General features: G+C 35.6%; 1 protein-coding gene across 1 annotated transcript; it reads right to left on the bottom strand.

The window, feature by feature from the left end:
* Window positions 1-47,341: 47,341 nt before the first annotated feature.
* On the bottom strand, window positions 47,342-113,107 carry LOC149538671 (transcription factor MYB25-like). Its single transcript, XM_089799999.1, has 2 exons — window positions 112,606-113,107; window positions 47,342-48,827 (listed from the first exon to the last, which is right to left on the bottom strand). The coding sequence occupies exons 1-2, from the start codon at window positions 112,823-112,825 to the stop codon at window positions 47,737-47,739; spliced, it is 1,311 nt and encodes a 436-aa protein (XP_089656125.1). The 5' UTR covers window positions 112,826-113,107; the 3' UTR covers window positions 47,342-47,736.
* Window positions 113,108-144,179: the final 31,072 nt, after the last annotated feature.

Here is a 144,179-nt window from a genome sequence, read left to right as displayed (position 1 = left end):
GTATTACATCCAGTATCACAACCCATTTTGCAACATTGAGATCTCTATGTTATGATTTCACTATGATGTTGTTTTTTGTATGCGTCTTGTTATCTTATGTTTGTTATTTTGATATCTCATTGTGATTCATTCTTATGACTCTATGCTTATGATGTATAATTTTCATCCTATCTTGTTTCTTCCATAGTGATGCCTCCTACACATAGACCTAGTGGTCAGGGTGGTAACCAAAAAAATAACTATGAAGAACACTAGGAAGAGGAATGTCAGTGTGGTGAAGGAGAATAGGGTAACAATAATTAGAATACCATAAAAGCATTAATTCCAGTGCTACAGGGGATTCTTGCTTGGTTGGGACCTCGTGTAGAGGAACACCAATAGGACTATGATCAAGAAGAGGGATCTCATCATGGGGATTCCCACATGTTAGATCATAGAAAAGAGGAACATGACCATGACTATGAAAATTCTTGTATGCCACTTGGCGTTAGAGGGCACTGATGGAGGGATCCTGGTTAGAATGATAATGATGACTTCAACCAAGTAGAGATGATGTAAAAACTCTAAAGGTCCAAACCACCATTGGTTGATGGTTGAGACCTGGTTACTAGATATGGGACATTTCTTCTCATTACTACCTCATGGGAGCAACATGAAATCTTGTTGTGCTATCACCCATTTGAGAGAATATGGTTCTATTTGGTGGGATATGGAGAGAGAGAAACTTCATATTAATGTGGTGGATCTCACTTGGGAGATCTTCAAGGAGAGGTTTAGAGAGAAATTCCTTTCTCTACAGTACTGTAAGTCCCATACTAATGAGTTTCATGAGCTCAAGAAGGAGGATATGATGGTGGACTAGTATGAGAATCATTTTCTTGGTTGAGGTAGTATTCAAGTTATTGGCATGATGAAGCACTTCTCACTCAATGTTTTTTTAGGGGCCTTAGGGACTCTATCATTAGGGATGTCTATGTTCACCAGTCAAGGATTCTTGTGCTTTCCATGGAAAAGGAAAGGATTATGGAGAGCAATGTGGATAGGGGATTCAATGGTCAATCAGGTTCTCAGAACCAAAGTGCATAGAACTCAAGGTAGGATGCATAATTCACTCAGTCCTCTAGAAAGAGCCAAACCCAATAAGCACACTCTCAAGGTGGACATTGTCATAAGAATTAAAAGAAAGGGTTTTGGACCAAGGGTGGACATTCTTCAAGTAACTCAGGGAAGAAAGGAGATGATTAGAGCTATGAACATAAATTTTAGTAGGATCGCCCTCATCATAGTGGCCAACAAAACTCTAGTAGGGGTAGTGCACCTTATCCTAGTAATACTTAGGGTGGTCATGGAAAAGGTTCTAGCTTTGGGGGAAATTATTATTCTTGTGGCCAGCCCAGCCATAAAGCTTTGTGATGTCCTATTAAACCATCTATAGGATTTGGTAGAGGTGTAACTAGATCAGAGCCTATTGTGGGAGATGTAGGAAGGAGCCATCAAGTCTTTACAATGGTTGATAACCCATCAAGTTGAGCATCAAGGTACTATAGTTGAGGCTACAGTTACATTGCATGGTATTTCATCTTTAATTTTGTTCGACTCAGGTGCTTATAATTCTTTTATTTTACAATCTCTTGTTCAGTGATGTGGGCTAGTGGTAGCACCTCAAGTCGATAGGTGGCAGGTTGAGTTAGCCATGGGTTCAAAAGTGGTTTTAGACTCCTTGGTTAGTGGTTCTAGTTTGAATTTGGGTGCCTTCACCACCACAGTAGATCTTTGTATCCTACCTCTAGGATTGTATGACATTGTCTTGGATGGATTGGTTAGCCACCCATCATGTGAATATAAATTATCATCATAAGTCAACATAATGTGTTGATGAAACAAGTGGGTAGGTGGAACTGTTAGTAGTCCAAAGACCAATCTCACTTCAAATGATCTCAGCTAATCAGCTAAAGTGGAGTATGAAAATGGGATGTCAGTTGTTCATTATTTTTGTGAGTGACCTTGAGGAAGCCAAGAGTTGTATGGTGACACTAGATGATCACCCACTCCTTCATGAGTATGAATATTTTTTTCCTATTGAGATGTTTGGTATGCCACCACAGCGTGACATTGATTTTTGGATTGGTCTTATAGTAGGAGTAGAGTCAATTTTACTAGTTCCTTACTGCATGACTAATTAGGAGTTGAGTGAGCTCAGATTGTAGTTGGAGAAATTATTGGCCAAAGGCCATATTCATCCAAGTTTAACCCCGTACAGTGAACCAATCATCTTTGTGAAGAAAAATATGGATCATTGTATTTATGCATTAACTACCGGCAGTTGAATAAGGTGACGTTAAGGAACCGATATTCTTTGTTGAGGATAGATGACTTGTTTGATTAGATGAAGGGAGCACAAGTATTCTCAAAGATTAATCTTAATTTGGGATACGATCACTTTGTATCTAGAAGGCTAACATTCATCAAACATCTTTTCACACATAATATGGGCATTATGAGTTCATGATTGTACCCTTTGGGTTAACCAATGTGCCATCGATATTCATGAGTTTGATGGACTATTTTCCATGTACCTCAATCAGTATGTCTTCTATTCTTGGATGACATATTGATCTATTTGAAGATTGTTGAGGAACATGAGGTCCATTTACACCAGGTATTGTAGTGCTTGAGAGATCATCAGTTGTATGGTAACCTGAGTAAACATGGATTCTTCCACTCAAAGGTAAAGTATTTTAGGCATATCATCACTGGTGATGGTAATGTAGTGGATCTAAAGAAAATCTAAGCTATCATGAATTTTTCAGGACCCACTAATGTTTCTAAAGTTCATAGTTTCATGGCATTAGCAAGTTAGTACCATTGCTTTGTGAAGGATTTCTCACAAGTGGCTCATCCCATCACATCTCTTTAGTAGAACAAGAAGAAGTATGTTTTGTTAGATTAGTGTAAGGTAGTGTTTAATGCTCTCAAGGAGTATTTGACAAGTGCACCAATCCTTATAGTGCCTAATCTTGTAGGCGACTTCATGGCTTACACAGATTCTTCACTCAAAAGTGTGGATGTGGTGTTGATGCAGGATGGTCAAGTGATTGCATATGAGTCTAGGAAACTCAAGGACCATGAACTTAAATACCCCACTAATGATTTTGAACTTGTGACTATGGTGCATGCTCTTTTTCATTAGAGGCATTTCCTTTTGGGACATAGGTTTGAATTGCATAGCAATCATAGGAGCTTGCAGTATATTTTTACTTAACCAAACATGAATACACAATAGCATTGTTGGAAGAAGTTCTTGTGTGAAAATAACTTTAATGTTCACTACATTAAAGGGAAAAAGAATTCTTTGTAGAAGCCTTGAGTAGGAGGTGACATGAGATATCAGTGTTGTCATTCGAAGTGGATTTTTGAGGTTGTATCTTGGAGGTGTTTCCTAGTAACACTTGGTATCAAGAGGTGAGGGAAGAGATCGAGTCTTGACATACCCTTGAGGGGAGGTTTTTAGTTTATTTGTTGGAGTCTGATGGACTACTATGACACTTGGGGTGTATCTATATGCCAATGTCTCATGGTCTTCATACCTTGATTTTTTTGGAAGCACATTGTGCATTGTATTCTGCACATCTTGGTATCAAGAAGAGGCATGTTGATCGTAAACAGTTATACTTTTGGGTAGGGATGAGGCAAGATGTTGCCAATTTTGTTGCTCAATGTCTTGAGTGCTAGAGAGTGAAGGCATATCTTTAGTATCTGGTAGGTCTTTTGTAGCTACATGCTACCCTAGAGTGGAAATAGGATATGATATCTATTGATTTTATCATGGGGTTTCCTTTGTCATCATGGAGGCATGATTGTATCATGGTAATAGTCAAAAATTTGTCCAAGGTAGAACATTTTTCACCCATGAGGATATCCTACACAGCTTCTTTTGTAGCACATGTTTTCTTGGAGGATATTGTTCATTTGCATGGGATCCCTCATCAGATCATTTCAGATAGAGATCTAGCATTTACTTCAGCATTTTAGAAGTCTCTCTAGCATGCTTTGGGCATGCAACTCAATTTTATTTAGGCCTATCACCCAAAGACCAACAGTCAAAATGAGAGAGAGAACCAAGTTTTGGAAGATATGCTTCACATATATGTGATGGATAGGTAGGTGAAGTGGGAGGATTATTTATACCTTGTTGAGTTTGCATATAATAATGGGTATCATAGTTCTCTTGGCATGTCATCTTTTTAAGCTTTGTATAGTAGACCATGTTGTACCCCTTTGAGTTGGGATCGATTGGACGACCAAGTACTTTTAGGTCTAGAGATGCTTCAGGATATGGAGTAGCAGGTTGTTCATATTAGAGAGCATTTGGTTACTACACAAGACAGGTAGAAGAAGAAGTATGCAGATGCCCATTGGTTCGATCATCACTTTTCTACGGGTTACTAGGTGTTTTTGCGAGTGTGTTCGAGGAAGAACACCATCCATTATGGGAAAGGCTCTAATTTGGTGCCATATTTTGTTATGTTGTTTGAGATCCTTGAGAGGATTGATCCTATTGCTTATCAATTAGTGTTTCCACCTAGCCTATCACACATTCATGATGTTTTCCATGTTTCTATTTTGAGGCAATATATTTTTGATGTGACCCATGTTCTTAATTGGGATGTTTTATAGGTGGAGGATGGATAACTTTCTTTCGATCCCATTCATATCCTTCAGCATTGAAGGCTGACCTTGAGAGGTCTAGACATAGAGCAGGTAAGGGTATAGTGGGACTCAAGCAATAAGACCTATGTTACTTGGGAAGATGCTACACAATTGAGAGGATTGTACCCCTATCTTTTTGCGAGATTTTAGGAGTAAGCTTATGCCTAGTGGGATGTAGTGCCTCTCATGTTTCAAGTATGTACCTTGTTTATTTTGAGTTGAAAGGTAATTGTACTCATGTTATTATTTTGCATATGAGATGACCCGAGGTTCAAATGTTATACTTTGATTTCAGTATCATAGGTTCTATATTACTATGTTGTTTAGTTGATCATATTTCCATGTTGATGCCATTTTGAGATGATAGTATATTTTTTATATGTGTTGGATTTAATGCTATGGTGATTTACTTCATTCTTTCTTCATTATGCTTTATGCAAATGTGAGTGATGTAAAATAGATTATTTTAGTAAAATTAAATAAATGGTTAAATTAGGTGATTCAATGCATTTATTGTTTCATCTATGTTATTATATGCAATTGCACTTGATCATGTACTTTAGTGTGAAGGAATTATATCCCTAGTAGTGGCACATGGAGTTAGTGATTCAATTGTTCATATTTTACCAATTTCGTCCCTATATGGTTGATGTATCATTATTTTATTGTTTGAATTAAACCTTTTGGTGATTATTAAATCCAAACTCATTTGTATTATATAACTAGACTTGTGAACATGTCTGTGCATTTAGAGGTTCACATTGTTGGGAAGGTTGTTTAGGAAATTCTATAATTTTGGGTTTTTGGGTGTTATTTTAATTGAATTTTAATTTCTAGTAGCTTTGCCATAGATGAATTCTCATTACTAGGAATATCCTATTTTCATTTGGGTGCATTCAAGATCTAACTAATCCTTCTAGTTAATTGACCTAATTGATTATTCACTCAAAAAGTGAATAATTATTGAAAGAGGAAATTAATTCATCACTTCTCACTTTTGGAAATTGAGAATTTGAGAGCTTTTTCCAAAATCCTTTTCTAGAGGATCATGTTTCTATTTGTTGTGAGAGCTGTGGGCATGGGATCTTCGTGAAGTCAGTCTTATTGGATCTAGCTTGGGGAGACCTTTATTTGCCATGATTTTTGGTATCTTCTACAAATTATTTATTTTATTAGGTTGTTTCTTGTTTCTACCCCTTTTACTCTCAAGTAAGGCTCTCCCATTTTTGTGTTTCATCTCAGTTTCTACATCTATTTTTGGTAGCAAGTTGTTAGGAGGCTAAAAACTAGTGTTCCCCTCCATTTATGTTTTTTAATCAAGTATGAACATTTTCCCTATCTTTTGGATGAGGGTTTGGGGTTTCACAGTGTTATGCTAGCCATTTTTGCATATAGTGTCTAAACCTAGTTTTTATTGGATTTTCATGGCTTTTGTGGCCTAAGACCAAATGGATTCTATTTTTGAAGTTTTCCAATTTTGGGGTTTTTACCTCAATTTTTGTTCCACTCTATTTTCTCAAGTTTTTTTGGCATGATGTTGGTTGTGCATCTGGATCAACCACTGGGATGCCAGTTAGATCATTGTTGCACTTTTCTGTTGCATTAGAATGCATCTCGCATCTGTCCTCCTGAGCTTGTTTTGGTTGAGTGTTATTTTTCTTGTGTTCTCATCCAGTCCTTGTGTAATGATCTTCATAGTGGTGGTGTGCCACACACAAGTATGTACGCATACATTTTTTGGGTGACTTGCAAGGCCCGATCTTTCATGGTACTTTCAAGAGTTATGATTATTTGGGGTTGGGTTGGGAATCTGCATGCCTACGGGAACTCATCATTGGAGGAGCGTGGGTAGGGTAGGATAGCATATGGAGGGGGATTCTATCTTGTAGCCTGGTGACCATTGCCTAGTGGGTTTGCAGAGGAAGTTTTAAGTAAGTGATAACTAAATAAAACATTGGGTGGTAATAAAACTTAAGATAATAAAATATTTAGTGCAAGGTCCTTCCATTGGGGATTTGAGTTTGTACAATCTAAGATTGGACTTTCTGAGGCCAATTGATTCTCCATGATGTCAGCTCCTACATAATAACCCATTGAGTGTCTAACAAGGACCTGTAGTACTTGCATTATCTCATGATCTTGGTTTCAATCATCATTATTATCTAGTGTGGGTGTTAGCCATGGACATTTTCTTTATGTGTGTGTGTGGTTGGATCATTATCTCCATCAGCACAACATGATTTGACCTACAAGTTTCATGTGGTTGGGAGGCATAGCTACCTATATCACTCCTAAGGACTGATTTATAGAGATAGTTTATTATTTTAGTGTGACCATTGCTTGTTGTTTCACTTAGTAGTTTGAGTTCTAGAGTATGTTACCTTGTGATTTATGCTTTCATTGGAATGCTTGGATATCATGTTTAGATGATGTTATTCTATTTGGTGTATTCCCATATTATGATGTGTAGCATATGATTTGATGATGAGTTTGATTAGTTGGAATATCTAATGTTTTACTTTTTAGCATGTTAGATTTCCTTATTCTTATGATTTAGTATGTTTTAGTAGTGACATCATCATAAGACAGCTCCAATGATCTAGTCAGTAGTTTGGGATGTTACACATGGGGAATGGCTAGGACCTTCGACATCCCATGATGCTATCATGGTTGGGAGGAACCGCATATGAGTTTTGTTATGTTCATTCATTGTGATGTTCTTTTCATAAATTGTGATGTTACTTTCTGCATTCCTTTTTGTTACTTCCTTATGCTAGATGATTAGATGTGTTCCTTACATTTCGAATGTCTAAGCCTTGACTTATGGATCTGGTGCTCCTCAGTGTGGAGATTCTAACTCTCTTGTATTCCTATGAATTTTCATCAGAATATTCTTTCTTTTATTAAGTGATCATGTTTCAGCATGGGGTGATACCTACAAAGTATCACATGCCCATATAGAAAATATTGTGTGATACTAGAAAGTTTGCACACCTTTAGAGAAAATGTTGTGTGATACTAGAAAGTATCACATGCCCATTGGTGAAGTATCGTACAATACTTTTAAAGGATCACATGGTCTTACAAGAAGTATCGTCTAATCCCTAAAAAGATCACACGACCTCTTAAGAAGTATCATACGATACTGGAAATTATCTTATAGTGTTGAATTAAAATATCACTTAGGTTTGATTAAAACATGTTCGGGCAGACAGTGGACACTTTTTGGTTTTTCTAGAAATTTTTGAGAGGTGTTTTGACTACCCTCTATAGTTTTCTTGAATCCCTTGGAATTAGATTTTGAATTCAGAACATTTCAAATTTGAAATCATTTTGTGTCTTGTGTAGTTGTCATTTTTGTATAGTAGTAGCATTTAGAGACTCGTTGGTGTTTGGTTGCTGTTTAGTCTTTCATTGCAATATTTGTGATCCTCACATATAGAGTATCATTTACCTCCATACTTGTTTTTTTTTAAATTATCTTAGCTTGTATTGAATCCTTGTTCCAAGGATTTCCAAGTGGGTCATTATAAGCACACTCAAGATGGAGTAGTACTGGGATGGGTGACCTCTCGGAAAGTCCCAGTGCTTCACCTCTTGAGAATCACCTAGATCCAAAGAGTGCTAAGTGTTTCATTTATTCTCATGAGATATTGATTCATGTGTGAATCACTACTCATGATACATGGGTCATCAAGTTTGACTCAAAAACTACACAGTTAAATCCTAATAGCAATATCACAATTTGACTTGCTATTGAAAACACCTCCTACTTATCAATTGATGAGCTCAAGGGTATTTCTAATGAATGGTTCATGAGGCACAAAACTTGGTGAATTTTTTGTAAAATTTATTTACAAGAAGAGTGGGTTTAACCATGGAGGAAACTTCTTAGTTAAGTGCACTCAAGTTGGAGTAATTTTGGGATGGGTGACCTCCTAAGAAGTCCTAATGCTTCACCTTTATGAGAATCACCTTGATCCAAAGGGTGATAAGTGTTACATTTATTCTCATGAGATATGGATTCATATGTGAATAACTCTACTCATGATGCATGGTTCATCAAGTTTGACTCATAAACTACACAATTAAATCCTAATAGTAATATCACAATTTGACTTGCTATGGAAAATACCTCCTACTTATCAATTGATGAGTTCAAAGGAATTTTTAATGAAATTTTAATGATTCATAACACTTGGTGAAGTTTTTTAAAATGGGGTTTCAAGAAGGGTGGGTTTAACCATGGAGGAAACTTCATGGTTAAGCACACTCAAGCTAGAGTAGTATTGGGACGGGTGACCTCCTAGGAAGTCATGATGTTTCACCTCTATGAGAATCACCTAGATCTAATGAGTGATAAGTGTTCCATTTATTCTCATGAGATATGGATTAATTTGTGAGTCACTACTCATGATACATGGGTCATCGAGTTTGACTCAAAAAGTACATAGTTAATTCCTGGTAGCAATATCACAATTTGGTTTTCAATGTTAAATACCTCCTACTTATCAATTGATGAGCTCAAGGGGATTTCTAATGAATGGTTCATGATTAAAAACACTTGGTGAAGGTTTTACAAATGGGTTTTCAAGTAGAGTGATTTTCGTGGAGGAAACTTTGTAGTTAAGCACACTCGAGATGGAGTAGTACTAGGATGGGTGACCTCTTGGGAAGTCCTTGTGCTTTACCTCTGTGAGCATTACCTAGATCCAATGAGTGATAAGTATTCCATTTATTCTCATGAGATATGTATTCATGTTTCAATCACTACTCATGATACATGGGTCATTAATTTTTACTCAAAAACTACACAGTTAAATCCTGATAGCAATATCACAATTTGACTTTCTATGGAAAATACCTCCTACTTATCAATTGATGAGCTCAAGGGGATTTATAATGAATGGTTTATGAGGAAAAATAATTGGTGAAGGTTTTTTAAATGGTGTTGCAAGAAGAGTGGTTTTAAGCATGGAGGAAACTTTTTAGTTAAGTGTGCTTCAATTGGAGTAGTATTGGGGTGGGTGACGTCCCAAGAAATCCTATGCTTCACCGCTGTGAGCATCACCTAGATCCAATGAGTGCATGTTCCATTTATTCTTAATAGATAATAATTCATGTGTGAATCACTACTCATGATGCATGGTTCATCGAGTTTGACTCAAAAATTACATAGTTAAATCCGGATAGCAATATGACAATTTGACTTGCTATGAAAATACCTCATACTTATTAATTGATGACCTCAAGGGGATTTCTAATGAATGATTTATGAGGCACAACACTTGATGAAGGTTTTTCAAATAGGGTTGCAAGAAGAGTGAGTCTGACCATGGAGGAAACTTTGTAGTTAAGTACACTCAAGCTAGAGTACTACTGGGATGGGTGACCTCCCAAGAAGTCCTAGTGCTTCACCTCTATGAGAATCACCTAGATCCAATGAGTTCCAAGTGTTTCATTTACTCTCATGGGAGATGGATTCATATTTGAATCTCTACGATACATGGGTCATTGAGTTTGACTCAAAAAATACATAGTTAAATCTTGATAGCAATATCACAATTTTACTTGCTATGGAAAATACCTCCCACTTATCAGGATCATCATAGCCACTTCTATATAGCTGATTGATATTTTAGCTCTATGTTTCAACAAGGTTTCATTAAGATATGTTAAAACACGTGTGTTTTTTTATTCTAAGCTATGTTGAATAATAAACAATTATAAGAGAGCTTCAATTAAAGAAGAAATTATTAGACTATACAATAATTTTGTATAGGTCATTGTTTTCCTTTTAAAATATTTTATATAATGTAAAAGTTCATTATACTATTTAATACAAAAATGTGGGTCTATAAAAAAATCTAAATATTTATGAAACGATAAGTTCTAATTACCCTCAACTATCTTGAATAGTACTAATATTTTATAGCTAGGAAGAGAGTGATATATATTAGTAGACTATGCAATAATTTTGCATGAACATGCATGCACATTTTTGGCATAACGGAGGACTATAGTATATAAAGATCAAATATTAAAATGATAGCAAAAAAAATTGTTAATTTAGTGTTGTTTTGGATTCATTAACTAGAGGTTATTTAAAGGGTGCATAGAATTATGCACCACCCCCATGATAGTGGCCTTGTTTGTATATATTTGATTCAAATTTTAATTGATAAGAAACTCTTCCTCAGTGCCTATTGATTTTATTGCACATACAGATACACGATTCTCTCACACACCTCAAATATGCAATTATATTGCTTAATATTTGACGCAAGTCACATACTTTTTATAAACTTGTAATATTCCATGTTTCTTTTGGCCTTCTTACAATGTATATAGCTACTCTTTTACTTTGTTCATTGACTTCCTATTGTATATAATTTTCTAAGAGTGCATAGCTACACATGCTTTTTTATACCAAACAATTTGCATCTAATTACTATAATTGTAACAAGGTGGAAAATATACTTCATCAATTTGATAACTTTCTTGTATGATACCTTTATGTCATCCATAGAAAATAGGCCTAAACCATGTAATGATGATGGTGCTATGCAATATATCCTCTCTCTAACACAAACATCAATGTATATTAGAGGAAGTTCCTTGGAGACTCGTTGCTTCTGTAGATGTTGGTACCTAAAGGTCACCTCGGAGTTGTCTTTTCTCTCATTGTCATAAGATCATGACCTCCCTTGAGTAAGGAAAAATTTCATGTATTTATTAAATTTCTTTATAATCTTTTGACCTCTAGTTGATCTCCCTAATTTGTACCTACTAAATGTCTCACTTTCTTCTTCCTTTCCTATATTTCCCTCACACGAGGAAGACACATTTGACAAATACCTTTTTTATGGCAACTACACTCAATGAAATGAGAGAGATATTTTGAAAAGGGTAAAATATATTAATCTCTAGAGGGTGTATTGACTTATACCTAATCATCCATGAGATTTTTTGGGATGTTCATGAAAGGGGTTCAGGTTCCTGCATATGTAATTCAATCATCTTATGTTGGCTAAAAAGTCATGATACATATAGTTAAAATTACATAGTAGACAACATGAACAATATGCAATCATCATAATCGTTACATATTTTTTTTATTCCTTACCTTTACTTTATGGTGTATGTAAATGACCCTCAATAGAAATTGGGTTGATGATTTCTATAGTTAATTACTTGTTTCCACCAAGGGTGCATCACACAAAATTAGCACCAACAATAAATTGATATCTATCACATCCACTATAAACATCAAATATGGATTAAAATATTAAAAGGTACATCATGAATAAATCAAATTAAGCATTGATCGAATAATTATACACTTATATCAAGAAATTGATATTAAATAGCATAAGCATTGATCGCATAACTATGTATTTCATTCATGTCATTATTCTCCTTCATCCATCTCATCATCATGATCATCATAGCCATTGGCATCATCACCACCATCATTTCTGTCATTTTCATTGTCATCATCATCATCATCATCATTATCATTATCATTAATAGCAACAACATCATCATCATTGTGGTCAATAGCACCATCATCATTGTCATATTCTTCTTCAAGAGAATGTGAGTCAGGAACATCATCGACTAACTCTCGATCATGATCACCATCTACATCATCTTCCACTTGTTCTTATTCTGCTTCCTCGGTATCTTCTTCTTCTATCACATTATACTTTATAAGCCTTCCTCTTGGATCATGTATAAAAAATAAATTACCAATAAAGTTTATGTGTAACCACTACGTAAAATACCTACTCATATTGGCTTGGAAGAACATAGGGCTCATCCCCAACTAGGTCAAACAACCTTGTATTAATCATTGGAAATCAATTGTCATGTTCAATAATATTTATATCATGATCATTTTGATTAAGACATAGCCCATACCATTTAATGATGAAGACAACCAATTTGAAGGAATTAAATTCACACTCAAGTATATCATCCATAATGCCATAGTATCAATTTTGAGACTCTCAAGGATGTAAGTCATTTCTAGATGAAATATTAGTGAGTTGAAAGACTGCACTTATCCCATAATCAAAAAAAATCTTCATGTCATCCAAATTTTTGATGGAAAATTTATATCCATTGCATAACATATCCTTTTGGTGTTTCACTTATAATAATATGTCAAACATGTAAAAATTATTGCATCACGAGTTTATAAACATACAAGTGATTAACAAATTTATATGTGCTTAGAAATCCCTTAAACCATATGTTAAATATATTTCCCTTTGTAACATTAGAATCTCCATTATGATGACCTTCTTTAACCAATTAAGAAACACCTTCCTATGTTGATGTGAGACCACAATGTTGACATTGTTATGCAATCTTGATTTTTTACATTATACAAATGTAGTGCCTCTCACTCTCTAGTAGTTGTACAATAAATAAATAGATCACTTACAACTGATTTATTCAGAAGATTAAGAATTAATCAAATACAATAATATCTTATAATTTATTACCTCTCACTTTCCTCAATCTACCTTTCCCAACCAAGAACTCCGCTTCAAAAAAAATTAATGGGATCGAGATCCCAAATGCAATCTATATGGGTCTTTATTGCAAGATTAGGAAGATATTAAGTAATGTAAACCATATTCTAGTATACCATATATCTCTCCACCATAGAACCCTCAGGGCATGCCCTTTGTCAAACCAAAGCTTTCAAAAAATTTAGGTTCCTCTCAACCATCTAGAGTGACCTAACCTGTACAGGTCCACACAATTCAATCTCCCTAACTTGGTGTATAAGGTAGTATTACTATACATTGAAAAAAGTTGAAGGTAGACACTTTTGCATTTCACACATTAGACAAGGAATTATTCTCTTCTAATATTTTATATCTATTTTTTGGATTTCTTTAGATGACAACCACATACAAGAGATTCAAGACACAAAAACATATCAATATGAGATAATGAGATATATTACATAACAAAAAAAAAATCATGATTATAATATATTTATACAATAAATGGAAATATGTCATTGCTTACCACATGTATTTTCTGAGATCATATATCACTTGTTTGATGTTATTGTCAATTTTCTTAGGGAGAGATAGGGGTAGCATGTATTGAAACAATTATAAACTAATCATTACACTTTTCCTAACATAATACAATGAAAATTACATGTAGTTTTAAAAAAATATTATAAATAGAGAAGAGAGTGACTTATCTTCATGAAGGTATGGAAATCATGCATTTTCAACCCTGACCTAAAAGCACTTTTCTTTTATATAAGATTTCTTATGTTTACAAACAAATCCTCTAGGAAATCTATTTTTTCAAGACTTATTTTATGGCATCACTTTGTTTTCTCATTAATAACCAAGAAAGGGAAATCATACTAACCCAATCTCCATTGCTGAAATTTTTCATTGCATCGGTGGATTCATTAATGTCACTGCAAGTTTTGATTTTCTTTTTATTTTTCACGTCTTTTATCCAATATTCTCCACAATGTCTTGGTTATATTCATTCCAACATGCATATTCTCAAACAAATACATAATTTGTAACTACTCATACTAGGGAAACCTACTAAATTATTTAGGATAACATTTTAGTCCCTTTGGAAGGTGGTCATTAATTCCTTGATGGCCTTCATGGTCATCAATTACATAATCAGAAAATAAAACACAATAGAAATATATAAATTCAAAAAATAAACCATTAGGTGGAATGACATTATCTTGAAAATTAATTCTATTGTAATCCAATTTCCATAGGTGAGGTGTCACTCTTTGTGTCTTTGATGTAGTCTCTTCTTTCCCATTGAAAAGATGTTTTTTGGTAGTTTAGTACTTATGATTTTTGTCGAGGAAGTGTCTATATTCATCAAACACATGCTTTCCTAAACTTTTGAATGATGAGATTTCATCTTTGGACCACAAACAAGACACACAAAAAAATCTCTTTGTTTGAAGACCTACAAGATTATGATATAATTGGATTAAATATGTTAATTTTTATAACCTAAATTATTATTTATAATTTGAATTTTCCATAACATACCACAAAAATGGGTCAACCACGGGGATCATGTATTTCCTATACATACACTACATGGAATTGAAATTGTCTCTATCCTACTGGTCTAGAGATATCATACATAGTGACGCCATTACATAACTTCACTAGCTTATTGATAAGAGGTTCAATATATATGTTCATATCTTTAACTTGGTACTTAGCTAGTTGAATGAACAACAACATTATATAATAATTGTGACCATTTTGCTACAAGACTTATAATTAAATGTAGATGACTATTGAATGATAGAATATTTGGAACAATCATTGCCAATATAATGTGGTCCCTCTTTATTGACCTCCATGGAGGAAGGTTATTTTTTATAATAAAATATTCATGCTGAGTAAATATATCTCATCACTCCAAATGGATTGACATTGTGCACTTATAATGACAGCCTAAGATTTTGAGGTTTTTCTTTAAAGTGTGGTCACTTTTCCTCTGTATCCATAAATTTTGAACCATCCACAAGCATTGAAATGATGTCATCTCAACTTCTAATGTGTGTATGGTAATCCATGAATTGTGTCAAGCTATTGCACCTGAATAATTGTTGCAAATGTGGAATAATGAGGATGTAACAAAGAACCTTGTGATGGACCTTTCTTGTTATTTTATTTAGTCAATATCTACTCATATCACATTTAAGGAATTCTAGTATAAATTTTTGTTCTTTATGGTAAATAATATGATCATTGGGACAAGCATCTATTGCTTGATACAACATTCCAATATATTTCATAATGGCATATCATTCTTAGTATGAATGAGGGAGAATATTTGATGGTGGTAACAAAAAAGCACCTATAAATCTATAGAAAATAATGTGTTGTTAATACAAATAATATTAATGGTATATGTTTCACCCTTTATTGACTATAATGACATACATGAAAAACTTAGCATACATGACACTGTTCTGTTGGATAAACCATTCATAACCTTCAAATTCGCCAACAATAGTATAGCTAAGAGAAAATTTATTTGAGAGCCTTTATAAATGGTCATATTTTCATTCTCAAGCAGAGGTATATCATGGACAACATAAGAATCATCATGATCATCATCATCAGTTGTGCTAGTACCAAATGTGCCATGGATCAATACATTTGTACCATCATCTTCAAATTAATTTTCTAGTGCATGATCATCATCTTCCATGGCATCATGATCTCCAGTTCCAATATTCACATCTCTATGTTCCTCCACTTCTAAAATTTTATTCTTTGAGATTTGGTGGTCAATATCACATATTTTCTAGGCAGATCGGCCCATATAAAAATGATGAACATAAATAAACCATGATCTCAATGTCATCACCAAGTGATTTCATATGTATATTAATGATTAAATACTATAATGACATTTAACAAAAAATAGTAGGTTGGAAAGGAAATAGGCTCAGTCAAGCTGGTAAAGTTACCCTTCTTAAGTTGACTTTCCAAAGCCTTCCTCCCTATACCCTTAGCCTCTTTAAAATTCTAGTAAAATATGCAGAGGCAATTGATAAGATCCAAAATAATTGTTTATGGACCGAACCAGAAGAAAGATAAAATAATTTCATTAATTGTGTGGGATAATATTTTGTTAGCCTAAATGTGAAGGAGGTCTTTGTATTAGGAACATTAAAAGTATGAATAAAGCTATGTTAGCTAAGCAAAGATGGAGACTTAATCAAGAAGAGAAGGAATGAAGTACTATATGGAAGCATAAATATCTTTAAAATGCCCATTCTCTCTTTGAGTATTTGAATTATCTTAGGATTATTAACTCTTCTTATATATGGAATTTTTTTGGAGTAAAATATATTCTTCAAAAAGGATGTGGATGGAAATTGGAAGATGGCAGAAAGATGAAGTTTTCATATGACATCTAGATTCTAGATGTTCTATTGAATTAGGTTTATTTTGATGTCTTTTCTATTGAAAGAAGAAAGCAAACCTATGGGTGTTATGTTTCTGACTATTGGAGGAATGATGGATGGGTGAATCTTGTGGAGATTAACCTTGACTTTTTGTTTATTCAAACCTCTCTAAATACCTTTTTCCTTAATATGGACAAGGATGACTCCCTTGTTTGTGGTATTGACCCTAGTGGAAATTATAAAGTGGCCTCTATTTTCAAATTTGATTCTAATGACATATGTCCTCCTTGGTCCAAATCTTGGAGGAAGGGTCTTATACCGAAGATTGAAATTTTCTTTTGGATTGCTCTTCAAAACAAAATCCTAACTATAGACAATCTCTATAAAAGGGGTATCTACATAGTTAATAGATGTATTCTATGTAAAAAGGAAAATGAAGATAGCAATCACATTTTCCTTCATTATAGTTTTAGTTATAGTGTCTGGAATATCCTTTTGGAGTATTAAAATCTTTAATGGGTTCAACCCAGTAACCTTGTGGATTATTTTTTATGTTCGAAATGCCCTACAAATGGTTCTTTAGTTCATTCCCTTTGGGACTTTTCTCTTCCACACCTTTGTTGGGGACTCTGGAAAGAAAGAAATAACATAATATTTAGAGATAAAGAATGTCCTTGGGTGGTTGGCCACAAAATCCTTAGGGCTCTTAAAGAAAATTTACTTAATCAAAAAAAAAATGTTGATAACTTTGATATTAAGCACCCAATGAGATGCAACGAGATTAAAGATAATACTAGCAGAGAGGGAGTCATATATAAATCACCTCCATGTGGGTGGATTAAAGTTGATTTTTATGGATCTACTAAAGGTAACCTGAGGAAGCCTGGGTGTGGAGGAATTCTCAAAGATCATAACTGTAGAGTGGTGGATGTTGTGGCTATTCCTATTGGTAATGCTACTAGTCATGGGGAAGATGTGGCAATGGCTTTGTTTATTGTTTGCAAGGCTGTGGAAACTAATATTTAGAAATTATGGTTGGAAGGGGACTCTTTGAATATTTTTAATGTGCTTAATAATAATTATTCAGTTACTTGGAATATTGAAATGATTATTGAAGAAATTAAAAGTCTTCTTAATAATTTTGAAAATGTTATTATTACCCATATTTATCGTGAGGGTAATAGGGTTGTTGATTGGATTGCCAACAAAGAAGGGGGTATATATAGACCACTCGTGGATGGATGACCTAAGCAAGGAAGTGGATTTAAAGGAAATCATTCAACTTGATGGGACAAATGCAATCGAAGCTAAATTTAATGCAAACTTTAATTAAGTTTTTTTCAAATTTTGAAGGAAGATGTAACTTTAATGATATTGGTATTCTTTTTTCAAGGAGATACCTCTTGATTATTACCTTCTTAGATTGGCACATATTGTGCGTGATTTCAAAATGTAAAGAGAAAGATTGCTTTTTTTTTCTCTTGCAAAATCTTTCTTCATTGGAGGAGTTTGGTGATTGGCGTGGGTTGCAAAATCAGTGGTGAGCCAAGGAAGCAAGAGCCTAGGAACTGTAACCATTGGAAGGAGAAAATGATGTTTTGGAATGCTCTTTACAAAGGTAAGGTTATTGATTACCTTGAAAGATTTCATGGCTACAAACCCCATATTGTCAAAGAATTTTTTAGAAATAGGACTAGGTAAATTATGACTTTGCATGGGGTTTATGTGCCTATCACAGAAGAGTTTATTGAAGAAAAATGGGCTCTCTACTGGGGGAATAAAATTAAAGAAAGAGAATAAAATATTGAATGCTTCCCTGAAAAAAATTGTAAAGAACCCTGAAGAAGAAAGAAAATTGGTTAAGGAAAGGGACTTCTTCGATCTTGACTAGATTAAGGTTCTATGGAAAGATGTTTTATCCTACATTCATGAGTATTTCATCCCTGATGGGAGGTTTAAAAGAGTGCACAATTCCATTTTGTTTTTTTTAATCACTTTAGATTCAAGGACAGGGTTTCTTTTTTGTTCTAATTAAAACATTCCTTGTTAAACAGCCTTAGTGTACATAGGAAAAAAAACTCCAGGCTTGTTCTCCATGAAGGATTGATCCTACTTATTGAGGAATATTGTAGAGAGTGTTGGCACTCAAAATTGCATGGTCAATTCTGAGCACTATTGAAAAATTCAAGCCTATAAATGCTTCGTGAAGCCTATGTACCTCGTAGTTGAGTTAATGCGTAAATGGTGTTTAATGTTTCTAACACCTTCCATTCAGCCTGTCTACCTATTCCATGAAGATAGATCATCATTCTGAGCTATTTGGCGGAGTCCTTTTTCGAGCATTTGTCAAATTTGCAATTCTGCCCCAGTGTCAAACAGCGACAGCAGGCTGTGTTTGCACCTAAATATCTTGCACCCAGAAATGTGTCATGACATACCCCTTTGAGAGTGTCTAGTATCCATACATGATAACCTATGTTTTAGATTTTGAGTCGTTTGGAGTCCATTTGACTAGGTTTTGAATCCCTCAAAGTTGGTAGTTTATTGTTTTCACACATTTGCAAAATATTCAAAATTTTGGGAAGCCCTATTTGACGTGATATAACTTTTGACCAGTTGACCCAAATGTTGAAATTTCTTTTTGTGTTGCATTGTACACGTCAGAGACTTGTTATGTGTCAGGTTTCATCTTTTGACGAATCTATTTGATATGTTTTCAAATGCGATTCCAAACGAGATTTCTAAAGTTTTACTGGTGTCAGCACTTGCAGATTTGTCAGTACCCTAGATTTGATTAAAGTTGAGTTTATAGAATCTCAAGGTCAAGGTAAGAGCTCTTAATTAACTAAATGGTGAGTTTGAAGGTCTTGTGTATGACTTAATTTGGATGGAGATTCTCACTTTGGAAGCCCAGTATGTTGATGTCAGTTAGTCTCACGAGCCTTCTCGAAACAACTTCATTTTGTTAGCTTTTGTCAAGACCAAGCTGCTGAAATCTTTGTATGAAGCATGCATCTTGGAGAGAGAAAACATGTTTTGAAGAGCTCGAGGTGTGAGTAGAAGGTCGATTCATCCAGCGGATGGAATTACAAGTTTTATGATGGTCAAGTTTGTTTACAAGCATAAAACATATGAAGTGGACCAAAAGTCAAGAAACTTTGAAATTAAATGGTGGTAATCAAGTAGAAGTTCAGGGAACTACAATTGAACAATTTAATAATAATCTTGATTTAAAGCTTCTTTTGACCTCCATCAAAGCATAAAGAAGTAGAGCAGCTGGCTAGTAAAGAGGGTCTCCCATGTTTTAAGAAAAGAACTTTGCATCCAAAGTCCCCAAGGAAAGGAAGTTATTCACAAAAGAGAGTCACGTGCAGGATGAAGAAAAGGGGTCGGCTAGGGAGTGAAGCCGCATATGTTGAACGAACAGAAAGCAAACCAAGGAAACACCAATGTTAAAAAGGAATAGCCCAATTTTTGCAAGAAGAGAGAACCTGTGTGAGGACAGGGGAGGCGTGAAGAACAAGAAGATTAAACATTAGAAAAGATGCTAGTTTAGAGAAAACAAGGAACCCCAAGTGTTTAAAGAAGAACCCTGCAGTCAAGCAGCCCATTCACGCATAACAGAAGAAAGCATCTATCAACGATGCAAAGGCACCATTTAAAGGAGGACGGGGTCAAAGGGAAGGCCACACCTAGTGTAAAAGGGGGCAGTCGGCACATATTGATAAAGGATCGTGCAAATTCTAAAGAAAGCCGTCCATGACAGAGCAACCATGTTTAAGTCATGTTGCCATGGGAGGAAGGCAGCGCCAAGCAGGTAAGTAAAAAATGCAATCAAAGAACTCCTGCCATGAATAAGGAAAGCTGCCCACCACTTGCAAAAGGTCATTCATGCCTAGCAATGGAGAGAACTCACAGTAGATAAATGAGGTGCCAGAACAGAAATGAAGGGAAGATGCCTTTCCAGGCAGTCAACGACATTAAAAGAATTCGTAGGCCTGCATGCAAAAACATAGAAAAGAGCCCCATGCAATAAGAATGGAGGCTCAACTTTAAAAGAAAATCGAAACTCCTTACGCCAGTATTGAAGACTCCATGCACAGAGCTCACGCATTGTTTGAAGTAAGCCATAGCTAGGAGAAACGATTCAGCTAAGAGCACAGGCAGTGGAAAACGGTCAATGGCATATATCCCACATTGCCTGTGGGTGAGACTTCTAAAGTTGTTAAATAATATCTTGTGTGCAGTATGTAATGAATTGAGAAAGAGGCCTTTTGAAGGCAAACCTCGCACCAGACCCGACCCAAATGCTAGCTGGAGGTGATGTCATTGTGTCACAGCTTATATTTTAAGAGAAAGTGTAGAAACGCTGATGTGGAACCAAAAACGATGATTGAACGAGAAAGTGACACGTGCATTGATACGACACATTCTGCATCCTCGCAATATGAAGTTGCACCCGGTTTAAATAGTGCGGGAATGCGGGCTTGCGCCACTTGGCGGCGGGGCCGAGGCCAGGGGTGAGGTAGGCAGGTGATGAAGCAATAGAGCGGCCAATCAGGAGCGGCCACGTGGCAGCTCAGGTGGCGCCCAGTGGGCCCAAAAAAGCATAGTGAAAAACTGAAATGCAAAAAAGTATTAATTTTAAATTATTATTTCCAAAAGTGGTTTGCACGTCAGAAATTTTGAATTTCAAATGGGGATATTTTTTCTAAATTTTTAACTTTAGATAAATTTAAAACTTTCAAATTTTAAATTTAAAAGTGCAGACATGAGTGCCATGACAAAGGAGACTGTTTTCAAACGGACTTTCAGTGGGTTTCTCGAAGCTAAAATTGACGATGTTATATACCGCTGGAATCGGAAAAAGATGAACTATCCAATTTCGGAGTCGGTTTTTGCACAGGTAGTAGCTGGTTCAAGCTACAGGAGGTTTTCTTTCAGAATTCCAGATTGCAACCAAATTTAGGTGTCAATGTTCAATTTTGATTTCTGGCATGGTAATGAGCTAAATATGGATAAAACACAGTAAAAATGCAGTTAGGGTCAAATTGGTTCAGATTTACTTAGTAAAAACTCATTTTCACTATCTTTTTCATAAGGAATCAGATATTTAGCAAATAAGGGATTTCATCATTCAGGAGGAGATATTTGTAAATCAGTTAGAATATAATGATGAAAATCAAATCAGATTGAAGAGAGAGGTTAGAGAGAGTCTTTTCAGTTGTAGAAGATTGGATTTCAAGTGGACACCTGGCAATTGCATATCAGATCTGGGAGTTCATCTGGGCTATATCATTCTTTCTTTCTATCATTGTAAGGGTTCCAATTTTTTGTTATTGAGAAACCAGTAGGTTCCAGTCTTTGGAGAAAAACCAGTCACTATTGAGATACCAAATTTTGGATCCAGTTTTGATATGTTCCCATACTGTGATACCACATATTTCTTCAGCAATTTCTCTCATGTGAACAGCAATTGTAGAGATAATACAGATAGTTCTGAGATATTAGGTTGTTTCATGTTTTAATTTTATGCATCTGAATGTATAGTTTCAAGGAAATGAATACATATGAGCAACAATTTCACTAGTTTTGTTCTGGTTCTTGTCTCCTGTCTCAGTAATCTGTAAGTCTTATGTGGTTTTGGAACAAATATTTGAGACCCATTTGCATCCCTTTCAGGTTGTATGTTTGATGTATTTTGCTGTTGGACCAAAGGGCCAAGTAAATGCTCTATATGTTTAAACAAGGTTACTGGTTATTTGAGAAGGATATTTTGTGAGAATGAGACCTGAATGAACACTGATATCTGAATCACAAGGTGGTTGGGTAGATCTTATGTTTGAGTGTATGAGATATGTCCTGATGTCACAGATGTATGTTTTGAATTCATGGAATTGCCCAATGGATTAGGCACTGATCAGTTTTAAGATCACCTGTTATATTGTTGAATGTTTGAGGATTTGTTGAAAATCAACATCATTAATCAAATGCTTTTCCCTTTCATGTTGAAGAGCTATAATAGAATGCCCTCACTCAGCTTCTAAGGTTCCTAGATCTGCATTTAGCTACTGTAGATTGATTTTATTTCATGATTTATCAGGAGAAATAAGGGTTTTATCTACTTCATAATAGATTTAGTTTATGCTTTGACAACTGGTACCATATAAGGAATCTATAGGTTCACCCACCTAGGTTTTGCAGAGCCTGAAGAAGAAGAAGGTTCAAGCCTTATAGTTGGCCTAGTGTCTGAATGGGTGTATTGATAATGGGAGTTAGCTGCCCCTAGATGCATCTTGTTCTCATCAGGGTAATTGAAAATGGGTAACATTTTCAAACACCAACAAAATGGCGACTCTGTTGGGGACATAAGATGGCAATCCATTTTGTTAAAAGGACAAGAATCTCTGGTGTTCATTGAAAATTTTAGTCCTACTCTCAGTTGGATTTTGCCCATCCGAGTCGCCAACAAAATGGTGACTCTTCTGGGGAACTGCATTCAGAAAGAACCAAAATCTCTGCCATGAAACAGATTGGATATAGCAAATCTATAGCGAGAGGCATCTCTTATTTTCCTTGCTGAAGTTTCATGTTCCCCAGTTAAGCTTTATTCATTATCAGCAGTATGTTGAAACTAGATGAAAATTGTGTTCTATGACTGTCATAGGTCTATCTTCAATCAGTCTAGTTTGCAAATACTGTTGAGAAAGTTTTAGAGTCAAGAATTCATTTATAAAGTGTAAATTCTTTTCAAGATAATAATGATCTACAAGTTTCCTACATTGAAGGTCTGGTTCAGATTTGTCAAGTGACAAATTATGTTTTATTTCTCACATGAGTGAGTGGCGACTCTCAAATCTCTGTACCAGTTGTTCCTAGTTGATTTCATTGTAAAAAATTTGAAGGATTTTCAGTTGTGTGGGCAGATCTGAAACTGTTGGTAGTTTCTTGGAAAGGAATTATAAATTCTTGATAAGTTTTATAATGTTGTTTGCAATTTGTTGTTATAAAGAAATTGAAATGTAAAAAGTAGATCATAACAGTGATCTCTTTATCCTCTTGAAAGGAGGTGGCGGCTCTACAAAGTTTTGACCAGTGGTGTAAAGAATTGTCAATCTTGCACCTATGCCAGATCAGCAGATCGAAGTTTTCCATCAGCACTTGAGGTATTTTGGTTTTCATGTTTTCTTTTCATGAAAGTCAAATGTTATAATCAGTGCCTCTATTTAGTGATTTTTAGCACTAAGTAAGAAGAGGTAGAAATTTTGTTGTAAGATGGAGTCAAATCTCAGATCTAAGATTAGTCTGCCAAATTCTAAGAGTTTAGAAACTCTGAGTAATAACATTACTATGTTGAATAAAATGGTTTACAAAAGGATTGTAAATCTTATAAGAATTGAGGTAGGGAGTACTCAAGGTTTAAGTGCCGAACAATGTTATTTAAGGCTTAAGTCAGTAATCAGTAAGATGCCTTTTCATTGTAGACGTGAGGAATCTTCCCTGCCAAATATTTTCCTTGATGTTCCAGTACCCAATTCAATCGATTGGCCAGCACCTATAAGATTACAAATAATTTTGCAAATTGAAAAATTCATTGAGGAGATGGAAAGTGGTGATTATAGATTTCATGTTATGTCTCTTGATGATAATGAGTGTGCTGAAAGTCAGGGTAGTAATGAATACAATGAGTCCGTAGAGCAAGATAATATGTCTTCCGAATGTGAAGAGTTGGATTCAAATGTTAATGAATCAGGTAACAACAATCAGCATGAAAAAGATGGCTATAAAAGAGAAGATAAATTTTGTTACAGTGCATATGAAGTTGAAGAAAGTTGTAACAACAGTAGATCCAGTGATTACTATGATAAGAAAGAATGTTGTAATAATTCTGATTTTCCAGATTGTTACACTAATGATCTTCCTGTTGTAAGTTCTTCATGTTGTCCAGATGATAACCATAGCCAAGAGAAGATTTGTGAGGCATTCTTCTTGAGCTCCGATGAAATCTCAGAATTGTTGGCTCATGATTTTGAAAAGTATGTAAGTATCTCTAAGGATCTTCATATGTTCTCTCATAATACTTTCTCATTCAGTCAAATCAATTCCCCAAAGTTTGACATGGAAAAAGAGGTAGAATCTGAACAATCTTTGTTAGACTTTGGAGGTGTAAATGACAGTACCTCAAATGTCTTTGCACATGATGATATGCTAGATATAGGGAATGTTAATGAAGGGAAGGTTAATGTTGTTTCAGATTCTTTTTATGTTGATCTTGTTGAACATTGTTTTGATGTTTCATGTAGTAAAGTGGAAAATAGTGAGTATTGTCAATTTGATTATAAATTTTCTTCATGTGTTGATAAGTCGTGTAAAGATAAGCTCAAGGTATATTTCGACATTCAGTCTAATGAAGAAAGTGATAATGATCAGCATAGTTTGGATCAGCACTTTCAGAATGAATTTTCATGTATGGTGACTAATCAATGTTTTGAGTATGAAGAGGTTTCAGCAAAGGATAAATCTGATTCAAAGAGTAACATGGTTGCAAGCAGGCAATGGTCAGATTTCACATACTTTTCATTTATGGAAGCGCAAGGTGAGTTACAATCTACTCCATGTAACTCGTTGAATGAAGTTGAATATGAGCACTTTGTGTTTCCAGTTGAAAGAATCCATATTTCAATCAGTAGTGATCAGTTTCAGTTTGATATCAGTTGTTATGGTCATGTTGGGCAAGATGAAGAAAGTATGTCTGATTTTTATACGCACTATGAAGATGATGATAGTTTTGTTTTGCCTATTGAGCTAATTGCAAATGTTGATACGTTGGGTGAAACAAATGATAATGAGAATTTCAGTTTACCTCAGAAGGATATGAATGAGAATTTCAGTTTACCTCAGAAGGATGTAAATGAGAATCAGGTTTTTGACAGAGGTAAGGAGTTCTGAAACTTTTCGGTGGCTCAAGTCATCGTGTGTACATAATAGTGTAGTTTCCCTGCTTTCAATAAAGTTGTTCGAGAAAGTTTTGATGTTCAGATGTGTGGTTTACTTCTTCCAGAGATATGAAATCTTGCCATGACCACAAGGGGCATGCATCCCCAGACAGAGCCATTGTTGGCGCTCAAAATTGCATGGTCAATTTTGAGCACTATTGAAAAATTCAGGCCTATAAATGCTTCATGAAGCCTATGTACCTCACAGTTGAGTTAATGCATAAATGGTGTTTAATGTTTCTAACACCTTCCATTCATCCTGTCTACCTGTTCCATGAAGATAGATCATCATTCTGAGCTATTTGGCGGAGTCCTTTTTCGAGCATTTGTCAAATTTGCAATTCTGCCCCAATGTCAAACAGCAACAGGAGGTTGTGTTTGCACCTAAATATCTTGCACCCAGAAATTTGTCATGACTTACCCCTTTGAGAGTGTCTAGTATCCATACATGATAACCTATGTTTTAGATTTTGAGTCGTTTGGAGTCCATTTGACTAGGCTTTGAATCCCTCAAAGTTGGTAGTTTATTGTTTTCACACATTTGCAAAATATTCAAAATTCTAGGAAGCCCTGTTTGACGCGATATAACTTTTGACCAGTTGACCCAAATGTTGAAATTTCCTTTTGCATTGCATTGTACACGTCAGAGACTTGTTATGTTTCAGGTTTCATCTTTTGACGAATCTGTTTGATATGTTTTCAAATGCGATTCCAAACGAGATTTCTAAAGTTTTACTGGTGTCAACACTTGCAGATTTGTCAGTACCCCTATTCATGGCGTTATAACTTGAAATTCGTGACTAGAAAGATTGAATAGATTGTACCATTGTGTTGTCCACTGAAAATACTATAAGTGTGCCAATTTTCAAATCTTGACGAATCCATTTGCACACTTTTCTAGGGTCATTGCATTTGTAAAAATTGTTATCTTGTCATTGTTTCCTGTCCTGCAAATCCAGGTAGCCAACTTCAAACGATTTCCATTTGCGTCCTATTATTCGTCATGAGCCTAGATCGTGGATCCATAATGTCCTCATGACAGAGTTTTAATGCCCCAATTTTTGTCTTTCCAAGTGTCTGTTTGCCCAGTTTTCCAGGCCAAATCCAAACCCAGTTAATGGTTTTCTGACATGTTTGTTTGCAGGTGAATTTAAGTTGGCAACTTCGGGGGTCGATATCTTTTGACCCCGATGTTGTCATACGATGAGATCTGACAGGGCTATTGAATGTGTCAGAGGGATGATATACCTTGAGTTTCAGAGTTATGTCAGATGTTTGAATTAGTTTTTAAGACCATCCTATGGGCCCTGTCATCAGAAAGCCACAGTTTTCAAAGAGTAGAATAAATGTGTTTTCAAAAATCAATTTGTGATCAAATTTGACTCCAGTCAATTCGAGAGGGTCCGTGGATCAGTCTACAAATCAGCTGTCTGTAAAACAAAAAAAATTTAGCCGGACCCACTTTGGGGTCCGACTGATTTCATCAAAATTGATAAATGTGTGCAAGTCAAAGATCTTTAAAGAGGATATTTACTTTGATTGCTGATTAAAGTTGAGTTTATAGAATCTCAAGGTCAAGGTAAGAGCTCTTAATTAATTAAATGGTGAGTTTGAAGGTCTTGTGTATGACTTAATTTGGATGGAGATTCTCACTTTCGAAGCCTAGTATGTTGATGCCAGTCAGTCTCACGGGCCTTCTCGAAACAACTTCATTTTGTTAGCTTTTGTCAAGACCAAGCTGCTGAAATCTCTAGATGAAGCATGCATCTTGGAGAGAGCAAACATGTGTTGAAGAGCTTGAGGTGTGAGTAGAAGGTCGATTCATCCAGCGGATGGAATTACAAGTTTTATGATGGTCAAGTTTCTTCACAAGCATAAAACATATATAGTGGACCAAAATTCAAGAAACTTTGAAATTAAATGGTGGTAATCATGTAGAAGTTTGGGGAACAACAATCGAACAATTTAATAATAATCTTGATTTAAAGCTTCTTTTGACCTCCATCAAAGCATAAAGAAGTAGAGCAGCTGGCTAGTAAAGAGGGTCTCCCATGTTTTAAGAAAAGAACTCCACATCCAAAGTCCCCAAGGAAAGGAAGTTGTTCACAAAGGAGATTCATGTGCAGGATGAAGAAAAGGGGCCTGCTAGGGAGTGAAGCTGCAGATGTTGAACGAACAGAAAGCAAACTAAGGAAATACCAATGTTAAAAAGGAATAGCCATGTTTTTGCAAGAAGAGAGAACCTGCGTGAGGACAGGGGAGGTGTGAAGAACAAGAAGATTAAACATTAGAAAAGATGCTAGTTTAGAGAAAACAAGGAACCCCAAGTGTTTAAAGAAGAACCCTACAGTCAAGCAGCCCATTCACGCATAGCAGAAGAAAGCATCTATCAACGATGCAAAGGCACCATTTAAAGGAGGATAGGGTCAAAGGGAAGGCCACACCTAGTGTAAAAGGGGGCAGTCGGCACATATTGATAAAGGATCATGCAAATTCTAAGGAAAGTCGTCCATGACAAAGCAACCATGTTTAAGTCATGTTGCCATGGGAGGAAGGCAGCGCCAAGCAGGTAAGTAAAAAATGCAATCAAAGAACTCCTGCCACGAATAAGGAAAGCCGCCCACCACTTGCAAAAGGTCATTCACGCCTAGAAATGGAGAGAACTCACAGTAGATAAATGAGGTGCCAGAACAGCAACGAAGGGAAGATGCCTTTCCAGGCAGTCAACGACATTAAAATAAGTCATAGGCCTGCATGCAAAAACATAGAAAAGAGCCCCACGCAATAAGAATGGAGGCTCAGCTTTAAAAGAAAATCGAAACTCCTTACGCCAGTATTGAAGACTCCATGCACAGAGTTCACGCATTGTTTGAAGTAAGCCATGGCTAGGAGAAATGATTCAGCTAAGAGCACAGGCAGTGGAAAACGATCAATGGCATATATCCCACATTGCCTGTGGGTGAGACTTCTAAAGTTGTTAAATAATATCTTGTGTGCAGTATGTAATGAATTGAGAAAGAGGCCTTTTGAAGGCAAACCTCGCACGGGACCCGACCCAGATGCTAGCTGGAGGTGACGTCATTGTGTCACAGCTTATATTTTAAGCGAAAGTGCAGAAACGTTGATGTGGCACCAAAAATGACAATTGAATGAGAAAGCGACACGTGGATTGATCCGACGCATTCCGCATCCCCGCAATATGAAGTTGCGCCCGGTTTAAATAATGCGGGAATGTGGGCTTGCGCCACTTGGCGGTGGGGCCCGGGCCAAGGGTGAGGTAGGCAGGTGATGAAGCAATAGAGCGGCCAATCAGGAGCGACCACGTGGCAGCTCATGTGGCGCCCAGTGGGCCCAGAAAAGCATAGTGAAAAATTGAAATGCAAAAAAGTAATAATTTTAAATTATTATTTCCAAAAAGTGGTTTGCACGTCAGAAATTTTGAATTTCAAATGGGGATATTTTTTCTAAAGTTTTAACTTTAGATAAATTTAAAACTTTCAAATTTTAAATTTAAAAGTGCAGACATGAGTGCCATGATAGAGGAGATTGATTTCAAACGGACTTTCAGTGGGTTTCTAGAAGCTGAAATCGATGATGTTATATACCGTCGGAATCGAGAAAAGATGAACTATCCAATTTTGGAGTCAATTTTTGCACAGGTAGTAGCTGGTTCAAGCTACAGGAGGTTTTCTTTCAGAATTCTAGATTGCAACCGAATTCAGGTGTCAATGTTCAATTTTGATTTTTGGCATGGTAATGAGCTAAATATGGATAAAACACAGTAAAAATACAGTTAGGGTCAAATTGGTTCAGATTTACTTAGTAAAAACTCATTTTCACTGGCTTTTTCATAAGGAATCAGATATTTAGCAAATAAGGGATTTCATCATTCAGGAGGAGATATTTGTAAATTAGTTAGAGTATAATGATGAAAATCAAATCAGATTGAAGACAGAGGTTAGAGAGAGTCTTTTCAGTTGTAGAAGATTGGATTTCAAGTGGACACCTAGCAATTGCATATCAAATTTGGGATTTCATCTGGGCTATATCATTCCTTCTTTCTGTCATTGTAAGGGTTCCAATTTTTTGTTATTGAGAAACCAGTAGGTTCCAGTCTTTGGAGAAAAACCAGTCACTACTGAGATACCAAATTTTGGATCCAGTTTTGATATGTTCCCATACTGTGATACCACATATTTCTTCAGCAATTTCTCTCATGTGAACAGCAATTGTAGAGATAATACAGATAGTTCTGAGATATTAGGTTGTTTCATGTTTTAATTTTATGCATCTGAATGTATAGTTTCAAGGAAATGAATACATATGAGCAACAATTTCACTAGTTTTGTTCTAGTTCTTGTCTCCTGTCTCAGTAATCTGTAAGTCTTATGTGGTTTTGGAACAAAGATTTGAGAGCCATTTGCATCCCTTTTAGGTTGTATGTTTGATGTATTTTTCTATTGGACCAAAGGGCCAAGTAAATGCTCTATATGTTTAAACAAGGTTACTGGTTATTTGAGAAGGATATTTTGTGAGAATGAGACCTGAATGAACATTGATATCTGAATCACAAGGTGGTTGGGTAGATCTGAAGTTTGGGTGTATGAGATACGTCCTGATGTCACAGATGTATGTTTTGAATTCATGGAATTTCCCAATGGATTAGGCACTGATCAGTTTTAAGATCACCTGTTATATTGCTGCATGTTTGAGGATTTGTTGAAACTCAACATCATTAATCAAATGCTTTTCCCTTTCATGTTGAAGAGCTATAATAGAATGCCCTCACTCAGCTTCTGAGGTTCCTAGATCTGCATTTAGCTACTGTAGATTGATGTTATTTCATGATTTATCAGGAGAAATAAGGGTTTTATTTGCTTCATAATAGATTCAGTGTATGCTTTGACAACTGGTACCATATAAGGAATCTATACGTTCACCTGCCTAGGTTTTGCAGAGCCTGAAGAAGAAGAAGGGTCAAGCCTTATAGTTGGTCTGGTGTCTGAATGGGTGTGTTGATAATGGGAGTTAGCTGCCCCTAGATGCATCTTGTTCTCATCAGGGTAATTGAAAATGGGTAACATTTTCAAACACCAATAAAGAGAATGCTATGAAGCTCTCTCCTTCTGGTGGAAAAAGAAAGAAGATATCTGAAGGAAATTCTAGATAAATCTAGTGCTAAAATAGTCAAAATGCACAGTGTTAAAATTGAGGAGATAAAGGACATGGATATTGAGTCAAATAGTAACTGGGCTAGTGAGAAGGAAAGTCCAAAGAAAAAAGAAAAATATGAAGGTTAAAGGTAAAGGTAAGAGTAAGAAGTCCAGAAGAAGAAAAGGGAACCATGGAAGCAGATAATCAAGAAGAAGAGGAAGGAGAAACAAAGAGTGGAGATTTTAGCTCAAACAATGATGGGTACTAGGGTAGTTAGGATGATCATGTGACTAAGTCTAGCAGTACAAGGAGTAATGTGGGCTCTCTAAACCTTGGAATTAAGAACCTGGGATTTTTTTTTAATCTCCTCAAAGGATAAAGATATTAAGGTGACTGATAATACACCTACTAATGAATTTTTTGAGGAAGAGTGATGCCAGATGGAAGCCAAGAAGGATGATAATATGATGCTTACTACCCATGAGCCCAATATTGTTGAAACTACCCGAATGATTAATAAGAAGGAAAAGCACTTTGTTGGGGACATAGAATCTATGCTGAAAGAGGCCCATATTGATATAGGTCACCACGAGTTAAAGAGTTTGGATGAGGAGACTGGGGTGAAGACTATCAATGGAAGGCTTTTTTTTCTTAATAAAACTAAAATGAAGGCGGGTGTAACTCTGTAGACTAATACTCAGCTCTATAATAAAATCATTACCTTAAAGAAGAATGTTAAATATTTGCAAAATAATCTAGGTATTAAAAAAACTAAAGAATTGAGCTTGAAGGGAAAATTGGGAACATTCCTGAGAAATTGATGCCCTATGAAGCTAGCCTAAGGAAAATGATCAAGAATAGTGGACAACAAATGGACATGATCACTACCATTTTATGTGTAGTGACAGTTAGTTTGGGTAGGAAAAGAAATGAGGAAATTATTTCTCCTATGCATGTCCAAATGACTGGTGGTCTTAGCAGAAGGACAAGGTAGAGCACTAAAAAAAAATTGAAGTTTCTCCTATTTCCAAAGTTGAGGATCTCCTTCAAGGGCTTGTTGATACTACCAAAGATTTGACCAAGGTTGTGGAGGAGCTTTAGTGCCAGGTTTTTTCCTATTTTTCTTCTACTAGTATTGGTCGTTGGTCTGGGTTTCTATTTTTGTTTCTATGTGTTGGTTGTCTTTTACTATGGTTTTTCTTTCTAGCTGACTTTTTTTTGTATGCTACTATTTAGGTTTCAGGTCCTTGTAAAACTTTTTTTTGTTGATGTTAGTGTAGTTTCCTAGTCCTTGTAAAACTTGGTGGATACTAATTCGTAGATCTATTATTTTTTGTATGGGGTTTCAGGTCCCCTAAAAACCTATTTTTACCTTAATCCAAAACTTACCAATGGATGATAATTAAACCCCCCTTAAATGTGTCCACTATCCCTACAATCTCTCTTATCTATTTTGATTAGGAGTCTTCTAGTGTTTAAGCCCTTATAACTTTTGTAAGGACAGCAACATTTCCATCTCCTTCTCTTTGGATGTTACACCATCTAGTGATTATCTCCCTATTTTGATCTAATTCACTTATATTATCTGACATGATCCTTCATCATAGGAAGAAAAAAACCAGGCTATGAAAACTTTGGTCTATAACCTTCACGCACTAAGAAAAATGATGTCAAAATAAACAAATCTTCTTAGACTGAGTTATATAGATATTAAAATGTTAGCTATGGAGGAAATAGTAGATGCCCTTTGAGTATCAAGATATAACATGAGTTGCATACAAGATTGTTTCTTTGCTAACATTTTTCTAGAGACTTTATTCCTAAGACATTTAACCCAATCACCTTTTATAATAATTAGTTAATTGCTCTTGACAAATTTGTGAATAATATTTTTCTAAAAATTTGACCAACTGCCTGAAGCTTTGAATTGATACTTTTCATTATATATAAAAGCATTGAAAATAACACAAAGAAAGAAAATATAGAACTACCTGTTAGTTTTTCAAAATGAATAGTAGAGAGCTCAATTAGAAATCTTTGTCAAGCTATCAAATCTCTGGAAGATTGCAAAACATCTCACTATATTAGGCAAAATAGTTTATATGAAGGTTTAGATTAATTTTTTTTTAAAAACTTGATAGGGAATACTACTATTTTTTCTCTATCAAATGCCCTAAGAAATCATACCACTAAATTCCACAACTTACGATAGCATCCTCCTTATGTGTGCATGATGTCTGTGCTGAGAATATTTGAGTGTAGAGAAGAATAAATTTGTAGAAAAAATATGTCTTTTGAAAGAAATGAAAATACAAAGAACTAAGTTGTGATTAAGGCTGATAATGGAAAAGATGTAGTAGTAGTAGTAGTAGTAGTAGTAGTAGTAACAAAGGTAATATATGAAAATCATGTTGAAGAATAGAATGCATGAGTTCCTAGAGTTGATTGCTCAACTTTGTTCTAATAATATTGCATTCAAAGGAGAACAAAGAAAAAAAGATTGAAGGAAATATCATTACATCTCATATTCAAAATATACTTTAAAATAAAAATAATTGCCTAATAGAATAAACCATTACATTGTTATGCATTCAATAACCAAACATCTCCTCTTTCAATTTTAAACAATGCAAAAAGATACCTAATTGGTTTGTGAAAATATGGTTGATTGGTGATAAATGGTATATGGGCATGAAAAACTTGATTACTTGATCCAAATTTATCTCCACCCTCATGTTAATCATGTCACTCCATGCCTTCTTCTATTTTTGTGTAATTATTATATTGTCGGTCATTTTCTTTCCATTCCATCACTTTTGAAGACTATAAGAAAATTTAAATCTCTATCCATACAGAGGTAATACTTGATGGTGCGAAAGGATTTTGGACTCTGCTAAGGGTGGTAGAATCACAAGGTAGGTAAGCACACCGGTTTGGAAATAAATGTATTGTTTCCAAACAAAAAATGTACTATTCTATTCTAGATCATTTTTCTTAACATCCTTGAAAGATCTCCTTTGTACATTCTATCTCTTAATTTAAGCATGTTGCCAACTCCTAGATTGGTTTCTTGACTTGAACATGACTATCCTTTTCCAAATTTTCAGCCTTGGTTCCTTACGTGCTTTCCCCTCCCATCATGATCTCACTATTAGTTTTGATTTTTAGAATTTGATTAGTGAACTAGATTTTGGATTTTGTGCATCTTCATCATAATCAATTCAATCAAGTCTTAGTTAACTAGCATTCATTTTTGTGCATTCCCGATTTCTTACTTATGATATATTAATCATTTTATTGTGCAAAAATTAGTAATCTAATTGGTTATATTTCTAATTCTATTTATAAAACATCCTTACTCTTGCAATTGTGAAATCAAAACTTGCTAAAATTTGGAAAAACAAACAAGTATTTCAATGCATATCATGGCCATATTTTGTCTTTCTTTCCACCCTTATGTCTATTTTTTAAGGATAAAACTACCCTAAATTTGCAAAATTGATTTATTTTGATGTTTAAAATGGTTGAAAAATATCACTATAGAGACATAGATCACAAGGGCATGGCAAGAGACAAAATATATATTCACTCTTAAATCCTAAATGGATGAGTGAATTTAAAAATTAGGTGGGGGCATTAGTTATAATAAACTTTATAGTGATGCAATTAAGAGCTTAGATTGACACAATTTTTATATGATCATATGAAATGAAATGAAATGTTATTAGAAAGAAGCTAAAAAGACATTGTGTATAGATGAAGGTATGAATTAAGTGATTTTGGAGTACTTGGTACAAACACTCATCATTCAAGATCAAATGGGTGTGTAGGATTATGTAGCCTACTATTACTCATGTTGACCACTAATGTGGTTATATGTAAGCCACTTGTACTACACTATGTATACAATACCCTTCATTTTCCCTTTCTTCCTTCTCCACTGAAAAAGATCATTGCATAGGTTGTGTAGGAGCATCTAGGAATCAGGTTAATTTATCAACTAGTTTTGGCTTGTACTTGACTCTAGCCAAGTCAAGAAGAGAATAATAACTTCAAGAGAGTCCCATTAGTTGGTTATTTTAGGAAAGTTTTTGGGAAAAAGTTGTCACAAGCTTTACAATGTTGTCAACATCGTGCCAAGGTTGGTCAATCACAACCTACTATGGGAATAGACCTTCGAAAGGCTTGTCAAGTGTAGTAATGATGTAGAATAGACCTAATTTGATCTAAGGATTTATTCCACATCCATTTTACTTGTTATTTCTTGTTATAAGGTAAATAGTGAAAAATTGTTGTCAAGTTGTCAATGACAGCATTGCAATTTTGCAATGTTGTCATGACAACATTTTGGAAAAACTTGTCTTAGCACCGAAAATTAGTTATGGGCATAAAATACCACTTGAAATAGATGAATAAATTTTTTTAAGGAAATATAAGGCCTTATTCATGGGGTAGATGGTGTAATAAGCAAGTTGCAATAGTGAACAAGTGCATTTTCTCTACAAATTTACCACAGTCAAGATTGCAACTTGAACATCTATCCTTTAATGGATTGAATGGAGTTGTTTGTTATTGTAGATAGTAAGTTTATCTCATTACCTTTATTTATGTGTTTTTTAAGGCATAAATCAAAAGTTTTATTTGGCTTACTAAAATTCCTTTTCCCATAGCCAGTTCATTGGGTTGATCAGGGTTTACGACTAAATAATGGCTCTTTCTTAAGTTCTCACTATGGTATCATCATAGCCCTTTGAGATATGATAGAACCTCGAATGTACAATTTATATATTCAATTTGGAGTTTAGATATGCAAGTTTTTTATTTTTATTTTTTTTCCCTAGGTGACATTGTGAGTGCTCAGCTAGGTGCAAACTAGTGAAAAAACAATGAGAAATGGAAATGTGCGATCAAACCATGAGATTAGAAGGCATAGTTGTGAAGTAGGAAGTCCAAAGAATGATTGGTTAGAATTATTTGAGTATTTGAGCCCATTTTTAAAAATTGTGAACACAAAATAGTGACTACAGTCTAGCTTGGCTTGAAACCCTTCATAATAGGATTAGTTTTACAAAGGAGGTGTACGGATGACTTAGGGGATGCAAACCCCAAATGTATTGAAGGACTCTAAAAAGTAACTAGAGCCTAGATTAGTTCTAGGAATTTTTTGGCAAGTTTGGAGAAATAGTCAGAAAACCTAGTTACAAGACCTAATTAGACCTAATAAACTACTAGGCCTATTTGTGAAAAATATTGGAAGCAATAACAAGAGGACACCCAAATCTATCAAGATGGAGTGAAAAATGAACCAAATAAGTTTTCAATAGGCCAATCTACATTGTCACGTAGAAACCATGGTCATGGAGGAGTTTTGAGAAGACTTACTAAGCTAGTGATTCTTGGAGTGAAAGCTGTAAACTAACCCTTGGTAATGTGATCCTTTGCAGAGGGGAGTTATGTGAGGTTTCCTCAAGGTGAGGGTTGATAAAAGAATGCTAGGTGACCTAGAAGAAGGTTTAGTGAAGGGGTCAAGTGTGGCTCATTGAGGTATCTCCCATTCAAGAGACAAATTACAAGGGCACATCAAGAGATAAAATATATACTCACTCCTAAATCCTAAATCAATGAATGAGCTCAAAACCTTGGTTTTATTTTTTTTTCTCATATTATATTTATGTGGATGGTTCTCTACTATGCATCCTCACTATATTATATCAACTTAAAGAGACTCCTTTGTGTAGATGTACAGGTATGATATTCTTTATATCATAATCTATGTATTCCTTTGAAAATGACACAACATATTCATTTTTTATGTCGTCAACATCAGGTGGTTATAGGTGTCATGTTATGTTAAATAGATATGAGATAATATGCCACCATTTGTTAGATGACTTGTCATTCATTATTCATCTTGTGTTGTATCTCTTGGTAGAAGGCTTTGGTGAGTATCACCAATGATGTTTTTATTGTCACTAATGAAATGTAGAGTGTTGTTGGTGATCGTAGCATATTTCCTCTAATTTACCATTGTAAAGATAGAATTGTTTCAAGTGATGTCTATTTTGAATGATCTTGTGGTAATAGATTTAGAGTCACTTAACAAAAGTGTGGTTGGCTTCAAATTGTGTGCATATTTATTCTCTCTTTGTGTTTTGTGACTATTGAATCTATGTTGTCATATTATTGTAGACATCTTGTATTACCTTCACTAGTTCCATATGATATAGGTCATTTTGGGTTGAAGATATAATCTAACATTAAGTATTAGCATTGTGTAAAGGTGGAGAATCGATCTTCTATGAGCGACACTCATGTTGTTTGATTGGAAAAAGAGAATACAATTACTCTTGGACACTTGTGATATAGTGATGTTGATTGTCGAGTTTGTAGAAGTTAATTGAGCATTGTTTGTATGTGTTACAAGCTTGTTTGTGATATTGTATGCATATGAGTAAAGCCCTAGTTCAACATGGTCAATGCATGTTGGGTTGTTATTTTTTATTGAAGGAAATTGTAAAATATTTGTGCATGAATTGTTTTGAGTATTGTAAGAGAGTTGTGTGTGGATTATTTTAAGTAAATATGAGGAGTTAGATAAAATAGCTACTATATCCCAAAGTGACATCAACTAACTCAAGGATATTCTCCTTTCTAAGGATCCTTACAACTATTGACCCAATTTTCTAGTAAATATATCATTTATTCTACCAGAATTGATGTATTTGTTATGCAACTAGAGTCTAGGGTAACAACTATAAATCTGAATATTATCTTTGAAGCCTTATACATGCTCCAAGTCTGTCCAATGATATGTACAAGCTAGGGAATAAATTAGATATGATGACATATAGAAAAATATATTGAGGATAAATCAGTTGATCAATTGGTGGATATGATCACTGATTATTCAGATCAAGGTATGAAATTGATTATTTTGGAGTATTCAATATAGACACTCAACATTCAGTATGCAAATATCATCATTTGAAATCAAATGGGTGTGAGGATTATACACTCAGTAATACAAGACCCTTCCTTTTCATTTTCCCTTTCTTCCTTGTCCACTTATAAAGATCATTGTAGAGACATAGATCACAAGGGCACAGCAAGAGATCACTACAAAGACATAGACCACAAGGGCACAACAAGAGATAAAATATATTTTCACTCCTAAATCCTAAATGAATGAATGAATTGAAACACTAGGTGAGGGCATAAATTATAACACAATCAATCAAAATTTAATGACTTTTAGTTTCCCTTCAATTCCCCCAACTCAACAAAATCTTTCACTATTGCAAAGAATGAACAAAAGATTTAGCCCATACCTATGAAATAATAAAAACCCTCAGAGAGGAAACATTATCAATTAAAATGGAAATTAGAATTGATTTCATCTACATGCCTGTGGGGTTCACCAATTGTCCTAAGATGTTGATTTTTTGCGGCTTCCAGTGTTTGGGTTTCGCACGCGGTCGATTTCATTCAACATTAAAATGATTTCATATATTTTCTTCTTTTTTCTTTTATTTTTTACGTCATCAAAATATCGATGGCGCCAGGGACACTTTCCAAAAAAAAGCCAAAATCACATTGTAATGTCTCTACTGTCAAATATTGTCGTTGATAATTGGCCCCAAATGTAGCAGTAGTGGAATCATTCGACTATGTGTTGGAGGCCACTAATTATGTGATGGTTGTTTGGTTATGAAAAAATGTGGAGAAGGGTATTGAAACCATCAACCCCAACATTGTCTCAAACATAGCTCTAGTTTTTAACTTTGGTAGGGAAGGTTGTGTTTTTACTTTCATGGGGAAGGTTTTGAAGAGAAAATAAGGGTTGGGATTGGTTCAATATCTCTTGTCTAAACAACAACTATGCTACCATGAATCTCGTTCTTTGTAAGAATGAAGATTTCTTTGAATTTGTTGAAAAAATTATTTTGTTGGGTTACTTCTATGGGGTGACCCTATTCATGACTAAGTTGGATGAGTTTTAAAGTATTATTTTGGTATCTTCATCTCTTCTTTGTTCTTATCCATTCATCATGAGTATTCCTTGTTCGGTCTTTTCTACTGTGTTTTAGGCCTCTTCATGGTGTATGAGCTAAGTTTCTTCATGGTGTATGTGATGGTTAGGGGTTTCTCTCTTGAAAGGTGTCATCATCTCCGTCAACATTCTCCCTTCATTCTAGACTTTTCTTTGACTTTTTGATTTTACTATTTTTACTTAATATATCACTTGTTATACATGTTTCACTCAAAAAACAAATAATAAAAGCTAAATAATAAAATCCATCTACTATTTCCCTTCATAAACCCAAAAGACATTTAATATTATTATATTTAAATGTGAAATAAAAAAGAAAGGAAGCATAAATAAATGAAATGAAATTACCTAAGGGCACATTAGGAAATAGGAGCAATTAATTAAATAATTAATTTCCCTAAGACCAACATTAGGAAATATATTAGGAAATTTTAAATATAATTAGGAAAAAATAATTCCTTAAGACAATGAAGTGTTTGCTAAGATACTAAGCACATAAGAATCTAATTAAAAACGGTTTAAAGCACATCTTCTTTTTTCCATGTTTTGTTCCTAGAAAATACATGATTAGTAGTTCATGGGGTCTTTGAAAAAATGAAAATTATCTTATAATGAAGCTAAGCCAATCAAATCAAGAATATACTAGAAAATTAGAGTAAAATATCATAAGAACCTATTTTGGAAAATATGTGGAATAACTATTATGCTAATGTATAGAATGGATATATTTATCTATACAGTAGGTCTAATAACCAAAGAAAATCTATTGAGTCTAAGAATATTTCTTCTAAATAGAAGAGAAAATCCTCTTCTTAACAAAAGTTTTGATTAGAAAAACTAGAAGAGAAAATCTTCTTCTTAACAAAAGTTTTGATTAGGAAAAAAAAAAAACTTTCACTTCTTTGAGTGAATGCATTAGATCTCATATACATATCCATTTGTATAGTAGAGTGGATCTACTATTCCAATAAGGTGGATGTATTGGATCTTAAGCCTATATGCTAATCTATGAAAATGGCAAGATTTTATACCTTCGTCCTTTTAAGTGTTATATCCATTTATTAGGAGACATGAATATGAAAAATCATATGGCCTATCCACTAATCCTTAGGTCTTAACCACTATTTATCATGGAATGATTACTAATTCATGTATATGGATAAAGAAGTTTTGAAAGAAAAATCCACAAAAGTATTCAAATATCCACCAAAAAGAGACCTACAATCTTGAAATTATACAAAGTACCAAAATTGTTAGTTTGAACCCATAAATGAGTGCCACCAGGTGTGCTAGAATGTGTGCAAGGAACAATGATTTCAAAAGGAACACAATAACAAGCTAAAAACTTACAATCATATATTTGGGAAATGTCAAGATTGGACATAGAAAACTATAGCAAATAAAAAAATGCAAGTCAATATAGTATGATTAGTAATGTTATTGATACAATTATGTTTCTTGTAGTGTCTGCCCCTAGTTTGAATTTTATTATTATTGCCAAAATCTTCTAGGCCAGTTTATGCTTGTTGATTAGTAGCACTACCTTTCTGATTATCAAATATTGTTTCATATTCAATTGATTTTATGATGATTATTACAGTGATTTCAGATATTGATGATGATTAGTTAGATGAATTATCAAATGTGTTTTCTTATGGATACTTACACCATACTGCATGTGTGTGTGTGTGTGTGTGTGTGTGTGTGTGTGTGTGTGTGTGTGTGTGTGTGTATTTTCTTTATGTATGACGTTTCTGATGTGGTTAAGGAAGGGAGTCGTTGTCACCTGCTAGTCGGTATCTATAAGATGCACCACTTCCTACCATTGCATGTTTAGCTTAGAATATTGTGTTTGTACATGCGTGGATTTTATGCACATTGTAGGTACCGGGTATCGACTTCTCTAAATTGCCAGGATGAGCGTACCTTATCGCATTATCTCAATGGTAAGAGAGGGGAGATAAATTTTTAAGTCCAAATCCTAACCTTTAAACCCATTTGTCCTAGAAAAATAGGACAAGTATCTAAGTTAGTTTACCCATCTGAATTCATCAAGTGACATGAATTCGTGATTTTGACCCTAGAGTTTGATTATGTTCTTTGCCTTCAATTGAGTTGTCATATTTGGTTTTGTGGGTCTATTGTGATTTTCTGATATAATTAAATCAAATTAAGTAATAATTTAATGATTTAATTTAATAATTTAATGATTTAATTTTATAAAAAATTTATAAAGAAAATTCAATATTTAATTATATTTGATTAATTAAGAAATTAATTAAATAAAAGAATTAAATTTAAAGATTTTATTAAAGTTCTTTTTTTTGACATATTTATATTTATTTAATTTAATGATAATTATTTAGAAATTTTATTTTAATAATAAACTCTAAATAATGTTATTAATTAAGTTAATAAATATATTATTAAAAAACATCTTATGAATTAATTAAATAAAAGAATTCAACTTAAAGATAAAGTTTTAGTTCTAATTTAGGTGTAATTTTATTTATTTAAATTAATAATAATTATATAAGAGTTTCATTTTAAATAATAAACTCTAAATAATATTATTAGTTGAATTAATAAATATATTATTAAAATATCTCATAATTAACTAGAGAGAGAAAACATAAATTTAATAAAGTTATTTTAATTAAATTGCACAAAGCGTATGCATGAAATTAAAATATAATAAATTAATAAGAGAGAGTAAGCAATTATTTAATAAAGTTTATTTTAATTAAATTGCATAAAGTTTATGCATGAAATTAAAATATAATAAATTAATAAGAAAGAGTAAGCAATTATTTAATAAAGTTTATTTTAATTAAATTGGATAAAGCTTATGCATGAAATTAAAATATATAAATTAATTAAAAGAGAGCAAATTAATTTAATAAAGATATTTTAATTTAAATTGCTTAAAGTTGTTGCATGAAAATTGTATATAGAAATTTTGATATTTAATTAATTAAAAAATTAATTAAATAAAAGAATTAAATTTAAAAGAACAAATTAAAATTCTAATTTTAGTATGTTTATATTTATTTAATAATAATTATTTAAGAGTTTTATTTTAATAATAAACTCTAAATAATATTATTAGTTGAGTAATAAATATTATTTGATTAAAAAGAAAATATGTTAATATGTTAATATTTGATTTAATTAAAAATTAATTAAATTTATGCTTTAAATAAAAAGTTTAAATTAAAGGTCTAAATTTAGAAAATTGGTTAAAGAAAGATTAGAATATGATTTTATTTAATTGATTAGAAATTAATTAAATATATACTTTAGTTTAAAATATTTATTTTAAAAGTCTAACGAAAAGAAGTTGAATAAAAATATTAAAAGACTAAAGATTAAAAATTATTTTATTATGATGTAATCTAGTTTTATAAATGTATTTTTTTTAGCCTTTCATACCCTGTGACATGTACAATGGATGATTGAGCATTTTGAATTTTATTGCCAAGTGGCATTCGGAACAAATGTATATTATTTAAATTTAAATGTGATTCAACGTCTTGGGATCCTTAAGGAATGTAACCTGTTATGTATGCTTATAGTTGATTGTGTGTTTTTGCTTCCGCTACTTTATATTTGATGTGTATGGTATTCTTGTTGTTCAAAAAAAAAATGTTTGGCAAACTTAGTAAAACTTTAGGTTAATTCTTTTGGATTCCTTGGCGAGGCGTTACATTTCCAATGTTGAAAGATTATATGTGTTCTCAAGGGTTTTGTTACATAGTATTGATATTGCTCTAAAATAATCAAAGATTATGTGAAAATTATTAATGAGACTTAAGGTTCTGCAAGTGAGTAAGAAATTTGCATAATAGGTGTTTCATAATGGGAGAACGAGAAAGCTATTTTGGTTAAGTGAGAGTTGAAAGAAATATAGGGCTAGGATGCAAAGATTGAGACAAGGGTTGATAATTGAGGTTTGTACACTTCTTGAGTAGTTGGCACTTTTTAACTTAGGAGAGATTGAGAGGATTTTGGATGGGAGAACTGGTAGGCGGAGAGTGAGATTTCCAAAATACTTTTTTTTTTTACCTCACACTCAAGGGTAATAATAAAGAAAATTTAAATTCCTAGGTAAGAGGCTAATGTGAGTCCTTACTAATTGTGCTTGGCATTTAAGATTGAGGTGGTCAAGTAGATGTGGGAAAAGCTTCCATTCATGGCATGAGTTGACTTGTGTGGCTAACCTTTATGATAAAGGGTGTGCACATATTTAGAGAAGGGGATTAGTCTCATTAAAGATAGATTAGAGGCCAAGAGGGAAAAGTAGGATGATATGATGGGAGGAGAGAGAATGAGTGAGAAATTTTTTTAAAAAATTAATTCTAAGTTTGAGGAAAGAGGATTACAAGTGAATAAGGATATTTTCTCAATTTAATGAAGGGATTACCATTGCAAGTGGGAGGTGTAGAAAAATGCAAGTGAATGGGAGGGAATACATTTTTTTATTAATTTTAGTTCAAAGGGAAAAATAAGAATTTACTTTATTTAAATGGGATAACATAGTATAGATTAGATAATAAAATAATTTATCGAGGACTGTCGACAAAATGAGACATTGATTGAATAAAGAACTTATTTAATTAATAATGTGAGTATAGAGGAAGAAGTTTATAATGGTTAAATGGATCAAATTTTAATGACTAGATTTAGATGTTTACATTATATAATACTATTGGATTAATTTGAATTTGATGTATGAGCCCTTTACAAGTATCTTGGGGGACTCTAGAGTGATAGATTTGTTCTCATGAACAATCTAGAACACTAGTAGATGTTTTCCCTATTAGCCTTAAATCAAACCAAACATTTTTTTGAAACACATTTCAAGCCTTTTATGTATCCTTCTAGCCAAAGAGCTTAGTTTACAACACCTAGAAGTGAAGGGGATTTCATGGGCATGATTACTTATCTTTAAAAAAATCTCTTTTTATTTTATCTAGAAATTTCATGGTGTCTTTTTCATTGTGTTGTTGATTATGTTTTGGTTTTCTTGTTGTTTGTTCTGCTAGTATATTTTTGTAATTGTATATAATGCAAGATGGAACATAGGTTCATAGGACTGTGATAGTTACAATCTAATCTATGTCAAATTTTTTTGTTCCAAGCTTCTTGAACTACTTTAATAGGAAAAAAATATTTCAAAAAAAAAAAACCTCTTTCAATCTTATTGATATAGGTAAGAATTCTTCATAACTTACTTTTTCCATCAGCCTATTTGTCTTCAAAATAATTTTATTGCATGCCAATACTCCCTAATGATCTTCTTTTGTCTACTTTTATTTATCGATTAGTGTAATCCTAGTTTTGGTGATTTGTCAATTTGTCACTTTTTCTAAAAGATGGCACCTAAATCCTTATTCATCAATTGAAGATTATCTAAAACTGAGTGTTGATTAATTACTAAGGGTTTTGATTATATTTCATTTTCCTCAATGAATAAAGTTTAAATGTTACTAATGTTCATTTTTGTTACACACTATGATCTTCTTAGAGAACTTGGTCTGCTATTTCTTGGAGAACTTGATATGCTATTTCTTGAACTTGGTTTGTTATATCTTCAATAAATTTTAAATGTCACTAATGTTCATTTTTGTTACTTACACAAATCTTCTTGGAGAACTCAGTCTACTATTTCTTGAAGAACTCGGCTTGCTATTTCTTCAATAATCTGAAATTCTGTCCAAGAAAACATTTTTGTATAAAATCTTCCAATTTTTTTAATAAAAGAATGATTCCTAGGTGTTATTACCATTCTCTACTCTTCTCCCTTTTTTTCCCTCTATATCATTTATAGCCTTTTTTCCTCTCTATCCTTTATAGCCTTTCGTGCTCTCAAGTCCATTGTTTTAGGTCCATTGTTTTAGAGTCAAATATTAGCAAGTCCATTGTTTTAGAACCAAATATTAAAACCTTTCTTGCTCTGCCCATTGTTTTAGATGTTTTAGCAAGTCCATTGTTTTATATTAGCAAGTCCATTGTTTTAGAGCTAAATATTAGAGCTTTCTTGCTCCCATCCATTGCTTTAGATGTTTTCGCAAGGCCATTGTTTTAGAGCCAGATATTAGAGCCTTTCTTACTTTTGTTCATTGCTTTAGATGTTTTAGAGCCAACTATATGTATTAGCAAGTCCATTGTTTTAGCACCAAATATTATTGCCTTTCCTACTCTCATCTGTTGCTTTAGATGTTTTAAAGCCAAATATTAGTCTTTATTTGCTTTAGATGTTTTAGAGCCAAATATTAGAGCCTTTCTTGCTCTCGTCTAGCCTTTCTTGCTCTCGTCTAGGTTATGCATGATATGAATCTTTTTATAGTTTCAATTCCTATTTGATTGTGAATAACTAGTTGCATCTTTTTAATCTCTTTTCTTGCTCTCATCTAGGTTATGCATGATATGAATCTTTTTATAGCTTGATTCCTATTGGATTGTGAATAACTAGTTGCACCTTTTTAATCTCTATTTGATTATGAATAACTAGTTGCATCTTTTTAATCTCTTTTTTTGCTCTCGTCTAGGTTATGCATGATATGAAGCTTTCCTATTTGATTGTGAATAACTAGTTGCATCTTTTTAATCTCTTTTCAATCATGCATGATATGAATCTTTTTATAGCTTCAATTACTATTACTATTTGATTGTGAATAACTAGTTGTATGCATGATATGAATCTTTTTATTACTATTTGATTGTGAATAACTAGTTGTATGCATGATATGAATCTTTTTATAGCTTCACTATTTATAACTTCAATTCAAATTCAATTCAAATTCCTATTTGATTGTGAATAACTAGTTTTCATATCTTCTTAATCTCTTTTCATTCCAGATATCTCAATCCTTTATCTACTCTATTTCCATGTTTTTTCCATTAGTTAGAAAATAACCAGCCTCATTTTAATCATGTATCTTCCATACCAGCCTCAGCCTCGTTATAATTATGAATCTTCCAAAACAAAATCCATAAAAAACATGAGATTATTAAAATTGAAGATATTGCCTGCATAAATTTCCATCAAGATGGATTTATTTTGTGAGTGAATGAAATAGCAAAATATGATTTTGATCATCTACAACTTTTGGGAATAACTGGGACAAGCTACTGGAAACAGGGCCTCTTCCTCACACTCATTGCACACTTACTAGAATGGAATTAGGGCTGCCGCATTCTGTCTTCGTGATTCTTCCTCACTTATTATAATGGGCAAAGCTTCAAATGTCCTTTGCTAAACCGTCACTTTCATTGTCTTCATAGAAAATACTTTGAAACCATTCCCATTTTTGTTATGACTTTTCGTTGTCTTTATAGTAAATACTTTGAAAGCAAGGAGGTAGATCTTTTCTTCGGAGAGAGGTAGATTTCTTTAAAAGGATAGAATCGAGCTTCAAAGAAATACCCAATAATTCCTAAAATTACTAAATCTCTATGTAATATGCAGCTGAACCCAGAAGATAATAAACCTGATATTGTTCTCTTCCGGGTTGAAAATGATGAAGGGTTTTGGGATTTTAGTTCTATATTTTGTGTAATACTTAGTGCGCCTACAGTATACTATTTCATTTGTCTTTATTATGGCTTTTGATTTTCTAATAGATGTAAATTATAAGACTCCCGTTTCATGAGGTTACGATGATGTTTTCCATTTGGTTTTTGTGGTTGTCACACAATCGAGATTGTTGCCACTTGCTTCAATGACTTCCACTGGTCAAAAAGAAAGGAATGCCAAACCAAATTTAAAAAATATTGTAGATTGTCAAAAATTTAACATGATTCACTCATGCAAGACGGAGAAAAAATGTAACCAGCACAACTGATAAACAGAGTTAAAGAGAGGACATGATTTGACAAGGAGCTAACTTGTAAGCTCGTTTATATGGCTAATCCGTTTTTTCATGCATGATTTAAAGCATTACATGAACAAATAACAATATTCCATGAAAATCCAATCAAATTCATATATTACTATTTCCAAAGCCAAGAGATCGAGGGGGCTTACGAACACAAAATTGTTATAAGGTTCTTTCTGAAAATTGATGGTGAGAATTATAAAGTGATCCAATTATAGATTCTCTATTATCAGCAAATTCAAAAATCTTCATTCGCCACTTCACTTAAAGAAGTTTGGAAAGTTTTCATTCAAGAGTCGGAATTGCTCAAGTTAAAAAAAAACATGTGGGGACTAAAATGCTGTCTTTTTCGGTCTGATTGAGGAACTTCCATTGTGAATGTATTGCTGGATTGATGATTCATTTCTCTCGGTAATTATGATTAAAATGAGAGACCAACTTTATATCCATTTTTTGGAAAAAATCTCTTGGGCTAATGTTACACAGCAGACGTGCCATCGAGATTTAAGAGAAATATTAGACATTCAAATCAGCAATTGAGAACATCGACAGGGACAGCAAGTAATGTCTCCTGATTTAATTTCAAGCTTCAGCACAGTTTTGAGCTAAGACTGGATGAAAATTTTATTTTTGCCTTTAAGGCTGGAGAATCGTTGAATGTTACAATTGAATACAGGATGACCTGAACATTAGCATAACCTGGCTAACTCTACGGTACTGGAATTCTAACATTAAACATGACTCTAATGTCTATTGTCGTCACAAATGTTTTAGTTTAGATATGTCAACACCTGACTTGAATTCCTTCACAATTTTAAACAGTATTATTCAGCAATTTGAGACTTTCCTTGATAGTGATCACAATGTCATGGCCTAGTCCGTACAGGAACCTATTGTGTTCACAGACTCTAGCTCAGCTGGTCTCTATATATTGCACGCGTACCAGAAGTTGTGATTTTTCCCTTTTTAAGTATACAGCATTTGTCTTAAGCCTCAACTATTTGGTCTCTTTGCTTGTTCCCCTAAATGATGAAGTTGAACTGCTGCCAACGTATGCCTTGAGATCTCAGTTGATACTAGTTCTCGCATCATGCTCACTAAACTATCACCAACTTTACTGGCATTAAAGTGTATGTTATTTCCAATGCCGTTCTGTTGAGACAACTCTTTCTGAGACCTGAGCATTGGTGTCATCATCTGAGCAAGTGTTGTATGTAAAGCAACAGAAATGCTCTTCTCCGTGGAGTTTTCTGATGATGTACCAACTACTCCAGCCATTCTGTTCAGGCTGGAAGAATTCAAAAAGTTGCTACAGGATGCAAAAGAATTGTCTGAAAATTCAACATATTCCGGGCCCAACAAAGAGCCTTGTGTTTGAGTTTGAGTTCCACAGCAACCTCGACCACAGCGACTAGGTACTCCTGAAAAGCTACCAGCATATAATTGATTTGGAAATATAGGTGGACTGCAAGATGTCAAACAAGAGTAATAAGTTTTATCATGTGTTGAGGGGTGCATAAATGGTGGGACCCTTGTAGTTTGTTCAGACACAAAAACATTGGACGCCATGGATTTTCCAGCAATCTTGGTTTGATTTGCAACTGAGCTATAGCGGGTAAATGCACTCAGTCTGGGAGTTGGACGAATGAGTTTATCATTTATTTTTGCTTCGGACTTATGTTCGGCAGCCTGTGATTGGTCATTATTAACTATATTAAGCCCTTTCATATTCGTGTCATCTACCTTATCTGGCATTTTCTCAAGTACCCTTGTTGGATAAGTTAATTCGGGACTTCCAACTTCACCTCTGTCTTCCATTGGAGAATTAACAACCCCATCTGCACTGTTGTCGTCTCCAATTAGCTTATTCTTTTCCACATCACTGTATTCTTCTTTTGCCTTTTCAGACCCACTTGAAGACAATTCCTTCTTCCACTTGTCGATTCCAAGGTATTTGCGTCTTAGAGTGGAATTCCAGTGATTCTTGATTGCATTGTCAGTTCTTCCTTGTAGCATCCTTGCAATGGATGCCCATTTATTTCCATGGATTGCATGGGCAGCTACGATTGCTCGATCTTCTTCATCTGCATTTACAAACCATCACTGGGTTAGCAACATAGAGCAATGAACGACAAAGCTAATATAAATCACATTTTAGCATGTCAAACAGATTTATCCCTAGCAGAATTTCATGTTAAATAAGAATATCATAGCTGCACCGATTTCAAAGCTGTCCTATGTCAAAGAGCATTAAAATGCTTACAATAAATATCTGAAATTGTAAGCAAACAAGAAAAAAGATCAGAACACCAATAACTTATTGGATATTGGATGGTAATAACGTGCATGCATACGCCCATTGGTGGTAAGTTGGTAACCTTTAACTAGGAAGATTAAAAGCTGCTGGCATACAGCATCAATATTCACTACAAACATGATGCAGCATTTCTTCTACTGCATCCTTTTTGCATTAGGCAATGACCATCCTTTTTGTATTAGGCAATGACCGGAGGGAGTTTTTCTTTTCTGGTTCTTTTCCCCAGGAGCCATTTTTGAACCCAGTTAGGAAAAAAAAAATATTCACTACAAACAAAACAAATATACGACAATGCAAGTTAAAGAAAACAGTTTGAAATCCAAATGTTTTAGCTGCGCATTAAATTTCGCATTGTGACTAAACTACTAAGCCACAACCTAGCCTTAAATGCTCCTGGCATACATAAAATGTTTTCTGAACTCTTCATAAATGAAATTCATATGACGGGGACACAAAACTCACTTTCTGTTGTCGCAGTATCACAGTGTCAAGTAAGACGCATATACAATTCCTACCCAAAAAAGATTAAACTGCCATATTTTTTAGCCTCTAGAACTGGATTGCAATCACTATTACAGGTTTATAGACAAGATCAATTTTGTTTGTACCAAAGTTGACAGCAATTTCATAGAGAGTAGCCATCAGCTCATATCCGCTGCTGGGCTTTATATTAAAGTAAGATATAAAAGATAATGTGGCAGAAGGAAAATACCATGCTGTAAGAGACTAGGTAATAACAAGAACACAGCTTATGAATCAAATATTATCTTTTACATCAGAAAGAATGATGGCCAAATGCTTTTAGCCTAAGACTACAATCCAAATGATGTTTTAAATTAGAGTTCCCACAGCAATCGCGTGTCAAGTCAGCAAGTCGGGAATATTCTGACAAGGCATGCCTGTCAAGTCAGGAATATTCTGGCTAGAACTCGGCTGAGTCAGACACCTGGCTTGTATGAGCCAGCTGACTCGGCTGGCAGCAGCCCAACTTGGAAAAGAGAAAAAAGGAAAAAACAAAACTTTTTTTACTTGTTTTTTACTTATATATGTCTTATTTCATTGCTATGAGAAATCAAGAGGAAAAGAGAGAGATAGGAAGAAAAATAAGAGGCCACAAGTCCTTTGTCCTATGCATTGGTCCTCATAATGACGCAGTAGGGCGGAGGAAGTTGGCTCATCCTAGTATCATAAGATTCACCTCAAGAAGAGAAGAAAGTGAGAGATAGGAAGAGAAGTAAGAGGTCATAGGTCCTTCGTCCTATGTTGGTCCTGGTCCTTAACATAATGAGGCAATACATGGGGCAGAGGGAGTTGGTTCGTCCTAGTATCACAAGATTCACCTCAAATTTTATCACATTAAATTCCATGATGCAAGCAAGTTGGTCCTGGTTCTTAACATAATGAGGCAATACATGGGGCAGAGGGAGTTGGTTCGTCCTAGTATCACAAGATTCACCTCAAATTTTATCGCATTAAATTCCATGATGCAAGCAAAGGCACCTTTAAGGAGCATGTTTGTTGGTGAGGAGTGGATTATGCTACGACCACTCCAGGATTATATGTGGCAAATTGCGTTTTTTATGAGCAAGGTTTTTCAACCACTTGTACTGAGAACGTGCAAGTAAATTTATTACAGTTTAGTATTTACATTTTCTTTTTATAATTTTATAAGCATTTTTCGTTTTACTTGCAAATTTTGCTAATTATAATGCACACATGTAACTTAATTATTTATGTTTAATTTAACAATATTTGCAGGTCACTGAGCCCCTTGAAGTTCTACAAATAGTTGATGGGTAGAAGCCCTCTATGGACTACATATACAAGGGCATGGATAGGGCAAGAAGGCCCTTAGACCTATATAATGGAGAAGTTGAACATAAGTATGGTCCCATTTAGAAGATAATTGATTAGAGATGGCATAAACAGCTTCACAGGCCCATCCATGCAGCTGCTTATTAACTCAATCTGGAAACATCCATAACGATTAGAAAGCAGATGAGGATGAGGTTCTTACTGGGCTATATTCAGTGGTATAGTGGATGTCTACTGATACCACAGCTACACTACATAAGATGGAGGCATTTAATAATCAATAAGGGCTGCTATTTTTGGAAGCCAAATGTGCAAAACCACTCACACAAATTAAAGCAAGGTATAATCCTGAAATATATTTAAGCGCATAATTTGATTTTATAATCTAGCCCTAATGTTGGGAAATGAGACTTTTCTTTTCTTTTTCTTATTTCAAATAGATGGTGGCAAATGTTTAGGCCTACAGCCCCAAACCTTCAGATAATTGTCATCCACGTGTTGAGCCAACCATGCAACACCTTGGGTTGTGAAAGCAACTGGAGCATGTTCGAGCACATTCACTTGAAAAGGCACAATAGAGTATCCATTGAGAGGTTGAATTATCTTATCTTATTGAGAGGTTGAATTATCTAATCTTTGTTCATTAATAACCTTTGTCTTAGAAGAAAACAGATTTTGGACAATGACTCCAGCCTGATCACACTAGGGGAGATTGATCCAAAATATCTCAGAAGAAAACAGATTTTGGGCAATGGCTTCAGCCTGATCACACTAGAGAAGATTGATCCAAAATCTAAGTGGGTCAGTGAGTCTACTGATTGTGTCTTAACTGTGAGGCCCTAGGGTGGGTTGACTAATCAGATAGAGAGGTTGAGGTTGTCGTAATGGCAGAGGAGGATATAGCATGATCAAAGATAGCTAGTGTTGGTCAAGCCGTAGACTTGTTTTTGTTTTCAGTCACATATTTTCAGAACATTTGATTTCATATTCCATGAATTTTATATACATTTGACAATATTTAAAAAAATTATATATCCAAGTTTGTTATTACTTTCAGCTACAATTTATGCTTGTACTTATGTGATCGATGTGTGATTATGTATGTGACCAAATTAGCTTATATTTGATGATGTCATTATGTCTTTAAGCTTTATTCAATATTTGGTGCATGAAATGAGTTTTAAATCTTGGAAAATATCTAAATTTCAAGGGTTCTTCCATTTTGCCGAGTCACCAGTCAAGTCGGCCCTGTCTATATTTGAAATCCTCATTTTGCATGGAAGATTAGAAAGGAAGAAAAGGAGCTATTTGTTCTGGAGAAACCATCGAATCATAAACCTACCATTACTAAGGCTAGGGTGTTGACATAAAAGTTATTAGTGACTTCCTTCAAAACAGTTCTAATGCATCCTTGTATGTTGCTTTACCACTTGATTTGAAGGGAAGCCACCACAGACAGAATACACAAACCCAAAGTGTCTGACAAGATCAAGTCTAGTTCTTCTCAAATGTTTAATCAAATCCAATTCAGTAAGGTCTATATATTGGATCTTCATGCATGATTGAAAGATCAGATGTACTCAAATTCAGCCAAGAAGCTGTCACAAACTTCAAACAAGATCAAGTCTAGTTCTTCTCAAATGTTTATTCAAGTGCAATTCAGTAAGGTCTATATATTGGATGTTCATGCATGATTGAAAGATCAGATGTACTCAATTTCAGCCAAGAAGTAGTCAAGAACTTCAAAAATTAAAAATTCTTGCTACTGACAGTTATAGAGCCAACAGGTCATACCTCAATACTAGAGATTACCATAGGTTGACCTAAAGCATATCAGGGAAGTCAGAGATTCAAGGGGTTGTTTAAAAAATAGATTATTTTGGTGTTGACACAAGGGCACCAATTTTAGCAAGGGGTATTTTTTTGAAATTGCTAGAGTATATAAAAACACCGATCTGTTGGGGCAGCTATGCTCAGCTTGTCTTTCTTGGGCAGAGCAATGCTTGATTTAATGTCTCTTCTCTTCCAAGTGTTATGCAAGAAGAAATCCATCCAAGAGGGATGGTAAAAGTTATATAAACAATTGTATGGCATTATACAAGGCTGGCTCTTGTTATTTGCTTCCAAAATGCTTATGAAAGGTTGTTGGAGGCAATATAACAGGATTTTTCTGGCATTACGAGCATGTCATAGGTGGGTGTTGGTAAGAGAATATTTTATTAATTAAATTGTCTTACATTATTATTTTGCAAGCACCTTCGGTTTATTTAATTATTTTCACAGAAGTGAACGTTTGAATAGCAAGTGACTTTTCCACATACCAAATTTAGAAAGGTCGCTTTAGAAATAAAATGAATTTCTTGATAGTTCAAGAAAAGGTAATTAAAGTGGATTGCAAAGGAAAATTTGACATCTTTGACAAATCCATTTTTTTATGGTGAAATTTAGATATTGTGTTCAACTTGAAACCCTGGGATAAAAATTCCAAGGGTAAATGGATTTTAAGGATTTCTTACTAGTCAATGTAGTGGTGGATTTAGGCACAAGTGTGTTGAACAAATGAAAATTGAAGAGCTTGTGCTAGGATATTAAATTCTCCAGCATTTTAAATCTTTTATGATATTTTCTTCTGGGGGATTGAAAGAATACAAAGATTAAAAGGACACAAATACATGGAAAGAATAGAAAGAATACTTGGGAGAGCATTTTACATTATTAGTTAGTAGTAGTTAGTATGTAATAATGTTCAATGCAACTCCTAGTGAAAGATGTCATCTCATTATTCATTATTCACTTTGGCTGAAATATCATCTTTTAGGTTGACTCTCTTGGTTTTTTTGAAGGTTTATTTTGTGCTCTCTTTGGAGGCAGTTTATAGTTGGGCTCAGTGAGCTTCATTTTGCTGTTGATAGAAGCTTTATGTAATAACCAACCTTAAAAATTTTGAAATATATGACACTATGGTAACTGAATTGTTGATTGTTAGCTTATGATACATGCAAAATACATGAACTATGAAATGCAATGCTCACAATAGTAAGCTATATGGGGTAGAGGATTTGAAACCTACGTTACAGGATTCACATCTTGAAGATGTGAACCGTGTCCGGATGCACACTTAAACTATGTGCATCCAGAGCGTGCCTAGCCACATCTATGGCCTAGTCTTCTTTACTTCCCGAAACCCTAAAACAGCCCTTTACAAGGCCATTCAACCTAAAAGCATATCATTTTTTTTGCTATTTTGCACTGATCTCAATGTCTCTATTTTGGTATTTTGAAGGACGATTGGCTTTTCACTTTGCCAAGTCTATGCACTTTTTTTAGCCCAGTCCCAACTCAAGTAATTATTCTCAAGTTCGAGCAGAGTCTGAGCCACATAAATATGGTATGGATATACATATACACAAAATATATATATATACAGAATTCTAAAACTAAATACCTTTGCTAGTATGATAGTGATAAATATTAGATATTACTATGCCAATTGAAAGTTCAAATTTTCAGTATTATGTCATATGTTATATAATATATATCAAATATGTCTATGGTCACAATTCAAATGAAAATCATTACAATTACAAAATTGACAATCAAAGATAATAAATGCCGTCAATCGTTATCAATCATCAAAAGGATTATGATCAAAATTATCATTTTCTTAAAGTGCATTTGAACTACAAGTTCTACTCTCACTAAGTGCATCATGTGTAAGTGCCTTGTCATCACTGAGTGGATCATGTGTAAGTGTTTCATCATCCTCATCATCTATAATGACTCTTGCAAGCTCTTGAATAGATGCATCCAATTCAGTACACTTAGGGGTTATGTCCCATTGCAACTCGTTAGAATTTGAGAAACTTCAACATAAAAAATACAAACTAAATTAAAAAATGATAGATACTAAAGTCCCCAATACAACTGTTTAAAAAACCAAATCTTTCCCATGATAAATTCTTGATTGCAAGAGTTTAGAGGAGCAAATAATTTTGCCCATGTGAATACAACCTTGTGTGAGTGTCTACTTTATATTGGTCTTTAAGGGCATAATTATTATGATCTAATCATGATATTTCCTCACATTCTCCACCACTTTCACATATGAGTCGAGTCTTTTGAGTGCCCATTTGTACCTGCTAGCAATTTCATTTTCCATACAATGGAGTTCTCCTTGGCAAAGCATCTGTGAGCTATAGTATTTAAGAGATGATGCATATGCAAGGAGGTGCAATGGTTTGTTCACCTTGTTTGAAGGATGATGAATGATTTTTTCCACACTTCAGAAAAATGTTTCTTCAAGCTCATTCTTTTTGTACTATTATACCTTCATTTTTTTAATCCTAAATTCCATGCCATCATCGACCTTCCCCAAGCATGTCTGATCTATATCAGAAAACCTGATCATATTCATGATAGGGTAAGTAAAATCCAAACTGTATTCCACAAGAACCCACCAATTGTCATCCAAGATCAATGACTTCACCTTTTGGACCCTCTTTGAATTTGATAGCTTCTGTATAATTTGTTGGTTGCTAATAACTATGGCACCCAATGCCTCTTTCACCTTCAGAAATCATCTCAAAACAATTGTGTGATGCAAATTGGGTCTCAAAATCCTACGATCATGTAAAAACAATGATGTTAACACAACAAAAAATATAATATACATATTAAACTAAGTTTCCAATTCAGGTTTTGGTTAGGGTACAGATACAGGGCTCATGTACATGGATACGACAATGTTTTCCCCCCTTGCAGGGTTGGGTTCGGGTTCAGGTACATCCATATATGCATGTGTGTATGTATGTTCAAACATTGAAATGATAAATATAAAAAGAAACCTGATATTCATAAATCCATAATGGCCAATAAAATTATAAATAAAATAATTATATTAGCTGATATGGTTTCAGATTGTATGCATTACAAATTGACATCAATCCGAACATAGGCAACAAACATAACTATGGGCTGGATTTTACAAATATATCAACAGAATTGTAATCAAATCTGCAAAAAATTATAAATAAATAAAAACAATCCCTGACTTTCAACTGAAATGAAGTAAATTGTTGTTCACTGCTGTCATAAACCAAGGGCATTACACAGACCAATTTTGATTTGAATAATATTACCAAGTTGTTGTTGTGAGTGTTAGATATGGGCCTCTAGATCCACACACACTTCAACATGATCATTATTCGTGAATAGCACACCGGAACGAACATGAGGTTATTCATCCGATAAGTAGACATAAGGCAATCTGTTGCCTTCTAACCAAACGGGGCAACCGTATGCTCTCAAAATCGAGAATCCAATAACCATAGACCGAGCTAGTATGAAGGATTTGAATGGAGATGAAACATGCATTAATCTAGATGATATGCGTATAGATCTAAGAACAAGACAAGCAAAGTAAGCTAGAATGAATGCAAGTAATCTAGATGGAGAGCCATGTAAATTTTAATGTGAATGATTTAGCAATTCAACAACATTTCAATACTTCTTCTCTGACCCTCTTTTTCCTTCCCAAGAGAGCCTTGTATTTATAGATTTTGGCAATATCCATGGTGAGGTTGAGCGTGAATATTTAATTCGTAGTGGAGATCCCACTAAAATAAACAATCCAAAGTGGAGATCCCACTACAATAAACAATCCAAAGTGGAGATCCCACTATGGTTAAAGAAATAATATCCTTGGACTCCATAATGAATAGAATATTCATGGATAGGGTGTCCCTTATCAATATAAAATTGATTTCAAGGATAATGGCTCATTTTCTTTTATTCTGAAACTGATATTCATGTGTCATTTTTGAATGAGTTCAAATTAATTGACTTGTTTGATTTGTTGGATCACTTAATTTGTTTTGAACCTGCGCCCCCCCCCTAATTTCGCATTTAGGAGATTGACCAATTTTATGTTATTATAGTTGCAAGAAACTATCTAAAGCTAATAGAAAGAGCATGTTGATGAACAAATCAGATATACATACATAAACTGACCTACTGCCCTGGGTCAGTTTATGTATGTATACACACAGTCCAAGTACAAAGAAGGATCCTCATCCAATAGTTCACCTAATGTTCGACGAACATTTTCCATAAACTTGCAACAGATTAGGAATCCATTATTCTGAGAAGATTCTGACATTAGCAACACACCTATACAACCTAAACATATTGAAAACTTCTACATTCCTAGAATGGCGGATTAAGATCTAGAAATAGGGGAAAACAGTACAGGAATAGATAGATGAATCTCAAAGAATCGAAAGGATAAAATGTCCTTACACATAAACGAATGATCAATACGGAAGAAATACTCCTAGAGACAATAGAAAAATGTCATCAAGATAAAAACTTTCAGAAAATGATGGAAATCTTGCTCCATGAAGAGAAAGAGAAATACTTTCTAAAACTCGCTCAAGGAGCGAACTGCCTCAACATTTCGAAATTGAAACAATTGTCACTCGAGAGGAAGAAACTAAAACCTCCAAATTACAGAAACAACTCCAAGTCATGCATAAGCAATTGGCCCAAATGTTGTGACATAAGGATAAACCGGCTAAACAATTTGCATTAGATATTATTTGCCCATTTCCTTTTGAAAAGGATTTGTAAATGCCTCCTTTTCCTAGAGGAGTCAAATTGCCGAAATATGACAAATACTTAGGGACATCTGACCCCCAAGATCACTTGAGGGAGTTTGGCACTTTATCAATAGAGCTCATGCACAATCAAACGTATCTTATGCATTTATTCCCACGGAGTTTAGGTGGTCAAGCCATGGAATGGTTTTCAAGGTTACCTATGGGAATCAAGACTTTCGATGAGATTGCGAAATGTTCATTTAGCAATACTCGCATAATATACAGCATCCAGTCAACATATGAGACCTATGCAACCTTAAGCAAAGAATTGGGGAACCTTTCCTAACTATACCCAATACTCACATAAGATTCGTTTTGTACAGAGCTTGTTGTGAACACAGGCTCTTTTACGCTTTCTTTTGCTTTATGCGGCATGTTTTGTAACCAATGCTCAATATGAATAAGGCACTATTTGTTTTTGTTTTCTAAACAGTGTATCGTATATTCTATCGTCACATGATGTTAATTCAAAACATCATGACTGTTCAGATTTTTAGATTTTGCAAATGTTTTTGGTATTTTCAAAGTATATGGATGTTTTTGGGATTTTCAGAGTATACCATGTGCATTGAATAGGACGGAAAACTAAAGCAAGAAAGACGCAAAACACAAAGCACTTAAAGCAGAAATAGCAACAAAAATAGATATTTTTGTTATTACCAAGGTGGCTATGACTAAGGTCTCACCGGGATAATGATTTTTTCATGACTTTTTAAGGACTTTGAGAAATGTACAAAGAGCTTCAAGAGAAAGTCAACTATAGAATCATTTTAGGTGAAGGGTATTGATTGGCTCCTTGAGTGATTCTCCTTCAATTGTAAAAAGTTAAAAGGCACCGGACCAAAACACTGCAGTGACTATGTATGGTCCCAGTCAGTTAGGTTCGAACTTCCCTTTTTGTATCCTTTGTTGTTCATTCTTAGGGTTTTCCCTTAGGACAAGATCACCCACTTGAAATTGCGAGGTTTGACTTTCTTGATGTAGCTTCTGGACAATCGCTTCTGATAAGCTTGTAGATGATTAAATGCCACTTGTCGACATTCATCTAGCCGTTCTAATTCATGTAACTGAGATATTTGTTAGTAATCATAAGTGATGAGTCCCTTCAAAGAGATTCGCAAAGTAGGAATCTCGACCTCAATTGGCAACATAGAGTCTACTCCATATAACAAGGCATAGGGCGTCGTTCCTATAGGAGTTTGAATACTTGTTCTATAAGCCCATAAAGTCAGATTGATCTGAAGGTGCCAGCCCCTTCCAGATTTATTGACTATGCGATGTAAGATCTTGAGCAAAGCCTTGTTGGATGCTTCCACTTGTCCATTACCCTGAGGATAATAGATGGAAGACCAGTGTTGCTTGATTTTAAATTTTGAGCACAATTCCTTAAGATCTTTGTTTTTAAACTGTCCTCCATTGTCAGTAATGATGGAGGATGGTATACGATACTTGCATCTGACGTAGTTGAGAATGAACAGAGCTACAGTTTTTCCGTTAACCTCAACAAGTGGAACCACTTCTACCCATTTTGTGAAATAGTTTGTAGCTGCAATAATGAACTTGTGTCCATTTGAAGGATGAATCTGACCCACTAGATCAAAGGCCCATTGTTGAAAGTTGAAACAGCCAAAGTGTGATGAAAGGAATGAGCTCTCTGGTTGGAACATGGAGTTGGCATTGTTTGCAGGACTTGGCATATTTGATAGCCTCTTTCTCCATATCTGGCCAATAGTAACCAGCTCTAATAAGTTTACGAGCTAGTGTCAAGCCATCTGAGTGAGATGCACACAATGCCTTCGTGTACATCTATTAATGTGTGTTTTGACTCATCAAGTTCTAGACACCTAAGGAGTGCACCATCGAGACCTCTCCTAATCAAGTCATCTGCAATGATGACATACCGTGAAGCACTGTGGATTAGGTGACGTTTTTAATTCCGGGTAAGATTATCAGGAATTATTTGGTCACGAAGGTAAGAGTAAATATGAGAGTAGCGAGATGAGTCATGTCCTATGATAGAATAGATCATTTAGGATTATGGTGAATCATAGGCAGGGTACAATAACGTCTACACCAAGTACTTGTGTCGAAAATCGTTTTCAGGCATTTGTAGCATTGAAGTGAACGTAGCCATGGCATCGGCTCCCTTGTTATCTACCCGAGGAACTTGTTGGAAAGTGATATGTGCAAAGTATCTTTTCAAGTCATCCACCATTCGTTTGTAAGGTATCAACTTCTCATCTTTGGTCTAATAAATATCATTAACATGGTTGATTACCAACTGTGAGTTACCAAAGATATTGAGCTGATCTACCCTCCATTCAACAACAATTTTCATCCCATTAATCAAGGCTTCATATTCAGCAATATTATTTGTACAAGGAAATAGAATCTTGTATGCCTTTGGTAGAGAATATCGTTGTGGGGTTATGAAGAAGATTCCACCACTAAGATAAACTCATCAAGGAATTCAATATCTAGTGGAAGAAGACTTTGCATTGGTGTTTCGGCTAGTTGATCCACAATTACCTACCCTTTGATAGCTTTCCATTCAACATACTCAATGTCAAACTGACTCAAGATCATGACCCATTTAGCTAACCTTTCTATGAGAGAAGCCTTGCTAAGTAAATACTCCAATGGATCAATCTTTGCAATCAGGCGTGTAGTATGAGCAAGCATATAGTGTCGCAACTTTTGGGAGGCAAACACAACTACTAAGCAAGCTTTCTTAATGTGTTGTTCATCTTATATGAGATCAAAGTGCGACTGAGGTAGTAGATAGCTTGTTCTTTATTTTTGTGATCTTCTTGAGCCAGCAAAACACCCAGAGTCGAATCCATCACAGAGATGTATAAGATAAAAGGCTTCCCAAAAATAGGAGGCATGAGCACTAGTGGATTAGCAAGATATTGCTTGGTTTTTGTGAAACTTTTATCACAATCAGCATTCCAATCATATTTTACACCCTTATGCAATCTCTTCTCCCCGCTCTTTTTTTATTTTAAGTTTGATGTATTAGCTCAAAAACTTTTATATATTAACCCTTATAAGGATATCAAATTTGCATTTCAATGTTTCAATTGAAATAAATACATAAAAAGGTTCGTGCTCATTAAATAGTAGTGAAGGCAAACAAAACAAATCTCACAAGAAGTGATACCAAAATCTTAGATCTACAACACAAAATCAAAAGAAAACAGAACGAACAGAGACCAACAAAAACCGATTGAGACAATAAAGTCTCAATAGAATGAATTAAATGATAGGCCATCAATGGCCTATCACTCACAATTCAAAAACTCCATTTTTTGCCTCCATAGACTTGCAACTCTACACACCATCATTCTCAAGTGGGGAAGTAATCAAGGGAACAGACTTGTCCTTAGCATCCTATCCTTTTGCCTATGTTATTTGTGAGGATAGGTTGAGGAATATTGATTTAGTCTACCTAATGCTTAGTTGTTCTCTTTTCCAACTCAAACTAGAGCACATACAAAATGGCGGTTATGTTCTTCACAATTTCTTTGTTTTGATTACGTAAAAACAGGTTTTAAAGGACCCAAAACCTTTAACAAGGTATCACAGAAATACAAACATAAAAGTTCAGATAATAGAAGGCCTCAGAGAACATATAAACAACCACAGAAACAGGAGGTTAAAGTATCACAATTTCTTTGTTGATGGCAATGATTTCCTTCACATTGCTCTTGATGCTCCTAAATATTCAATAGAATCCACCTCTTTCTCCAAGTGTTCCCATTTATCAAATTCATAAGCTAGTTAATTCACAGAATCCTACATATCATCCTCAGCTACATTTTCTTGCCAATTGGAGACTTTAAAACAAGTGACAAACTCCAAATGTTGGATTTTCATTTTGGCTACATGCTATTGAGCCAACCAACATTTAAGAATATCAATTTGAATATTAATAGCCTTAAAAGGGTGTTGAACTTCACTTTCAGGTTCCCTTCCATGAAGCTAATAGTGAGTGTCTCTTGTGAACCATGGACAAGTGGGCTTAGTAGAAAAGGGCTTTACTCTTAAACAAGTTGAAGGCACCCAAGGGGTGGCATAATTAAAGGGCACCTCAAATATAGGTAGTTAAAAAGGGGGGGTGGGGGCCTCAAAAAAGTGGTTAACATTTCTCCCTCGCCTTGTGTCTAGCTATGAAATTAGAGAAAACTAAGTCCGACTAAAGAGACATAGGAAGGGAATTATCATCATCAAAGGCGGAGTTAAGGGGCTCCAAATAAGGATTACTAGATGATACCTACTTAATAAAACAAACAAAGTAAGGTGAACAATCCACAACAAATGTAGGCAACAAACCAGCCCACAAGGAACGAGGATTAGCAAAGGAGGGTTTGACAAATTTGGGCTTTTAGGCAATGGGACCCTCCTTAGAATCAAGCGAAGGGTTATAAAACAACCAATGGGTTTGGGCCAAATGGAAGCCATAAAGACGATATAGGGGTGACTCCTTTGCATCCAATAGCATTTTATGCACAAATTCTTCCAAGAGAAAATCCGAAAAGAAAAATTCATCCTCAAATCACAAAGCAGATAATTAAGCATGGGAAAGACATAAAATGAAACCTTTTGTACCTCTCTTCCAATGTAATCTAGCACATAAGAACCTCTGCCACCCTCTTCCAAACCTCAAGGAGCTCTTCCTTGTTGAAACCATTCAGCATATGATTGAATTTTTTCCTCTATTCGAAAACCCTTTCATGACTGCATGATAATTACCCTTAACCTTAAAATGATATAAACAACATCCAAATCGTGAAAGTAGTTATCAACTCCTAAGATACTGAAAACAAATGTTGCACACATAGACTATGCTTGCTTCTAAAATTGATTTTCTTGTACTTTTGCTTACTTGGAGGGCACGAGCTGCTTCAGCAATGTTGCAAGGTTGAAACCCCAAGTTCGAAACATAGGCACCAATTACCTAACCCCTATCATCCCTTATTAGACCACCACCACACAAATAGAACCATTGAAAAGGTCAACTTTAGCCAATTTCCAAGTAGTAATTTATTGAGAAACCAGCTTTAAAAAGTCAAATTTACCTAATTTATCAGACCATCTTTCAATTATCTTGCCTTCGAGATCTGTGGGTTTGATCTTAGGTTCCCAAAGATCAACCACCGTGAGGATGTTTTAAGTTTATTGTGAAAAAATAAGTTTTCCAACAACTCCAAAGGGTTGGATTGATTTCTAAATATTTTCTTGTTTTGTCCTTTCCATGAGCCCCACCCAACATGGAGAAAAGCTTGCCACCGTAATTAATTACCCAAGGGTAGAAAAGGGATAGAAGAGCAAAAGGGACAATGTTGTTCCAGATAATAGACCCCAGCAGTAAGTGTTGAGATTGTAAAACAAGAAACCCTCTATCCCTTCCCTTGTTCATAGAATTCCCTTACACCCGGACAACCATTTTCTTCAAGGGAACAAATAGTATCCCATGCAACAAGGGAAAAGATAAACTTTTTTCATTGCCAAAGCAAAGGAAACATCTTTGAAATTGTTCAATCTTCTTAGCCATATTTCAAGATGTGTTAACTTTTGCAAAAATAGAATAGATAAACTAGAGTGCTTTGTGAGGGGACATTTAGTAGTTGAAGTTGGCCAGCATGGCTTAAGAGGGCACCTTTCCAGGCTGCAAGTTTTCTTTGGATCTTTTCAATTAAATAAATCTAGGCAGGGTTGTGAATTTTTCCTTGGTTGAGGTGCATCCCAAATAAGAAACAGGGAGTTGCTGAATATTGCACTTAGGCAAGCTACAATTTGATTTGGAGCCTTGTTAGGCATTGAAAAAGAAAATGCCACTCTTTTCAAAATAAATTTTCTAAACTAACACTAGAAAAAAGGCATTAAGATTTTTTTTCAATTCAATAGCTTCAGCCATTATGGCTTCCCCCAATAGAATCATATAGTCAACAAATTGTTGGCAATCGCTTGGGGTGAGGAGAGAAACAGACCTGAAATATTTCAACTTTTCCTTGTTAATGCACTCATCTACATTTCTGGCCAAGACCTCAACTAAGATGATGAATAGATAGGGGAGAGTGGAGAGCATTGAAACAATCATGAGAGCTTCTATTTATCAAGATGGAGAATGTGGGGGTTCAGAAACATATATCCAAAATCTTCAGGATTTATTTTGAATGTCAAAGACTTGGACACTAATTTGAATGGTACGTTCGAGAACAAGAACAAGGTATTTGTTCATCTCACAAAGGCACAAATTACTGAGCTGAAACATGCTTGAGGTATTGTGGCAGATGCTAGGAGGGCAAGAAAATGGGCAGTTTTTAGGAATCTTAGAGCAGTTGTTCGTGATCTCCTCCTAGTGGATGGGAAGCGAGACACCCCTCCAAAACCGCATGACGGTTTCGACAGCAGTCTGATAAGAGGAAGCCCCCATCTCTTCTTGTCAACTGTTGGAATGGTAATGGCTCCTTATGGTCATTACCTGGTCTCTTTCACAATGCAGTGGGGTCTGCCAATATTTTGACCATCACGAAGACCCATGAGACTCCCATGCACCCTCTTCCTAGGTATATTGGGTATCATTGGTTGTCAGTTTGTAGAGAGTTGCTCTGTACTTCTAGTGGGGTCCATGGTTCTGGGGGTGTTGCATGTTTGAAAAAGGATGATATTTTCAGCTACACATCAGTGGTCTACTCCAACTCCTTTGCCAGATTCATGTGGGTTTGTATTGATCATCGGAATCATCATCAAAGGGACATCTTTCTTGTTTTTCATTTTCCACCGACCTCTTCTCCATATGCCATTCATGAGGCCGAGAATGGGGATCCATTTTGTGACCTCCAAGAGAGCATCTCACAATTTGCAGCTTTGGGTGACAACATTATTATTGGAGACTTCAACACACGAACCAAGAATCTCCATACTCCTATAGATGACCGTAGCTCGGATTTGATCTGCACTCCTGAGATAGATCCGACCAGTCTGGGACTTCAGCATACCTTGGATGATGCCCTTGGACTGCTCTCTGGTTGCAGTCACCACCTCCTCCAGTTCTGCGAGTCTTCTGATTTGTTCATTCTGAACGGTATATCCTCCTTCCCTGGGTCTGACCTCTTTACTTGCTGGCCCCATTGTGGTGGTGTGAGTGTTGTGGACTATGTCATCACCTCCTCTTACTTCATTCCCTCCATTCACACCCTCCATTCACAATTTCACCATTTCTCGTCTCTCCTTTGCCAACCATGCTCTTCTTAGCATTGTTATCCGTGTTTTACCCTATTTCTCGCCTTCTCCTCAACCCCCCGCATCCTGTCTGACTTTGCCTGCACCCCTACTCGTTTCTGCTACTGAGGGAGATGGCGAGCTCTTTTCCTACCATCTTAGGAAACTTCTAACACTAGCTAGTTTCAATGACTCGTTTGCGGCCTCCGCCATGTTTGATTCACTTGCTTCTGCCATTTGGGAGTCCATTCTCCTTTTTATCCCTCACCGCTCTCCTCCCTCTCTCAAGTCTGAGCGTTGGAATACTTGTCCTGTGCACCAATGGTTTGATGTTGATTGTAAAGTTTTCCATCACTCTGTTTGCTCTACTTTTGAGACTCATTCTCCTGCTTTCACCCACCTACGTTTCTCTTACCTTTGTTTCTTTCGCCACAAGAAGCATTCTTTTGCCTCTTCTTAGTGCAAATCCCTTTGCTCCACACTTATTCAGAACCCCCAAATCTTCTGGCATACCCTTTTCCCTAGGATGACCTTATTTTAAAGACTTAGCGAGATTGGGATCTCAAATATGTTGTTGACTACTATTATGAGACTATACAAGAAGGTGATTGGTAGATTCAGGACTCCAGAGGGCTTTTCTGTTCCGATCAAGAGCACCATTGGGGTGAAGCAGGGTTGCCCCCTTTCTCCCACCCTCTTCGGGTTATATATCAACGAGCTTGAGGATTTTCTTCTGAACTCCTTGCGACCTGGTGACGGGTGTTATTTGCATCAAGTTCTAATCTCTATTGTCCTTTTTGCAGATGATACTGTTCTCTTGGCCTCTTCTCCTGATAGTTTACAGAGACTACTTGATGGTTTGGCTTCTTTTTGTGATTAGTGTCAGCTTGCGGTCAATCTAACTAAGACTCGGATTATGATCTTTAACTGCTTAAAGAACTCTCATCTTCATTTCTTCTTTCAGGGGCAGGAGGTTGAGATTACTTCTTACATGTATCTCAGGCTGAAGTTCTCGAGACCCCGCTTCAGCTTGAGACCTGCTATTTAGTCCAAAGTTAGTAAGGGTATGGGTTCCTTGGCCATGCTTGAAAGACAGTGCTTCAAACACCATTCTCAAGATATTTCATCCAAGTTGTCCCTCTTGGATTCCTTGGTTCGACCAATCGTTCTTCATGGCTCAGTGGTTTGGGGAAATCTTCTTGCTTCAGATTGGACCTCTATAAAGCGTGTTCAGATGTTGCTTCTTCGACGTTTCACTAGATGTCACAGACTCACCTCTCACAGCATTGTCTTGGCTGAGTTTGGTGCAAATCCTTTCAAACTTGCGGCTATTTTTTATTTGATTTGGTTTCTTCAATGGCTTTGAGGCTTTACTAATTCAGTTGTCGACCGAGATAGATACTCCCATCTTGTGTATTGTTCTTCTGTTATGGTTATGAGATCTGGCACTGGATCTCGCTATTTGGTATGCCCAAGCTACCTAGCTTTTGAGCTCGATCGGGATTGAGAATGATCGTCTTCCTCCTTAATAGTTCTTGTTGGATACTCTTGCTCACCTCCTTCCCTCCGACAGGAGTTGAATATAGACACTGCATTATCACTAACTTGCGTAATCCTCCTCATGGATTACGTCTAAAGATGGCCTTTTATGCTGAGCATTTTCTCAAGATTCAGAATGGTATTATTGTCTGCCCTGCTTATTTGTACCAGCATTGGAGGCACTGTGATTCTCTTTGGGCTCCTTCAGAGTTGGGTCTCACCATCTTTGTGCACAGGCCGATCATATGGATAGAGAGGACTGGATCTGTCCACTATGTACTTTGGTAAAGGTTGGTAAAGGTTGAGACTGAGACTCTATATTTCGATGTCCTATCTACTATGAGACCAGAGGGAGATTCTACTGCCTATTCTGAGATTGCTTTTCTCTTTCAGAGTTCTTTAGATATACTGACCAGTGGTGCCTTGCACTTTACCTTTAGGAGACCACCCAACTCTGTGAGCATATCCTAAAGTCACTCATACCTCAGGGCCATATCTCAGACCAGCTCATCACCGCCTTCTTCTCCTCCTTGTCTCCACTACGGGGTGTGAAAAGGCCATCAAGTATCACTCACTCCAGATCAGTCAAACACTGCGTCAGTCTTTCCAAGCAATGACACTCCTCCAATGGTTCCTAGCGGTTCTCAACAACGATCTAAGATTCTCAATAGCCCACGGTTATACTATTTTGTGACTGATTTCTTTGTACCAAGGAAGGATCCTTAGTCCTTTCCTTGGTTTCTATGGAAACTTATCTTGTTTTGTTTCTTCTCAAACACCGTTTGGTACTCCTGTTTTGGTTAGCTCTTTTGTTTCTATGCTTAGTCCATTAAACCCTTGTGGTTTTCCGTTGGACATTAATAATCTTATCTTATCTTATTATCTATCTTATCCTTCGGAACTCTTCCAAGGTAAAAGAGTTCTCTTACTGCTTGGATAATATCAAAGCCAACAATGTCCTGACAAATCTGGGAAAAGGCAAAAGGAATCCACTATGCCCTAGAACTTTGTAAGGGTCAAAGAAAAGACCACACCTTTGACTTCATCATCTACAATCTCTCTCCATACCTAGGAGATATTGAGGAGATATGGAGTCAAAAATAACCTAGAGCACATGGTTGGAGGTCATGTCGTTCTCATCCACAAAGCATAGGTTCTTGAATTTGTTCCTCTTCTGTGGAGCCTTATCCAAAATCAATTCTGAAATCTTATTCTGAAATCTTATTCTTTTTTGTGAATGTCTTATAGTGGAAGAACTTAGCATTTTGCTCCTGAAATCTTATTCTTTTTTGTGAATGTCTTATAGTGGAAGAACTTAGCATTTTGCTCCCCTTCTTTAAGTCATTGAGTCATCATTATCTGTTTCCAGAAAATATACTCTTTCTCAATGAGATTATAAAGAACGCTAAAGATTGTCTCCTCTTAAAGAGGAGCTATTTGAAATCCCAACAATGTTCTTGAATCAGCTTCAATTGATCTTTAGCTCCCTTCTTCTGGATAAAGATATCACATAGGAATTCTCATTCCCGTCTTTAGATTTAGTAAAGATATCACATAGGAATTCTCATTCCAGTTCTTTAGATTTTTTATTAATAAACATTGACCTATGGACAACTTTAAACATAGCAGAGCCAACAATATCTACCTTCCACCATTTTTCAATAAGCAAATCCAAATCGGATGGTGTATCCACATCAATTCAAATCTATAAAGCAAAGGAGATTTCATTGCAGTAGACATTGCTTTTAATATCAATGTTATCCCAATCAGCAGAAATCAAGAATTTGTCTAAATTTGATTTGGATGAGATTAACCCCGGCTTTTTGTTCAACCATTGAACAACAAAGCTTCCAAATCAATTTCCACAAGGCCCCCTCTAAGGGGGAAATTATCCTAGTCCAATATACTATCAGATTATTTAGCAGAGCCTCCCATATTCTCAAAGGAGTATTGGGGCAACAAAGCTTCCAAATCAATTTCCACAAGGCCCCCTCTAAGGGGGAAATTATCCTAGTCCAATATACTATCAGATTATTTAGCAGAGCCTCCCGTATTCTCAAAGGAGTATTGGGGAGAATTGATGTTTCCCACGTGCAACCATCTGTCAATAGAAAAATAATGTTTGCAACATGGGAGAAGATCATCCCAGATGCTATGACATTTGACACAGTTATTGGGAGCATAAATATTGGAAAATATCCAATCAAGTTAATAAATTCTGCGTTCTTTCAAAATATCATGAAAAATATTGTTATCAGAAAGGAGAAAACCATCAAGTCTTTTGACTTCTACATAGAGGTAAGATGACAAACAGCATCATCAGTGTCCACAGCAAAAAAAAAAGGCAAAGGAGCAGGATGTAATTACAAGCTCTCCAAAAAGCTTTTGAGCTCATCTTAGTTTATTGAAGGCGCAAGATATTGGGCACTATATCCTTGATAAGTTTCTTAAGGATATTCTGTCTTCGGGAATTATCAAGTTCCCTTATATTCAAAGATAGGATAATCATTTTTTATTCCTTCTGAAGCCAACATGCTCCAGTGTTCTCCACCTGCCATCAGCCACTTCCTTACGGTAACTTTCTATCTAGTCTCCCTTAAGGATTTCTTGCCTAGTTCAAAATCCTTTCTGACATCTACAGTCTTCCCGAAACCCTTCTCATTCTTTCAGGAGAGGCAGGAGAGCAAACACCTTTCAATTTGAAGCCAAAGTTTTGAGGAAACCCAAATCTATTGACCATGGGCACTCCACCTTGGGATTGACGCCAGTACCAACAAAGTACTGGCTCAAACTTTAGGGAAGGTTGTCTGAAAGAGACCACTGAGGCTCATAGAACAATAACATGAGCCGCATCAAGATTGGGATAAACTATTGGACAACGATTGAGGCTAGTAATAATATCCCTTGAAGGGAGATTCTCAAGAATGTCTCGCTCACCTTCCTTTTGAGAGAGGATGTGGATTTCTTCTTTCCCAGCAGCAAGGGAAGCAAAAAAAGTCAGCATCCAAAGCATTCATCTACTTGGCACAATTCTCCTTCAAGAAGCTCTGTAATAGCTTGCTCACCCCCTAACCCTTTCTCTTTGGAAAGGACAGCATCAATAGGAATGCTGCAAAGATCCTCAAGCAAACCTTTATTCTTCTGTCCTGGATCTGAGTCATTCTTCTTAGCCAAACCAGTATTTAGGCAGGCATTAATTAAATGACATTTGCAAGAACAATTTTGGTAAAATGAGTCTCTCCTCAGACCATTGACCAAACTTGGAATCCAATGATGGTGGAGGGAAGGATTTTGCAGGGTTCCACGCTCACAAAGAATCTGGCAAAGATATATATGCTTTGATTCTTGGTAATATTATCAATGGATAGAAATTGACCAGAGGAATTGGCAACACTACATATAATTTCCTCGTCCCAGAATTTAAGGAGATAGGAGAGTCTCACGGGCCTTAAAAGGGGACTTAAGGAAATCCTCAAAAAAAGAGAGAGAAGAATAAAAGACCCTTAAAGTGGGCCAAAACAATGACATTACCTTTGATGGCCCACTTACAAAGCATCTCAATATCCAAATATTTGGATATCTACCAAAAACATTACCCACAAGAACATTGGCCATCTATACAATGCTTGTTCCACAGTCCAACATTTGATTTTAATGCACATTCCCTCCTCGAAATGCATAATATCCACCCCATGATTATAGCATTTTTCATGATAATACTTGAAAGGGTCTTTCAAATAACCTAAACAGAAAAGAGAATTCTCATGGGCCAAAATACTTTCGAAGCAAAGGATTCATCATGTGAGATCAAACCCACCTGGCATACAAGCAGCAACATAATGAAACTTGTAGACTCAACAATCCCGGCACACCAGGAACTAAATTTTCTTACTAAATCCCATTTTAAATTTCCCATAGTTGCATTTCAATGCTGCACTTAATTATAGATTTTAATTGTTAGCTATTAACGTAAATTTTCATTGTTCCATGTTCAATATTCAATATCTTAGATGTTATTACTGTGCTTAAATGAAATTTCAAATTTCTGTAAATTTACCTTTATCTATGAATGCATACGTGTTAGTTAAATTCAATGTCTAATTGATGCCATCAAAATTCAAGAAATTTGTGTTACCCCCAACATTGTACCCTCTGATGGAGCCCAAATTTTTGCAAAAAACTTGGGGATCCATTTAAGCCAAGTGTTAGAAGACATCAGGTTGCAACCAAGACTACTTAAGAAATGGAAAGAATTATTTATACTATAATTTGCAATGAATAAACAAAGGGTAGCATACATGCAGCAGATAAGGCAAACACAATCAACAATCCATAGATATATCAAATACAAATTTGGAAGCTCTTCTGTAATCCCACACGTTCCAGGACCCTCCTCTCTTGAATGTGCTAATACAAGCATACCATGATCATCACATGTCGATTTGTGTTCAGTAGCTACTATTGACTGTTTGTCTTTTTATTCAATGACTATAAGTCTATATGACCAGAAAATCTAGGGTCTGTTCCAGTTATTTGGCTCTTAGGGTTGGTTTTCAAATCTGTATTGACACTCACCAATTCAAAGAACATTTCCAATGAACCTACAGATATATTAATCACCAGTGTTTAAAGAGGAACTAAAGTATACATGCATGGTAAACATCCGAAGAAGTTACAAATCAAAGTAAGAATCTATAAACAATGATATATTTGCAGAAGTACCCGTCTATGGAACAGAGCATGTGCCATCAATGAAATATGCAGCATCATCATTGTGAAGTATACTGCAGTTTAGAAGATTTAATGAAATCATTAAAATAACTATGATGAGGAAATATCATATGCAGAAGAAGTGTCTTCCCACATCATACAACAAACAAATGGGAAGTCTGCAGATGCTATAATCATGTGAGACAGTATCAACGCTGGAAATTGAAGCCATGAAGGAAGAAAGGTGTGACACAAACTGCCAGTGTAATTGTTGGCCATCAGCGATAGAAAAAAAGTCTTAAATAGTGATGGGAGAATACGCAGGTGATAAATTGTTGAAGGCTAGAGGAGGCATGCTATTCAAGCATATACAGGTCAAGTAAAATATTTGAACACATAATATAAATCCATATCCTACAGCCAACAGTGAAGCAAACTAATTGCAGAAGAGTTCAGATGACCGATGGAAAACCAGTGTGTTGTGAACACTACACACAAAAAGCTATGACATACAACACCTCACGAGCACTCGGTGAATATCAAATTCTCCAGATGAGCTTACAGGCATAACAAAGACAATTTATATATATGAGAAGTCCCAGGCAAAGGAGATATATAATTCCATGCCAATACAGAAGAGGACAAACTACATGATAATAAACCAGTGACTAGAATTTGCAAACCACAACTTCTTGATATCCCAGTGTGTGGTACTGCTCGCCTTGCCATAAAATATAGAGACGGAGAGTTCATACGCCAAACCATATAGAAGACGAAGGACGCAATTCGAGCAATGGGAATTTTGTTGGACTCATAGTCATCGCAAAAATTTAATTGCCGGACATACAAAAGATTTAATATATCAGAGATATATAATGCTTTGTGTGATTAAAGAAGAAAAGTCATCAATTTAATATAAGGAAAACATCACTGGAGTTAAAACAATGGAGCCCAACAATCCTAAAAGAATCGAAGCATAACCGAATATTTTATTTTTAAAATAATATGTTAACAAGATAATGTTAGGGTGCATTGGTTGTATGCTAACCTTTCATATTATTATAAAAGGAAGTGCCAGAGACACATTCAAAACAAAACATATTCGATATTCAACAAGTATTTTTACATTCACTTGTAAGGAGGAATAAGGAGCTTAAATATGACTTTGTAAAATAAATTTATTTATTATATTTTAATGAATAAATAAAAGTTTTTTATGCTATTTGTTTATATTGAAGGTATGGAGAATTGAACTGCAGTTGATTCGTCCTTTATAATTATCTTTAAATTTTTTAAAGAATTTAAATCTCAACACGGTCATTTAGCACCTTGAATGTGATCATCATAGATATAGTGAAATATTGAATTGTATCCATATCTGTGTCCAGTTTGTCTCCCTACCAGAGGAGTTAAAGTTCAATCTATACTAATTTAAGATTGCATATATATTTGATCTGTTGCATCTTGATTATTAAACTGTTGACAGTTTATGTGCATAAAACATTATAAAGTTGTACGTTATAATCTCCATTGTAGTTGACTCCATTGCTCAAATAAACTAAAGCACTGGTCTTTTATCATTGAACTATTGGATTTATATTTAAAGTCAGAAAACCTATAGCTTTGTTCTTACAAAACTCAAATCCATTGTCAAACTTGAAATGAACAACTACAAATCATGAGTTGCTTCCAAACAATTCATGAAAAAAGCATGGAGTTCCACTCGACAAACTGCTGCATTAGAGGCACATAAACCCCATTTGTCTACCAAGTTTGTTCAATGGTCATATTTGGACTATTTTAGAAAAACAACCCTTGTGCAGGAGGTCCTTTTGATTGAGCACTGATAGTTATAAAGGTAGGGGCCAGTTATATAAGATGGGGCAACTTGTTCCACTTAAGCATACAAGGAAAATTAAAATATTTTGAGCACATCTATAATGATTAACAAACATCCATGTCAGTATGCTTTCTTGTTACTATAGACCTTGCCATTTGGCTTTTATAGAACTCCTGCAATAGGTTCAACCCAGGAAAGTGTTGCAAATGTTGTGCAAATGTTGTGCAAATGTTGTGCAAATGTCTCGTAAAAATAAAGCAATTGCATTTACTCTTTGTACATTCAAAACTAGTGTGAAGTTTATGACACGTCCATAATCAAGCAATTAATTGACTCCAAAAGAACAAGAAAGAGCACCAATGTGTAGTAGTGTCAAAAGATATCAAAGAACTAATTGCTTCATAAAAAGGATACAAAAAGTAATGAAGTGGTTCAAAATTATCACAAATGTGGGTGCAATTTCTATTTCTAGAATCATGAAGTGTGCACTAATCCATTAAGGCTTTTAACTAAAATACAATTATTGCAAGTTAGAAATACAAGTTAATGTATGAGAGTTACACCTACAAGGTACAAATAACCCAATGGCATACCAAAAGTATCAACCACGAAAGGGTGTCAACAAGCTGGTTTTACACTAGTGTTTCCCCCAAAGCACAATCTGGGGAGCCGAAGGAACGTTGCGTTCGCAATCCAAACCTTCTGAAAGAAGAGAGACCTAAATATCCCCATTATGACAAAATCTTACAGCCCAAGCAAATTGCATAATTTGAAAACTAATCATTTTTTTTCCCAAATATCAAGTAGAGAATCAACTTTGTTTCTCAATTTCTTTGTCCTTGAATTTTGCATGTGTAAACAAACTTCAATCATGACAATATAATTGGCATATTATTTCCAACTTTGGCTCTTCATGATATATTCATGTTCATCTACCTACCTCAGTTTCTTCAAGGACAAAAACAACCCACTTAGGACAATGAACGTACTCTTGGCAGTAAGAGCCTAATGTATCCAATCATAATGATATTTCTATACACCCTAGAATGACTTTACTAAAAATTTCTTCATTGAGATTTGTCGACACCTCATTGACCTCCAAAATTAAGTGTTGATATAGGTTGACTTGAACAGCATTATCAAAAAATGAGTTTTTAGTTCTTTGCCTTTCATAATTGTCTTCCTCATAATGACCCATAATTGTCCTCTAGATGAAAATCATGTCACCCCGAAAACCTGAAATACTAAAATCCTAAAATATGTCCGAATCAAAAACTGAAGAGCTCATCTAGTAGTTACTATTCTACTAGAGATGTAAGACCTCTTGCAAACATTCTACTAGAATATTCATAAGATAATGTACAAGAATCTAAAATGTTAATAAATTAAAATATAGTGCATACACACTAAAATGACTTTACTAAATATTTCTTTGTTGAGATTCATTGACAGCTCATTAACCTTCAAAAAATTTAGTAATTAACAAGCTGACTTGAGATGCATTGTATAAAAATAAGTCACTACCTTCCACAATTGACCCCTAATTGTCCTCTAGATGAACACCATGTCACCCAAAAACCCTGAAATGCTAAAATCCTAAAATAAGTCTAAACCTAAATTTGAAGAGGTCATCTAGAACTATTTACAAGAGATATTAAACCTCTTGAAAACATTCTATAACCTTAAAAAATTTAGTAATTAAACAAGCTGACTTGAGATGCATTCTCAAAAAACAAGTCATTACATTCCACAATTGACCCCTAATCGTCCTCTAGATGAACACCATGTCACCCAAAAACCATGAAATACTAAAATCCTATAATAAGTCTAAACCTAAATTTGAAGAGGTCATCTAGAATTTTTTACAAGAGATATTAAAGCTCTTGAAAACATTCTACCAAAATATTTATAAGATAATGTAAAGGAATATAAAATCTTAATATATGTATGTATGTATATATTCTTATGTTATAACATTTATCTCATAATTATGCTCTTCTAGACCCCATAAGGAAATGACATTTTTATGAATATGAACCAAAATATAGACTACTAGTGTCAACTCCAAAAGAATGGAACGATTTGATCTTCCCTAAGCTCACACTAGAAAAACCACAAAAAATTGAACAAAAGGAAAACAAGTTGTATTACAATAATAGATAAGTCATCTATTATTAAATAATGGTTATCTATTGTAAATATCTAGTTAGCTTTAGTTAACTTTCACTTTTTTAGCTTTATCTGTTAGAATAGAATATTTCTATTCTTTTTTATAGTTTCCTAAGGAAACATTGCTTTATTCTTTTGTATAAATTGACCTCTTGGTCTCTGTTAATAACAAGCAAGTATTTTACCAATTACTTCCGTAATATGGTATCAGAGCTAATACTCGAAGTTTTTTCAAAAATTCTATAATTTCTTTTTTGAAATTATTTGCTTCAAAAATTATGGAATTTTTTCTGCGATTTCTCAAAAACCTGTCTAGGGTTTTCCATTTTTTGAAGAATTTGTGTGTTCACTGTCATTTTTCAGCTGCTGAAAATCGCAGATCTGGAGGTTTTTTTTTGCAACTTGGATCCTCATCATATCTGAAAATCGCGAGCTAGGGTTTCAGTTTTGGCATCTATTTTTCTACAATCAAGGAACAGCATTTTTGAGGGTGAAATCACAGTTTTTAATGCTAAAATCTCTTTGCCTATGATGTCTCAGGCAAAAATGCCCCTGTTCTTATCAAAATCGTCTTTTTCAGACCTATAAACACCATTTTTCTGTTGCTTTGACCTTCAAATCTGCCAACTGGTTTTTTGGCTCGAAACCCTAATTTTTGGGGTCAGAAATTTTTTTTGTTTGCAGAGTCTTGGTAGGTTTTTCGAGAGCTCAACTGAGTTGTCGTCCGCTTTTTTTGGGTGCCTCGTTTTTTGTGCCTCAATTTTCGAGCCAACGGATTCAAAAAACAACATATTCCTTCTGGGTTTTTTGAGCTCTCTTCTAGGTCACTCTTTGATTCTTCTGGGTCTTCCATATTTTTGCCTCGAACAACGTGCCTTCACAGATTTTCATTGAAAGACGTACCATGGCATCTCTGACAAATATTCTGCTCGAGCATAACTCCAAATTCAATGGTCGCAATTATGGAACCTAGAAGCAGCGCATCATCGCAATCTTTGAATATCGGAACACTGATCAACTTGTTCCAGGTGTTACGAAGCGTCCGACTTCTCCAGGTCCTGATCAAGATACATGGGATCTGAATGACCGAGAGGCAGTAATGCTTCTCAAGTTATCCGTGGCTGATGATCAACTTTCTCAGATTCCATCGAGCAAGACAGCTGCCAAAATCTAGACACACCTCAAAGGTCTTCATGAGACTTCTGACAAGAGCAAAGCCTTCTTTCTGAAAAACACTCTATTTTCTATTGTCATGGATAAGCGGACCACGCTCTAGGCACACCTGAATCGGATTCAAGAAATCCATGATCAGCTACTTGCCATTGGTCGCAAGATGGAGCAAGAGGATATTGTGGTAATCACTCTTCGAAGTTTACCAAAATCCTATGAGCATTTTATCAAGACTCTCAACATCACATCTACTGGTGTTGATCTAAAGTTCACTAATCTCTGCACCCTGCTGCTTCAGCAAGATCGGTGAAAACAACAGTTCGGTAGCAGCTCCAATTCCACCTCCACTGAGCAAGCCTTTGTTGCGAAATCCTTTCAGAAGGATAAGGGCAAGTTTCAACAACCATCTCAACAAAAGTCTTCTGCTCCAACATCCGATGGTACCAAAAAGAAGAACATTCAATGCAACTACTGTCACAAGTTTGGTGACATGAAGGTTGAATGTCAAAAATGCTTAGCTGCCCAGTCTAAGCAATCCGGTTCGCAACCCAAAGCGAACAGTGCAGAGCACACTGAGCAGGCAGAATTTGCCTTTTACGCCTTTATGGCTAAGAGACCTGCAGATCATGTGAAGTTGTCTGCCTGGTAACATTGATTCAGGTGCCTCTCGACATTTCACTCACCGCAGAGACTGGTTTACTGACTACCAACCTTATTCAGATTCTGTTATTTTTGGTGGCGGAGAAGAGTACACGGTTGTCGGTAAAGGCAACATTCAGATTCAATCTGTTTGGAGGAATCTCATATTCCTTGATGTGTACTATATTCCAGGGATGGAACTAAATCTACTCTCAGTCAGTCAGTTGCTGCGACATTCTCCACACTTGGCAGTCACCTTCAGTTCACATCAGTGCACCATCACTGATCGGGTAACTAAGGCTACTGTTGCAGTTGGTCTTGAGGATCATGGTCTTTTCAGACTTACTGATTCTGGTGATTCTCAGAACTTAGCTATGGCTGCTCGGCGATCTTCCATAAGCACACTTTGGCATTAGTGATATGGGCACTTAAATGTGCATTATCTCTCACAACTTGCTCGGGATGAGCTTGTTCTTGGTTTGCCGAAGATTCAAACTCAACACCTTGGAGTTTGTGACGCATGTCAGGCTGGGAAGCAACATCGCACACCTTTCCCCAGTGGCGATTCTTGGCGAGCTTCTCAGGTACTTCAGCTTGTTCATGCTGATATCTGCGGCCCTATGGCCACTCTTGTTCTTAGGTACAGGTATTTTCTATTGTTTGTAGATGATTTCAGTAGAAAAATGTGGGTGTATTTCCTTAAAAAGAAATCCGATGCATTTACTGTATTTCAGAAGTTTAAACCCTTAGTTGAAAAAGAGCCTGGGAAATCTATTATTACTCTTAGATCAGACAATGGGGGGAATTTTGTTCTAATGTTTTCTCCAGCTTCTTGGATACACATGGCATCCAACGCCAGTTCACCACACCCCACACGCCACAACAGAACTGTGTAGTTGAACATCGGAACAAGACAATCACCAAGATGGCTCGTTCCATGCTCAAACACAGACATGTTCCGAAGCAGTTTTGGGTAGAAGCAATTAACACTGCAATTTATCTGTTGAACCGGTCACCCATAGTGGCGATCAAAGGTAAAACTCCGAAAGAGGCTTGATCAGGTCGCAAGCTCAGAATCAGTCACCTGAAAGTTTTTGGCTCTCTTGCTTTTGTTTGGATCCCTGATGCTTCACGCACCAAGTTGGATGCCAAGAGTCAAAAACTGATGCTTGCTGGATATAGCAGTCTTCACAAAGCCTACCGCCTGATTGATGTTGAGACATCTCATCTTATATACAGCAGTGATGTAATCTTTGATGAGCAGCGAGGACCATTCATGCCTATTTCTCCTATTCTTGATCCAGCAGACCAGCCTATGCAAGCTCATGATTTGGGAGTTTGGTTTCCATTAGGTCCACCTGATGGGAGGGCTCCAGTAGCTCCTGCAGCTCCAATTATTCCAGTGATACCTATACAGACTCCTTTGGCTTCTCCTGCAGGATCACCTTGTTTTGAAGATGCTTCACCTAAGTTTGATCCAGCTTCTTCTGATGCGGATCTTGCTGATCAAGCATCTCCTAGTACTACTATTGGTCCTTCTCCTATCCGGCCTAAGTGGTGGGCTAAGACACTTGCTGATCTTCATGATGATGAGCTAGTAGATGGGAGAACTACTCGGAAAAAGAGCAATACTACAGATTCTGTTAACTTTGCTCCTATGGCCAACATTCATAGTGTGTTTGAACCTCAAACATATTCTAAGGCTAAAGGAATTCCAGAGTGGGAACAGGCCATGACATCTGAACACCAGAGCCTGCTGAAGAACAACACTTGGGTCCTTTCTGATCTTCCACCAGGGAAGAAACCCATTGGCTGCAAATGGGTCTACAAAATCAAATACAAATCAGATGGTACTTTGGATAAGTACAAAGCTCGTTTAGTGGCAAAGGGCTTTTCTCAGCGTCAGGGCATTGATTATGAGGAGAACTTTGCTCCTACTGCAAAGATGAGCACCATCAGATTAGTCCTAGCCATGGTAGCACAATTTGGCTGGAAGGTCCATCAAATAGATGTAAAGAGTGCTTTCCTGAATGGTGATCTCCATGAAGAGGTCTACATGACGCAGCCTCCTAATTTCAAGGTTGCTGGTAAAGACCATCAGGTTCTCAAATTAGTAAAAGCTCTCTATGGTTTAAAGCAGGCCCCTCGGGCATGGTACATCAAGATTGATAAGTACATCTGTGATCAAGGCTTCAAGAGGAGTTCTTCAAACTCAAATCTATACATCAAGACTACTGATAGTGACATCATCCTTCTGGTTATCTATGTGGATGATCTGATCATCACTGGCAATTCGGCATCTTTGATTCAGGGAATCAAACAGAACTTATGCTAGTCTTTTGATATGACTGACCTTGGGCTCATGCATTATTGCCTAGGTGTTGAAGTTTGGCAACAATCTTCTGGTATATTCATCTCTCAATCCAAATATGCCAAGGCCCTGTTAGACAAATTCTGAATGCAAGATTGCAAACCTGCATCTACACCTATGGAGAAAGGTCTCAAGTTATCAGCAAAGTCTAATTCTCCTTCCATTGATGATACTACATACAGGCAACTAATAGGTAGCCTCATCTACATCTCTGCTACTAGGCCTGATACTAGCTTTGCAGTCAGCTATATTTCACGCTTTATGACAGCTCCTAAGACTGATCATTAGATGGAAGCAAAGCGTGTTCTTCGTTATGTGAAGGGCACTTCATATTATGGACTTCTGTACTCTCAAAGTTCTAATCCTAAACTCAGTGGGTTCACAGATTTGGATTGGGCAAGCTCTGTTGATGATAAAAAGTCAACATTTGGATATGTGTTTAGTTTGGGATCCGGTGCAGTCACATGGACCAGCAAGAAGCAACAAGCAATTTCTCTCTCTTCTACAAAGGTTGAATGCAGAGGGACTGTTAAGGCAGGATGTGAAGCTGTTTGGCTTCGTCAAATGCTTGGGGATATGCAGATGTCACCAATAGGACCGACTACTCTATTTGTTGATAACGAAGGTGTTATCAAGTTAGCACGGAATCCAGTCTTCCATGAACGAACCAAGCATGTGGATGTTCATTGTCATTACATACGACAGCTAGTTGAAGACGGGACTATTGATCTACAATTTGTTCCTACCACAGATCAGACTGCAGACATTCTCACCAAGCCTCTTGGTCCTGATAAGTTTGTCAAATTCAGAGGACAACTTGGTGTTCTAGATAGATTAACCATTAAGGGAGGGTATTACAATAATAGATAAGTCGTCTATTATTAGTTAATGGTTATCTATTGTAAATATTTAGTTAGCTTTAGTTAGCTTTCACTTTTTTAGCTTTATCTATTCGAATAGAATATTTCTATTCTTTTTGATAGTTTCCTAAGGAAACGTCGCTTTATTCTTTTGCATAAATTGACCTCTTGGTCTCTGTTAATAACAAGCAAGTATTTTACCAATTACTTCCGTAATAAGTTGGACACAAGGCAATGAAGATTCAAGAATCGAAAATTCACCAACAATGTACACCAAGTCTTAGGAGTCCCCTTCTATAATGCTAGGGTTTCTACTACACGTCTTGACTTTTAAATACAACCACCTCTCTATAAGTGCTTAAACCAAGGAAGAGGTTAATGCACCGCGAAGTCCACGCGAGTTAGCATCCATCTACCCTACTTTATTTACATAAAGTTGATTTACTATATGTTTTATTACATTGTATTACTTATTATATTACATGTTCTCGTTACTTTTTCCATTAGCATTTTCCTACTCATATTCCCTAGGTTAACTACTCCATATTGTCCTACACATAACCTACAGTTTAAATATTCACCATAATCCTATATATTGTCTTTCCATTAGCATTTTCCTACTCATATTCCCTAGGTTTACTCCATATTGTCCTACACATAGCCTATGGTTTAAATATTCACCATAATCCTATATATTGTCTTTTGTCCACTAAGAAAGATCTTCTATTGTTTTCCTATTAAGAGGTTGATAATTAGCGACTTTATCTTAATGCATACATAATTAGGAACTCAATAGGAATTTCCTAAATCCATCCCCTAATTTCCTTCACTTTTCTCATCAAGGTTTGCATCCTTAGCGACTACATGAGCCAAGCCCATGATCTTTTTATAAATAACCCAATGTTAAACCTAGGTCAAATGACATTTCTCAACCAAGATTATAACTTCCTAACCACCATAAAAAAGCCTGTCCCACTCAACGACATCAATATACTCAAAACAGTTCAACATCAATCAAAACAATGTCCCTTCTTAAACCTTTGGTCTTTGAAGAATTCAAAGGTTCGCTATCATCTAGAAATTTGATCTCGTGTATTGAGTTGGTACTCGTATGGTATGACCTCAGAAACATTGTTAGGTTCATATGAGTCAAGTCTATTCCCCCATCTAGCAATAAAGATTTAAAATTGAGTTGGCAATTCTGTGGCATGACCCCAAAAACTTTTGACTACTCTACCTTTGTTACAACCAATCCTAGATTTAAAAGTTTAGATCAAACATATCAATTAAAAGACCTTCCATATCCATATAAGTAATGAAACTATTCATGACCTTCCCAAATCATCCTTAACAATGCTTATATAGTTATACTTCACCAATCATTTTTACTCATGTTCAAAAATATAAGGAAAAAAACCATCAATAAAGCCTAGATTTATAAATTATTCAAAACATTATTGCATCTAACCACCACAAACATCATCAAAATTAAAGCATACATCATTATTGCCCGCAACATTGGGTGAAAACCCCCCATAGTCACATGCATACTAATTCTCAAGATTATTAATGCCACTTCATGAGAAGCCCTGCATTAGGGCATGCTTCAAATTTCACAAGGCACTCTCATCACTACTATATTTCCTAGAAGAAATATCTAATGTTGGAGGCACCACCCAACCATCCATCTTATGAAAAAATGTAAATCTTCAACATTTAAATATTCAACATATAAAGAAATTTCATTTCAAAGATTCAAATTTTCATCCACTCCAAAAGAAGCCATTAAAAGCACGCCAATTAGAAAAATGAATTGGCGCTTCATGCTCATTTGCAAATGTTGGAGGGTTTGCCAATTTTTCCTCGAAATTATGCAAGTTGTTCTCAATGTTAGTCTCTATCTCCAGGGAAGAGCAGCTATGTTATCCAACATTAGGTTGGATCTTTTTGTGATGATTTTTGATCAAACGTTTTGTTGATTCTAGGAGGGGTAAGGGGCGAACTCATCTTAGTGGGAGGCTCGTCTCTTGTTGCAAAGTTTTCTAAGAAGGCGACATCCTTCTATATTCTTTTCAAGACAGGTTTTGGCTACTCTTGGTCATTGACATTCTACAAATTGAGGGAGGGTCTAAATAGCAATAGAAGGTTTTGAAGAATTTGTGACCAACGGAGAGTAATAAGACAATGATCCTCAAAGGAGGGTATTAGAATATTGTAATGTTTCTCTAATGGTCATCTTAGTTAGTCTTTAGATTGTTAAGTAGTTTCTATTTTCATTTTTGGTTCACAATTACTTCTTTTAGAAAGATCGTCCTTGTAAATCTATATAAGGAGCTTTCATCTCCTTTGTTTAATACAACTACAGTAACATTGATTTACCATAAAAACAAAATTAAAGCAATTTTATTTTCCCATCTTTTGGCCGATTATAAATGGATACATCATTGTCTCACCCCCTTTCTTTCAAGTAACCTATTCCCTTTTCATCTTTTAAGCACACATAAGTCCAAGTCAAGCTTATGCTCTTTGTGAGGTACAAGTCTAGGAGTGACTGTGCTCCAAGATCTTAGGTCTCCCTCTCTTAAATAGTGAAAGCTATCTTTGTGTTGTCATCTTGCATGCTCATCAATGCCCTCCCAAATGTCTATGAAGGAGGAAAGTAACAAAAGCAAAGAGAAGAAAATGCACAAAAACTACACCACCCCAAGTTTCCAAGATGAGGAGGATTGTACAGGGTTTTTGGGATGAATATTTTTATTTTTGGGGGGGGGAACAAATTGGACGGCTATATGAAAAATAGGGAAATTTTTAGTCTTCATATGAAAACATGGATAAAGCGTACCTATAGAACCTCAGCATAAATGTTTGTCTTAAATAAATTAAATTAAGTGTACACACCAAACAAATTATCAAAACTCAAACATTAATATTATGGGCCAGCCAAGGGACTTGCCCGAGATGTACCTAAGTTTCCAGAGCATAATAAAGAATCCCAAGGACGCATCCCTATGCAATACTGATAATAAAACAATACATCAAAAGTCGAATCACACATTAAAAAGGCATGACGACATTCATATATTAGTACATCTTCTACTCTAGTTGAGAAGTTGGAGTCCATAGTTGACATCATTAAGAGCCAAATGTCAATTGGAGAGTGATACATTGGCAGACTAGGCAAGGAAGCCTTGTACATGCTTTATACATGTCAAATTCTTTCTCGTGCAAGCACCAAATCCTTATAGTGTCTATTAGCTTGATGGGTCCCAAGAAACGGAATTAAAGTCATGAGAAAGTAGGCAGCCTTACTCTTGTATCTTTTCAACATTTATAACCAGCATGACTCATAGTTAATGTTAGAAAAATTAACATACAAATTTTGATAAGTGGCTTGTATTTGTTATTGAATGGGAAAGTTACAAGGTTGTTGCAAATTGCATCATAAGCTGTCATTTAGACAGCAAAATGATGTATTTATATCACTAACTCACTCTTATATAATCTTAGCATTTAAAACCAGCATGGGACATAGTTAATGCTGGAACAATGAATGCACGAAAATTGAATCATACATACTTCAAGGAAATTATACATACTTCAAGGGATATGGTTCGAGTATGGGGACGTTACAATGTAGTTTTTATTACAATGCAAGTTACCCTTAGATAACTAAATGATGTTATTTCATCATTGACATGCACTACATAACATAAATGACCAAACATTAGGTCTAACTGTAATGCCAAAATATATATAAAATGAGGTCTAACTGTAACATTTTATTATATCTAAAAAGATACGAGGATGTGTTCATTTACCATCACAAATACCTCTACATATCCAACTAAAAAGCACTCCATAGATTTCATCCCTAGCACACCATCGCTGAATAGGCAACTATATAAGGAACTAATCCTATGAAATTATGAAATCGAGCAGGAAACTCGGGACTTGATACAAAAAGACCATATTCAACCAAGTTCCTCATCATGTGGAGGTTCAATTGCAGCAACCAGAAAACAAGTATAAGTCATGGCAACCCTACATTGACAAACAATCATTTCTGTAATATCCCAATCTGGATATTATCTCCAAAATAATTTGCTCAATATATTTCAGAATTATCAATAGATAATTTCTTGCACAGTTTTCAGCAAATACCAGAATAATGTCCAGTACAATATACTCAGAAACGCTATTGTATTATAATGTTCAGCAATACAATAACATTATAAATATTCCAATCTTACATACAAAAAATTACAGCCAGATTAAATAATAAGAAAGAACTTGAAATTCAAGGTGAACTCTATCACGAATCCATTCTAAAGATGAATAGGGCTTCTGTCCAATTCACCAAGAAGCCTGAAGGTTTCTATCCTTAGGTTTCATCAAGAGAAAGCTAGAAGATTCCCAAATTTCTCCAAAAGAGAAAATCAGAAAATCAATCAAATATCCAAGCATAATCTAAAATGAACTAGCTTCCTTCTTTTAATGCTCAAGGTTGTGACCCTTCAATTTTCTTCTCATGTCTTTCATCTTCTTCCTCCATTATCACCTTTTTACCTTTATAATATTAAAAAGACACTTTTAAATTAATTGCTTTCAGCTCCCTAACAAGTCATTTTAATACTTTCAAGTTGGCTTGTATTTTCCTAATGTCCCAAAAAGGATACATTACAGCCCTCCCTCCCTGAGAGAGATTGTCCTCAAGCAATCAAAATGAGGATCCCATATAAATGTGTCAGTAGCTATATAGCCCAAACTAAAATGACTAAGATAAGATCTTGTTATACTATAAAGCTAGGAGTCCAAGTGCAGCTCATCCATCCATAGGATCCCTGGATTCCATGTCAACCTATAAAACACTACTCCACCTATCTGTTGCATGACTCTGAACATAACTGCATCCAGTGACAACTCATCATAAACCGCAAAATGCAAAGCATACATGCTGAGAACTCCTAAATCCCAGACTAGCCTATCAAATCGATCCTAGGAGTAGAAATAGATGTCCAACAATCCTCCACCTTTCTGTATCAACCAACTGAACAAGTAGTTCCTCCTATAGATGCCAAAAACATCACCAATATGCCCAACTAACAACTCATTAGACCACCATATGTTGCTGCCATTATCCGAATCAGCAAAAAGAATGTGAACAATGGCATCACTGTGTCACTGAACAGGAAAGGTAAACATCTCATATGGGATAGCCTTCGAGTAAAGAATTTCCACATATCTGCATACAACCCAATACTCCTTGTAGACCATGCCAATTCTGAAAACATAACGGTAGACCAAGCAGGGCAACCTCAAGTAAATGAAAAGGGCGTAAAGATAAAATCACCAATCAATAAATAAATAGTTGTCACCTCATGAAAACTTAGTAGTGAATCTCTAGACAAACTGTAAGAAGCCTCAGCATTAAGGGCAGCTCTGAATTTTCTGCTTCACCATTAGTGTTATCAATCAAATATACACCTCCATCAACAAAATGGTCACCATCACACTAATTGTCAGAACTACTTTCACTCAAATCAACATTGTCCTCATGATGTTGTGAAGATGAGTAACTGTTGATATAAAAATCATAATTCATATGGTTGACTTCTTGCTGGTCCTTTAGGTCTTCTTAAGCATAGAATATCTCATTTGGATAAGGGAAAATGGAAATACCATGCTCACCTTCATTCTCATGAAGGGGGTGGATCCCTTCTATCATTGGTATGATCTCATTGGCCTTGAGATTAAGATCATCTTCTTTTTGAGTGGCTGCAATAGAAGTTTGATTTTTTGAGTGGCTGCAATAGAAGTTTGATTTTCAGCCTGGTATAATGGGTAACGGGACATAGTTGAAGACAAAGTACATCTACCTCCTTTTCCTTGTCTTCCCCAAATTTGATAGCAAGTTCCCTATCCATTTAGAGTTGCGAGTAATCTGATTTCATCCCTTCAAATGCTTCTTTAGTTGTTTGTATTTGCGTACTAGTGACTCCACATGAAAAAACCTGTTGCCTTTCATCACTTTGAATTTTCCACATAAGTTCTTCGATGAATTTGTGAGTCATATGTCCTAGTTAACACTTGTACAAATTGTCTTTCGTAACTAGTAACTTGTCCATCAAATCTTGCAGCGATTAAGGTTGTATTCAAATTCACTTAGGAAGTGAGGGCTGTCACACATCAAATGTTCTAATTTGTCCACAATTGCTGAAGCAATTTCATCATCGCACTTATTGCTTCTATAGCTGGGGCCATGCACTCCTCATGAAGTGATAATGGAATAGCATCATGTTCATATATGGATTCATCAAAGGCATTTGCCTCTTTACTAGTTTTGTCAATAATAATCAGCAATTTACCAATTAAGAGCTTAGAATAGCTCTTTAGTAGAAATAGGTTCTTCCATAATATCATCCTCGATTTGGTTGGAAGTCAACATCTGGTTTTTTTTCAGGTGTATTTGTTTTAACTTGTGCCTCATGGATGAAGTCCTCACTCATATATAATTCTATGTCCTTACCAATGTTTGGTTGCATTAGTTCTTCTTTACTGACTTCACAATGATGATCACATGTCCAAGACGTCATTTTCCCAAATTTTAATGCAATAATTTAATTTAATTAATTAATTAATTGGTCCCAGAATTTAGATAATATAATAAAAGGACCTTTAATTAGTTACTTTAATTAATAAATATGGGGCCCAAGTTAATAATATTTGTACTTGTGGTTCTGATTGATTTAGTATATCTCGGACCCATTTTTATTTTTATTGTTTCTGTAGGTGTTGTCGCTGGTTATCTTTGTAAAACCCTGGGAGTTCCTACGAAGGGTATTTAAGCAGGGCATGTAGGTAGTAGTTGTCATGTGATTTTTGGATTATTTCTTTGTATTGTGAATTCATGTTGGAATTCAATATTATTCACCATTTCGGAAGTGAAAGATCTTCCCTACTTGGCTTTCCGATTTCGGTGGGATTCAACCCTCACCCTATTCCGTTTTGTATTCTTGGCTCGGATCTGGCAAGTTGGAGCATTATTTATGTCGCAAATATCATTGTTGTCTAGAATATATATTGATTCTGATACATCGTGTTTGTTCTGTGTTTGCATTGATACCTTGGTGATTGGAGTCATTGGACAATCCTTGCGTTATCAATGAAGGAAGTATAATCCCTCCAACCAACCTTCATTCACTCCTTCGCTCCTGACACTCATCATTCTGTACGGTCCTACACTCACGTATGCCATCAGACCCTCCATTCTGTACGACCAATAATCCGTACAATCACCTTCCCTCACCCCATATGGCAGACTACCGCACTATCACCGTACGGACGGCTAGCAACTCTGTATGGCTTCCCCATCTCTCATCGTATAGCCTCTCATGACATGTAAAAAAAATTTGCTCTCATCTCATTTCTGGATATCCTACAACCTATACTTTTGCTAACATTAGCTCATTTCCAATCATATATTCCTTGAACCTGTCAAGCTTATGTTCAATCAATTCCTCCATGAGCTCATAAGCAATGGGTGAGATTCTATTCTTATTTCTCTATATAGCTTGCAAATCTGATTATAGTAGTTTACATATGTCACCATCCTCATCTATTGTCAATGACATTGTTATTATGCAAGATCTCACAATGTCTAGATGATATTTCATAAATTCTCCTAAGAAACATTGAAACAATTGTTGAATCATCTTTGCACAACCAAGATCCAACATGAGAATAAAGAACCTAGCTTTTGCCATGAGTTCTAAAATCTCCACCTTCTTACCAAAAGTAAGGCTCTTGACATCATGTAGCCCACATAGGTTGTCCATCTCAGCTGTAAGACCCTTTTTTTCAATTTATGTTGTCATTGTAAGGTGTAACTAGTGTCGTAATTCTGATAATTTCACTGAGACACGCAGCAGTTATTAATCTCACATTTTTACATGGGTGCTCTATTATTATGTGTTGGACTAAGGTAACCATTGAGGGTCACAAAGTCCCATTTAATAACCTCCAATCGAACTGGTCCACTTTGGATAAATATGAATCCAACTATTCCAAATTCACAAGTATACCATCCAAAGATTTCGTGGAACCCAATTACAATCCAGTTATATAGGACACATTTCGGACTTCTTTTTCTTTATGCAGATCTCTAAGTTGTTTACCATTAAAAGCCTCGTTGAATTCTTTGGAGAAGATTTTGTTCTTAAGATTTTCCATTGTTTAAATGCTGCTTCTACCAATTGTATTTACCAAAACTGATGCACACCTCAGCTGAAAATTTATGCACTTCCACTCTACAATTGTAGTGAAGTGGACTCAAGTTTGATCCAAAATTTTAGTCCCCATTTTCCCAACTCAACTAAAAATACATTCTGATTAATTTACTTTGAATCCTTGCAGTGGGCACAAGAGTTGTTGGATGATTTATATTGAAAAAACCTTTGTATGGAACCTTAACATCAGTGCAATCTCAAAACTAGGAGAATAAATGAGCCCCTTAAAAGAGATAATGACCTTCGAGAGCCTACCAACACTTCCAAAAAATATATAGAAACTTGAATGCACTGAAATTGATGCAGAGTGCACAGCAGTAAGGTTAATAAATTCAAATCAGAATCTATAAACTGACATCTCTTCTCAATTCACAAACAACTGAACTTAATTCATTGTGTAACTAACCATATTTGAGCAAAGAAATTCATATCTTCTGATACCTCAATAATGAGAATATCCACAAATTCAAAATACTGAATCAACACACCAAAAACTGTTTCCTAGTGCCTTTGCAGACTGTTGAAAATTTCATCTTACAGGTTCAACACAAGCTTATTCAAAACATGACACCTTGCTACCTTTCCCAACTTCTTGAGGCCGAATACATAACAAAACATCTGATATCTCTCAGATCATTCCTCTCTGAGAACAAAGTGCTCACGGGTTCAACTGGTTATCATGACATCTGGCATCGATCTTGCAATGAGCAATAATGACTCAAGGAACATCAATCAATTCATTAATCTCTTGGGCTGTGCAGGCATAACAACTTAGTACTTCCTTTATCGTGACTGTGGCAACAAATCCCTCGGCTCCTTGCGGCTTAGATAGACTTAGAAATCAATCCCAATAGCCATGTATGGCTCGAAACTAGCCTGCAATCTTTGTAATGGTTCTTTTGACTGTTTTAATGTATACCTACAAGACTTAAACATTTGCCTCTAAGTTCACTTCACATAAAACCATTCTGCCATTCTATTCGGGATAATTCCAAACCCGACCCATATAAAACTTCAAATTCGATTTTGCCAATAAGGAACATGATCGGCTTCAAATAGCATTAAACTTTCTTCAATAAAACTGATACCACGTATTCATTTACATCACTCAAAATACATTCTTCCATAAACCTGATTCAAGAAGTATTCAACCTATTTCAAACAATCGGTTCCATCATTTGAAGGCACGAGGAACATGAGAAACCTATTTCAAACAATCGGTTCCATCATTTGAAGGCATGAGGAACATGAGAAATGGTTTACAAAAATCGTTATGGATTTTGAATCCATTCACTAACAAAGGAAAACCGATTCATTAAATAAATAAACAATGACTCATCGGTGTGTCAGATATATCAAATCCTTCGGCATCCATCACATTCCAAAATGCAAATTATTGTTTCTTCGAAAGTGTTTGGATTTAAAACATAGAAGCATTAAACTGTTTCAATAAGACTCAAATTCATTGCTTGTCCAAAACCGATTCACAAAACATGGAAAGCTGATATCAATACATCATTTAGCTTCAGCCCTTTAACAAAGCTGATACCAAGAATCCCAAACAGTTTTTTTTTTTAATTGTCAATTTTTCCATAAGCATTAAAACCGAATCAATGAAAGGCCAGATATTCTCCATTAAACAAAATCTGATGCCAAGTACTAACTCCAACAGAGTCCTTTGAATACTGAACTTTCTAGATAATAATTTTGCAAATAAAATATCATTCCAAAGTTAATCCATCTTACCATTATGTAACCGTGGATGAAATTGAGGACAGAGAGACTTTGAGTTAAGCAGACGAAGAATCAAAAGATATAAACAGAAATATAAACCCTTCTTTTCATTCCGCACTTCCTCCATTTCATTGTTCCATTCTCCATCTTTTTAAATCAGCAATTGTCATATTTTATTTTACTACTTCTCGGTTTGTTTTATATTGCATATATAAAGATCTTCAAAAAGAAGATCACCGAGAACTCCCATAACCAATTCTAAAACCACCCTAATTTCTCTAACATACTAACTCTTTTAACATACTAATAGCTCATTTAACCAAACCAGTAAATTATCGTGGAGTTGACAATGTCAACTTCACGATGATACATAACATTTATTTAATAAAAACACTTAAGTCTCCTCCACTAAGACAGAACCCTAAATTATTAAAATTAACCATTTAAATCCGAGACTCAACCCAACCATTATATTATTAGAATTACCAATTAAAAAGGTATGTAGAATTCGGGAGCTTGAAAATAATTGGAATCTCCGGATGCTCCTACATCAGAAATAGCAACCTCAAAGCTCTAGTTTTGAAATATTGTCTTAACTTCAACTTCCCATTCTGCATTATTTTGTTGAGCAAAAATGACCCAATTAATCCTTTGCCTACTCTCTTCAATGTTGTCGCCAACATAGTCAACCCACCTTAAATATGTCATAGTCGAACCCAACAATAGACAAATCTTGTTGAGTCTAGCAAAAGTTTGTCCACCTAATTAAGGAGAAAACAATGTAGGCTTGGTGGTAATGTTCAGTTACCAAATTGATACACTCACTCAGTCATTGTGTCCTCAGAAAAATACCTCAAAATTGATTGTTCTCACCCACACCAAAACTTTGTCACACTATGATTAGTTCCCAAAGTCTGTTGTTGAAATTTTAGTGTTAGCCAATATTTGTGCGTGCACTAACCTCCCGCAGTGATTTCAAATTCTTTGATACTATTCTTGGTGAGTAGTCTATGGTAACAAAGGTCTGCATGCCTGACCTCTGGTTTGCGAAATCCCTTCTTAGCACCTGCAACTAGACTAGCAACACTTCATTAAATAATTTCCTAACTTTTGCTCGGCACTTTTAATAATCATGAAATTGATATTCTATGACTTTAATGTTTTGCTTTCGTGACTATTGTTTTGGCAATAACTATTTTAAGGTGATAAAAAAATAATTGAACCCAAATAGTTATATACTTCTCATTCAATATATGCTAATATTAAGATCGAGCCATTAATTGGACCCCACTTTAAAACAACAGAATCTTCAATACATGCCGATACAAATTCTTGAAATATTTATTGACCGTCAACGATGATCTTTTCAGCCATGACAAATACTCTTCCCTATTCAGGATAAATATTAACAGCGTGACCTCAATGAAAAATAGAGATCATGCTCATCAAGTGGGTCGAAATAGCTAGGGAGAAACACTCACAAGCACGTTACATCTAAGCTTCCAATCATTGGTTGGATTGTTTTTTGTTCCAAGCTTACTCAATCACACTTTGGAAAACTCTTTTGCTAGTTGTAACTGCTAAATTTTCCCCGTACAGATCCTATGGCATTCCAATAGCTAGTTGAGGGTGATGGCTCCTCTAACAACACCAAATACTCCAATCACGATTCTCGACCATAACCAACAACATGATGATGCCTTACCCAAACTTCGATATGATCAACTATGAAAGCTCTTGCAACCTAATTATCTCCACAGCACTTCTATTTCAACTTGCTCCTGTATTGTCACGGATGTTGAAGTCTTCACAACACTTTAGAAAATAGATCACGATATCTCACAATAGTTCCTCCGCTTTAAATATTCATCTTCTATAACTAGAGGGCACTATTATATTAATCTCAATAATATCGTGAATGTATTTGATGCGACAAATCATATCACTTTTGCAAAATGGCACTTCTTTAATACAATAAAGGGGTTTTTTTGACAAAAACTTGATGGTAAAGGAGCCTTTATCAAAATAGACTTTTTGGCTCCAACATATCAAGTCATTTGATTTTGTGGTAATTAATATCCTCTCATGTCTCAAAGCAGAACATCCCCTATGAAAGCTCTTGCAACCTAATGCTCTCCACAGCACTTCTATTTCAACTTGCTCCTATATTGTCACGGATTTTAAAGTCTTCACAACACTCAGAAAATAGATCACAATATCTCACAATAGTTGCACCGCTTTAAACATTCATCTTCTATAAGTAGAGAACGCTATTATATTAATCTCAATATTATCGTGAATGTATTTCATGCGACAAATCGTATCACTTTTGCAAAATGGCACTTCTTTGATACAAGAAAGGAGTTTTTTTTACGAAAACTTGATGGTAAAGGAGCCTTCATCAGAATAGACTTTCTGGCTCCAGCAAATCATGTCATTTGATTTTGTGGTAATTAATATCCTCTCATGTCTCAAAGCAGAACATCCCCTCCTTGTAAAAACTACTCGCAAAGGTAATAATCTCCTCTAATGATATTTAGATTGCAAAATTGCGGTTCTCGATAATATAAATCCTCCACTATGCTTATAATCAACACGAGAAAGTGTAGTTTGGATTCCCAATGTACATTCACGGCATGGTCCTCTAGTTTTAACTACTCCCACACACAAGCTTGAAGATATTTTGAGATGTGACCAGTCTCTGTCTTCCTTGTCTACAATACAAAAAGTTAATCCTATCTTTCATCACAAAATAAAATATCAAAACCTGCACAAAGTAATGCAGCGTTTATAAATATTTCAATGCCAAGTCATATACAATATTTCAATAATTTATTAAAGGCATCCACGCCCAAAGCTCAAGATTAGAGGCAAACATTTAACTTTTCATCTCATATCTCACACCAAATATAAACTTCAGAGAACACAATATGATTCTGTTCCTCAAACCACATAAAAGTCCTCCAAAACTCTAATACTTCAATTTATGTTTTACAAGTAACCTTGCAGCTTTGATAAACTTTAATAAAACCATTGTTATTTGCCTCTACAGCTGGTTGTTAAACAAATCTTTCAACCCCAACCACCAAACACTGATTTCTACAATACCACAACTCTACCAAAGATTCAAAATATATTTTTTCCTAAACTTCACAGGTTGGCAAGAAAACCGGCTCTGATACCACTGTAATATCCCAGTCCGGGTACTCTCCAAAATAATTTGCTCAGTAAATTTCAGAAATATCAACAGACAATTTCTTGCACAATTTTCAGCAAATACCAAATAATGCCCAATCAAATATACTCAGGAATGCTATTGTATTATAATGTTCAGCAATACAAAAACATTATAAGTATTCCAATCTTAGATACAGAAAGTTACGACCAGATTGGATAAGGAAAAAGAACCTTAAATGCAAGCTGAACTCCATCCCGAATCCACTCTGAAGTTGAATTGGGTTTCCATCCAATCCACCAAGAAGCTTGAAGGTTTATGTCCTCAATTGTCACCTTTTTGCATTTATGATATTAAAATAACACTTCTAAATTAATTGCTTTGAGCTCCCTAACAAGTCATTTTAATATTTTGGAGTTCATCTTGCATTTTTCCTAATGTCCCAAAAGGGGGATATTACAATTTCCTAAACAAAATCTATTGAAAAAGATAGTTGATCCATTTGATTGATGTCGTTGGAATCTAAAGGGGCAAAAGCTTTCACAAAAATAAACCTAAAATTAGAATACCATCAAGATTCTCTTGAACTAGCTAATGTGGGGAAGATTGCCCTTACATCCAATGAGGTTCAATTGGTCAGTCACGCACTTTGGTATAACAAATGTACCTACCACTTTTATGCAATGGACAGCCAATGTCCTTGGGCATTTCACTACTTCTTATGGAATCAACTTCTTAGATCACAATATCATATTCAATAAGATTAGATGAGCACCTTCAACATGTTTATTTAACCCTGTGCTAACATAAGCTCTATGCCAATGTGGAGAACTATTCTTCAGAAATGAGAGAAGCTGGTACTTTCACTTCATCATTGACAAAGATGGTGTATTCTAAAAGCAATGAAGATTCAGATTATTAAAGTCCAAATAGGCCCTACAAACTCTCAAAAAACTTAGGAGCTTCTTAAGCCTAACCAACTTCTAATAAAGATTTGTGCTCATACTCTCTCGCATTTATGGCCTCCAAACAAAACAATGAAAGGGAACAAAGCGAAGCTCATAAGGGCAAAGGCACAACAGCGGTCACTCAAAAAATTGCAGTAGAGGCTAAGTTAAACATTAGTTACAAGTCTTCTTTACCTACGATATTTTGAGGTTGCTATGGAAGCTTAAGAGCATACATTAGGAGTGGTTCATTCATATGAACATAGTGTTGCCTACAATAGTAAGACCTCTTCTAACACAATGCACGAGTATCCAACATATGACAACAAGCTTTCTGCTCTTGTACATGCCTACAAACAATGGCAGCATTTTATATTAGGAAAGGATATTATCTGATGAAGCCTAGATCTTTTTGCACAATTTACGGTCTCCATTTGAGAAACAATGTTAGAGATTTATGATAAAATATTGCCATTGGTGTTAATAAATTTGATGCAAGGCAGAAAAATTAGAAGTATAATGGATAAAGCACTCTTGAGCAAATATTTGAAAACCTTGTGAACAATTTATATGGAGATTATAATCATTTTTGTAACATGGTTGATATCGAAGTGATGGCTGATTATATAAACAGATTGTACAAGATTAATGGTGTAAGAGGATTCAATCAGAACCATAAAAGCAATTACAACAGGGTGATATATGAAATTTTTATTGATAACTATTTCATCTCTATGTATTACAGACTCATGAGGAATGAATGAGAAGTGTATTCAGATTATCAGGGATGCTCCTACATACATATAGTTACTCAGATTCAATTATTACTCAGAAAATGTGTTCAACCTTGAAACATATTCAGGGCACAATTGACTATAACTGAAGACTATTCAAGGATAAGGAGGCAAATACAATTTTCAGTGATATTAAATGTGTCTGCTGAAGCTTACAAATAGAGTGATAGTGGATATGCAGTGAGGAAGCTCACCAAATGATAAATGGAATAATTATCAGAAGTAGAACCTAGAGTGTATAAAGCACAGATAGTTATTGATGTGAGAAACTCAGATCATAGCCACTCACCATTGAAGTCACAGGTCAGGCATTTATAATGGAACGGATAGTGGATATGCAGTTGGTTAGTGAGCAAGAATCTTTTCGGAGGATCTGATGTTCAGGCACCATTTGAGTATGAAGGGAACAGATACAAAGAGGAAACATAGATTTGGCTCACAGCATGTATTCCATATGCAGCAATGTGCAGTATATTGAGGAAAATAAAGGAAGGATCAGTAACAGGAGTATGTACTCTGAATTGGATCAGACATGAATACGGTGGCAGATATCATGTTTCACTGGAAGAAGAGTGATATTGGAAATTGAATGTTCAGTCATTCTCTTTCTAAATTAATGATCCAAGTTACATCTACGCCCAGTAATAGTCACACAGAAGCAAGAAACCGATTCTCATTCACCATTGAGTAGTGAATTTGAAATGCAAGCAATCATTGGAGGCTTGTCAATAAATACTTTTCTATAGCAAACGAAAGTGAAAGTAACAATTGGTGTTATAAATTTGTGATTATCGAGTTGCAGTAGGAGGATGCAATACATTACTTGTTTCAGAACTCTCAGGCACCGGAAAGTATTTCTCGGGAGAGTATGGCGTAATGGCAAGGGAGAAGAATTGTTTCAGAATTCATTATCAGGCCCGATAATAGAAGGACATTTAACCTGTCATATGTCTGATTCTTGGAGTGTTTGATTGGAATTTTAATTGGCAAGTGGTTCTCCTCTTTCATCTTTTTCTCCATCAAGGAGTGATTAAGGAGCGCTTCTAAATAATCAGGTGCCTGGGAATGTAGAAATCTTCGGAACAAACAAAGTAACTAGAAAATCACCATGGAAGCATAAAACTGAACACCAATATATATGCACAAGAATTCAAATAAATTGTTTTGGTTCAGTTTAGTAATACTTATTGTTCCCATTTGTTTGTTGCAGGTGCTCAAGAGGTTGAGTCAGATGTTGTATCACCGTATCAGGGGTTAGCATCACTATGTTCCAACATCATTGCTGAGTCTTCAAAAAGATATTTCCGTTGTTCTCACCATTTTTGCGTCGAGATAATTGCATTTTTTATAGAAGCTATGGTCTATGAACATGTGCAATGGAAGATAAGTCCAACATATTCACATATTTGAGCGGGCCTATTGAAACCAAGTTTTATAATCGCTAAGCATATAAGGCATAAAATTACAAAACTGCCTGTTATATTTAATCAAAATTATATTAAAGTTTTATTAGTTATGAAGAGGTACGGTGCTTGAAATGGCAACCGATGCCCCTTCTGCTCTATAAATATGTGGTGAAAGATCAAAGGAGATACAATAATTTTAACACACATTCCTATGATTTTTTCGTATTCTGAAGTTGTATCTGCACTCTGATATATGGTATTTTCATTGGCAAAGATTGAATTTTGAACCAAGCCGGTCGATATTGAAATTATTCGGCATAAACTTTGATATTGTTTGAGATCAAGTAGTGTGGAGTAGAGCATCAGCATTTGAGTGTCTTCAATACAAATTCTTCTACAATATAATCAATAAGAGTTTTATCTGTTCTAGAGTTACAATTTATATAGTTCGTCCTTTGTGATCATTTTATTCTTTATTTATTTACAATTCATTATCACGATAGGTGGATCAAATTGTTCACTGCTATTTAAATCTGATCAATACAAATATTGTGAAATATTATTGTTTTCTTTATTTGTATCTATTTTGTCCGTATAAGGGTTAAAACATCATAGACTGGTTTAAATACGCATAAAACGAAACAATTTGAAGCATTGTGATAACTAGATTGTTTATAGATACAATATACCTAATATCATAAAGTTCTATTGCCCATTTAAATTTCTGCACTAATCATTAACTTGCTCATAATTCTCAATCCATATGCTGGTAATAATCTAATCTTTTTCCTTTGAAGGATTTGATATTTATTTGTTTTAGTAATTCATTTTTAAAAATTTCTTTCAGCAATTCACAACTAAAGTAATCGAAATTCGAAGATTAATATTCACCATTCGCAATACAGAAGTTATCCTTAAAATTTTGCCATTTAAAGAGATTTTCTTTGCATTATATCTATTCACTATAAAGCATCTTGGATCCAAGTTTTTGTTGTCCAGGATTAGGTGTACGGGACTTGGTTTTGCGAAGCCAAAAGCATAGAGGATCTAGATCAAATTGATCAATCCTGTCAAGTTGGCCATAACCAATTAGAAATCCCAACATCGAGCAGGCAAGGCTCATAGGATTCTAATCAACGGTTTTGATAACCAACACAATCATCCACAGAAATACAAGCCCTATTTAAGCAAGCTCTAGGCATCCTAGAATGGCCAACAACAAAGGTGGTTCACATATCTCCAACAATTCCACCTCAAATTTCAACAAGAAAAGAAGCATCAACAAGGTTATCAATTGCCTTAGTTGAGCTCCAATTGCATTACTAATGACAGTCCTAGACTCATATTGGCATGAGACATCAAAGTGGCCCCAACTGTACCTCAAAGATCCTAAACACTCACATAAATAAAGGATTAGCAATTGGGAAATAATGTCCTAATTACCGCATAGAGAATGGACTTCCATATCACATGGGGCACAACTATGTTTTGTTGAGGAATGTCAAAAGATCATTGTCGAAGCTCACTACAATTGGATTAAAAATCATTTTGGAGGGGAGAAGATGGTAGTGGTTTTTCAAAAGTACTTACTGTTGTGAGGTTTTCACACCATCGCCCCCTTTTTTCAATTGCCTTAGCAATTTTTTGGTCTAGAGGTTTCAAATTTTAAGATTTCACGCCTTGGACACCTTCAGGGCCAATAGGGAGAAGGTTAGATTTATTTTCACCTGGTTTTAACTTGATTTTCTAGAGCCACCAATTATATCCTTAGGCCAAACAAATTTCAAAGTTAATTCCAACTTGGTAGGATAAAATTGTGATTTTTGTACTTAGACATTTTCTTTTGAAAATTTGGACATAATTGTATAAATTTGGATAATTTTCAAAAAATGAAATTTTTGTTAAATTTGGTCTTTTGGAAAATCTTACTTATTTTTTTAGTGAAGAAAATTAATTTTTGTGATGGTGAAGTCAAATTGCAAAATCGATTTTTAGGCTCTAGCGAAATAATTTTATTTATGTTAAAATGCTAAAATTGCTTAGCAAAATCGATTTGAATTAAAATTGCAAAATTTGGCTTTAAATGGATTAAATTGCCTTGAAAACTTTTTTGCCTTTAATGAAATTAGTAATTTAATATTGAAAAATGGCTTTTGGCTAGCCAAAATCTAATTTTAATAACGTATTAATTACTAAATCTTCATTAAATGGAAATATTTAACACCTCTAAGGCATTAATTTTTTTTTTTTGCAATTTTGGTCCAAATGGCAATTTAAAAAGTTAATTTTCATCATGGCCAAATTAATTTTAGCTATGTATTTAATTGTGGGCCATAATTTTGCATTAATTATTTGTTTTTCTTTCTCACAGGGTCCAAGTCGGCCAGCTTGGAGGAAATTAGAAAGTTGGGTATAAGAGGAGGCCTCTCTCACATTTCTTCCTCACTTCTCACTTCTCCTTCTCAAGGCATTGGTGATTTTGCAAGAGCAGATCTGCACTCTTCTTGCTTGGCGAATTTTGTGGAGGGCGAAATTTGTGGGAGATGAAATTCTGATTTTTGCAAGAGGCTGCAATTTTTGCCTTAGGTTGGGTAATTTTATTTGGAGGTGAATTGCATGATAAATTTCTGATTTGCAAAGGATTTGAAGTTCTTAAGGTCAAGTCCTAATTCTGAAAAGTCGCAGTAAGATTATTGGTTAAGGCGAATTTTCATCATCTAGAGTTGCAAGGGGTCCTTAAGCTAACATCCTTCTTTCGTTCTAGTCTTAGGATTGCTTCCCTTGGTTCTACTTGCCTTCTGGTCCACCACTCTACCATCCCATAATAGGGCGACGAGCATGGAAGATGTTAGTACAAGTAAGAATCCCAAGCGGACAAGACTAAGAAAGACAAAGAGGATATGATGCCCAAAACACCCTTCTCGAAAATGAAGAGAATAACTGACACCAATATCAGTACAGTGGACATGATACGGATGAAGGAAAGACTGAAGGAATGACAATCCCCCCTTGGCAAAGAGGATATCAATGAGACAGATTTTGGATCGAAGTTGGATGAGTTGGGAAAGGTTGCCATCAAGAAGAAGCATTTGGGCACCCTTTCCTCTCACAGTACTTTTATTGGATTTGCGAAGGAATATGAGAAAGATCACTAAAGGATACTACAAGCAGCGAGCAGCGTGGCAAAGTCAACGGAACTCAGGATGAAGCACTCACCTTGTCCTCCTATGGAAGAAGTTAATGAAAGGCTAGCTAAGTTCATTGCCTTAGCTAAGAAAATAAAAGAAAAGGGAAGATTTATATTAGAAGATCATTTGATGTAAACCCAAGTGGCAAATTTCTCTTTCTTCTAGAAAAAGACAAGTGTCTATTTCTGATTGGCCACCATTTTGGTGCCTTCTCATTGGTTGCCACTTTTTGCACTTTTTTCATTGGTCCATTGATGAGGTGGCGTCTTCTCATTGGCCGATGGGGTGGCAACCCTAATTAGGGTTTTGAGGGTCCAATCTGGATCATTGATCTTGTTTTGATCTCTACTGTCCATGGTATTTTTGGCCCCTATAAAAGGCCATTTGCTCTCATTTGTAAAGTTGTTGGAGAAATTGTTGCGAAGATAATGCCAAAATTGCTCTCTTTTTCATTGTTGCGATTTGCATGTTGATTAAGAACATTGGGTATTATTGCATGTTTTCTACTCCCACTTAGATTTCTTTTCAAGTTGTTAAAGTTGGTTTCATTTCAAGTTGTTTAAGTGAGGTTAAAGTAGATGAATAGTTGTATGGTAGCATTGGTAAATGTTTGATAGGGATCAATACTAGACCACTAGCATCCTAGCAGCTGGTTGGAAAGCCTTGTGTGGTAAACTAGTTTATTATCCCTTTGAATCATTGCACCTGTGGAAGTGAGGCCGCTGGTCAGCTCTCATTAGGTTCGATCCCCGTCCGTTTGCTAACCTTCCATTCATAGGAGTAAGAGTAGAATAGTGAGTAGTTGGGTAGTCGAAGCTTAGATAAGTAAGTTAAGTGATAGACTCATCCATTCACCTTCCACCACCACCGCTTTCCATCAACATCATCATCGATAGACACACCCTCCATCATCACTACCATCAACATTATCTGCCACCCAAACATTTCACAAACCGAACCACCATCACCTTCATCCCACCAAAGTCCAAGTCATCCTCGAATGAATAGTGTAAGGCCGCCTACATGATTACCAGCAAATCACATCGATAAAACTGAGCGAGTATCCAACGGTGTAAGGAACATTGGAGCTATTGCTTATGTCTTCATGAGTAATAACTTTTCAAGAGAGGAGTTGCATGTTTGATATCCCATATTAAATATTCAAATCCTAATATGTTATGTAAGTGATACAAAACTCGCATCAACACTTACATTGGCCAAAATTACGTCGTGATGTTGCTCTCATCAAATCTTGCACAACTAGTACTTGACAAAGCCAATCAATCAAAAATAGGACCTATGCATACCCTTGCCACTTCCTAACAAGCCTCGGCAACTATTACAATGGATTTTATATTTCAGTTTTCCTACAAATAATAACAGAAATGATTGTGTATAATGTGTGGCTGACAAGTTCCAAGGGATGGTTATTATGATGCCCTTTAAGAATAGGATTTCTAGAAAGCAAATTTGTAGGGTGTTCTTTGAAAATGCATCACTTCATTTTGGCTACCACAAACCATTAAGCCAGATAAGGGCATTAGGTTTCTTAGCTAATTTTAGTTTTTACTGTGATCTAGGATGTACACAAAAATGGCAAAATCCGCAACAATTCATCCCTAGATAGACAAGAAAACAACAGGTTGTCAACCACAAGATTGTGCAGATTCTTTGAATGTATCACTCAATAAAAATAAACATGTGTGATGAAAAATTGCCATGAGTCAAATACAAATAAAATTGAACTCTTTGTTTATCCAGAGCACAGACCATTCTAAGTTTGTCTAAAGTTCCACCCATTAGCTCATCCATTAAGCGACTGAAACATCACTACATGCTTGTTAAAAGGATTCAATAAATTCAATGCAACATTCAGAAACTACTACAAAAAACTATAGAAGTACAAGCTACAACAGGATCAGCATCATGTCTAATTCCAGTTGAGGGACATGGTATGGTTGGACTTTCAGAAAGAGAAAAACAAGACACGGGGCTTTCCATTATGGTCAACTTTTTTACTATAATACAAGTGGTCGATAATGCCTTTCATCTTAGATGCTATACTATCACAAGAAGTACACAACTTTCAATGCAAAATTACTGCTAAATACCTTCCATGAATATTGGAAACATCAAATGTTAAATAGCTTCAGCATAGAACTAAACCCAAACACTACCACTCTGATTTCTACAAATCAAATTGTTTGTACATTGGTCAAGAAATGAAGATTCAATAAACTCACAATATCAGGTCCCGAAGGCAAGGTAATACCACAGCAAGAAAAATGTTTTGCCAGGAACCAAATTTATTGAAAGCTTCTTCATCTAATACAGGAGGAAGTAATGGATCCCACCGCTTCTAAAGAAGAGATGAATGATCCAAAGAACATCTCAAATAACCTAAGTGAAGGCTTTGGATCTTATGAAATTTTCAGAAGATCATTTTTAATATTAGCTTTGCATTTTCGTAGTTTGCATTTTTTAACCTCTTCAACGCAGAATTTCACAAGTTGATCCAAACCTAAATAGATCAATTTATGACCTAATCAAGCAACACATATATGAAATTAGCATCATCCATAATGAGCTAAGAATTATGGCCTCAACAAATGTCAATACCAACATTGAGTAACACTGAACTTTTTTTCTTTTCTAATAACACTGTCCTTATTTTAGCTCAATGTTTCATCTTCCAAGGAGGACATGGGTCACTAGAAAATGTGGTTACACCTTGACTATCAGAAAAAACAATAATTTACTAGTTAAAGTAGGTTTTATGTTTTTGTGTTGTAAGACTATATATTAGCTATATTCAAAGCATGTAATCAAAGTAGAAGTTGTACATCTCTCCTGCAGAGTTTTCCATTTTGTACAAGCTCTCAATTGAAATAACAATCTAATTTATTTATATTGTTCAGCAGTTGTTGATCCTACTTGTTTCATCAATTTGTTGCATATAATACATTGAATTCCTCAACTAGTGTATCATCTCATGATTACCAATTCATTTCAGATCATAAGCATTAAAGCTTGAATACAAAAAAATCACACGATTAAGATTTAGCACAACAGAGTTATCTAGCATAGTTGAAGTGCATTTATTGTGATGTCCCCTTTTTGAGTCGGTCATGATTGAAATGTATTTAATCAATCATAATACATATGCCTTAAGAATATGTCCATAATAATAATTTCAATTACCCAGTAATATTATTATTTGGTTTATGGATGGATTGTATAGGAGGTTAGCCAAGTTGCCTAGACACCAGTTATGGAATCCCTCAAAGTTTACAGGTCCAAATCTGCATCCCGAAGGCTTACGGATTACTAACCCCTACCCTGTATTGGGATATGATCCATTAGCTTGGATTTATGCAAGCCCCTCCTTCGTAACGCCATACTCCTAATGTTATCTCCAACTCTTATGTCCAACCTTATTCATATTCCAGCACATGACAGAAGTAATAGGTGTTAACCAAATTGCCTAAATACCACTATCAATGGACTCCCTCAAATTTAAGAGTCCAAGTCCATATCACAAAGGCCTATGGAACGTTGACCCCTACCTTATCTTGGGACAAAGATCCATTGCTTGGAATTTCTTGGCAACACTTCACCCTTCCCTTCTTGGCCAAATAATTGCAAAATTGAAATGTAGATATATATTTATGAATTTACTATTATAGTTGATATTACAATCCCATTGTCATAAATGATATTAGTACTACAATAATAATTCTTATTGATATATGATCAATATTCATATATATGTATATACATATACACGTATATATGTATACACACACACACACACACACAGATATATATATCTTAGTTTCATATAAATTATCTATTTCCTCCTTCTGAAGAAATCTCATTATATTGATAGCCTCCTTCATTAGCATAATCCATTTGAAAAGTCACACTCCATAATTACAATCCTCATGAAAAATCACAACCCTTCATAATTACAATCCTTTCAAAAAGTCACAACCCTTCATAATCATACTCCTTTCAAAACCACAATACTTAATATTACAACATTTTTGAAGTGTTTCAACCATTCATAATTATGACCCTTTTGAAGAGTCACATCCTTTCAATATCATTGATACCTTTGAGAAAGTCAATTCCTTATTTTCTTCTCATTACTTTCCTCTTCCATTATTCCTTCTTTTACTCCTATCGATTCCTCCTCTTCTTTCTTTCTTTTTTTTGAAATGAACTCTCCTCTCTTTTATACTTTGTTTTGAGGAGTCGCGTCTCTTTATTACATATCTTTTGACTTTTCATTAGATTTTGTTTTTTGTTTTTTTGCTTATTTACTTTTTACAATATTTTCTCTTGTAGTCGATTTTTTTTTTTTTATTCATCCATTGTAATTTTATTGTGATGCAGGAGCATCCTAGGCTTTCTTGCAATACTGCATGTTAGAGGAATTCTGGTTTGTGGTTGTGGACTCAGTCACCAAAGAAGTGGTGGTCGGTTGTTGTTGGGCGTAGTTTATGCCTGGGAGCTCGGCATACTCTGAGAGCTGGACATACACTATGGAGCTCGACATGCTCCGCAAGTTTAGCATGCATTATGGTGCTCGGCAAGGTCTTGGTGTTCGCAAGCTCATGGAGCTTGGCATTGTCTGTGGTGCTCGGTTTGCACTGCAAGCTCGGCAATGCTTGCGAATTTACTAATGCTCGGCTTGGTTTTGCTGACACTCGGTTTGGTCTTGGTTCCTGTTGGTGTCGAGTTGTCAGTGAGCCAACTTTTGGCATTTAATTTATGTATGGGTATTTAATTTGTGTTGTAGCCGACTTGTGGCTCAAAATATATTTAATGTATTTAGATTGTAATTAGCTGGCCCGACTTGTGGCTCAGTTAGGTATAAGTAGGGGGTTTTTGTGGAGTCTTTAGGGAAGTATGAACATTGTGATCATCTAGCTTGGAGAAGAGGATGCGAACTTTGAAGAGCTAGTAGTTGCGGCTTGAGAACCAGAAGATTGCTTGGTGGACCTGAGGGTACAAGCGTGGATTCTTCTTGGTGTTCTTATCCAGTTGTGGATCTGGACTAGTTGGGATTGGGATTGTAAGTTGGATCTTGTTGGATCTTGGAGAACTGATTTTGTAATTATTGTTTGTATTTGGCCCTAACCCGAAAGGCCTTACAGTCGAGCATATTGCATGTAATCAGTTACTTATGAATAAAGAGTTGTAATTTGGTATCAGAGCTTTATTGTTGTTTGTTGTTGTGTTTCTGTTGTCTGGTTATTTGATGGGGATTTGGACATCTCCTTTGGGGATTCTCCTGCCTTGCACTGCATCAGGTGGTATCAGAGCGAAGGTTTACCTGAGTGTGTTGACAAATCGCCGAAGTTGAAGCAGTTTACACCAGGATTTGCAAAGAAGGTTGATCTAGTGGAGCTGATTGATCTTTTGGATTGGTGGAACTATTGCTTTGGGTTTACGAAAATTTTGTAAGATGCCTCCAAGAAGATTGGGCCCTGGGGAAATTGATGATCTTAGTGATGTTCTGGAAGAAAGGATCTCTGAAAATATTAGTGGAGAATTCAAATCTGAGATTGCATTGATGAAGAGTGACATAATTGCTGAAATTGTAAGTGCGTTAGGTGGTGTACCTAGGCTTGTGGGTACTGAAGATGGCTATGAGGAAGTTGTTGAAGACTTTGAAGCTATTGGATCTAGTGGTGAGGACAGAACTGATTGTGTGGAGAGACCTATTGGAACTAGGGTTAGTCAGTTTGGTAGACCTAGATCTCAGTTAAAGTTAAAGCATAAGATGGAGGTTTCTAATTTCTCAGGTACTTCGACTCCTGAAGACCTGATTGATTAGATTAGTGAATTGGAAAACTACTTTGAGCTTGAGGATATTGAGGATCCACTTAGAGTAAGGTTGACACAAACTAAGTTGAAAGGACATGCTACTCTTTGGTAGAAAGAACTACAAAGAGACAGAGAAGAAGGTAAGATGGAGACTAATGGTGACAAAGTTGAAGGCTAAGTTCTTTCCTATTGATTATGACTGTGAAGGATTATACCAAGGAGTTCTACAAGTTGACTATTCGGTATGGTCATAGAGAATTGTCAAAGAAAAAGGTTGCTCGCTACATTAATGGTTTGAGATTCAATATTCAAGATGAGGTTGCTATGTTGAATATTTCTTCAGTTGAGGATGCTTATCAATATGCTCCAAAGGCAAAAGATAAGTTGAAGAGAAAAAGTCAAGGTAATGCTAGAGGAAAAGAGAAGCAGGATAGCTTGGCACAAGCTAAACCGAGTGCAGAAGGTGAACCAAGGCTTGTTGATCAGAAAAGGAGGACAGGTGGAGATGGGTTCAGAGGTAATTGTTTCAAATGTGGTAAAGAAGGGCATAGATCTTTTGAATGTCTGCATGGTAGGACAGTTGTTGCTGTGATGAGGTTGCAGTTCAAGACGGTCAGCTTGAGCAAGGAGAGAGTTTACTGGCTCGGCAAGTACTAGTTGGTCCGAGGACATTAGATTCTTGTCAGAGGACTAGTTTATTTAGGACTTGTTGTAAGTCTAGTGGTAAAGTCTGCAAGGTGATTGTGGATGGTGGTAGTACTGATAACCTTGTTGTTGAAGAGATGGTTCAGAAACTTCATTTGAAGAGAGTGAGACACCCTTATCCTTATAGGATTGGTTGGTTGCAACATGAGCATGCTTTGGAAATGAGGGAGCAATGCCTTGTTGATTTCCAGATTGGGCAGTATAAGGATCAAGTGTTCTGTGATATTGTGAACATGAATAGTTGTCATGTGTTGCTTGGTAAACCTTGGCAGTATGATTGCAGGGCTATGCATGATTGTGTCAATAATGTGTTTACTGTTGATAAAGGTGGTAGGAAGTTTTCCCTAATTCCATTGCAGAATGAAGAGCTCAGCAGAAGGAACCTAAGTATTGGCAGCCGAGTTGAGTTGGCAGATTCTGAGAAGGTTGGAGATCAACATGGAAAGCAAATCTATAGCACATCGAGGATGGATGTGAAGAAGCATAAGAAGAACAAGGGAAAGAGTGTACAAGTTGAAGACTTGGAGGATATGTATGTGAAAAACCGATTTGGGATTTATGTGTTGAATCCCAAAAGATGTTCTTCCAGCTACTAGAACATCTTTTCGAACCTGGGGTGTTTGATGCAAAAGCGTCCTAGGCTTTCTTGCAATCTTGCATGTTGGAGGAATTCTGGTCTGTGGTTATGGACTCGATCACCAAAGAAGTGGTGCTCAGTCGCTATTGGGCATAGTTTATGCCTAGGAGCTCGGCATACACTATGGAGCTCGGCATGCTCTAGGAGCTCAGCATGCACTGTGGTGCTTGGCAAGGTCTTATTGTTCGGCAAGGTCTTGGAGCTCGACATGGTCTTGGAGCTTGGCATGGTCTATGGTGCTCGGTTTGCACTGCGAACTCAACAATGCTTGGGAATTTATTGGTGCTCAGCTTGGTTTTGCTAACACTCAACTTGGTCTTGGTTCCTGTTGGTGTCGAGTTGTCTGTGAGTTGACTTTTGGCATTTAATTTATGTATGGTTATTTAATTTGTGTCGTAGTCAACTTGTGGCTCAACATATATTTAATGTATGGGATTTAATTTAGTTTGTAATGAGCTAGGCCGACTTGTGGCTTAGTTGGGTATAAGTAGGGGGTTTTTGTGGAGTCTTTAGGGGAGTATGAACATTGTGATCATTCAGCTTGGAGAAGAGGATGCAAACTTTAAAGAGCTAATAGTTGCGGCTTGAGACCCAGAGGATTGCTTGGTGGACCTGAGGGTACAAGTGTGGTTTCTTCTTGGTGTTCTTATCCAAATGTGGATATGGACTATCTAGGATTGGGATTGTAAGTTGGATCTTGTTGGATCTTGCAGAACTGATTTTGTAATTGTTGTTTGTATTTGGTTCTAACCCAGAAGGCCTTACAGCCGAGCATATTGCATGTACTGAGTTACTTATGAATAAAGAGTTGTAATTTGGTATCATATCTTGCTTTATTGTTGTTTGTTGTTGTGTTTCCGTTATGTGGTTATTTGTTGGGGGTTTGGACATCTCCTTGGGGATTCTCCTTCCTTGCACTACGTCATATTGTTATTTAATTTAATTTATTTTAGACCTTATTTTATTAATAATAGATTACATTATTATTTATTTTTAAGTATAATAATAATATTTTATTACTATTTATTTTCTTTTTTTGTAAGGATATAATTTAAACATTATTATTTATTTAATAATACTATCTTACTAGATTATTATTAAAATTCAATATTAAAATGGAGACATGATAGTCCGCTCTTCCGAAATTTGCTTTCCGTCAAGCAAATTAAATGTCCATGGGGTCTACTACATAATCCTCCTTATAAGGACATCAAATTGATTTTGATATTTGATCAACTTTGTCTAGAAATTCATATTTTTGGCATAATGGAGCACACCAAAAATATAAATTAATATACAGAGCATACACAAAGTATACGCATAGATGCATGAGGATATAAAGTATGCACAAAGCATACACATAATACACATACTCCTTTTCATTTCATTAGAATGTTTCCTTGTTTTATCATTTTACCCTACAAGATGGCAAGATCATAGTTCTGATACCACTTGTGATGTTCCTTTTTTAGGTCAGTCATGATTGACATGTATTTAATCAATCATACTATATATAAGTCTGAAGAATATCTCCATAATTAATAATTCCAATTACCCAATTATATTATTATTTGGTTTATCGATGAATGATATAGGTGGTTATCCAACGTGCCTAGACACCAACTATGGACTCCCTCAAAGTTTACAGGTCCAAGTTTCCATCCCAAAGGCTTACAGATTGCTGACCCCTACCCTCTATTGGGATACGATCCATTACCTTGCATTTATACAAGCCCCTCCTTGGTAACACCATACTCCTAAAGTTACCTTTAACTCTTATATCCAACCTTATTAATATTCCAACTCATGACGGAAGAAATGGGTGTTAACCAAGTTGCCTAGATACCACTATCAATGGATTTTCTCAACGTTTACAGGTCCAAGCTTGTATCACAAAGGCCTAGGAAACGTTGACCCCTACCTTATCTTGGAACAAAGATCTATTGCTTGGAATTTCACAAGCTCCTCTTTGGCAACTCTTCAGTCTTCCCTTCTTAGCCAAATAGTAAGACTGAAATATAGATATATATTTTCTGATCTTGCTATTATGGTTGATATTACAATCTCATTATTGTAAATGATATTAATACTACAATAGTTATACTTATCGATATATGATCAATACACACACACATATATGTATATCATATAGATATAATATACCTTAGAATCATATAAATTATTTATTTCTTATAATCATATAAGTTACTTATTTCTTCCTCCTTTCAAAGAAATCTCATTGTATTTATATTCTCCTTTATTATTATTAATCCATTTGAAAAGTCATACCTCTTCATAATTACAATCCACATGAAAAGCCACAACCTTCATAGTTACAATCCTTTCAAAAAGTCACAACCCTTCATCATCATAATCCTTTCAAAAAGTCACAATACTTTATATTACACCATACACCATTTTTGAAGAGTCACAAACATTCATAAACATCCATATTTCTGACTCTTGAGAAAGTCACTTCCTTATTTCCTTCACATTACTTTCCGCTCCCATTGTTCCTTCTTTTACTCCTATATTTCCTCCTCTTCTTTCTTTCTTTCTTTTTTTAAGAACTTTCCTCTCTTTATCTTATTTTGAAGGAGTTGCATCTCTTTATTACATATCTTTTGACTTTTCAATAGATTTATTAACTTATAATATTTATTTATATTATATTATTTATTTACTTATTTACTTTCTACCATATTTTCTCTTATAGGCAATTTTATTTATTTATTCATCCATTATACTTTTATCAATTTTTTATTTTATTTATTTTTAGATCTTATTTTATTGATAATAGATAATATTATTATTTATTTTTATATATTGTAATAATATTTTATTTCTATTTCTTTTCTTTTTTACAAACACTACTTGTAATATATGATTTTATCATTATGATTTATTTAATAATATTATCTTATTTTATTAATTTAAAAATTCTATCTTAATATGGGGACATGACATTATTTCACTCATTAGATGTGTGCATGTGGAACTATATGCAATCCTTTCACATGTACACCCAACAAAGAAAGCTTTCACCCAATGAGTTATCACGTATCCTAATCCAAATTAATAGGGAAAACAACATTATTAATTGTAGAGTAAAGGAAACCTGTTAAAATAGAAGAGAAACTAAAAGGAATTAAAAAATAGAAACAAATATTTGAAAATGTTGATCCCAAATATAGGCTCCCGCCTAGATGAGGGAAGTCTGGAAGCTTTGCAAGAGTGGGACAAGAATGCACCCTACAAAGCACCCTCCAAGGTTTTATGGAAATTAGCTCTTCTCTTGGTGGTTTAGGAAAGGGGAAGGAAAATTAAACAAAAACTGAGGCAATGCACCAGAGATTTTTAAAACCCTTTGAGATCCCCTTCAGAAATAACAAGAATATGCAATCCTAGAAATGAGCACAAGACCCACAGACTCTTGAAAATGATGACAAGATCCTTGACATAGGCCAAAACATTCATATCTTCTCGTAAGAAGCATTCATTAAGGCTTGCAAGAAATGTTCCCATTATCCCACTAAAACAACTATTTTAAAAGAGTTTTGTTCACCAAAATGGCATGGTATAACCCGAAACTACAAACTATATTAAATCCATTTATATAGTTCAGTAGGGAACTACCTTCATCCTTTAAGTCCCATATTTGGTGTTGAGGACTTTTCATACAACTTACCCAACACGCTCATCAAATTAGCAGTCGGGGTTGCCTTGGATATGTTAATCACTACAGAAGGGGATAAGCTCAACCAAATGGCTCCCTCTGCTAACCTATCTAGAATATCCCAATCTCCATCCAACATTGTTGCTGGTTTCTTTGCTTTACAATGCAACAGCTGCCAGAAATCTTTCTGATCCAAATAGTCCTCCATTTGCATCATCTATAACTGACTGTTATGGCCATTGAAATTTTTGACTTTTCCTTCTTCAGGAGACATCACTCCCACTCAAACTTGAATCTCTCTTTCACACGACAACTTTGAAACCAATTGTTTGAAAAAAAGTAACTAAAAGGAATTTGAAAACAGAAATAGAGATTCGGCTCAACCAAGTGGCTCCCTGTACTAACCTATCTAGAATATCCCAATCTCCGTCCAACATTGTTGCTGATTTCTTTGCTTTACCATGTAATAGTTGCCAGAAATCTTTCTAATCCAAACAGTCCTCCATTTGCATCATCCACAACTGATTGTTATGGCCATTGAACTTTTTGACTTTTCCTTCTTCAGACGTAATTGCTCCCACACAAACTTAACTCTCTTGCAACCTAATCAAACACCACAACCTTGATACCATTTGTGTTAAAAAAAATGCAACTAAAAGGAATTTGATAACAGAAATGGGTATTCAAAAACAGATATAGAGATTTGAAAATAACACATAAAACACTAAGTTTACACTGATGCACAAAAAATGGCTACATCCACTCTTCAAGCAGGGATGTAACTTTATTCAGGGCTATTACTCTATTCAGTTCTCAGGCATACAAATACATCCGCACTCGTATGTATCCATTTGTTAAGCTCTTCGAATATGAGAGACAAGGAAGAAACGAAAAGATTGAGCAATCAAATAGTCAAGAGCCCGTTGGACTTCACATTCTCACATTATCAATGGAAACATAGATATTAATGTAGAACAGATAACGTAAGTGCGCATGTAAACCAATGTCCCATCTATTAACCAATATTTACATAGATCCTTCATAAACTAAACAAAAGGTAACTAGCGAGATTGTTCACAGAGGCTGTGGAATAATAGTAAAGTGGTGCAATCATAAAGAGAGTGGCCAAAGTTCAAATCATCAAACAGCAATAAAGCAATCCATAATTGACAAACAAATAGCCTTGTAGTACAGCCCATTCCTCCTTAAACCATTCTAGGTCTAGCAGCTCTCCAAGTTGTCCTTACCAACACTGCACATACATATATCATGTATATCTGATGGAATTAAATTATGTGAGGACACTGTGAGGCAATTTCTTCACATTATAAAACATTTTTTTTAACTTCATGGGAAGAAGCTTCTTTATTTATGGCCATATTACATGGTAAGCTGAGTTCATCATAACTCATTCCAGAACAGCTTCCACGTCATTTACAAGACCGCAAATTTCGGTTATGTTGTGCCTCTTTACTCTTGTACCTCACACCCACGTTGATGGCTGCTCTTGGCGTGCTTATCACCACCAAAAGAGAGGCATATCAACCAAAAGATCACAGAAAAAAAGATAAGGATTAGAAAGAAAGAAAAAATGCACCTATAGAAGAAAATATTCAAATCAACGAGGCAGAGTGGAAACAGCGCTTGCATGATTAGTATCATATCCAAGAAATAGAGACAGCCATTAAGTTGCAAATACCATTGCAAAATAAATCATTATGCTTGAAGAAAAAAAAATATTATTATTTGTATTAAGATCAGCAAAAAACAATAAAAATTAAAAACTGTGATGTTGAAGAAAAACAAGTCACGCCCAGAACCACAAAGGAGCAATATTCGAAGGGTCGAGCAGTAGAGTAAAGTAGTTGCTTGAGATCCTATTCGAAAAGTGGGTTTCAAAAAGGTGAGAGATGGATTTTGGGGAAGTCGGAACAGTTATTAGTGAAATATGGATCGATGTAACTAAAATTCAAATTAAACAATTGAATTTGAAAAATGTATATGAAGAGAAGCATTACCAATGAATGGTAACACGAGAACCCCTGTTTAGAAATAGATTAACAAAATCGGATACAATGAAGGTTAACTAAAATCCGAGCAACTAATTTGATACGCTGCAAAAGAACACCACATTTTTCATCCTTTCAAAGTAAAGATTGAGTATTACCAGTGAAAGGCTTGCGCTTGACCCCTGGGTTGAGCTGATTGCACCAGCGAAGGCGGCATGACTTCCCAGAGCGGCCAGGAATGCCCCTGGCTATGAGGCTCCAATTACGGGCTCCAAATTTCTCGACCAGCCTGCTGAGAACGGCATCCTCCTCCGGTGACCAGGGTCCCTTTATGCGCTCATCTCCCTTGCCATTGCCATTGCTACTCCCACTTTTCATTATTCTTCTACACTCTCTCCAGCTGCCACCCACAACCTACCACCGCTTAAACTCACTCGCCCCTCTTTTCACTACTTCTCTCCCACAGGCGTCGTGTGAATGAGGAATTGTCTTGGATTTTGCAACAGGTGTGAAGAAGGCAGGCGGCACAAGACAACTGCAATGCAGAGGAAAGGCCACCTGAATTTAACAGAGCAAACAAATAAAAGAGAAGGAACGCGCTGCGCTGTTAGCTCAACCGACGTCGTCGTTATGTATGTCGTTAACATGCCCTTGGCCGTTAAAAACTGCAACTCCCCTCTCTTTTAAATTTCCCAGACTCTGCCCGGCATTTTTTGTTTTTAATTGGAAATATCCCCGACAATTTTATAATTCTTGTCTTTTAGTACCAACTTTTCAACAAGCCCCACATATCTAGTCTCGACTTCCCAATATGAAAGGTTAAATTGTTGACTATTTTTAATGGTAGGGGAAAACATCTAGTAGAAGAGGGATGTCAAAGAGGGATGTCAATAAGGTTCAATAAAAAAAATTGGCTGCAGGAATATAAAAATGGGAATAGGTATACTTATTTTGGAATACTTATTCTCGAATAAAAAATGGGGTTACGTATTTCTATTCTTGTTTGGTTCACCCAGAATTTGATGTGGAATTCACAGACTCAAAAAATTATGTTTTCTAAAATTTAAAAAAATAAGAATAGGAATATGTATTCTTATTCCGCCTATTTAGGTGGAATAGCAAATCCTCATTTTTGGGCCAAAATTGGAATACATATTCCAATTTTATTCCTAATCCAATTCTGATTTGGTGCACCCAAACAGAGAATTCAAAATTTTAAGAATATACATATCTCTATTCCACTTGTATTCACGTTGCCAAATGAGCCCTACATGTTTAGAACTTGGCAATATGTGGGCTTAGAGATAGAACTAAAATAAAAAAAACATGTTTTGGAAACAAGCAGTAGCAAGAGGGTGTTGTCATGTGGTACAATCAAGCATATTGGATGCACATTAACAACATCTACAGTATAAATGTTCATATTCACCATCACAGACCTACCTCTATCAAAAGCAAGTTTTTGAAAGGTGTGGAGCAACAACATATTAACAAAAACATTTATCAAAAGAACAAGCATAAAAGTATGTGAGTCAAGCTGATAAAAGTTTCTAAGCATCATAAAATGTCATGTAGGGCAATAGTCCAGAGCTAAACTTAAACCAATATTAACAAAACCATAACCAAATATAAAATAGCCCATAGGGTTAGCAAGCTTATTATGGAACCGCATGGACAGCAACATCAATTCACATGACCCAGCCTCTTAGACAATAGAAAATTTGCTCATTCCTCATTAAGGAATTGGAACAGCTCCTTAGCATCCTCTAGTGAGATGTCACCACCAAAGAACTTGCAATGCAACACAGAGAGGGTAGTAGTGCAAACATACATAATCTTCAAGGCAAACTTGTTGACATCATTAAAATGGTTACTCAGGGCAACCATCTCCTCTTCAATTGCTTCACAGATATGTCAAGATTGCCAATTTGGTACTTAAGGGTACCAACTAGCCCACCACCCACTTTCCCTTTGTCCAAACTTTCCACAATAGTATTGTTGAAATTAAGCAATGGAGACAAAGGAGGGGTAGGATTGAAAGTATTCTCAAGGGGTCGAGGGGGGAAGGGGAATTGATCAATGGGATCGGGAAAGGATCACTCATAGGACTAGAGGTATCTTTGCAGGAAAATCCTTCTAAGTCACTTGGTGGCATTCTTTCCTTCAATATCAGTTGATGAATCCTCTTTCTTAACAAGTTTGTGGATGGCTCTCTTGCCCTTTTCTTTGGCCAACCTACTAGAGTGACAGGTTTGGGGATGCATGTTATCCTTGTCACTATCCTCATTGTTGGGGGTATTTTTATGAAGTTTTCTACCAGGGAAAGTGTCAAGGGCTTACATGGCCTCTCTACATTTTTTCGCTCTTAAGGTTTCCAAGGTGGGGTTTCAGCAGATAAACCAGGGCTTGCATTAGGAGTGTCCAAAGGGTTAATTTTTTTATCATGGGAAGGGCCAAAGGCTAGAGGAGAAGTGTTGAGTTGATGGTGGGTAATGCATAGCACATTGGTAGCTAAGGGGCACAAGGCACGGTGGAATTCATATAGACAAAACATTAGGCCTTGATGGATGATAATTGGTTTCTTTTCTTAGGCTTAGGCTTTTGTATAATTAGACACGATGCTTTCCAAGGAATGGAGCAAGAAGAAAGGGATGGAGATTAAGTCCTTGTGACGAATATGATTGAAGAAAGGAAAATGACAATAGTAAAAGACCCCATGTAATGTTCCTGTCATAAAATATATAATAAATCAAACTTTTGTAATAGGCTGATTGATTTAATGTATTTTAGACCTATTTTTTGTTTTTGTTTTTGTAGTTTGTGTTGTCGTCGGCTTTCTTTGTACATCCTCAGAAAGTTTCTCGACTGGTATTTAAGCATGGCTTGTAGGTGGTCTGTAGGTATGCTTTTGGGATTATATTTTTCTGTGTTGTGAATTCCTGTTGGAGTTCTCTATAGTTCACCATTTCGAAAGTGAAAGATCTTCCCTATTTGGCTCGTGCGGTTTCAGTGGGATTCATCCCACACCCTATTCCATCTTGGTACTGCTTGACTTAGATCTGGCAAATCAAGGCATTATTTGTACATGGGAATACTATTTGGTAACAAATGTGTATCTTGATTTTTTGGCTTCTACAAACTATTTGTGTTTAATATTGAATATTTTGTATTCTAAGTGGTATTGTCGAATCTCTTACATTGCCCTACCTCCACACATCTTCCTGTACTAGCACATTGACTTCCAATTATCATCGTACAATTGCATTAAATATTGTACGCTACATATCTAACTGTACGACCAACCACCCCAGAACTACTCCCACTGTCTCCACCGTATGTCCTTGATACTGTACGACCACTGCATTTTTCCACCTCCTTCATCATACGGACTCAATCTTGTCACCGTACATCCTTCCCACCCCCGTATGGCCACGCTAAAGACATTGTATGGCCCTCTAGGTGTCTTTAGCATATGGCCACCTCACTTCCACTCACCTTTGTATGGCTCACCCCTCCAAATTGCAAGTGTATTCATCGTAAAGACTCCAATTGTCCACTGTACGACCCTCACAACTCTGTACTGACCCTTCTATATCTCTTTTGCATGTAACTCCCACCATACGGCCAGTTGAGACTGCCTCTGCCAATCGTACGGATCCAATTCTATAATCCACGAATAGAGAAATTACTCTAGGCAGATTGTACGACTATCACATGCTTAGGTCACAATATTACAGTGGTATCAAAGCTTTTGATCTTGCTTGCCTGTGGAAGTGAATGCAAGTTTATACTTGGAGGAGAAGACAAAATGACCCTATTGATAGAATGGCAGATCATCAGGATCCTACAACAGAACTCATGAATCTTTTAAGAGAGCTTAATAGAAATCAAATGCAAATCAACGAAACCCAAAGGCTTATACAGGGAACTCTACAAAAATTGGTTGAGGGAAAGACAACAAGAGAACAAAATGGGCATAGTGATGACTCTATTTTCGAAAGGACAAACTTTCAACCATCTTGCTCTCGACCCTCGATACCCATCTTTCTTCCAAGGACAGAAGCACCACACAAAGGAAGAGAGCCCACATTTGAGGAAATGCAAGAAAAACTTTGAGAAGATTGGCAGAATGCAAATATGGAAGGTGATATATCTTATAAAGACTGTTGATCTAAGAATGAGATATTCTGGTGGAGGAAATCGCAGTTATTTTAATGATGATCTCAGGAGAAAGATTGAAGAGGTGAACTTATCGCCATTTGATGGATCTAGAGTCATTATCGCACAGTTGTGGGTCCTGAAGGCAGATACCTATTTCCAACTCAATCTAATGCCCGAAGAGGAAGCAATCAAGTTTGCAGCAGTTCATCTAGAAGGAGCGATGTATGAGTGGTGGCATCATGGATTGGTCACTCTCGGACACAACCAAGTAACCTCTTATATCGAGTTCACTAAGAGACTCATTGATCATTTCGATGGGAAGGATCCTGAGCTAAACTTCAAAGATCTAGCTCAGCTAAAGCAAATGAGCATGGTAGACAACTACATCACTAAGTTCTAAAGGTTGTCAATATTAGTCATAGACATCTTTGAAAGATTTCAAATTGTGTTATTCATGGATGGGATGAGAGAGCCTTTGAGAGGCTGGATCAAAGGGTTCAACCCGTGTACACTCAAGAAAGCTATTAAGAAGGTGTGTGACATGGCCGCATCTTCCTCCAAAACTCACGCAGTCACACCAACACCATCCCCAGAAGAAGACAAAGACAAGAAACCAATTCAGAAAAAAACCTCAGTTTGATGAAGATTCTCAGTAAGAACTCTGGAGGAAAAAGCTCTGTTTCACATGCAAAGAACCATGGGGTCCCGATCATCGCTACCTCAGAAAGGGAAAGATTCACTACATCGAGGTGATGCCTGATGACGATGAAGAACAAATACCTGCAACGACTGAAGAAAAAATTACCTAGTAGGAGAGAATAAATGCCCTGATACAAAAAGGGGGTTCCATTGCTACCCTCGCTACTTCGATTGGAGGTGGTATCTTCAGAGTTTGCAGCACACTTCACAGAAAATGAGTCCCAATCATGATTGATAGTGGCACCACACTCAATTTCATCAATTCATTTTTGGTCACTAGTAAAGGCCTATGCACAGCTGAGCATGGAGGATTTGAGGTTAAGGTTGCAGGAGGAACCTTGTTACCTTGCACTCATGTGATCTCACGGCTAGAACTTTCCATGGGAAACTATACTTTGGCAGATGATTTCTTTGTTATAGATTTGGTTGATACTGATATCATTTTGGGCATCCAGTGGTTGGAAACTCTTGACCAATACACTCAAAGTTTCAAAAAGATGGACTTTTCATTCGAGACAGATGGAAAGAAGGTGTTGCTAAGAGGAATCTCAAATAAAGGATCGAGGGAAGTCACAATAAAGAATATGGAGGCAATTTTTTAATAGGATTTGGCCCCAGATACTGTAAGTAAAAACAAGATAGTCAACCTCTCATTGCATTCCTTGGATAATTGGTAGGCTCATCTATTGGCTGAGTATTCCAAGAACACTTTTGCATGTGAGTTGATGGATGGTTATGTACACGATGAAAGATACAAGGTTATTGATGACATCATTTACTTCGACAAGAAGATCTACTTAGTGCTTGACTCGAAACTAAAGGAGCTGATTATGGAAGATTTCCTAGAACCAAGTTTACATTTGCTTGAGGACAAGCAAATTTTGGGATGGGAGGATTGTAATGTTCCCGTTATAAAATAAATCTTTTGTAACGAGCCAATTGATTTAATGTATCTCGAACCCAATTTTTTATTTTTGTTTTCATAGTTTGTGTCGACGTTAGCTATCTTTGTACACCCTCGAAAAGTTTCCCAATGGGTATTTAAGCACAGCTTGTAGGTGGTCTGTAGGTATGCTTTTGGGATTATATTTTTTTGTGGTGAGAATTCTTGTTGGAGTTCTTTGTAGTTCGCCATTTTGGAAGTGAAAGATCTTCCCTATTTGGTTCGTGCGATTTCAATGGGATTCATCCCTCACCCTATTCCGTCTTGGTACTGCTTGGCTCGGATCTGGCAAATCGAGGCGTTATTTATATTTGAGAATACTATCTGATAACAAATGTGTATCTTGATTTTCTAGCCTAATATTGAATATTTTGTATTCTGAGTGGTATTGTCGAATCTCTTGCACCACCCTACCTTCGCACATCTTCCAATACTAACACATTGACTTCCAATTATCATCGTATAGTTGCATCAAATACCGTATGCTACATATATAACCGTATGACCAACCACTCCACAACTGCTCCCACTATTTCCACCGTACGACCTTAATATCGTATGGCCAACCACCCCACGAATGCTCCCATTGTCTCCACCATATGGCCTTGATACCGTACGACCACTACATTTTTCAACCCCCCTCCATCATATAGACTCAGTCCTATCACTCTGCATCCTTCCCACCCCTGTACATCCATGCTAAAGACATTGCACGACCCTCCATGTGTCTTCAGCATACAACCACCTCACTTTCCCTCACCTCTATATGGCTCACCCCTCCAAATTGCAAGTGCATTCACCGTACAAACTCCAATTGTCCATCATACAGCCCTCACAACTCCATACAGACCCTCCTGTATCTCTTTTGCATGTAACTCCCACCATATGACCACTTGAGACTCCCTTTGCCAACTGTATGGATCCAATTCTGTGATCCACGAATAGAGAAATTACTCTAGGTAGATTGTACGACTATCACACTCCTAGGTTAGAACATTACACCCCATATGTACCTTAAAGAGTGAAGCACTTAATGATAACCTTGCATAGTTTTGGCCAAAAAATTGGGTGGCCCTCAACATTGTCACCCCCTTTCTTTTTTACAGGCTTCTCATCAAAGTTACAACAAAATTGTTCCTGGCTAGCAACATCAAAATTCTTGTTGGTCTTCTTTTATTTTTTCCTTGAAATCTCTAGACTAGTAGCCTTGGTGATCACCTCCTCATTAACCTCAAACATTAACCCTTTCATGGTGACCCATCTATCATTCCAAGAGAATACAAACTAATGGGAGATGGTGTTTTCATGGCTGGTCATACTAAAGGGAAGAATCCCACAATCTTTGCACATGACCATAGGGTTAGTCTTAAATGTATCCTCAATTTTATCTAGTTCAAAAATTGTGTCTATCCCCACTACCTCTGAGTTAGCAACAGGAAAGCAAGAAATTTTGATAGAAACCCTTGTGCAAGTAACAAAGTGTTTGCAACAAAAGGTACTAGCCAATATGGAGCAATTAAGGCTAGAATAAAGCTTCTGGAACAATAACTTAGGAGACACATGGGAAGTTGGCAAGGAGATTCAATAAGAATGATAAGCCCCAAATCTGAGGTGATCTCAATCAAAACCCACATTACCGAAGGACACCTTATTACAATGATGGTAGTGCATTTTAATAAAATCACATGTGTGGGGGTACATCTACAAAGTCTTTGTAAACATAAATCTTTTGAAAAGTAGGTTGCTAATGTTAAGCATTTTATTAAGGTGTCAACTCATCCTCGTGGAGTAGTCAACAGTCCAGTCCTGCACCAGATGGTAAGTATAGAGGTTGAAAATCAAAGTTAAAAGATAACTTATGAAACTGAGGTGGATGGTGGGCTGATCCCAATCTAACATAGTATGGGGCCACATGTAGAAGGTGACACTTCTATGAATGGAACAAGATTCAAGCCCATCAATGTAAGTCTAGGTCACCCATACCATAAACCCAAAGGCCATTTAGCATTTATCATGGACGGGCAGTCCATTCTATCTTTTTTAAATTTAAAAACATGGCACCAAGGGGGCAAGGCCTCGTTGTGTCAAGTTCAAGGTAACCCAAACTAGTGAGGCTAAGTATCGTATTGACCATTAATGACATCACCCTCCTCCTACCTTACAAGGTTTTGGGTAGGGCTGGGAAGCAAATTGACCGTTGTCTAGCAATTGAGGTTGTTTGATAGCATACCACAACAACTAAAGAGTTGGCCACTAAATTACCCTCTCTATACATATGGTTAATTTTCACCTCTTCAAAATTGTAAAGGAGGTGAAGGATAACATCGAGGATGGCATCCACTTTCTATCCATCCTTAACATGACCTTTAATTGCATTAATAATAATTTTGGAGTCACCCTCAATATCTAACTTCATGTAGCCATGTTGAATGGCAAAGTTCAACACCCATAGGAGGGTCATACCCTCCGCTTGATTAACAGTATGACCCCTAAGAGGATCAACATACACAACAATTAAGAGATCGTTATCATCGCAAATAATACCACCCCAACCTCAATCCCACCACATGCAACACCATCAAAGTTAAGGTTGACCTACAAGGGCTCTAGAAGGATCCATTTAGTGCCTTGTGTTTTGGAATTTAGTGTTGTCAAATGTGGTAAAACCTTTATCAATTTTCCAGTCCTTAGTAATTTGGAGGTGAGAAACCCCAAGGGGTGCCTGAGGTTCTTCCAAGTAGAGACTGAGAGGTTCTCGAGAAGGAACTTGGTGCCATTGTGAAAAACCTCAAGAGGGGATAAATCATATTATTCCATGCTTTCCAAATGCTCCAAAAAAAATGCAAGAGAAATTTGTTGCTAGAGGAGCTAGAGAAAAGGGTGTTGGGAGGGGGAGTGTCAAACCATAGTGAATTGTTGAATTTTCTTACTAAACACCTGAGGGAGATTTAGCTTGTCAAGAATAAGAAACCAAACAATAATGGAGAATTCACAATGCAAAAATAGGTGATTAATGTTTTCTTCATTTCTTAAGCAAAGGCAACATCTATTGGCCAAACTAAACCCCTATTTGGTTAGCTTTTCCAAAGTAAGAATTTTACCATGCAACACATTCCACTAGAATAAGTTCACTTTAGGGATGAGCTGGTTGGCCCACATTCTTCCAAGAGGTAATACCAACATCAACCTTAATCAACAAATTGTAGGTTGACCTAACGATGAATTTTCCCTTTTGAGTAAGGGACCATAGGATTCTATCAGGTCATTCTATGATGAGGATTATAATCATATGGAGGAGATCACAAAGATTAGAGGTTAACAACCTCAAGTTTGCTTATTATCCAAAATAGCATTAAGGTGCACCCACTTACCAAAGTACTAATCTAGAGAAATGAATATTTATGAGAGTAAGGTTTTCAAGCCAAATATCTTCCCATAAATGGTTGTCCCTACCATTTCCAAATTTCCATTTCATCCCTTTCTTGAAGATGTTCCTTTAATTTAAGATATTATTCCAAAGTTTGGAGTCATGTGGGTGGCTATTCTCAATAAATAGTTTCTAGTAACTACCACAATCCAAATACTTAGCTTCCATGATTTTGCACCAACTGACAACCCCCTTAAAAAGAGTCCAAGAAAATTTGGATAGTATAGCTTTGTCTAGGTTGTGGATGTTGTGTGAGCCCAATTTACCACAAGACTTGGGGAGGCACACCTATTCCCAGCTAATCAAAGGAATTATTCTGTGTTCCTCACTACCAGATTAGAGGAAATCACATTGGATTTTTTCTAACTTCCCTGCACTACTAAGGAGCTTACCCTTCTAACTTGTGAGCTTCTTTTGGGTACATTCCAAAATAGAGTTCCAATAGATTTTTGGCATCCTTAATAGTGAGGGGAGCCCAAGGTAGGTGGTTGGTAGAATAGTAGATTGATGACCCAAGATATCCAAAAATTTAACCTATGGCCTAGTGTTGGTACAAATAAAAATTTGCTCTTGTGATTGTTAATATATTGACCAAAGGTAGAGGCATAATTGTCAAGATGGTTCTTCCAGTCCTTCACCTCAATAATAGAGGATATTCTATAGAAGAAGGTGTCATTCACAAATTGTTGAAGAACCATAGTGGGTAAGGTGATGGCCAATTTAATCCTCTACATGGAACTCATTTCATTAAGGTGAGACAAATTTCGACCAAGAACCTCCACTAGTAGGAGAAAAGGGTAAGGAGAGAGAGGTCCTCCCTACCTCAACCCCTTAACAAGATGAAACTTCATCCTCAATTTCCCATTTATAAGGATAGAGAATTTGACCATCTTCACACACTCTTTAATAATTTTAATGAAAGGTTGGTTGAACCTAAAGGGAGAAATAACTTTGTAAAGGAAAAACTACTTGACTTTGTCATGCACCTTAGATACATCAAGATTAAGGGCCATACCCATAGCTTTGCCCCAGTAAATAGAATGAAAAAATTCATGTGTTGTAATGGAAATATCCATAATTTTTTACCAAGGATAAACCCCTTATGATCTTAGAGAGATCTTTGTATAATTTTTTCTAAAGGTTGATGGGTCTAAAGTCCTACATTGTAGCAATGTCATCAATTTTGGGGACTAGGAAAATGTAAGTCTCGTTAAGTTGCCTCAGAAGTTTACCACTTTTGAGGAAGTCCTTAGCAACTTTGGTACATATTTAGCCCAATAATCCCTTAGAAAATCTGTAAAAATAAAAAAAAATAAAAAAATTGGGAGGAACTCATCCAAGCTCAAGGCTTTGTAAGGTGCCAAAGTGAACACAACTATTTCAACTTCATCATTGAAGGCCTTGGAGAGGAAGGAAGCATTGTCCTCATTAGTGACAACCATAGGGAGGTTAGAGAGGAGTTGGCTCTACAACACATCCAGGTTTCCAATATTGCTATCCTCAAACAAGAGAGTGAAGTAATTAGAGGCTAGATTCCCTAAGAGATTAGGTTTTGAAAGTGACAAGCCAACATTATCCCTAAGGCTCCACATAGAGTTTTTTTTTTTTTTTAAATGTTTCAAATGAAACAATGGAAGAAGGCAATATTGTCATCTCTCGCCTCAAGCCATTAGACATAGGATCTCTATTTCCTAAAAAAAACTTCATTGGCCAAGATTTCCTTTCATTTTTACGGGTTGTTTCTTCTTCTAAATAAAATTTAGGGGAGAGGTCATTCGAGGCCATATTTTGTTGGATATCATCAAGTTTGTCCATCAGTTCTTCTTTGGTTTTCAGTATATCTCCAAAGTTAGTTTTGCTCCACATTTTTACTACATCTCTAATGATCTTGAGCTTTTTGGCAACCCTGAACATAGTTGAGCCTTCCCCTAGGGGGGACTAGGATTGCTTAATCATCTCATAGAAGTTAAGGTTGGAGGTCCACATGATCTCAAATATGAAGGGAGTGAAATAGAGGGTCACTTTATTAGTCCACTTGAGCAGATTATGATCAAAAGTATTCTTGGGGAGGGCAACCAGAGAGGATGCACAACCTAAGTCCCAGGAGGAAAAAATCAAGAATCGGTCCAATCTAACCTAGATTAGATGTGTTCCTTTCCTATCATTTTACTAGGTGAAGTAGGTGCTAGTAAACTCAACACCAAATAGACCATTTTTGATAATAAGATTAGAGAGATCTTCCATGTTGTCAGAATAGTCCATATGCCCCACCAAGTTTTTCTAATGGAAAAGAGGGGAGTTGAAGTTTCCAAAAACTAAAATTATATCCCCGTAATGACCAAGGAAACAAGAAGAAAGTTCACTCCATAACCCCAATCTACCTAGGTGGGTGTTTTACTTATACATTTTGAAATAATATCGATGATCATTTTGGGAGGAGAAAGTAACAACCAAGTAGTAATAGAAGAAGGCATATATATCACCCTTGATATGGGAAGGATTGAAGATAGTACCAATGTTTGCCCAAGCCCTAGAAGATAATAAGTAGTAGAAGATAGAACTTGGCTAGGTTTGTCTATAATTTCTTTTAAGTTGGCATAAATCATCTTGACCTCTTGCAACATAAGAATATCCACCTTATGGTCAGTAATAGACTGACTAAAAATAAACTATTTTTGTGAGTTGTTACTACCTCTTATACTCCATGAGAGAAAATTTATTTCTTACCTTTTTATTAGGGTCAAGGGTGAGCTACCTTCTTGCAGCAATCTCCATTGTGAATTATTTTTGATGGGTACCCTCATTGTAGGTCTTCTAGCCTTTATGTCATTTTTGGCATCCATCTTTTTCTCTTCGTCTTCTTTCTTTTAGTTTACCAGTTTGGTTCATCATTGGGCATCATGTGGGATTGGGGTCCAAGAGTCATGCCAACCTAGGTACTCTTTGCAAGGGCAGGGGGGCTATGTCCTATAATTGAGTTGGGATGCCCATTGTTGCCAACAACATTGATAAGTGTAGGATTCATGTGATATTGTCCTAAGATCATCGAAGTATTTATAAAAGAAGGCACCGATGGTAATGCCACATCTAAAGAGATAGGGATTTCCCCTTCTTCAAGAAAAGGAACTACAAAAGCAGTATACCACAAGGGTGTAGTGGGCTCTTTAAAACTATACGTTACATATGCCTTCGAAGAAATCAATAACTTGATCATGGCATCCTAAAAAACTATTACAACCACCTCAAAAGAGGTCAGTGACTTGATCAGGGCATCCTAACTAACCATTTGGAGGGCACTTGGACTAATAGGATCCTTGTTTTTTTGTTTTGAGTCCTACACCTTACAAACCTTACAACCCATAACCACATTACACTTAGAGTTGCAAGCTTGATAGAAAATGGTAGTTTCCTCATAAACAATGAGCTAAGTCCATCGACCCAATTTGGACTTGAGGGTAACAATATTTAGGAGAGCTTTGTTAATGGTTACATTGACACAAAACCTAGCAAAGACCTGATGAGATATTGTCAAAGTAGCTATGTCCATTGCGATATAGTGGTAAAATGAGTCCCCTACCCATTAGATCATGTATTTGTCCCAAAACTCAAAGGGGAGGCCTGAGAGGTGGATCCAGATAGCAACCATAGGACTGAGCCCCTTTGAGGGTTCAAAGATAGTTTTCCACTTCACCAAAGTGAGGAAGTATTTGTTATAAAACCTAGACCCTGAGAGCACAAAGAAAAGGTCTCATGCAATAGTGAACTTGAATAGAATAAAATCACCAAGCATTGATAAGGTAGTAACACTACCTTTGAGCCTTGACTAGATTCCCACCCACTTCTCGACCATGTTGATAGTGGGTTTGAAGTTGAACAATCTTCCCACTAAAGAATGGTTCAACTCTGCCATCATTTGATTGACACAACAACATCAGAGAGGAAGGATTTCAATGCCTTCTTTATTGGTAGCAATGTATATAGAGAATTAGTCTAGGAATCCATTAGGAGCACCCACTAGCACACCTTTCTAGTCATCTTTGGGGGAGATTCTTGGCAGAAAGTCTAATGTATTTGTCCTAGGAATACTAACCATTGTCATATTGAGGTTGTCAACCAAAAAATCAATTGTCATTGCAACAAGCATGTTGGCTTCAGGGAGGTTTCCAAACAATGAAGAAGTTTGGAAGGGGGCATGTTCCCCCTTTGACGAGTTTAGCATAATTATTATTTATAAAAAAAAAATTGCAAAAGAGTGTGAAAGTTGTAGATCTTTGAGTCATTTGCCAAAAACAAATTAACCAAAACATGTTACTTAACACATAAAGAAATAATAGATCAAACTAATAGCACTTACACATCAAACAAAGGTATTTTAATATATATACAAGTGTATTTTTTTATATTTCAAAAAAGGTGGTTTGACAAGTTTACATAGACTTGACTTGAGTTGTTAGTCGCACTAACACATCCTATTGTGTACAAAATTGGGTTGTATAAAGAAGAAAGTTGTTCCATAGTAAAATAAAAAGGAAAATGACATATTATGTGTGTAAGGTAACTAATGCCTATAGCACTACAACTATAATGCATTCCAATGCCATGTGATTCTCCACAAACCCAAAAAGTGAATACAACTACCAAATAAACTCCAAGAAAACACATATTACTATAGGGAAGGCCACAACAGAGTGACGTGTACTATCAGTACCCTATTCCATCTTCAACACCTTTCTCGTACGTGTATTGGTCATTTCATGCTCAATATCCCTGCATAAATAAAAAAATCAAGTAAGGTCACCATTTTAAATTAAAGGGAAATGGAATCAGAAGTAAATTGCAAAAGAAAACATATATGTGCAATTTGAAAGGAGATTCAAAACTCAAATTGAGAATCATACACATATTAGTGAGGTCATCCATACATAGATTAGGGTTCAAAGAATATGCATGGGAATGAAACTGCCTCATGCAAGTCATTGTTGACATGGATAATAGGTGCTAAGGAGGAGCAAGAAGATAGTGCATTCATCAAAGAAGAGGGAGGGTTTTAATAGTTTTAGGTAATTTTTTAGACACTTAAAAGTGTCCAAAACACTATATTAATTCATTTAATATTGCCCTTGACATTATAATTAATTATATTTGTCATATTCTGCTACTTATTTAATTAAATAAGTTCACTTTTCTAAGGTATTTAAATTTGATTTAAATACTTCCATCCCTAATGTGTTAAATTTATTTAATGCATGATCCTCCATAAATCCCCTTTTAAATAAATTCCAATTTATTTAATTCCCTTCATCTCATTAAATTCTCTAAACCTATGATTAAATTAAATCTTATTTAATCTAGTCTTAAACCTAGCCTAAGACCTAGTCTACACCTATCACTTTCATCCTCTTAAGCCTATCCACTACTTAATCCCACTTAATTACCCCGAACACCTTGCTAAACACCCTTTTAATCATAAGTGTGTGCTCACACATGTGTGAGGGAACTCACACATGTGTGAGGGAACTCACACTTCCCACACCCCTTCACACTTCTCACACCTCTTACACATTTGTCCCCCATTCGCATGAGAATCAAAGTGTCTCACACATGTGTGAGAAACCTTGATCCTCCACACCTCTTACACCTGTCATTGACCCATCACATCAAAGGTTGCTCACACATGTGTGAGCATCTTTCCCCCTTTGAATGGTCAAAAACCCTAATCCACATGGAGTCCACTTGGCCTCCACCTCATGGACACCTCATTGATCCTGAGAGATCCTAGCTCTTCATCTTACATTGAAGCTCAACCATTCATTTCATCTCATTTCCTATAAAAGGAGAACCCTCTCCTCATCTCCACAAGCACTATCTAGTCCATTGTTATGCTGCAGGATTTATGAGCAACCGCATACCCTCAACAATAACAACATCAACACTTCTTCACTTTATGGAGGTTTGCATGTGTTGTATTGAGTATATTAAGTTAGCTTCTTATTTTTATTTCAATACATTTGCATGATTTCTCCATGCCTTTCACATTTGAGGTTTGCATGAATATGTAGGAATAGGCTTAGTTTCTTATTGTTTATTCCTTAGTTACATTTTATGCTATACATTTTGGCACGCCTAGTGGGACCCACTTCATGGGTTCAAACTAATCATCTAATGTGTTTGTGAGTTTATTTGTGAGTTTTCAAACTTGTAGGTTGAAGAAACACTTGGAGATCAAATTTTATGAAGAGCCTCTAAGCAAGCCAAAAAGCTCACCATTATGCTTAAAGCACACAATAGTAGTATTTCAGCATATAACACTCTAACATATTTCTTGTTTTATCACTTTCAAATTGCAGGGGTGTTTATAAATTGGTTATATTTTATTATTTATGCAAAAAAATAAATCTATAATTGTTGTTAAATAAATAGATAGAAAGTTTGTTTTATTTTATTTTATCTTACTTATTCTTTTTTTTATATCATTTCTATATATATAGAAACAATATAAATACATATAAATTTAAATCACTACAACCCTCATCCTTGGCTCACAGTCTACCTCTGCTCTCCCGCGCAGTCTGTGGCTCCTCCCTCTCACTCGACCACTGCAACCGTTGCTTGACTATTAAAACCCTGCTTGGCCATTGAAATCCTACATGACTCAACCCTCACCGCTGTCGCTCAACCCTCCCCTCCCCGCTGCTCTACTATTTGCGCCATTCACAACCCTTGGCTCCACATCACTCCCTTCCCCCGCATTGCTCCCTTCGCTCGCCATCACTACCTCCGCTTGTGCTTCCCTGCTTCCTTCACCCATCCCTCCGCCTCCACCCACAGACCACCACCCATGGATCACCACCTACATACCTCCTACACTTTGCCTCCACCCACAGACAACCACAAAACCCACTGCCCATGTAGCCTCCTCAAGTGCTACCCATGTGGCACCCACTTAGGGTTCTAGCCACGTGGCCTCCTCAGCTCACACATGGATTCCACATCAGTAGACAATACACAATCACTGCCCACCAGCAGGGCATTTTGCTTTTTTCTAAAAAAAAAATCCCTGTGACATCCATCTAGCCATCAAATTTAAGCCAACAGGTTAATGATGTCATCAATGTATAAGTCTTCAACATGCTCTTCTAGACCATAAGGTGTAGTGTTCAATTTTTTTCTCATAACTTGAGCATCCAAACTCCGTTTTCAAAAAACAAAATATCGTCGAAAAGTTGATTTTGACCCCGTCAGGATGGTTTTGGTTTCATTAGCTTTTGATGCTATTTAGATACCTATTGTTCCTATTAAAGGCCAAAATTTTTTGTTAACATTTTCATTTCAAGGTTACTTCATGTTTGTCATACATTTTCGATGCCCTAACTTGTGGTTTTGCAGGGATATTTTCTCACTCGTGCATTGAAGGTTAGAGAATTCTTGAAATCACTAACCATATTTCTTGCAAGTATTTCCTTAAGTTTGTTTTGGAATGAACTTGAATGCTTAAACACTTGTCTTTGAATGCATGTTTAAATTAAATTGAAAATTCAAACACACTCGTGAATAGTTAAAGCTAAAACAATTGAATTCAATCTTGAATGCACAATTAATTGAACAACACCTTTGATTTGGAATGAATGTTTCAATGCAATCTTGAATGCCATAAGGAAATTGAACATTTTAGTGGAATGGATGATAGCACAATCTTGAATGTCTAAGGATCAATGAACATTGTAATGCACATTTCAATTTGGTGCTTAAAACAAACACTCACTCAATCTTGAATGTACAAAGGAATTGATTCTTTTCTTATCAAATTTGCTTATACTTATGCTTGATTTAATTTTTGTTGATGAATCCACACTTTTTATTTATGTTGATGATGTTTTAAAGTTGGAAAGAACATTGTATGCTATAAACACAAGTGTCTTCAAGAGTAGATTACAAAATTCAAAGCTTCATTGGGAAAGAACAAGTATCTTTTAACCCCAAGGCCACTTACATATTCTCTCCTCTCACGCCTTTGGGTGATCTTGAGTGCACAAGAAATAAGTGGTCTTGTTTAACACTTTTTAGGAGGCCTGCTTGGGGATTTCATCACCCCTTGGGACAACCTCAACTCCAGTGTTCTGGTAGAGTATAAATATCGGGAGGTGAATCGAAAGACACATCTCTTGGAAGTAAAATCTTGTCACTCTTGGCTAAGCCCCAAAGCATACCTTTGGGAAGTGAAGGTGGAGATTTGGGTTACTATCTCCTCCTAGCTATGTGGCATCATTTTCTTTCATCTACATATTTGAGCCTCACATACCTTGCATATATTGAGGATGCCTTCTAGTTGATCCTTGTACATCCCAGTTGAAACCTTATAGGATTGTTGGCGTGTTTTACATTCTTGAATGTTTGAAACCCTCCCCAGTTGAAGGGGACATACTGTCTACACTTGTCTTGTATATATTTCATTGTTTGATTTTGCATTCCAAATTTGAAAAAACCAAAAACATTGTATAACATAAAAATCATAAGAGTTCAAAAATTAAAAAAATTAAAAAAATCTCGAAAACAACAAAAGAAGTCTTCTTTTAAGTTCTCTTAATCAAGTTGTCCACATCAATTCCACATCACTTCTTCTATCCATCAAATTCATCACCCTCATGCATCTCTTATCTTAATCATTCAAATCATTCCTAAAAGTCTTAATTATCTCTATTTGACCAAATCATTTCCTCATCTTCCTATTCATTTAATCAAATTCCTAATCTTCATTCTAGTCATGATTCATAAGCCACATCAAGATTCAATTTTCTCAACCAATCTCATCATTCATCCTTTTTTCATCCTTCAAAGCATCATCCTTCCAATCCAATCCCTTGTCAAACTCATTCCTTTCTAATCAATTCCTAATTCAAATCCATTTACATCTTCAATCCAAAATCAATTGATCTTTCTTCATCTATTCAAATATTCTTCTAATTCAAATTTTCATAAAATCTTCCACTTTGGACATAGGAGCACCATCATAATCCTTTGACTTCAATCCTAGTTATCTTGAATGACCCAAATCTTATCAAGGTTATCTCAAGCCTTCATCCAATATAAAACCAAATCAAATCAAATCAATACCAATATCAAATCAAATCAAATCCAAGTCAAATCAAACACAAAGTCCAAAATTGCTCCTAGTCCCAAGTTCATATTTCATCCATCATCAAATATTTCATCACTCTTCATCTAAGTTCCATGGATACAAATTGGCTTAATCAAATGGTTGAAGATATTCAAAGGAAATTTGGAGTTATACCTCCCATTCAACCTACATATCAAATCACTCCTCAAAATTTCATATCCAATTCTAATCCATCTCACATTTTCTATTCTTCCTCTACCTTTGACAAGGGAAATCCACCTCATTATCCTTCATACGATTTTGTTCATAGCCCACACAATTCCTCAAACAAAAATATCATTGCCAAAGAAATTGAGGAATTGAAGAATTTCATCTTGAGCCTAGAAAATTAAAAAAGAAAGTCCACCTTCCATGACATATGTCCTCTTCCCCCATGTTTCGAAGACTATGATCCTCATGTCCCATCCAATTCAAATCCTCCCTGTAATTCCCCATACTTCCAACTTAATGTCCAAAACCATCATCCCAATCCCATACCCATACCTCAACCTCCACACAATCCTAATCCTCCAAAATTAACATCACCCCCACCTTGTAATAGGTTTATCTCACTAGAAACCTTGTCTTAATACAAAATTTAGAATAAAGTGATCCAAAGTCATACATCCAATGCCATCTCAAGAACTTGTTCCAAAGCATGTCATTATAGATTCCTCTTCTCCTCTAGATCTGAGCATTTCTCCATCCCATTTTTTCCTTCACTCAAGATCCATTTATCCCTCTTAGTCGATCTTATGATTCCCTTCCTAATCAAGATCAAGACATTCCATGTACCACACATATTACTGATTCCATTCCATCTCAAAAGTTAGCATCCATAGATCCTCCACTTTATGAAGATGCTCATTCCACTCCATCCACTAATAATCCTCCATGTCAAGATCAAATCACTCCATCTCATGGTTCCATTCCCCCCACTCCATTATATGATCCTATCCCACTATATGATCCAACCATTCCTACCATTCCACCACATGATCCTCTTTTAAGTCAAGGTCAAAGTACCCCTTCATCCATATACAATCCTATTATCCCTGATAATCCCCCTCATGATCCTCATCCTCCACAAGATCCTATCACACCTATCCAATCCACTCATGAACCCCATAAACATGGACTCACATCTTGTATTGAAACTGATAAGTATCCCATTGAAGAAATAATATCTCAAGATGTTGGTACACCTTCCACTCCTTCCAAATCTAAAATTCCTCCATCCAAACTCAAATGTTCCCATCATCCATATTCTAAATCAATTTTGGGCCCTTATAAACATATTCCCATTCCTTCCTCATTTCCATCGATTTTGGGTCCTTACATACATCCATCCACAATTTCCATATTTTCCACTTCATCCCCTCATATACCTTTTAAAGATCAACAAAGGCACACATCCTTGAACTCATTCCCATGTTCACCATCCATAATTTCACCGATAAGCTCTCCATACCATTTTTCCTCATACACTCATACCATGGCCAATGGAAGCAAATTGGATGCCAAAGATAAAGTAAATAAAGCCAAAAATCCACAAAAATCCAAGGATCAACATGTCCCCTCTAAAAGACATGTCCAAGAAAAGAAAAATATGATCCAAAACAAAATCAAAAGGCCACAAAGGCTGAAAATAAAAAATGTAAAAATCATGTGGATCCCAAAGCTACTCAATGAAGTGATGAATCTCAAAGAAAAGTCCAACATGGCATCCAATTTCACCAATCCAAAGGCTTCCCTCATTCATAAATTACCCAACCTTCCATTTTCCAAATCCATTTTGGGTCCTTATATACCCAAATCCACCATCCTAAATCCATTGTCTCCTTCATCCATTTTGGGTCCCTACATCCCAAAATTCAAACTTTCTCCTACATATCCTCCAAAAATTCCCTCATTTCCATGACCCCTCAAGGTGTGTGTCAATGTTGATCTTTCCACCTCCTTCATCCACTCATTCACAAGTCTTCCAACCTAACATCCATTAACCATTCCACCAAACCTTTTCATAAGTCCTTGAATTCCATTTCCCAACCCATTTCATCCTTCTTTTCGCCATCCTACCAACATCTACGAGAAACTAGTAAAAATTCCTTGAAAATAACAAAGATAAAGAAATATCAAGGGATACCATCCATATAAATAGATGCTCGAGTCCTCCCTCCATTTCCCCATCATGATTCCACCATCTTTTGAATTCATATATCTAGTAATTCACTTATCCTTCCACTTGCACTCTACACTAGGAGCAAGCTCCATCCATACCACACTTCCTTAAATATCTTCCATAGAACCATCTACAATTAGTCATCCTTTTCCATCTTTGATCTTGACTATCATTTCCTTCCATCCATCCATGCTCACTTGACATATCCCTCGCACACTATCCACACACTATCCTACATACTTCCACCATCCGTTCACATATTTGATCTTGACATCCTATCCAGATCTTGTATCCCTCATCCATGTTAGATTCATTTCCTCTATCCTCCATCCATACTCCTACATACTTCCATCCTTCTTTCATATGTCCTTGATCTTGGTTATCCCATCCATCCCATCCATTTCATGTCCCGCATTTCATCCATACTCTTCATATCATTATCCCTTTTTCATACCCTCCCTCCCATATCCCTTATTCATTCCACTTTCATGCTCATGCTCATGATCCATACTAGAGGCACAATAACAAAATGTTCATACATGCTTTGGAAGAACACATGCCCTTAACATCATTTTCCATGCATCCTTTCCCACTATATTTCCTTCCATTTTCGTATCCTTAGTATGGGGCATTGTTGGTTACTCCTTTGAAACATGGTCCTTGGCTCCCCATCATCCTATTCCAAATCCTGTGGTCCCCCATATTATTCCTCCATTCAGATATCCCCATCATTTTTATCCATTTACCATTTGTTGGATCTCCCTTGTCATTGGTCCCAATCCATTCTATCCCACATCCATTCATATCACATTCAATCTAGTTCTTCCACTCAACTCAATCAAATTCATTTATCCTCTAATTCAATCAAATTTCCCTTCTTCTAAATCCTTTCACATCAAATCAATTTATATTCTACTCTAATCATTCTTCATCCTATCAACATCATTCTTCCAATCTCATCCAAGTTCATTCTTCCAATTGCATTTGAATTCAATCTATTCATCCAAATCTCCATAAAATCAAAAACATCAAAAAAAATCTCAATCAATGTGCAACCAATACTAATCCAATCAATTCAATCTTGCAATCTTGTACATCAATCCTTAATCAATCCATCAACTTGACCCAATCAGTTGATAATCCATTGACCATTTTCGAACATCATCCTGGGATGTTTCCTTCCCAATCCTTGGATGTGCATTGTGCTTACCATTAACTTTGTTGTCCTCAAACAATCATCATCAATCAATCCATTAATTGGTTTTCAACTTGACCACGGGCAAATTTTGGTTTGCTTTTGGTTTATTGTGCATGATTGCTTGTTACTTGTATGTATTAGTATTTTTTGCATTTATCATGGTCTTTGCATCCTATTGTCCCAAGCAATCATGATCTTCCATATCATGGTTTCATAAGGCATATGGTTGTATTAGACCCCTTTTTATCATGTACTTGACACATTGTCATCTTGGTTCCTCATACCTTGGTGCATAGTGTTGAATACAATATCAAACTTAGGTTGTTCACACAATTGTAGCATAACTTTATCAATCTTATCATTTTCCACTCCCTCCCATACTCCCATCCATTTCAAGAGCACATTCGTGTTCTCCTAACCCACATGTCCTCTCAAGGGGGCATACCATTCCACCCTCGTCATCCTTCCTCATCCTTCCATGACTGGGGCATCATGCTACTAGTCTTATCCTTTCATCCACTATATTTTGTTTTTCTTTGATATAACACTACTAATGCTATATCAAAGAGGGGAAAAATGTAGACACTTAAAATTGTCCTAAACATTATATTAATTCATTTAATATTGCCATTGACATTATAATTAATTATTTATTAATTAATTATATTTGTCATATTTTGCTACTTATTTAATTGAATTTATTTAATTAAATAAGTTCACTTTCCTAAGGTATTTAAATTTGATTTAAATATGTCCGTCCCTAATGTGTTAAATATATTTAATGCATGATCCTCCATAAATCCCCTTTTAAATAAATTCCAACTTATTTAATTCCCTTCATCTCATTAAATTCTCTAAACCTATGATTAAATTAAATCTTATTTAATTTAGTCTTAAACCTAGCCTAAGACCTAATCTACATCCATCACTTTCATCCTCCTAAGCCTATCCACTACTTAATCCCACTTAATTACCTTAAACACCTTGCTAAACCCCCCTTTAATCCTAAGTGTGTGCTCACACATGTGTGAGGAAACTCACACTTCCCACACCCCTCACACTTCTCACACCTCTTACACATTTTTACCCCTTCACATGAGAATCAAGGTGTCTCACACATGTGTGAGAAACCTTGATCCTCCACACCTCTTACACCTGTCATTGACCCAAACACATCAAAGGTTGCTCACACATGTGTGAGCATCTTTCCCCCTTTGAATGGTCAAAAATCCTAATCCACATGGAGTCCACTTGGCCTCCATCTCATGGACACCTCATTGATCCTGAGAGATCCTAGCCCTTCATCTTACATTGAATCTCAACCGTCTATTTCATCTCATTTCCTATAAAAGGAGAACCCTCTCCTCATCTCCACAAGCACTATCTAGTCCATTGTTATGCTACAGGATTTATGATCAACCACATACTCTCAACAACAACAACATCAACACTTCTTCATTTTGGGGAGGTTTGCACGTGTTGTATTGAGTATATTAAGTTAGCTTCTTATTTTTATTTCAATACATTTGCATGATTTCTCCATGTCTTTCATATTTGAGGTTTGCATGAATATGTAGGAATAGGCTTAGTTGCTTATTGTTTATTCCTTAGTTACATTTTATGCTATACAAATTCACATATTTTAGGAGTCATACTTTGATCCTACTCCATAAGATTGTCATATTTTATCTATTAAATTTAAATATACATTTTACTACTAGCTTTGTAACAAATTACACCTCATATGGAAAGCTCCATTCTTTTGTCCTCAATTATTTAAATAGTTTATATAGTCAAAAGTGTATGCTATGGAATTAGGATGCAAAGAATATAAAGAAAACACTAAACATCACAACCCAAGATTCAACAACAACAACAAATATAAGAAGACCAAAAGAAAGCCAAATACAAAGACTATAGACCTTGGAAAACCTTATAGCCTCTTTAATGATTTAGATGTGGTCCAAAGATAGTGTATGTGTGCTCAATATGATGCTCACACTTAAATAGTGGATGTAATGGTGGATTTATGGATGGAAACACAAGTATAGCAATGGTGCTTTGATAGTTTTAGGCTATCAAAATAACATAATAACTTTACTCAAAAGGTGGATGAATTGTGAAAGATGGAGGGTTTTATTTATAGGCCATCGGTAGAGGAAATAGATGGCCAAGGTGTAAAGCAAAAATATAGTAAGGGCTAAGATGCAAGGATAAATGAGCACATGGATCCTACTTTCTCAAATCCATAGCTTCACAACAAGTGTTTCAAGGAGAATGAGTGTGAGGTGATAGGATTTGTGAATGGACAGTTGACTAAAGGAGGTTTAAGATGTATTTTAGTGTTCTTTGGTAGGAGAGGGAGATGTAGCATGAGAGTGGACTTGGGCTTGAGTCAAAAAGTCTTAAACTGTGCCTTGATTTTTTCAAGTGATCTACGAGAGGTAATTTAGACTTAGATAAAGGGGGTGATGTGGCTTAGACAAGAGAGTGATTTGGCTAAGATAAGAGAATGATTTGGCTAAGAAAAGAGGGTGATGTGGCTTAGATAAAGGGGTGATGTGGCTGGTGAATGGATTTGTTAGAAAAATGGAAGATGAAGGAATTATTAAATTAATTAAATTATTTAATTAAAAAGGCTAATTATTGGTGCATAGGTTGAATTCATGTCTTGAGATATTTGATTAATTGAATTCATTAAATAGATGAGGAAATTTTGGAATTAAATTAAATAGTTTTGTGCAAATTCATTTAATTTAATAGAGGAATGTGGATTTAATTAATAAATCAGAGTATTGGTTGTCATTTGATTATTAATTGGACTATAGTTAATTAATTAAATTAATTGGACTATAGTTAATTGATTAAATGAATTAACTAGGCTATAACATAAATTAATCAAATAATTAATATTTGATTAAAATAACTTAGAAGATGACTAAATGTGATTACTTAATTGTATCATCATCTGAATTATCTTCATCTTCATTGTCAAACTTTTTGCTTTTTGCTTTTCATCTTCCTTCTTGAGTGATAGTTTACCTTGAAATGCAAAATCAACATTACCAGAGTTAGGAACATAGTTATCTAACTCAAATGCTATAAAACTTCCCATTAGTGCATCCAAAGTTATATCATTTTAGGATCACATCTCATTTCTTGAATATCTAAAACTCTAATTGCATAAATAGGAAGAAGAGTTCTGAGTACCTTGTTGACTACTGTCATGTCATCTATTTTCTCTCTTGAGGCTTTGATTGCACTCACACTCTCTTTGATTCTTTCATTGTATTATGAAATTTTAAAAATATTTCCTCATCTTTATTTGATCAAACTAACCTCTTAGACTATTTGGTCTTATCTCTCCTTACATTGTCATCTCCTCCATAGATATCTTTTAGCTTGTTCCACATTTCATGAACAGTAGGACAATCTTTGACTTCATCAAATTCAGTGCAATGAAGAGTAGAGGCAATGCTAATCATCATTATGTTGTGATTCTTCTTTTCCATAATTTGATCCACATTCAAAGGTCTAGTAGATGCCACATATTTATTCTCTAGATATTTTAGTCATGTGTCTCCAATGGTTGCCAAATGAAGCTTCATGAGTTCTTGCCATGCTTGGAAGTTATCTCTATTCAACTTAGGAATCTCCCTTCTATAAGACATCTATATCTTTAGCTTAGGTCCTTGAAACCTTATCCATAAGCACCAAACACTTTGATACCAATTTTTGTAAATGGAAAGGAGTAACTCAGAGGAGAGGGGTGAATCAGTTACTACAAAAAAAAATCCAAAGTCCCTTTAAGATATCAAAACAATATAAAAACCAAATCCTATTGTAACTTAGTTAACACTAAATATTCTATTATAACTCGGTTAGCACTAAATATACTACTATCACTCAGTTAGCATAAAGATCTTAAGATATTAATGTGATTAGCCTTTATTAAATTAGTTGTAGAAACATAAAGGAAATAACATGAACACAAGAGACACCAAGATTTAACATGGAAACCCAATTTGGGAAAACCACCAATTATAACTAGTTATTGTTTTTCACTCTTATGAAGTGAGCCCTATTAGGAGCCAACACTATTAAAGGTTACAAAACATGTTGTTAGGTGTGATCCTGTTAGAGGATTTACTTTACCCTATTAGGAGTGGCCTTGTTAGAGATCTTCATACACGTCAATCTAGAAATGTCACCTTGATAGAGGATTTACTAAATAACTGTTAGGCTAACTTTGTTAAGAGATTTGAGTCACTACTACAATTATTAGAGAGTAACAATGACTTGACCTAATTGCTGATGCAACTATCTTTGCTGATTCAAATCTGAGTTTTGGCTTGATTAATTGATCCTTCTTGATCAAAATGTTCTTTGCAACTTGGTTAACATGGGTGCTCTTCCCTTTACAGAAATCCTTCAAATTCACTTCCTTAATTCATCATCTTAAATTCCATTTCTTCAATCCTCAACTTGACCTTTCATATATATGATTCACCTTGTCAAGTTGGCTTGAACACTCTTTTAATTAATCAAATATTAACCCTTAAGTTGGCTTGTATTAACCAATAAATTTATCAAACTTAATATACCAAAAGTCGACTAATATAGATTGAGTACTTAGTCAACATAAAAGATTCCTTCATTAACTAACCCAACTTGGTTAGAACATGAGTTCTAACATTAACCCAAATTGGTCAATACTTACTTTATGCTAACTTTCCTTTGGTAATCAAGTGAACTTGGACAATACAAGATTTTCTTCCTTAACCAACTAAGCTTGGTCAATAATGTCTTTAAACTTGGTTATTATTGATGCTCAACATACACAAGAAACTATCTTTGATGCCTGAGTAAGCTTGGCCATCACTGATTCCTTAGTAAAGGCTAGAAATTTTGTGTAACATCAAAGACAACATACAACTGAATAATTATTTTCAACAATCTCCCTCTTTGGCATTGATGGCAAAAAAACATGTCATAATATAAATAAATTTTAGAGAAAAATAGAAGGATAATATCCTTAGTTTTATTTTTATTCTCATCCATGAGAACTTCCTCTATCAATGAGAACTCCCTCTAACATCAATCTCTCCCTCTGGAATAATTTTATCTAACATGAACTTGTTGATGACAAAAAACTCTCCCTTTAAAAAATTTCTACAAAATTTCTTTGATATTTGATACAACAACAAATTCTTCCTCTTTGACACCTCATGCAAAAGGCAACAATCAATGTATTTTCTATGTACCTAATGTATTGATTCATATGCAATCTATTTTGACAATACTACATCAACTTGACTAATCTTCAAAATGCTTGGTTGATGCACCACTAAAATATAATTAATGAGCTTTAGATAGGGGAATGACCCCTAGCTTACCTCTTAGATACAAAAATGCATCCTTAGGTAATGGCTTGGTGAATATGTTTGCAATATGTTCTTTTGCATTCACATATTCCAATCTAACCCCTTTGTCTTACACTAATTCTCTCAAAAAATGATACTTTATTGCAATGTGCTTTGTCTTGGAATGCATTACTGGATTCTTTGATATGTTAATTGTAAAAGTGTTATCACAGAAGATAACTGTTGGATCCTTGATTTCTTCCTTCAAACTTAACAATAGTTGTTTGAACCAAATGATGTTGGAACAATTAACTATTGCTATAACATATTATGCTTCTATCATAACTAATAGATGCAATTTTGTTTCTTGCTTATCCAAGACACTAGCCTCTTTCCAAGAAATAATGCTCCACCACTAGTGCTTTTCTTGTCATCAATACTTCCAATCCAATCAACATCAGTGAAGGATTTCAATTCAAAGTTGCCTCCTTTCTTATACCACAAACCATTATCTTCAGTACCTTTTAGATACCTCACAATTATTTTTATTGTCATCATATGATTTTCCTTTGGATTAGCAGAAAATATTGCCACCATGCCAACTGTTAAAGCAATATCAGGTCTTGTGTGTACCACATACTAAAGTTTTCCAATCATTGATCTGTATGCAGTCTAATCTATCTCTTTGGAATCATCATTTTTGGAAAGCTTATATCCAGTAGACGTAGGTGTTCCAACTAGTCTAGAATCCTCCATTCCAAATTTCTTCAATATCTCCTTGATGTACTTTGATGAAGTAATGTAGAAACCATCTTTCTTCTATTGAATTTACAAGCCAAAAAAGAATTTAATCTCTCCAAACATTGACATTTCAAATTATTTACTTATTTCCTCATAAATTTTTTTGCATAAACCATCATCTCCTGTGAATAATGTATCATCTACAAAGATTTTTGCCACCACTATCTTCTTATTGGTCCTTCCTTGATGGATAAACTATTGTTGTCATTTGTCCTTTGAAAACCAATTTTTACCAGATGCATTTGCAATCTTTCATACTAGGCTCTGGGGCTTGTTTGAGACCATGTAAAGCTTTGTGTAATGTAAAAACCATATCGCTTTTATTAGGATCTATGAAACCTTCAAGTTTCTCAATGTAGACTTCTTCTTCTAGGATTCCATTCAAGAAAGTTGACTTGACATCGATCTAATATACTTTGAATCCTTTATGTGCAACATAAGCAAGTAGTATTCTAACACCTTCTAGTCTTGCAATAGGAGAAAAAGTATCTCCATAATCAATACCTTCTTCTTGAGCATAACCTTTGCATACTAACCTTGCCTTATTTCTTGAAACTTCTCCATTTTTATTCAACTTATTTCTGAATACCCATTTGTGCCAATTACATTTTTGTTCTTGGGTCTAGGAAAAAGAGTCCAAGTTTTGTTCCTTTCAATTTCCTCAATCTCTTCATTCATTGCCTCAATCCAACTTTCATTGTCTAATGCATCTTTAACAATTCTAGGTTCAAACTCAGTAAGCAAACATTTACCTTTTAATTTATTCCTTTTCATTATGCCTTTTGACTGATCTCCAATTATTTTCTCAACTGCATGATGCCTTTTGACATATCTAGCAAGTACAAGTACCTTCTCTTTGGTTTTAGAACTTGTTTCATTCTATTCACCATGCTATGAATCATGCTTGGGTCTCATTGTCTGTAACTCGGGTTAGTCAGTGTATGACTTTGTTTGCATTGGTTGAAACTCGAGTCCTTCTAACTGAGACTCGGGTCCTTTAGACTATGACTCAGGTTGCACTGGCTGGAACTTAGGTTGAACTCAAGATTTAGGGGACTTGGGTGGTGAAGACTGTTGATTTCCAAATGCATTTGCTTGAATTGCAGGTAAAGTATCAAGTTCAAAGTAGACAAAGTTTCTATAGTTTTAAGATTTTTTTTGGCTTTGTTCTTCACTCTTTTCTGCAAATTCATCAATTTTTACAATTGCACTTTCTATGACTTTGTGAGTAGTAAGATTCATACATTTATATGCTTTGTTCTTGTTGGAGTATCCTAAGAATATTCCTACATTACTTTTAATGTGCAAATTTCCTTTCCTTGATTCTTTCAAGATGTGACATTTTCTTCCAAATACTTTGAAATAACAAATGTTAGGTTTATAGCCATATCATAATTCATAATGTGTTTGATCTGAGTCCTTCTTCTGTTGAACTCAGTTTAAGGTATGAACTATTATTCTAATTGATTCCTTCCACTATTTCTTCTTTCTGCTATGTCATTTTGTTGAGGTGTACCAAGTGTAGATACCTATCTTTTGATTCCTCTTTCATTGCATAATTCATTGAATTCATTTGAGATGAATTCTCCTCCTCTATCTAACCTTAGACATTTTTTGTTTCTTTCCTATTTCTTTCTCCACTCTAGCCAGATACCAATTGAATTTTTGAAAGGCTTTAGATTTGTCTTTTAAGTACATCATTGTAATCATCCCAGAATAATAGTCAAAAAATAAAATGAAATACTTATCTCCACAATAGATTTCTATGTCAATGGGTCTACAAAATCTATATGAACCTTCTCCACAACTTCTTCAGAATGATAGTTCTTTCTTTTGAAACTTGACTTTCCCATCTTTCTAATTTGACAATTTATGTACATGCCCATATCAGGTTTCTTTAGACTAGGAATGCCTCTCACTCTTTTATTATTACTTATGTTGAGTAGGTTATCAAAATTCACATGATATAACCTTTTATGCCATAACCAAATTTCATCTAGTTGAGCTAGGAAACATTAACTTCCAGTTAGATCTAGATAGAATAGATTACCTTTTGTTAGATTGTTAGTTCCAACTAGATTTCATTTCCCATCTAGAAGCTTGGCCTTTCTATTCATGAATTCAAACTTGAATTTAATGTTGTTCAATTATGACACACTAAATAGATTGTGTTTCATTCCTTTAACTTAGTAAGCATTGTCACATCTGAGTTCATCAGTCAATGTAATGCAACCTTTTCCTTTTACATAACAAGGTTCATCATTTTCAAATCTGACACTCCCACCATCATAGTGTTCCAAGCACTCAAATTTTGATTTATCACTAGTCATGTGGTGAGAACAACCACTATCAATACTCTATGTGTCATTCTTGCTAATATGAGAAATGAGGGCCATCTTATCATTTGATTCATCTTTAATGACAACGTAAACCATTTCATCTTCATCACTACTATCAGAGTCCTGAGACATAAAATAAGATTTCTTACCTTTATCCTTATAGTCTTTGTAGCTTTTGAAATCTTCCTTGCCTTTGTACTTGTCATGCTTCTTTTCTTTTTTGCCTTCTTTATTTGGACACCTTGCAGTAATGTGCCCAGTTTCTTCACAAGAAAAACACATTAGAGGTATTTTACCTTTGTACTTTCCTTTATCTTTAAGGAATCTTCTTGCAAGCAAGGATTCAATGACTTCAAGGTCATCATCAGAATTATCTTCATCTTCATTGTCAAACTTTTTGCTTTTAGATTTTCCACCTTTCTTCTAAAGTGATAATTTAACTTGAAATGCAAACACAATGTTACTAGAGTTAGGAACATAGTTATCAAAGTTATCTAACTCAAAGGTTTTCAACCTTCTCACCAGTGCATCTAAAGTTATATCATTTTTAGGATCACATCTATTTCTTGAATAGCTAAAACTCTTATTACATAAACAGGAAGAAGAGTTCTGAGTACCTTGCTAACTATTTTTACATCATCTATTTTCCCTCCCGAGGCTTTGATTGCACTCACACTTACTTTGATTCTTTCACTATATTGTGCAATATTTTCATCTTCTCTCATCTTCATTTGATCAAAATAACCTCTTCGAATTTATGCCTTACCTCTCCTCACTTTTTCATCTCCTCGATAGATATCTTTTAGCTTGTTCCACATTTCATGAGAAATAAGACATTCTTTGACTTCATCAAATTCAACATTATTGAGAGTGGAGGCAATGTCAATCATCATTATGTTGTGATTCTTCTTTTCCATAATTTGATCCACAGACAAAGGTCTAACATGTGCCACATATTTGTTCTCCAGATATTTTAGGTCTATGTCTCCAATGGTTGCCAAATGCATTTTCATGAGTTCTTTCCATGCTTGGAAGTTATCTCTTTTCAACTTAGGAATCTCCCTTCTGTAAGACATATTGGTCTTTAGCTTAGGTCCTTGAAACCTTATCTGCAAAAACCAAATACTCTGATACCAATTATTGGAAATAGAAAGGAGTAACTAAGAGGGGAGGGGTGAATCAGTTACTACAAAAACAAATCCAAAGTCCCTTTTAAGATGTCAACACAATATAAAAACCAAATCCTACTATAACTCAGTTAACATTGAATATTTTGCTATATCTTGGTTAACACTGAATATACTACTATCACTCAGTTAGTACATAGATCTTAAGATATTAATGTGACTAGCCTTTATTAAATTAGTTGTAGAAACATAAAGAAAATAACACGAACACAAGAGACACTAATATTTAACATGGAAACCCAATTTGAGAAAACCATCAATTGCAACTAGTTACTGTG

This window comes from Cupressus sempervirens, chromosome 9 (assembly GCF_028749045.1).
Source record: "Cupressus sempervirens isolate cs-2001-9-10 chromosome 9, ASM2874904v1, whole genome shotgun sequence".
NCBI classification, from domain to species: Eukaryota; Viridiplantae; Streptophyta; class Pinopsida; order Cupressales; family Cupressaceae; genus Cupressus; species Cupressus sempervirens.
The sequence above is the reverse complement of the archived record's forward strand: the minus strand, read 5'-3'. Positions and strand labels throughout refer to the sequence as shown.

Coding starts and splice junctions, on each gene's coding strand:
- LOC149538671 (XM_089799999.1), bottom strand. CDS start 112,825: ATGAAAAGTGGGAGTAGCAATGGCAATGGCAAGGGAGATGAGCGCATA. Junction 48,828..112,605: donor CAAGCGCAAGCCTTTCACTG/GTAATACTCAAT, acceptor TTGTAAATGCAG/ATGAAGAAGATCGAGCAATC.